Source organism: Physella acuta, unplaced genomic scaffold (genome assembly GCF_028476545.2).
Source record: "Physella acuta isolate Inbredline_101_S28 unplaced genomic scaffold, ASM2847654v3 ptg001265l, whole genome shotgun sequence".
NCBI classification, from domain to species: Eukaryota; Metazoa; Mollusca; class Gastropoda; family Physidae; genus Physella; species Physella acuta.
The window spans coordinates 69,437-191,332 of NW_026732780.1; the positions used below are offsets into that span (position 1 = coordinate 69,437).

The 121,896-nt window shown below is 36.4% G+C and overlaps 8 protein-coding genes across 13 annotated transcripts in view; 5 read left to right on the top strand and 3 right to left on the bottom strand.

Moving 5' to 3' along the window:
• The window catches only part of LOC131957776 (inhibin beta A chain), a 25,676-nt gene extending 18,837 nt beyond the window's left edge, over nt 1-6,839 (top strand). The window contains exon 2 of the mRNA XM_059322548.1: nt 5,801-6,839. Coding sequence (XP_059178531.1) covers nt 5,801-6,735 — 935 coding nt within the window. The 3' untranslated portion in view covers nt 6,736-6,839. The remainder of the gene's footprint in view (nt 1-5,800) is intronic.
• A 36,261-nt stretch (nt 6,840-43,100) lies between these two features.
• On the bottom strand, nt 43,101-52,505 carry LOC131957778 (exosome RNA helicase MTR4). The gene is made up of 26 exons (XM_059322555.1): nt 52,390-52,505; nt 50,692-50,784; nt 50,520-50,583; nt 50,119-50,294; nt 49,858-50,032; nt 49,466-49,556; nt 49,221-49,345; nt 48,954-49,052; nt 48,732-48,834; nt 48,334-48,468; nt 47,826-47,905; nt 47,605-47,715; nt 47,418-47,519; nt 47,197-47,322; nt 46,835-46,985; nt 46,050-46,222; nt 45,879-45,950; nt 45,589-45,714; nt 45,383-45,493; nt 45,162-45,254; nt 44,983-45,078; nt 44,697-44,860; nt 44,285-44,447; nt 43,936-44,098; nt 43,567-43,671; nt 43,101-43,463 (listed from the first exon to the last, which is right to left on the bottom strand). The coding sequence occupies exons 1-26, from the start codon at nt 52,485-52,487 to the stop codon at nt 43,411-43,413; spliced, it is 3,048 nt and encodes a 1,015-aa protein (XP_059178538.1). The 5' UTR covers nt 52,488-52,505; the 3' UTR covers nt 43,101-43,410.
• Nucleotides 52,506-52,754: 249 nt separating this feature from the next.
• On the top strand, nt 52,755-62,119 carry LOC131957787 (DNA repair endonuclease XPF). Of its 2 annotated transcripts, none has more exons than XM_059322570.1 (22): nt 52,755-53,230; nt 53,625-53,721; nt 53,867-53,949; nt 54,257-54,379; nt 54,898-54,955; nt 55,384-55,536; nt 55,630-55,743; nt 55,936-56,084; nt 57,077-57,130; nt 57,304-57,373; nt 57,521-57,626; nt 57,772-57,965; nt 58,162-58,245; nt 58,531-58,668; nt 59,123-59,302; nt 59,568-59,705; nt 59,913-60,038; nt 60,363-60,449; nt 60,627-60,800; nt 61,050-61,190; nt 61,467-61,565; nt 61,849-62,119. In XM_059322570.1, the coding sequence occupies exons 1-22, from the start codon at nt 53,163-53,165 to the stop codon at nt 62,116-62,118; spliced, it is 2,706 nt and encodes a 901-aa protein (XP_059178553.1). In that variant the 5' UTR covers nt 52,755-53,162; the 3' UTR covers nt 62,119. The 2 variants fall into 2 exon arrangements, with proteins under 2 accessions (XP_059178553.1, XP_059178554.1); XM_059322571.1 differs by having other exon boundaries at nt 53,215-53,230; nt 53,880-53,949.
• An 819-nt stretch (nt 62,120-62,938) lies between these two features.
• Nucleotides 62,939-66,492, top strand: LOC131957785 (uncharacterized). Its single transcript, XM_059322565.1, has 5 exons — nt 62,939-63,104; nt 64,296-64,473; nt 65,112-65,212; nt 65,879-65,961; nt 66,428-66,492. Exons 1-5 carry the CDS (start codon nt 63,053-63,055, stop codon nt 66,428-66,430), a joined length of 417 nt encoding a protein of 138 aa, XP_059178548.1. The 5' UTR covers nt 62,939-63,052; the 3' UTR covers nt 66,431-66,492.
• Nucleotides 66,493-75,565: 9,073 nt separating this feature from the next.
• Nucleotides 75,566-84,701, top strand: LOC131957786 (mRNA export factor). 3 transcript variants are annotated; one of them, XM_059322566.1, is made up of 11 exons: nt 75,566-75,785; nt 81,259-81,418; nt 81,515-81,610; nt 81,747-81,839; nt 81,966-82,052; nt 82,435-82,521; nt 82,667-82,738; nt 83,144-83,251; nt 83,474-83,656; nt 83,890-84,084; nt 84,476-84,701. In XM_059322566.1, exons 2-11 carry the CDS (start codon nt 81,329-81,331, stop codon nt 84,566-84,568), a joined length of 1,104 nt encoding a protein of 367 aa, XP_059178549.1. In that variant the 5' UTR covers nt 75,566-75,785; nt 81,259-81,328; the 3' UTR covers nt 84,569-84,701. The 3 variants fall into 3 exon arrangements, with proteins under 3 accessions (XP_059178549.1, XP_059178551.1, XP_059178552.1); XM_059322568.1 differs by lacking the exon at nt 75,566-75,785 and adding an exon at nt 79,788-79,893; XM_059322569.1 differs by lacking the exon at nt 75,566-75,785 and adding an exon at nt 79,920-79,958.
• A 2,191-nt stretch (nt 84,702-86,892) lies between these two features.
• On the top strand, nt 86,893-93,889 carry LOC131957783 (ATP synthase subunit delta, mitochondrial). Its single transcript, XM_059322563.1, has 4 exons — nt 86,893-87,052; nt 92,925-93,078; nt 93,260-93,348; nt 93,571-93,889. Exons 1-4 carry the CDS (start codon nt 86,927-86,929, stop codon nt 93,691-93,693), a joined length of 492 nt encoding a protein of 163 aa, XP_059178546.1. The 5' UTR covers nt 86,893-86,926; the 3' UTR covers nt 93,694-93,889.
• A 90-nt stretch (nt 93,890-93,979) lies between these two features.
• LOC131957784 (diisopropyl-fluorophosphatase-like) lies at nt 93,980-97,350 on the bottom strand. The gene is made up of 5 exons (XM_059322564.1): nt 97,108-97,350; nt 95,564-95,704; nt 95,284-95,415; nt 94,686-94,902; nt 93,980-94,496 (listed from the first exon to the last, which is right to left on the bottom strand). The coding sequence occupies exons 1-5, from the start codon at nt 97,270-97,272 to the stop codon at nt 94,231-94,233; spliced, it is 921 nt and encodes a 306-aa protein (XP_059178547.1). The 5' UTR covers nt 97,273-97,350; the 3' UTR covers nt 93,980-94,230.
• An 8,868-nt stretch (nt 97,351-106,218) lies between these two features.
• Nucleotides 106,219-120,091, bottom strand: LOC131957782 (tyrosine-protein kinase SRK3). Of its 3 annotated transcripts, none has more exons than XM_059322562.1 (14): nt 120,071-120,091; nt 115,210-115,397; nt 114,434-114,488; nt 113,718-113,889; nt 113,482-113,566; nt 112,347-112,457; nt 111,856-111,947; nt 111,161-111,319; nt 110,883-111,029; nt 110,636-110,757; nt 110,324-110,461; nt 109,892-110,045; nt 109,503-109,634; nt 106,219-109,012 (listed from the first exon to the last, which is right to left on the bottom strand). In XM_059322562.1, the coding sequence occupies exons 4-14, from the start codon at nt 113,869-113,871 to the stop codon at nt 108,807-108,809; spliced, it is 1,500 nt and encodes a 499-aa protein (XP_059178545.1). In that variant the 5' UTR covers nt 113,872-113,889; nt 114,434-114,488; nt 115,210-115,397; nt 120,071-120,091; the 3' UTR covers nt 106,219-108,806. The 3 variants fall into 3 exon arrangements, with proteins under 3 accessions (XP_059178545.1, XP_059178543.1, XP_059178544.1); XM_059322560.1 differs by lacking the exon at nt 120,071-120,091 and adding an exon at nt 119,884-120,053; XM_059322561.1 differs by lacking the exon at nt 120,071-120,091 and having other exon boundaries at nt 115,210-115,408.
• Nucleotides 120,092-121,896: the final 1,805 nt, after the last annotated feature.

Genomic DNA, 121,896 nt, shown 5'->3' on the forward strand with positions numbered 1-121,896 from the left:
CTAATTACTTGGTAACCGGATGTGAGAAGTTAATGACTTGATTAAAAAAAAAAGTCGGGACTTGATGAACTTTTGACTCCGGTATCAAGGACCTAATGACGTGGTAGTTTGAGAATTGATGACCTGAAGTTCTGATTGCGGCAATGAAGACCTAATGTTTTGGTTGCTGTAGTTAAGACCTAATGTTTTGGTTGCGGTAGTTAGGACCTAATGTTTTGGTTGCGGTAGTTAAGACCTAATGTTTTGGTTGCGGTAGTTAAGACCTAATGTTTTGGTTGCGGTAGTTAGGACCTAATGTTTTGGTTGCGGTAGTTAAGACCTAATGTTTTGGTTGCGGTAGTTAGGACCTAATGTTTTGGTTGCGGTAGTTAGGACCTAACCACTAGGTAGTTGGAGAAATAATGATCTGATGATCTGTAGAGAAGACCTAATGTTTTGGCTGCGATAGTTAGGACCTAATGTTTTGGTTGCGGTAGTTAAGACCTAATGTTTTGGCTGCGATAGTTAGGACCTAATGTTTTGGTTGCTGTAGTTAAGACCTAACCACTAGGTAGTTGGAGAAATGATGATCTAATGATCTGTAGAGAAGACCTAATGTTTTGGCTGCGATAGTTAGGACCTAATGGTTTGGCTGCGGTAGTTAGGACCTAATGTTTTGGCTGCGGTAGTTAGGACCTAATGGTTTGGCTGCGGTAGTTAGGACCTAATGTTTTGGCTGCGGTAGTTAGGACCTAATGGTTTGGCTGCGGTAGTTAGGACCTAATGTTTTGGCTGCGGTAGTTAGGACCTAATGTTTTGGCTGCAGTAGTTAGGACCTAATGTTTTGGCTGCGGTAGTTAGGACCTAATGTTTTGACTGCGGTAGTTAGGACCTAATGTTTTGGCTGGGATAGTTGGGACCTAACCATTTGGTAGAATGAGAATTAATAACTTAAAGACCTCAGTCCTTCACATCCCCATTGGTTGAAATAGAAAAAATATATAATTTATACAGGAAATATATAGGAAATATACATTTGAACCAGTGTCCCCACCCCCGCTCCAATAATTGTCAGTTCGCCTACCGAAAGTTTCAAGTGCACCCCCCTTCGGGATAAAACTGCCTGAAAGAAACCCTAAATGTTCTAAATATCGTCTCATTAAAGCAAGGTCAAACAGTTATTGCTGACGTCATCAGCGAACCATGTTTACGCATGCGCAGCCAACAACGTCAATAGCCGGATAATTTGTCTAATATTTGGAAGCGCAAAATAATTAAAGATGTAATTAGCATCGCGAAATAACCATCGTTCTGAAACAGCTTTAATTTGTTGGGGATGTATGCGATCTTTGTGTCGGAGAGGAAGCGATGTGAAGTATATTTTAATTAGATTTTAAGTGTATCAAGTACTTCTGAGAGAGAGAAATAGAGAGAACGAGATGTGTTGATACATCTTTGTTCTCTTGTTTATGAAGCGGGGATTGGAGTCAGCAAAAGATCGATGGTGTGTGGAGAGTGGGAGGAGAGGAAATAGAGGATGGTGAGGAGATGTGGGGAGATGGTGGAGAAGACGATGAGAAAGTGTGTGGGAGGGGGGAGGGAAGGTCAAGGTTGATGATGTAATAGGGACATGTTCTACCAAACGTTTGTTAGGTGAGGCTTTAATATTCGTGTGGGGTGATGTGAGGGTCTTGTGCGGGTGAAGTAAAATGCGGTCCTAAGGTGGTGTGAATGCCACCATAATATGGTGTCAATGTTGCCCCTAAATTGGTGTCAATGCGGCCCTAAATTGGTGTTAATCCGCCCCTAAGTTGATGTCTATGCCGCCATATTATGGTGTCAATATTGGCCCTAACTTGGTATCAATGTTCGCCCTAACTTGTTGTCGATGCGGCCCTAAATTGGTGTCAATGCGGCCCTTATGTGGTATCAAATGCGGCCCTTATGTCTATCAAATGCGGCCCAAAATTGGTGTCAATGCGGCCATAATGAAGCCAGTGTTGAATGTCAATGAGACCCAGTGGGGAGTGTTGTGTGTCCCTTTAATAATTAAAAAAAAATAACCCAACGTACAAGTTGTTGTTTTATTATATCAGACAAATAAGACCCAACCGAAGCTGTACTGTTGTGTATCACACAAATAATGACCAACCGAAGCTGTGTATCACACAAATAATGACCAACAAACTGCGATAGATACGGCAATCAGCGGAAGATAACTCCCCCGCCAGCAGATCGCTGAGGAATCACAGACACCCAGGTTGATCAAAGACATTCCGCACGTGTCTCTCACCTGAATCACCGCCTCCGAATCTCTTCATTTACCTGTATTTACCCGTGTCGTCATGTGATGCACCCACCCACCCACCCACTTACGCACGCGGGCCAAGGTTGTTTTCGTTTTGCTTAATGGGAGATTGTCTTCGTTCTCAATACGGGGTTGTCTTCGTTTCGTTGTTCGTCGGATGTTGGATTGTGGTCGGCACGAAGAGAGAGTAGAGAGGGAGGGGGAGATAAAGGTGTGGGTTAAAATTTTAGAAATCTCTTTGTGTCTTTTTGTTTGTTTTTTATTTGTTTTGGTTTTATTTAGAAAACAGTAGATTAAACTGTATTATATTTTTAAAACTGCTTTGGTTTTCCTCTTCGGCCTATTCGGCAATCTTCGGAAGCGTCGTCGGTTTTCTCCGGTAACTTTCGTATTTTAAAGTTTTCTCTTGCGAAGGCATACATGTTTTTAGCTTAATAATAAAATGCTAAAAATTTGAGTCTAAAAACAAGCTGAACGTTTTGTAATCTTATCCATCCACCTTAAAAATGTTTATTTTAAATAGCCCCATGCACACATACAAACACACATATACACATCTGTAATCTATATTAACATTCTTTTGTTCTGCATTTTTTGTGTGTTCGTTTCTGCCGTCGGTTGAACAATGCAAGCTAAACTCCAGGGCATTAAATATTTAAACAGTTTTATTTCATTTGTTGATTTTATGTTTTATCGTGTGTTTGATCGTGGAGGTGGGGGGGAGTCACGTTCTGTAGTGGGGGGTTGGATAGTCACAGCCTATTCTGTAGTGAGGGTGGGGGAGTAAGAGGCAGTTCTGTAGTGGGGGTGGGTGGGATAGTCACAGGCAGTTATGTAGTGGGGGGGGGGAGTCACAGGCAGTTATATAGTGGGGGGTGGGGGAGTCACAGGTAGTTCTGTCGTGGGGGTGGGGGAGTCACAGGCAGTTCTGTAGTGGGGGGAGTCATAGGCAGTTGTAGTGGGGGGGGGGAGGCACAGGCAGTTCTGTCGTGTGGGGGGTGGGATAGTCACAGGCAGTTCTGTAGTGGGGGGGGGGAGTCACAGGTAGTTGTAGTGGGGGGTGGGGGATAGTCACAGGCAGTTCTGTAGTGGGGGGGAGTCACAGGTAGTTGTTAGTTGTAGTGGGGGGTGGGGGAGTCACAGGTAGTTGTAGTGGGGGGTGGGGGAGTCACAGGCAGTTCTGTAGTGGGGGGGTGAGTCACAGGTAGATCTGTAGTGGGTGGGGGAGTCACAGGCAATTTAGTCGTGGGGTAGGGAGAGTTTTTAAAGCTGGTAGATTTATCACAAGCTATTTAAAGATGTGGTACTGTGGTCAAATCTGGTCACCCGTGTCCACTAGCGCAGCTTCCTTTATATCTTTATATTATAGCATTTCCGATGACAACGCACGAATTTGTAATTTTTTCTAAATCGAACTTTATGTTAAATAAGTCATCGAAAAAAAACAATAACTACACTATCCTTGCATAAGTCGAGGTCAGAAAAACAAGTGAATTCTACTTCACTTGCACCATTGACCGTCAGCTTCAAAGAGGGAACCTCACTTTTACTTTACTAATAAGTTAATTGCAAAATATTAGTTGGGATATATATATATATATATATAAATTATAGATAAAAATATTAGTTAATAAGTATACAAATTATTTTTAAATCGCAATTAAATGTTTAAAATATCAAGCTTTTAAAATTTCAATATAACGAATCTAAAAATAAAGGACACTAATTATAAATTCCCGATTTCTAAAAAAAAGTTAAGTAGTTATAACGTTTGTCGTTGAGAAATCGTTTCCTTGCCTTTCAGCAAACAATGGTATTACTATTATAACTAATGGAAATTTCTTTCGTTTTCCTTACTTTGAGTTTATTTGTAAAAGCGTGCTATGATCAATGTTTTAAACTTCGTCCGGTGTAGGATTATGGGTCGGTATGGTCGAATGGTAGAGCGCTCGGCTGTTGTCCCGAAGGTCTCTAGTTCCCTAGTATACTAATAAATATACACATTATTTTAAATCGTAATTAAATGTTTAAAATACCAAGCTTTTAAAATGTCAATGAAACGAATCTAAAAATAAAAGACGCTAATTATAAATTCCCGAGCTAAGTAGATTTAACGTTTGTCGTTGAGAAATCGTTTCCATGTATTTCAGCGAACAATGGTATTACTGTTATAACTAATGGAAATTTCTGTCGTTTTCCTTACTTTTAGATGAAGTGTACTTAGATGTAAAAGCGTGATATAATAAAGGTTTTAAACTGTGTCCGGTGTTGGCTTATTGGATAGCATAGTTGAGCGGTAGAGCGCTCAGCTGCTGTCTCGAAGGTCTCAAGTTCGGATCTCAGTCCGTTTTCGAGACTGAAGGACGTCCATGAGTCCACCCAGCTCTGACGAGTACCTAACTTAAGAAAGGAAAGGCAGCAGGGCATAGTGTTGACCACACCATCCCTTCATATGCCAAGATCAAGAAACATGTACTCTACTTCTTCTACTCTTTGGATCGTTTGTTCTTAAAGGGGAGCTTTAACTTTTTTTTTTTAAATCTTGGTTTGGGCATGCAAACTTTGTCGTTGTGTTATAAAGCATTAGCTTTAGTACGGTTACTAAAAATTAATGTACAGATATCTGTTTTCCTGTAGCTTTAGATATAGATCTAGCTGTCTGTCTTTATGTTTACAGCTAGCTGCACTTTTACCATTTTAAAAAATTATAATTAAATTTACTATAGATCATATTCCAGCTAGGTTTTTTTTTTAAATGACCTCGAAATAAATCGTTCATAATATACCTTCAAAAACAAAAATTTAAAACTTTAAATATAAACTGTTCTAACATATTATCAAAACAACTAAAAAATTATTAATCTGATCGGACTTTCAAAAGGGCGATTCATTTACTCTTTTGTAGTGCGAAGTCATATTTAAACATGTGATTATAAAAACTTAATCGTGTGGTATTTGTAGGACTTTTTAAAGGTTATTCGAATTTATTGTTTTTAACTGAACAGATTTTCATTTTTAGAAATGCAAATCAGTTTGGTTTTATTCTCGTAGCAATATGGTTAATGTAAACAAACATGGCTGAACTTGGTGGTGATTACGTTTCATAGTATTACAGGAAATTACAGAAAATGCGAGCGAAATTGTTATTTTTTAATTGCAGATGCGCCCTATCTAATAGCAGTTTTCAATGCCATGGAATAAAATATTTACCGGAAATGTAGAAGTGGGGTTTTATATTAACTGAATTCGTGACCAACCATACAGCCAATCAAAGTTTGTCTTACTAAAGTAAAAACTCGAGGATTTATACAAATAGAAATGAAGCCCTAAAAGCCAAAACAAAAAAGACTTTTTAATGTAAACGAAATGTAGAAAATTACTTTTTTTTGGTAGGCTGCTTGGTACCATAAAAGATTGGGTCCCCCATCCGAAATCGTAGCCATTGATGGTTTTTGTGTAAGAAGAAAATTAATAAGTCAAAATTTAAATTATATTTTTGTTTTTATTCCACAGCCGTCGTTACAGAGACACCAGTACTTCTCTCGGCCAACCAGCCGCCAACCATCTCTCTAAGAACTCTCTCGTTTGACGCCAACTTTCAGACGCCCGAGGCTCCTTATTTGGACTTGGTCATGAAGTCGGCACTACTGCGCATGCGCATTGGACTACAGAAAGATATTCTTCAAAGGGACCGGGGACTGTTCGCGAAACCTGCGACCGTTAACGTTTACATTAAGAGGAGGCTGGGGAACAGTAACTCCTCCAGGGAGCTGTTCCCGCGTCAGCTTGTAGCCACGTTAGCAGACGATCAGATCTTGAACAGGGATGTGGAGATTCCTTTGGAGACGAAACTTCTCTCGGAGATTTTCGAAAGCGGCGACCGGTTCTTGACATTTGAGGTCAGCCTCGATCTGGGTACTAACAACAGGGGGGATAAAGGTCAAGGCAGTCCGCTGACCAATGGCGGACGTCGAAAATTTCTGAGAAGAAACTCTCGATCCCGTCGTTTGCTGAACCGCACGGCTCGTAATTCCGGCAGCCGGTATCTGAACATCACGGACGCGGTTCTGGAACTGACCACGGCGACACAAGACTTGAGAAAATCCCGGCGGAAGCGACAGACGACGGAGACGGCATGTCACCGTGACCTCTGCTGCAAACACAGCATCTACATCTCCTTTGAGGAAATCGGCTGGAGCGATTGGGTCCTGGCGCCTGAAGGCTTCGATGCGTATTACTGCAAAGGCGGCTGCCCCAGGCAGTTCAAAATCGGGAGCACCTTTTCAGGAATCAAAGGATTACTCCACGAAAGAAATCCTAATATCCCGGCCCCCGTCTGCGCCCCCAACGGTTACACGTCCATTGAAATCATGCACCTTGACGTTGAAGGTGAAATTGTCATGACAACGTACCCGGAAATGGTGGTGGCGAAATGCCGGTGTTACTGAACACCCCACGGAAGTCCGAACGGTCCGGTGTTGTTTCTTGAAATACTCTCACGGTGTATGTCTCAAAACTTGGCGAGTAGTCGCCCTTGATTCAATCTGATCAAAGAGTGTAGCATTTTAAGACGATTTTTTTTTTTTTTGGTTTTTTTTTTTTATTGAAAACTTCAGGCTGTTACTGTTAGAACAATATTACAATGCGCGTTCGTTGCAATATAGATCTAAGTAAATTAGACTCAGCGTTAATTAATTAGACTATTTAGTAAGCTCTGGGTGGGATCAGTGGTTTAGCCACAATGTGTTAACGATCATACACACACATATATGTATATGTGTGTGTTAAGGATTAGATACAATCATACATACACACATAAATACATATATACATACCTACACAGATATATACATAGACACATACATACATACACACAAAATCACATACATACATACATACATACATACATACATACATACATACATACATACATACATACATACATACATACATACATACATACATACATACATATATACATATATACATATATACATACATACATACATACATACATAGAGATTAGATTAGTTGCATATATAGAGATTAATCCGTAAGATAATTCACACACGCCATTTGATATTGCCCAAATCTCAGAAAATTAAACCCATGTCTTCTAAGTCAAGATGTTTAGGTTAAATTGTTTTTAAATTATGGCATTAATGCATATCATTATTTAGTCTTCTAAGTCAAGATGCTTAGGTTAAATTATTTTTAAACAATTATGGCATTAATGCATATCATGATTTAGTCTTTGCGAACGGCTTTAACTGTCCATTACTTAGTCACTAGAGCTCTTGACAATATATCAGCCTACAACAGAGAAATCCATTTTTTTTTTCCATTATTCCATTTTTTCCCCCTTCTCAGCGATGCTTCTTGTGATGAGGCGCCGAAATTTGTTGAAATCCATCGACCACTACTGATAATTACTGTTGTCTTTAATTAATTATGTCACATGTTGGCTTTTTATTTTAATAATTGCCATTGTTATATTTTATGCTTATGATGTTACTTGGATATGTAGACCAGTGATGGTCACCTGCGAATTTTTTTGAAAAGAAAAATGTCGTTAATTAAATTATTCACTGTTTTTTGAATCTCACGAATTCCACTTTTCTTTTGCGTGTAAATAGTATACAGATGTATTTATTAATCATATTTATATTAAATTTTAGAAATTTCAAAGCTGGCATAATGTATGAGTTTTATCTTTTTTTTTCCTAGTTCATGTTTAATTAGATTTTCTAATTAATTATCAGTTTTAAAAACAAAAATGTCGATACGATTCGTAGATGATTATTTTTTTTTAATTTAATTTTTGTTGTAATATTGAAAATGTGATATCGATGAAATATGATTTTGATCACAGGTGTGTTTATTTTTGAACAGTTCATTAAAACTTTTATTTTTTTGGCAAGACTGCAAACCAATTATTGTGGTGTGTGACCTTTTCAAGGCGTTGTTGACAACTTGTGAATTTGATGTGTTCGATAAAATACGATGTTGACGTTTTGTTGTATGATCTTTGTGATCATCTGTACAAATATCACCTGTGTAATGACCTTTGTGATATGTAAAATTATCGCTGGTGTAATGATCTGTGTGATATGTATAATGATCTGTGTGATCCTGTGCGCAAATAACACTTGGGTAACTCTTCAGTGTGGGTATGGTATTGTAAACTGTTCTCACACTATTGTAGTTTCAGACCACTGCTCCACATAGTAAAACAAAACAATCAAGGGAGGTAAGAAAATACAATAAATAAGATACTGAAAATAACGGATAAAGGGGGACAACTATAAAGATAATTGAAAAAATTAAATTTTGTAATTTAGATAAAAAGAACGAGCAGCTTTTTATTAAAATTATCAATTAAAAAAATAAATAGTAGATCGCTGAGAAAATTTAACGACACACTTTTATTTAGTATTTGTCACCACTCCTGCCATTGGTTGTTCTCGTATATTTATTTTAAATTTCACCGACAGTATGAACTAGCATTAATCACAACAATTTTTCTAGTTTCACATATCCGACACTATAAATAAACAATGCGATACCAATACAGACATAAAGAGGAAAAAGTGGGCATATATTGGCACCAATGCAACAAGATTGAGCGATAGTGGTTGTGAAATACGAAATTTGACCAAATCTAATTTAAAACTGTGAAAAGGAAAACTGTTGAGATAATTTAAAATCATATCTCGTTTAAGAAAGTATGCTTAGTAAACTGAGAGCGATCGCATTAAATCAGTGTGTGACCCACTCATATATATATGTATATATATATATATATATATATATATATATATATATATATATATATGCATATATATATATGCATATATATATATATATATATATATATATATATATATATATATATGCATATATATATATGCATATATATATATATATATATATATATATATGCATATATATATATATATATATACGTTTATACAAAATAATATGTAATTTTTATGCATATATTGTGTGATCATCTGCCATGTACAAAAAAAACCAACCCTTGTAAATGAACTTCTATTAGGAGAACGTACCCACCATGTGTGAGCACTAATCAATACGCGGTGACTCCATACGGGGATTGTGAAATGTAATTTTAATTGCGCTACTTTCGCCTGACTCCACCTTGTAACAAGCGAAACTCGATGCTTGAAGTGGAATATAAAACAACTCGGAATCGCCTCATTATTTGATGTCCACTATATGAAGCAGTGGCGAGAAAACAAAAAATTTATAATTTTAAAAATAAACATGGGATGACGTTACGCGTAGGGGGTTGGGGAGGGAGGGGTGACTGCACGAGGAGACGAAGTTGTGATGACGTCATTGCGAGGGTAGATTGATCTCTGACGTCATGAAATGAGATGCTCCTGCGCGTCTCTGCGTGATATTTAGAGAGAGTATTTACGTGACTTCCGATGTTTGTTTCTTTTTTTTTTTCTTTTTTTTTTTTTTGCTCAGTCAGTCATTATGATAAAATATGCATGTATTACTTTAAATTTAACTGAAACGTATGGGACGAGTGTTGTTTTTTTTGTCGTATTTAATAAGCATACAAGACAACAGTTGATGTATTTATTAATTAAGAGAGTGTTGTGTTCACTTGTTAATTATTGATTGGTCATGTTGTTTTCCTTGATTATGAGTGTTACTATGAGTCTTCGTGAGAGAGTAATCGAGTTTACGCTCATCGTGTGGTAAGGGGCGTAAATGGGTTCGAGAATTGAGGTAAATATTTGATGTGAATGATGTTCGAATATTTATGATGATGTTGATGATATGATGAATAAAGTTTTGGTGTTCAATCAAGTTTTCGTCTGGGTTTGTTTTGTTTTTTTTTTGTTTTTTGTTTTTTTGTTTTTTTTTAGTACCGCGTTTAAATTATTATAGAGATTATTTAATGTTAATAAGTAAACAGTGACCACCCAGATATCCCCGAAGAGAAGACAACCCTGATGGACAGATATTTGGAGAAGACTTAGCTTACTTGAATCTGTAGGTGTCTTTATTACATCGTTAAAGAGGATCGGGGGTTTTTTTTAGTTTTTTTTTATTGTTTTTTTCTTGTTGTTTGTTTTTGTTTTGTTTTTTTGTTTTTTGTAGAAAAAAAAAGAAGATCGGGAATCCCAGATAAAATTACCTGCTATTGCACCGCTTCGGTCTTTACATTTCGATCTATAATCTTCCAGAAATACGTCATAAACATACCTAAAGCAGGACTGAAGCTTTATTACATACATGCTTTTGTTAAGAAAAGCCTTACGTTGGTCTGTGGTAATGGGTCTCCACTCTCATGCAACACGGGCGATAGATTTCCAGTCTCTATCAAAGGTTTAAGAGAAAAGGTCTATGTATTAAAATCCATTATTGATTAAAAAGTTGAGATAAAATAGTCTCCTAGACAAAACGTTCCCTTTCAAACCTGACGTCTATGGGGCAAGTGAAGTAGACTTCACTTGTTTCTGTGACCTCGGCATATGAAGAGATAGTGTGGTCAGCACTATGCCCAGCCGCCTTTACTTTCCCTAACCATAGACATAAGGCCGACAAAAAGTCCGTCTCTTGGTTAGCTTCGTATTATCGCAAGGTATGATAAGGAGGTGAGACTAACATTAAGAAACGAAATCAAAAGCAGATCAGCTTCACAACCCATTTCGGAATTTGGCCTTTTTTCGGTAGTCGGCTTTATAACAACTCGGCATTTTGAAAAATTTTGATCATTCACAAAAAAGTTACCTTTTTGAGTCTGACGGTCCATAGGGCAATTAAAGTAGAGCATTATGCCCAGTTTCATTCACTTTACCTAATGTGAGATGGGTACTCATCAGAGCTGCGTGGACTCAGGGACGGTCTACTGACTTGAACTCGGATTCGACCTCGAAAATGTCTGATTACTAGTCAAGCGCAGGCCTTTGTACTCGTCGGCCTAAAGTCCATGTTAGCCTTTTATCCGCATCGGCCTTTTGTCCGCGTCGGTCTTATCCATGTTATCCATGTGCTCTCTCTAGTACCAGTACACTCTCACTGTATCTCTGTCTTTCTCTCTCTATCCTGCTCTCCGTCATCTCCTCTCTCTTTCTCTCTCTTTCTCTCTCCCATTATATCTCTCTTTCTCTCGCTATCCTACTCTCTGTCATCTCTCCTCTCAAGTCCTCTCTCCCTCTCTTTCTCTCTCTCTCTCTCTCTCTCTCTCTCTCTCTCTCTCTCTCTCTCTCTCTCTCTTTCGCTCGCCTATTATTTCTCTTTCTCTCTTACTCATCTAAATCTCCCTCTCTTTCATGTTTCCTCTATTCTCTCTTTCTGGACAAAACAAAACAAAACAAAAATTATACATTTTTGTACATAGTGATATGTACATTTTATTAAGTCAAAAACACAGAGTTCAAATACTCGTGAATACACCAAGACAACCCACAGAAAAACCCACCCCACCCCTCCCCCAGATATCCCGAAATAGTCCGGCTTCGTGTCTTTGGTTGCCGGGTAAGATGACCGGATCCAGAGCCGGTCTTTGAAGTAACCGGTAACTAAGGTGTCACTTAACACATCGTGAGGGCGGTGTCCAACAGGGGGAGACGATCCTGTTGGCTGGAGGGGGTGGGGGGATTCTGTTTTCGGGGTGGGGGAGAACGGTGTTGACGGCGGAGTTATTTTTGTCGCCGATTTTGCGCCTGATTCTTCAGGACTAAACGTGGACAAGGATTTCGCAATATCCGACTTTGTTTGCTAAAAACCTACTCGTCGTGTCTATGGTGGTCGAAGATCGAGGCATGCTCTATGATGGCCGTAGAACGAGGTTTGCCCTATGCGGTCGTTGATCGAGGCTTGCTCTATGGTGGTCGTAGAAGGAGGCTTGCTCTATGGTGGTCGTTGATCGAGGTCTATGTATGGTGATCTTAGAGCGAGGTCTATCTAGGGTGGTCGTAGATCGAGGCTTGCTCTATGGTGGTCGTAGAACGAGGTTTGCCCTATGCGGTCGTAGATCGAGGCTTGCCCTATTGTGGTCGTAAAACGAGACCTTTGATGTTCATAGAACGATGTTTTGCTTAAAGATGCAGAGAGTAGACCTGTTTCTGCCCAATCATGAGTTTCAAACCAAAAATTGTTAACAAATTTTATAAACCCGTCACAATACATAAGCACACAATATATGACCCGAAAAACTTTTTTTACAAACCGAAAGACGGTATCAAGTAGTTCTTTGGTTTCCTGCAGACGACAGCAATAAAATTAACTTTTTATTTTAGATTTTTTTGTTGAGTGTTGATATACTGACCAACATCTGGGTCTAACTAACCTGTAACCATGACAATACAAAACATTTTTAGCTAATCGCCGTCACTTCTCGTGTTTTCGTATTTCGTGTGAAAGCAATTAGTGCGGAGGTGGAGCGAGAAGCTGGGGTAGGGGGGGGGGGGACGGGCACCAGTGGCGTAGTCAGGTGTCTGGTTCATGCACGTGGCACGGTCGTGCGTCGGCGTTTGTACGCACTTTAAATACGCACAAGTTCTAAAGATAAGTGTGAGTGCCTTTGTGTGGGTGAGTGTGTCAGTGGTTGGGTTTGTGTGTGGTTTTGTGTGTTTGTGAGTGTGCTTCGAGCGAATGATATGCCGGTTTGAGTGTTTGTACCTTACATGTCTATTTTCACGCTGCTCTCCATATATATATATATATATACATATATATATATATATATATATATACATATATATATATATATATATATATATATATATATATATGTATATGTATATCTAATATATAAAGCTCAGTTCTGTATGTAATGCATTTGTATGTCGTTGGAATTGTACGATTTTAAGTGTTAGAAAAATTATCGTGCGCATTTGTCTAAATTTATGAGCTAAAAAATTACCATTGAAAGTGTTGGGAAATAATTTTCATTTTTCAAATTATAGTAATAATTGTCGGCATGTTCATTAAACACAAGTTTTAAAAAAAATATCATCTTTTACAAAAATTCTAATTATGTCTTTATTTAGTCCTATAGCACTTACTTCCCTTTGATAAATTAGGAAAAACACAATTACTTCCCTTTATAAAAAACCATTGCATTCCGTGAAAATAATTTACTTTTTAATTACTTTGTTTTGGTGTTGGGAAAAAAAATAATTACATAATTAGTGGGGATTGATCAAGTGCAAATGTTGTAGGTATTTTACGGATAAGCTTGGAGTATTAAAATTGTTTATTAAATTGAAACAGGCGCGTTCGTTTAAGTGAGTGCAAAAGACTGTGAATAAGTTGGGGTACTATAGTCGTTCATTAAGCTAAAACAGGTGATTCCGCCCCGGGCGTTTATGTTCGCGTTAGTGTTTTCTTTGTGTTTAGGTGGGTTTGCGTTAGTGGTTGCGTTTTAATTTGGTTCGTTTTTGTTCTTTCTTTTTTCGTTTTTGTTTGTGTTTTTTTTTGTTTGGGTTTGTATTTGTGTTTTTGGTTGGTTTTGCGTTTGGATTTGGTTTGTTTTCGTTTGCTTTTTTCGTTGATTTTTTTTTGTTGGTATTGGTGTTTGTGGTTGGGTTTGTTGTTAGGTTTTTGTTTTCGTTTGCTTTTTTGTTTGTTTTTTTCTTTGTGTTTGTATTGGTGTTTGTGGGTGTGGTTGTGTTTGTTGTTAAGTTTTTGTTTTCGTTTGTATTTGTAATTGTGTTAGCGTTATGTTTGCGTTTTGTTGTTTTTGGTTGGTTGTGGTTTGGGTGGGCAATGCCGGGTTTATGATGATTACTAAACACACAGGTAATGGTCTTTAACAGAAAGGTTTTTCACAGAAGCCAGAGCAGGGCCTGGCCGGGACGGCTAGTATATATATATATATGTATATGTATATATGTATATATATATATGTATGTATATATATATGTATATATATATATATATATATATGTATATATATATATATATATATATATATATATATATATATATATATATATATATATATATATATATATATATATATACTACCAAATGTGTACTTGTATTTGCTTCTCATAGTCTAATATAATGGAGGCTGGCATGTTTAACCAGATGGGTCTGACCATTATTGTTGACATGGATGGACATGGCTATGGAAGCGTATTCAAAAAGAAAAGCAGGCTGAAATCAGAGTCAACGGCCTCCATGACGCATAACCAGCTGACACGTATACTTAATTGTGTTGGAGGGGATCCCTTCCAACATTAAAATTAAGAATGAATAAGAAGAAGAAGGAGAAGAATTTGATATGGATACAAAACGTTGTTTTGTTTTGTTTTTAGATTTTAGATTTTGCCATCAAAGCGGCCCTAAAAATAAAAAATAAAATTCAAAAATTGTAATTTTATAATATATATTATAAAAGTTACAAATCCAGAGAACTTGAAAATAGTTTGTTTTTGTTTTTTTAGTTTAAAGCTTCATTTCTATTTATTATCATCAAGCCTATTATGTTATAATCTGAATTTTCACTTTTGCAAGACAAACAATGATTGGCTGTACAGGAACTCTATTATCGATGTTATGAAAACACCACATTTTTTTTTCAGCCATAGTTGTTGTTATTGTGCGTGATGAAATATGTTAATAACCGAATTGTTTTGCATTTTTAAAATTGTTCTTAGAATCTGAAAATACTTAAACGTCAAATACATTAAATCATGTTTTTTATAACCAATTTTTTTTTTAAATACCATTGCACCAGATTTTAAAACTATTTTCTATAACCATTTCGAAACTATTCCCGCATTCATTCTAATATGTTTGAAGGTACGATTGTTATAAATAAAGCTAAAATTACGTATTCATATCTCAACATGCCGATGGCGGCAGCATAACAATAGAAACCGTTTTGTGAAATCGAAAACGAGGCTGTCATCCATTCTCAGCCGACGCCATTGTTTTACCCAGAAGTTTAGAATTTCTAGCGCGTGTAGCTGGTCTGGATGGTCCTACATCTACTCCGGTTACCTACTCTTGGTTATTTTTTTTTAAATTGGAGACGGAATAGAACTGGAATATAACTTGATCTTAGTGCTTTTTTTATTAGTTTAAACTTTTTTTTATCTTTTCTATAAGATTTAAAACAAAGTTCTTTGGCAGATTCAATTGTCATACATACATTATGTAATCTCTTATATTGTGGATTACAAAAACATAGGTAGATTCTATTGTAATACATACAATATGTAATCCAGAGGCGTAGCGACCCTTCTCGGCGCCCGGGGACAAACTTTCAAATTGGCGCCCCCCTCGAGAGCAAATTTTCGATTTGCACCCCCCCCCCCTAAAACTATTTATAATGCGAAATGCAGCTAAAATGACATTTTAATTTGTTTTTACAACCCATTTTGGCGCCCCCTAAGGTCGGCGCCCGGGGACATATGTAGCCCCCTGCCCTCCCATCGCTACGCCTCTGATGTAATCTCCTATTTTGTGTATCACTCTCATCTCACTTTATACTGTCGTCGTGTTTGCTTAAATGAAGGTAATCACGATTAAAATATTTTCGCTTCTATTGTTTTTTTTATCGGTTTGAGTTCAAAAACCTGAGAAAAGCTAATGTCGCGGTGACGCGGGTTCTCAAATCTTCTGGTTTATTGCTTGTAATGTTACCCGCAGAGGCGTAGCGAGGGGGGGCGGGGGGGGGGGGGGGGGAACATATGTCCCCGGGCGCCGACCTTAGGGGGGGGGCGCCAAATTGAAAGTTTGAGGGGGGGGGGTGTAAATGAAAAGTTCGAGGGGGTGCAAATCGAAAGTTTGAGGGGAGGGGGTGCAAATCGAAAGTTTGTCCCCGGGCGCCGGGAAGGGTCGCTACGCCTCTGGTTACCCTGAAGGTAAACAAGTAACTTTACTAAGATGTGTCTCAGTTTTAAAGTAGGGGAAGTAGAGTTACATCAAAGTGCATTAAGAAAGTAACAACAGGGAATGTCGGAGTGATATTCTTAAGTTTGTTTTTTGCATTCTTTTTCTAATGGAGCAATTTCGTTCCAACTTTTCCGATGACAATGCAAGAATACCCAAATTTCCATCTAATCAAACATTAAATTAGTCATTAAAAATAATTTTAATTTAAAAAAAATTTAAACAGGATTTAGGAGGCTAAATATCTTACTCATTTTAATCTGTTACAAATTTTAATCTCTTACACATTTTAATCATTTACACATTTTAATTTCTTACTTATTTTAACAAATAATGCTTCTATAGAAATCTTCTCAGCTTAATGTTCTTATTTTCATTGCATTTAAAAAATTATTATTATAAAGTTATTATTTCTTTCATTTGTTTTGACTGTTATTGCTCTTGACAGGAGTGACCGATACTCCGCAAGGTGTGACGATAATTAAGTAAATTGCAAACATTCCCAATTAAAGCCTCCCAAGTCCGTGATATACTCATTAACTCATTAACACGGTGGGCTTGTTTTAGTGTTGAAAAATTGAAAGTTCTGACCCTTGGGAAGCGGATATTGCGTAACACTTTTATCGACCAATCGAAGAGAGGAAACTGACGCATTTCATTTTTGATTGGCCGAAATGACGGTTTGACAGCGTCATACTCACGCAGTGCTAAATACTTTTACAAATTAATTCCTGAAACTTAATTAAGCTCTGTGGATTAATTGAGTGTTGCTAATATGTGGGTTACTAACGTCACCTTGACCTAGTCCAAGGTCGGGAACAGCTGGACTTAAATACTCACTGTTTTGTCAGCCTTTTAGGTCATTTCTCTGGTAGTATGATGAGAAGGATTTCTGGGGTCGCTTAAGGTACATCTAGATAAAAAAAATTATGGGCTCTAGAAAATGAAATGTTATGGGATCTGTAAAATAAAACGTATGGGATCGTTCAAGTTACATCTAGAAAATTAATGTTTCAAGGATCTTTTAAGGTACATCTAGTTAAAAAAAAATTTTGGGATCTGGAAAATAAAACTTTATGGGATCGTTCAAGTTACATCTAGAAAATCAAAGTAATGTTGTTATTATTATTATTATTATTATTATTATTATTATTATTATTATTATTATTATTATTATTATTATTATTATTATTATTATTATTATTATTATTATTATTATTATTATTATTATTATTATTATTATTATTATTATTATTATTATTATTATTATTATTATTATTATTATTATTATTATTATTATTATTATTATTATTATTATTATTATTATTATTATTATTATTATTATTATTATTAAGTTATAAATACTATGAGTATTACTTTTATTATTATCATCATTATTATTGTTATTAAAATTATCATTACTATTTTTATAAATATTATTATTATTATTACTATTATCATTAATATTATTATTGTTGTTGTTGTTATTATTATTTTTAATTATGTAATTATCACTACTGTTATTATTACTTTTATTATTATTCTTGTTATTGTTACTATTAGTATTAAAATTATCATTACTATTGTTTCAATACCATCATTATTAGTAGTATATATATTATTATTATTATTACGTTCATCAGCATTGTTATCTTTATCATTATTTTTATTATCGTAGTAGAAAATTGCAGTTTGTAATATTGTCATGGGAGAATAAGATACAATATCAGTTGCCAACCTATCATGGAAGAATGGTAAAAATATCAGATGTAAAACTAACATGGGAGGGTAAAAAGTGTAAAAAAAACTATTATGGGCAGAGGCGTAGCGGGGGGGGGGGGGGGTGCGGACCGCACCGGGTGACACCATTTAGAGGGGTGACACCAAGGCAGAAAATAGTAAAAAAAATATATAAAAATTTGAGGGTGCGGTGCAAATCGAAAGTTTGTGCGAGGGGGGGGGGGGTGCAAATCGAAAGTTCGAGGGAGGGTGCAAATTGAAAGTTCGAGGGGGGCTGCAAATCGAAAATTGAAAGTTTGTCCCCGGGAAGAGTCGCTCCGCCTCTAGGGGGGGGGGGGGGGGGGTGACACCATTAAGTGCCGCACCGGGTGACACCCGACCTCACTACGCCACTGATTATGGGTATGAGGGAATGGTAAAAATTGTTATTTGGATGGGGCGGAGTGGTCTAGCGGTAGAGAGCTGGACTGCTAACCCGTAAGTCTCGAGTTGGAATCCGGGTACTAGTCAGTAGACCGTCCCTGAGTCCACCCAACTCTGATGGGTACCTAACTCAGGTTAGGGAAAGTAAGGACAGCTGGGTATAGTGCTGACCACACTATCTCTTCATTTGCCGAGGTCACAGAAACAAGTGAACTCTACTTCACTTGCCCCATAGACCGTCAGGTTTGAAAGGGAAACTTTAGTTGTAAAACTATCATGGGAGGTGAGAATAATAAAAAAAATATCAGTTGTGAAACCATTATGGGAGTGGAAAATGGTAAAAAAATAGCCGTTGTAAAAACTACTTGAAAGTTTTGAGATGTTAATCTCATCTTTGCACTTCCGATTTGAATTGAAGTGGAAGGACTAAAAACAGCCACTTCACAAGGAAACTGTCGGCGGTGACGGGACCAGCATGATCGAATCACACCCAGACACCGTTCCCGTGGGGTCTCGCGGCGAATATCCGTGTACCGAGATGACCTTTGTTCGTCACGTGACTCAAGGAGACAGTGTTCGATATCTATACCCTAGGAAATGTATTGGTTCATGGGTCTAGGACTTTAACCCCTCGAAACACACACACAAACACACAAACCAATTCTCCCCTCACGTCTTTATCGCCACCACCCTCCCCAAATACACCAGATAAATCCCCCCCTCCCCGAGTAATTACCCCTTTTTACTTTCCTTATCCAGCTTACTATCCCAATTCCTATCCCAAACCCATCTCTTTATCCATCTCCCTATACCTGATCCCGTCTCTATATTTAACCTTGCTGCTATACCTAACCCAAAACTTAACCCTGTCCCTAATCATAACTCTGTTCCTAATAATAACCCTGTCACCAATCATAACCCTGTCCCTAATCACAACCCTGTCCTACATCATATATATATATATATATATATATATATATATATATATATATATATATATATATATATATATATATATATATATATATTCTCCCCCCCCCCTCCCGAAAAAGGTACAAAATTCATACCTAATAAGCTTCTAGTAAAGCACAATTATATTAATTGCACAGGATCGTCAAAACATCCTAATCGCGACCACCTAAAACTGTCACAAGAATCATTCAGTGTGAGTGATCGGTCAATTGTTTCTGGTCTTTTAGTGTACTGCCTGGATTTGAAATAAAAATGATATGACAGTAAGATTTGACTAATGTGTTTTGTAACCAGTGGCGTCGCTAGGTCGGGTTTCCACGGGTGCGGAAATTCGTGGTGTCACCCCCCCCCCCCCCATCCAAGAAACAAAGTATGTTTTATATATATATATATATATATATATATATATATATATATATATATATATATATATATATATATATATATATATATATATATATATATATATATATATATATATATATATATTTATTTATTTATTTATTTATTTATTTATATATTTATATATTTATATATTTATATATATATATATATTTATTTATTTATTTATTTATTTATTTATTTATTTATTTATTTATTTATTTATTTATTTATTTATTTATTTATGTGTGTGTGAGTGTGTGTGTATCGGCCTACATAGGCCTATAATTTAAATATATGTCATGTACGCGTGCATGTTTGTTTATAAGCTTTAAAATCACTGCAGACTTGGGGTCGGCGTGGTCGTGTCGGTAAAGCTCATGGCTGTTAAACCGAAAAGTTTCGAGTTCAAACCCTCGGGCAGACGAGGCTCAATCCCTTCCAACACTAAAAATTAGGAACGAAGAAGAAGAAGACTGCAGATTTAATAGTTTTTCCCGACAGTTAGCACGTTCACGTCATGGTGTCACCCCCTTGTAATAATTGTCGATTTGTACTTAAAAGACAATTTACCTTTAATTAATCATTAATGGAATTGGCAAAAAAAGAACTTTTCTTCTGTACATTTTGCAACTTTTCGCCTTGGTGTCACCCCCTAAATTGTGTCACCCGGTGTGGTCCGCACCCCCCCCCCCCTACGCCCTGCCCTCGCTACGCCTCTATTTGTAAACCATTACTTTATTTTATTCTAGCGCACCTTGAACGAATTGAAATCCAATCGTTTTTCGTGCGTTCTTTAAAAGTTCTTTTAATAATTTGAATATCGAATCCCATATTTTACTTTATTAAAAGTTCGTGTGACCATGTACTGTAAGTGACATAAGTATGTGTCTAAATATAGCCCTGTCTTTAGATCTGGGTCAGGTGATCTTATACTTGAACTGTAAGTGACGTGAGTATGTGTTTAAATGTCTTTAGATGTGGGTCAGGTGATCTTATAATGGGTTCACACGAAGTAGATTTGTTACTGACAGGAATGACAGAAAGCTGTATAATTAAGGTATACAGAGGCGTAGCGACCCTTCCCGGCGCCCGGGGACATACTTTCAATTTGGCGCCCCCCTCGGGAGCAAATTTTCGATTTGCACCCCCCCCCCTCGAACTTTTCATTTCCACCCCCCCCCCTCAAACTTTCGATTTGCACCCCCCCCCTCGAACTTTTCATTTCCACCCCCCCCCCCCCCTCAAACTTTCGATTTGCACCCCCCTCGAACTTTTCATTTGCACCCCCCTCAAACTTTCAATTTGGCGCCCCCCCTAAGGTCGGCGCCCGGGGACATATGTCCCCCCCCCGCCCCCCCCCCCCCTCGCTACGCCTCTGAAGGTATATCATTGAAAAACCTGTATAATTAAGGTAGGCCTACCTCATTGAAAAACCTGTATAATTAAGGTACCTCATTGAAATGATGTTCAAAGTTGTTGTTTTTTTACACCTACCCAAGATAAAGCGACTCTGGAGACTATTTAATGTTGATGTGACTTAAAAGTAACCAATGCCTGTGGTTGTTGTGTTGTTGTTTTTTTACTATGCTACATCGAGCTATAGTAAATGTTGTAAAAATAAATGATATAAACAAAAGCAATCCATCTCTCCTTCACTCATTTGTCTATTCCGTGGTAGTGGAATTTTTTTTATAAACTCAAATTGAAGACATTTGTCTTCCCTTTGGTGTTTTTTCTATAGCTCCACGTTTAAGACATTTGTCTGCTTCGTATAACGCTTCAGTAGATCTTTGCCAGACTCCGATCCGTCTTTGTGACTCTCGTCCAAGTCAGTTCTCAAATTTCGTTGTCTCAGTGTGGGGAAGGGTTTCATTAACGTGAAGGGGAGCAGAGTTTCTTCCAGGCATCTCTTCGGGGGGGCTTCGCCCCCCCCCCCCCCGAAAATTTTTTACCGCCCCCCCCCCCGAACGAAATGAAATGTATATAATTTATATAGAAAATATATACTTTTAACAGTGTCCGCCCCCCCCCCCCCCCCGAAGAAAGTTTACCGCCCCCCCCCCGAAGATTTCAAGTGCCCCCCCCCCGGAGAAAAAAGTCTGGAAGAAACACTGAAGGGGAGGGGCATTTTAGTCGACATACGCAGAAGCTTGAGAAATAGTCATTTTTTTTTTTTTTTCGTAACGTTAAATCGTATTTGAAAACTTTATCTGAAGTTAATATCATCACAATACGATCTTTGTGATGAAACATTGATGTAAAATCGTTTTTTGAAGCTTCATCTGAGATTAATATCATCACTGTACGAAAATTTTAGTAAAACCCATAAAAACTTTATGGAGGAACTCGTTTGAAATAATAAGGAATGCTGCATTTTAAATTATTAAGATTTTAAAAAAAATATATCCACCAATCGTATTCATCGACAAGTATTGTTTTAAAGCCATTCTCTCCATAAAGCCGAAATTAACAAGCAGAAGAAGAAGCATTTTGTCTTTTAAAAAAACCTCCCACAACGTCTAGTCTTCGCCGCTAGGAAGAGTGGCAGACCCCCCCCCCTCCCACATACATCTAGGTAGACTTACCTGCTAACCTCCCGTCTATACTAGTATAACACTAGCAATTTATCTTGATAATAACACTCATCATTACAACAACATCTGAAACTACTCTGGTCCTTTTTAAAAAATTGAGATGTTCCTACCATAAATATCAACTCTGAAACTTGCAGATCTCGGCCTTAACAATACAATACCTTATTTTTTTAGCGGACAATTACCCCAATTCACATACGAATTAGTTCTGAATGCAGAAATAAATGATTCATTAAAAAGTTGTATTTTTGCTCAAACGAGCGAAACAAAAGCACGATAATGTAATCGGAATTTCCATCATTACGAAAGAGACACGAGTGCACTATAAATAGGTTTAAAGTTCAACGACTACTAGTGATGACGGGGCTAAGGTGGAGTTTGTAGTTTTGAAGATATTAGGCGCAGTGATACAATTTTTGTTTTTAAAGATATTAGGCGCAGTGATACATTTTTTTGTTTTTAAAGATATTAGGCGCAGTGATACAATTTTTGTTTTTAAAGATATTAGGCGCAGTGATTCAATTTTAGTTTTAAAGATATTAGGCGCAGTGATACAATTTTTTTTTTGCTTTTAAAATATTAGGCGCAATGATACAATTTGCCGCTCCAAAGATATGCGCAATAACACAATTTGTTTGCTTTACATTAAATATATTAGGCGCAGTGGTATAATTTGTGGCTTTAAAGATATCAAGCGCATTTATAAAATTTGTGGCTTTGCCGATATTAGGTGCAATGATTCAGTTTGTCGCTCTAAAGATATTAGGAGCAACGAAACAATTTTAAACATCGAAGATAATAGACACGATGAATTGTAAAGATACTATTTGCAGCTTGAAAGATACAAGGCGTATTCATACACCGATATGGACTGAAATGGCTCTAAGGCAATGATATTGGCATTGGAAAGAATGACTTGATTGTGTAAGAATGCCATTATTGCCATCATTAGAATGATTTGCTTGATTGTGTGAGAATGCCATTATTGGAAAGATTGGCCTGATTGTGTAAGAATGCCATCATTGGAAAGATTGGCTTGATTGTGTAAGAATGCCATTATTAAAAAGGTTGGCTTGATTGTGTGAGAATGCCATTATTGGAAAGATTAGCTTGATTGTGTGAGAATTCCATTATCGGAAAATTAGCTTGATTGTGTGAGAATGTCGTTATTGGAAAGATTGGCTTGATTGTGTGAGAATGCCATTATTGGAAAGAGCTACAAAAAATGTAAAAAAAAACGACATGAGCGTAACAGCACAGCACAAAGACAGAAATATCACTACTTATGTGTGTAGTTTTGTTTTACAGATGGACTGGAATCCCCAGGGAAGAAGGAAAGTGGGCCGGCCAAAGAGATCATGGAGAAGAACGGTAGAAGAAGAGGCAACGGCTGCTGGGCTAACGTGGGCACAGGTAAAGGGAGCAGCCCAAAACCGAGTCCGGTGGAGAGGACTAATTGCAGCCTTATGCTCCCCGTGGGGGGGGGGGGGGCACAAAGGATTAAGTGGAGAAAGTCAGCAAATTATCAGCAGATAAGAATTAACGGTCAGCAGCTCGGATCTATGACAAACTGCCCAGTACTAAACCGAAGAACTCCCCAGCTGCTATGGGAGATGCCCTCTGTACCCCAGCGGTCTTGATTCCCGCACGAATAGGTGGACGACTACCCCACATGTAAACGTCCACAGGCATTCCGTGGAAGATTGCGGTAAACACGAAAGCACGCAGAAAAACGAACAGGTGGCATCACCTGGGTTTGCACCTGACAACCTATTGTTGGGAGTTCCTAGGACTAATTACCTCTTTCATTTTTTTTAAAGCTAATTACCGAAATAACGCAGTTTGTTTTTTAAAAGTAGTTGATTTATTTCCCCGATTTTCAAAAAAGATGGGCTGCAATACTGATAGCGTACATTATTTATTTGAGAACATTTATTTGGAGAAGGCAGAGGAAAAGAAACCGTGGATAATTCTTACATAAATTTTGGTTTATAAATAAACTTAATTCCTAAAATGCGTGGTACTTATAGTACCCCGTTTAGGAATCGGGGTGAATTTTTTTTTCAAGGGAGGTAAACAGGTTTGGCTACACAAAGTTCACGTTTCTAATGAGAACGTAAACAATGCACGAACTAAACAAACCACACAGCTGATCTGAGTTAACGAATGGGTTTTCGCGACCCAGGACACACCTCGCGCCATCATTAACCGGAGGGTGGGGACCAAGGTGTCCGAAAAACTTCAACACCAACCGAACTAGGGGGCAGCCCGCTGCTTCTAAAATTACCCCGCCTGTGTTTATTTTGTTTATGAAGTTGGGTGTCTGGGGCCTAAAAATAGCCCCATCTGTCACATGATTCTGTCACGTGACGTAGATCATTTATGAAAACTTGTTTCCGGAACGGAAGTGATATGTTTCTCCTGGGCGTCAAGAACTGGGTCAGCCATCAGTCTTGCTCACGCTTGCCGGGTGGTCACGCCACCGGGGGGGGGGGGGGGGGGCAGGTTGAAAGCGCCCGGGGGGCCGGGGGCAGCAGGCTATTCTAGGAAGTCCAAGCATCTTAATTTGTTAGCGAGGCTAAATTTAAAATTGCGTTTGATAAACAAACAAACAAAAAAAGATTTAAAATCCGGCATGAAGGTGAAAATAAACTTCAGGATAAATCTGCTTCGTGGCACTCAATGCAAGATATTGACAAGTCCCCTGGGACGTGGAATTTATCATTCAAGTGGGTCGCGGAGGCGGCAGTTTTAGAAAGATAAATATTTCTGCTAGGAGGCTCGAGACAAAGGGAGCACGCAATGGGATTGATGCTGGATTGTCTGCCCGATGGTGGAGTGAGTTGGACAGTCTCAAGGGGGGAGGGGAGAAAACTGGCGCGGACGTACGAGACAGCTCGTGACAGACAGGTGACAGACAGGTGACACTTTGACTAATTTAGGTGACAGACACGTGACAGGAGGTGACACTGTGACTAATTTAGGTGACAGACAGGTGACACTGTGACTAATTTAGGTGACAGACAGGTGACACTGTGACTAATTTAGGTGATAGGCAGGTGACACTGACCAATTTAGGTGACAGGCAGGTGACACAGTGGCTAATTTAGGTGACAGACAGGTGACAGACAGGTGACAGACAGGTGACACTTTGACTAATTTAGGTGACAGACAGGTGACACTGTGACTAATTTAGGTGATAGGCAGGTGACACTGTGACTAATTTAGGTGATAGGCAGGTGACACTGTGATTAATTTAGGTGACAGGCACGTGACACTGTGACTAATTTAGGTGATAGGCAGGTGACACTGTGACTAATTTAGGTGATAGACAGGTGACACTGTGACTAATTTAGGTGACAGACAGGTGACACTGTGACTAATTTAGGTGACAGACAGGTGACACTGTGACTAATTTATGTGACAGGCAGGTGACACTGTGACTAATTTAGGTGACAGACAGGTGACACTGTGACTAATTTAGGTGATAGACAGGTGACACTGTGACTAATTTATGTGACACTGTGACTAATTTAGGTGACAGACGGGTGACACAGTGACTAATTTAGGTGATAGGCAGGTGACACTGTGACTAATTTAGGTGACAGGAGGTGACACATGCTAACTTTGTTGATGTGCAGGTGACCCACTCTCTACCTAACTTCGAGCACAAAATGGCACACAAGTGACCACCACACAACATACAAGTGACCACCACACGACACACAAGTGACCACCACACGATACACAAGTGACCACCACAAGACACACAAGTGACCACCACACAACACACAAGTGACCACCACACGACACACAAGTGACCACCACACGACACACAAGTGACCACCACACGACATACAAGTGACCACCACACGACACACAAGTGACCACCACACGACACACAAGTGACCACCACACGACATACAAGTGACCACCACACGACACACAAGTGACCACCACACGACACGCAAGTGACCACCACACGACACACAAGTGACCACCACACGACACACAAGTGACCACCGCACGACACACAAGTGACCACCACACGACACACAAGTGACCACCACACGACACACAAGTGACCACCACACGACACACAAGTGACCACCACACGACACACAAGTGACCACCACACGACACACAAGTGACCACCACACGACACACAAGTGACCACCACACGACATACAAGTGACCACCACACGACACACAAGTGACCACCACACGACATACAAGTGACCACCACACGACACACAAGTGACCACCACACGACACACAAGTGACCACCACACGACATACAAGTGACCACCACACGACACACAAGTGACCACCACACGACACACCACTGACCACCACACGACACACCACTGACCACCACACGACACACCACTGACCACCACACGACACACCACTGACCACCACACGACACACAAGTGACCACCACACGACACACAAGTGACCACCACACGACATACAAGTGACCACCACACGACTTACAAGTGACCACCACACGACACACCACTGACCACCACACGACACACCACTGACCACCACACGACACACCACTGACCACCACACGACACACCACTGACCACCACACGACACACCAGTGACCACCACACGACACACAAGTGACCACCACACGACACACCACTGACCACCACACGACACATCACTGACCACCACACGACACACAAGTGACCACCACACGACACACCACTGACCACCACACGACACACAAGTGACCACCACACGACACACCACTGACCACCACACGACACACCACTGACCACCACACGACACACCACTGACCACCACACGACACACCACTGACCACCACACGACACACCACTGACCACCACACGACACACAAGTGACCACCACACGACACACCACTGACCACCACACGACACACCAGTGACCACCACACGACACACAAGTGACCACCACACGACACACAAGTGACCACCACACGACACACCACTGACTTGCTACATTACACACCAGACAATAAACGAAACCTCGCTGACCAACTCCACACCAGTGAACAACTACACACGACACACCACTGACCTACTACATTACACACCAGACAATTAACGAAACCTCGCTGACCAACTCCACACGAGTGAACAACTACACACTACTATTTCTGACCACACAACTGACCCACTACACACAAATGACCCAATACACACTACTGAAGCACGAAACACCCCTGATCCTCTACACACCACTGACCCTCCACACACCACTGACCTACTACACACCACACCACTGACCCACTACACACCACACCACTGACCCACTACACACCACACAATTTTATCAATTCTAGAAACCGAACCCACGCAAATATTTCCTCGCGTGTCAAGAAAATAATGAACATAGACCTCCTGATTAGGTTTTAATTAGTCCAGATTTTTTCTTTAATTAGTTTCGCCATCCTTCAAGATACGTGGGCTGCCTTATGACGCCTATACAAAGAGCCGATGTATTTTTTGTGTGGATATTGTTAGCACTGGAATGCCAGACTAGATCTGTCGTCCAAGACTGGACTTAACCAGGTAGTTTACTATCTCTCAACACCGTTTAGAGTGGATTCATATTTCCCTGCTTATTAATCACCTCGTAAGTTTGATAGGTTGTTGTTTTTTTTTGTTTTTTTTTTTTTAACAATTTTTTTAATTTTAAAATATTTATTTGATTTAATTTTTTCTTTTGGGTTTAAGGTAAAAGAGTTTTAAAAATAAACTTCTAATTAAAGAAATATGTCGTTATTGATTAGGTTTCTTATTTTGATAACACTTTTTTTTTTAATTCTGTTTTATATTTGTTGTTTGATTTAAAAAAGAAAATTTCAATAGACTACATCTAGTGAAGTCAATCGTGGCCACAAATTTTTTTTTTTTCATTTTGAGACAAGTTTTCAAAAACCATTATTTTATTTCTCTTTTATATTTGGTGTTTTTTTATTTATAAAAAAAAAATATTTAAAAATATTTACAAATTTTTAATAGACTACCTCTAGACTACTTTCAGGATATTAAGTTGAATACTTAAAAAATGAATTTACGAGTCTACCAACTCATGTTTATGTAGGTGTTGAAGCTAAAATAAAAAGCAACTGGTCCAAGCAACATTAAACGAGTTGCATTCGATGAGAATCTAAATATTTCACCGTTATTTTTTTATTCTATTTTTTTGCAGATTTGTTAAAGAGTTGATCATGTTGTATTTATCAGTTTTGTTCAAAGTCAATGTATTTTCATTATTAATATTTAAGCTAACTAAACAATTTTTTTTCAATATTTGAAAATAGAGGCAAAAAAAATTATTTTTGCCGTCGCCAAAAAAAAAGTACTTTAAAGGTGTCTGAATTTACAAACATGTGCTCTCAAGTATTGTTACTTAAATATATAAAATGTAATAAAACAGCACCATACATTAAGACAAACTCTTTCAAATTTTATTACAAAATTATTTTATTTTAATATCATCTTTAAGTGTAAGGCTACGCGGAAGACGAAACGTACAAATAACGTTTTACGCCCCCGTGAACAATAAAAAAAATTTGGTCCCTTTCATCAAATTTTGGCAGATATCTTTCAAGTAATATCCGCCCCAAATGCGATTGCGATTAAACTAGAAGCCTTTCAGAACAAGCAAAGTAAAGATTCATCTTTAGACCTAGCGATCCATTGCGTAGATGAAGTAGAGTTCACATGTTTCTTGACCTCGGCATATGAAGGGAAGGTGTGATCAGCACAAAGCCCTGCCGCCTTTACTCTCCAACGTAAGCCAGGTACGCATCAGAGCTGGATGGATTCAGGGACGTCCTGAGTTTCGAACTCGGGACCTTCAGTCTTGCAGTAAAACGCTCTACCATTCGACAACGCCGTCCCATTTTTAGAACAAGTGCTTACGACAAATACTGAGAATTTTCTGACCACTTCAAGTGAGATTTAAAATAAGAACGTTCATTCAACCATGAACAAAAGATATCAGAAACGGAAGATGGTGATGGTTGGGCAAAGAGCTAAGAATGAGAGCAGACACATTGGCTTGGACTGTTCTCAGGTGGACACCGCAGGGCAAGAGAAAACGAGGGCATCCAATGGAAACATGTAGTAGATAAAAATGAGAAAGAGTCGAAGAAAAGAAGCCTATCTTTCCAATAGTTATAGCTTAAGGCTTAAGGTATGGTGAAATAGCGCTGGGCGTTGCGAGATGATGATGATGAGCTCAGAGCAACGGTTCTTAACCTGGGTTCCGTCGAACCCCTAGGGTTCAGCGAGTAAGTCCCAGGGGTTCGCGTAGTTCAAAACACACACCCGACTCATATGATCCACAATCGGATTTTGTCAGTGCGGACGATTGAACTATTAAGAAGGGTTCGGTGAATGCGGATTTAAAAAAAAAACTGGTGGGGTTCGGTACCACCAAAAAGGTTGAGAACCACTGGTCTAGAGTATCGCTGCTACGGTATAAGTCGGAATCAAAATTAATTCCCATGCAATTTAATTTTTTTATTTGTTAATGTAAATTTTAACAGCGCCAACAGAAACAAGATGGATAGGTGAGTCAGTTCAGTCGGATTCGTCATGAAATTATTCTATGTAGAAGGAAAATTGAAAAACAGAGAATAAATAGAACAAACAGTAATTGTAAAGTGTTGTTTGATTTAGTAATTATGTAAGATTAGACCCCCTCCCCACACACACCCCAGTTTGGCGTTTTATATCGAGATGTCGACGGTATGATGTCAAGTCATCCTGGACGGAAATAGTTTAGTGTCGTGGTTGGTTGTTTTCTAATTAAACTTGAAAATAGAAAAAAAAACATCTTTATGGTTAATAATTAAAGAAAAGTATTAAACAATCCTTGGCTCTTTGCTAATATTTTTTAAATAGATTATAATCCTTTGTGTTATGTATTATTATTTTTATACATTAACTATATTCCTTGTTGTTGTTTTTTTTTAATTAATAAACAATTAAATATAATTTTTGTTTTAATTAAAAATCATAAATGTAATCCTTGTTTCCAATCAACAAACAAATAAATCATAGCCCTTGTTTTTTTTAAAACTGATGTTAAAAGTTGGTAGAAAAAGACACCTACAATATATCCTATGTTAACTTAGAATTGCCGCAACTGCTAAAACTTGCAACTGAACTTTTTTCGCGATAAGTAGATCTATGATCATTTATTACTCCCCTTGTGTGACGTCACCAGTGCTCTGCTGATATCATTATATCTAGTGCAGTAATAATGTAGTTTAAACTCAAGTTTAAATGCTTATGTTTAGCCGGAGATGTAGGGGTCGGCGTGGTCCAGTCGGTTAAGTCCAAATTCAAACAACTGCTGTCTTTAGTTTGTTCTTGGTTGGACAAAGGCTGTTGAAACAAATCCAAAAAGAAAAGCAGGCTGAAATCGGAGTCAATGGCATCAAGGGCGCATAACCGTAGATGTGTTTGAATATATACTATATAAACCTAGATATACCTACCGACTTCTGCATATAGCTATACCAGAGTTTCTTCCAGACATCTCTTCGGAGGGGGGGTCCTTAGAAAGTCTACCCCCCCCCCGAACGAGATGGAATTTATATAGTAAACATACACTTTTACTAGTGTTCGCCCTCACTCCGAAAAATGTTGACCGCCCCCCAAAAATATATCAAGTGCCCCCCCCCCCACCCCCGGAGAAAAAAGTCTGGAAGAAACACTGAGCTATACAAATACAGACTAAGAATTACTCATATGCAAAAGATTTGTAAACATTTGCACAAATTTTGTTACAAAATTTATTTCGACTGCTACGCCCGTCTGCCTCGACAGTATGGTGTTAATGCTAGCAGTTGCGTCACATTGATAGTGGGGGGTGTGCGGACCGGATCTCACCCAACTTAGTGACGCCACTGTTAATTGTTGAATAGTGGCAGAGCACCCATATCCTAACAGGTAGCACTGAAATGTGTATTACATCTTAAAAGTGAAGCTGTTGTTGTCCTTGATGTATGTAGATCTTGTTGATATTATTTTTCGCTACTAAGGAAGATGCAACGGCTCTGTTATTCGATTTTGACAGAATTTAGAGAGTAGAATTTGGATGATTCAGTGAGTACAATGTTTAGGCAAAGTTTCTGTGGTGCTTTTTTTGTATCTCATTATTTTATTACAAGTGTTCATTTAAAATGTATCCTCCTAAATCTTTTGTCCTCCGCCTTGGGTCTTAACTGGCGAGCGAAATTTGGACAACTTCTACCGAACTGATTTCTTTCATACTTGGCAGGTGGGTCCGATGACAATCCTACATAGGGGTCGTCCATAAATGACGTCACACTCGTAGGGGGGAGGGGGGTCCGTAATTTTGTGACGGTGTGTGATGAGGGGGAGGGGGGGGGGGTGTCAGATGGTGCGACGTCACACTTTTGCATTATAAAAAATCAATGTTAGAAAGCTAATTTTAGACGTTATTTTTGCGTTTTAGAAAACTGTTTTAATAAATTGTAATAACAATTGATTAAAATACTCTATTTTGACAGAGCAGACAAGATTTTGGAAAAATATAGCTGTTTAAAAAAAATTTAGCTGCAATTTTCAGGGGGGGGGGTTGTAGGCTGAGGTGTGACGTCATTTTAGGGGGGGGGGTCTGGCTTTTTGTGACGACGTGTGACGGAGGGGAGGGGGGAGGTAAAAATCGTCAAAAAAAGCGTGATGTCATTTATGGATGACCCCATAGCAGCAAAATGTAACTTAATTGGATGTTTAATTATTATTTTTTTTTAAGAATAATGAAAAAGGCCAATATTTAAACTACTATTTAAACCACTATTTAACTAACTAAAATAGCATGATATTAAAACTTTTTGTTTTAAAAAGAGTGGGTCGCTATATTATGTATTGAATACCTTTACTATAATACTAAAATTTAAGGAGAGACCCACGCTTCTCTTTTCACTTATTTAAATAGTAGTTCTTTACTATATAGGCCTATTTAAAGAAAATAATTTGCTTTCTACTTTTGAGTGCATAATCATATAAAAGTGTGTTTTCTATTAATGTTTTATAATGTTAATTCATTTTCGTACTAGAGAACCCAAAACTATTTCTAGAGTAGGAATGTTTTTTTGTATTTTTTTTTTCTTTTTTTTTCTTTTTTCTTGAAAAAAAAACGAAAGACAGTTTGGGGTTTACTTTTTGCTTTTAATTGCGAACTAAATAGAGCGTTGTTTTCTGTTGTTTATGCGTGCATCGCATTGCCGCCTCACTGCCAACGGCACATTGAGGACAACCCTGATTTACAGAGGGGGTATGTGGACCACGGAACAGTTAGAAGAAGAAGAAGAAGACAGCTGTGACATTAGCCGGTGCGGTAGCCACGTGCTGTACAGGAATGTACACACACACATAAACACATAGACACGCACTCACATAAATGTAGACTCACTCACATCCACACGTAAACACACACACACTCACTCAATAACGCATTCTTAACCCGGCTCTGGGTACATTTATTCCCGCTAAAAATAGTCACCTAGGTCTATTTTTAGAATTTGAAAGAAAACCTGAGGGTAAATATTTTCATTACGTTCTCTAAAGACGTGCACCCCCCTCCACCTTCCAGGAGGTAATTTTTTTTATAAAAATGGCGTCGTGGGGGAGGTGTTACCTATGTGGCATCAAGCGTCCATTTTTGTTTGACCTGACCGTGATGTCCAGACCCCGCCCCTAAACACGGGGCTGTTCTCACCCTCACACCTTCGGCACCTGGACGTGGACAGTGCCAGAAACACCTGGGGGAATGCTGGCTGACGAGAATAATCCTCAAGAATGTTGCTTAAAGCTGTCATTCTTTTTTTTTTTAGAGTTTAAACGTTTTCGCTTTAATTTTCAGGATGGGCTTTAAAGAAAATACAATGGTGTATAGGCCTTTCTATATATTTTTAGAGTTGTTCGATATGTATGCCCCGTTGCGTTTTAAGTCACCCAAAGCATCATCGAAAAAACTTCCGTGGTCATATTAAATACATCATTATATACATCAAATACCTTTATTACATAACACTTTCATTTTACCAAGTAAGTAGTAAGTAAGGAAAGTTCCCTTTCAAACCTGACGATCTATGGGGCAAGTAAAGTAGAGAATATTTGTTTCTATGAAGGGATAGTGTGGTCAGCACTATGCCCAGCCACCTTTACTTTCCCTAACGTGAGTTAGGTACCCATCAGAGTTGGGTTGACTGACTTGAACAGGGATTCGAACGGGTTAGCAGTCTAGCCCTCTACCGCTAGGCCACTCCGTCCCCATTTTTCACTAAGTGATTAATATAAAAATGTTAAATAAAAACAAAATTTTTAAGCCTTGTGGTGAACATTTTTTTGAATATGGAGTTCGATGTACAGGACAGTGCCGTCTCCAAAACCTGGTGATTTCAGACCTTCAAATCCCCGCGGGAAACGTTCGTTTCTTACCTAGAGATTGTCCTTACTTTGTCCCGTGAGACATAATAGTAATTTTTCAGAATAGGAATAGACGTCTCTTGTCAACTAACGTAACTTTTCGTGCCACAGAATGGACGCCACTGGTCATCTAACTTTCAACGTTCAGCACAAGAACGGACGCCACTGGTCAACTAACAGTAACTTTTCAGCAACAAAACGGACGCCACAGGTCATCTAACAGTAACTTTTCAGCAACAAAATGGACGCCACTGGTCAACTAACAGTAACTTTTCAGCAACAAAACGGACGCCACAGGTCATCTAACAGTAACTTTTCAGCAACAAAACGGACGCCACAGGTCATCTAACAGTAACTTTTCAGCAACAAAATGGACGCCACTGGTCAACTAACAGTAACTTTTCAGCAACAAAACGGACGCCACAGGTCATCTAACAGTAACTTTTCAGCAACAAAACGGACGCCACAGGTCATCTAACAGTAACTTTTCAGCAACAAAACGGACGCCACAGGTCATCTAACAGTAACTTTTCAGCAACAAAACGGACGCCACAGGTCATCTAACAGTAACTTTTCAGCAACAAAACGGACGCCACAGGTAATCTAACAGTAACTTTTCAGCAACAAAATGGACGCCACAGGTCATCTAACAGTAACTTTTCAGCAACAAAACGGACGCCACAGGTCATCTAACAGTAACTTTTCAGCAACAAAACGGACGCCACAGGTCATCTAACAGTAACTTTTCAGCAACAGAACGGACGCCACTGGTCATCTAACAGTAACTTTTCAGCAACAAAACGGACGCCACTGGTCATCTAACAGTAACTTTTCAGCAACAGAACGGACGCCACTGGTCATCTAACAGTAACTTTTCAGCAACAAAACGGACGCCACAGGTCATCTAACAGTAACTTTTCAGCACAAGAATGGACGCCACTGGTTATCTAACTTTCAACGTTCAGAACAAGAACGGACGCCTCTGGTCAATTAACAGTAACTTTTCAGCAACAAAACGGACGCCACAGGTCATCTAACAGTAACTTTTCAGCAACAAAACGGACGCCACAGGTCATCTAACAGTAACTTTTCAGCAACAAAACGGACGCCACAGGTCATCTAACAGTAACTTTTCAGCAACAAAATGGACGCCACAGGTCATCTAACAGTAACTTTTCAGCAACAAAACGGACGCCACAGGTCATCTAACAGTAACTTTTCAGCAACAAAACGGACGCCACAGGTCATCTAACAGTAAATTTTCAGCAACAAAACGGACGCCACAGGTCATCTAACAGTAACTTTTCAGCAACAAAACGGACGCCACAGGTAATCTAACAGTAACTTTTCAGCAACAAAACGGACGCCACAGGTCATCTAACAGTAACTTTTCAGCAACAGAACGGACGCCACTGGTCATCTAACAGTAACTTTTCAGCAACAAAACGGACGCCACTGGTCATCTAACAGTAACTTTTCAGCAACAGAACGGACGCCACTGGTCATCTAACAGTAACTTTTCAGCAACAAAACGGACGCCACTGGTCATCTAACAGTAACTTTTCAGCAACAGAACGGACGCCACTGGTCATCTAACAGTAACTTTTCAGCAACAAAACGGACGCCACAGGTCATCTAACAGTAACTTTTCAGCAACAAAACGGACGCCACAGGTCATCTAACAGTAACTTTTCAGCAACAAAACGGACGCCACAGGTCATCTAACAGTAACTTTTCAGCACAAGAATGGACGCCACTGGTCATCTAACTTTCAACGTTCAGAACAAGAACGGACGCCTCTGGTCAATTAACAGTAACTTTTCAGCAACAAAACGGACGCCTCAGGTCGTCAAACAGTAACTTTCCAACAACAGAACGGACGCCACTTGTCAATTAACAGTAACTTTCCAACAACAGAACGGACGTCACTTGTCAATTAACAGTAACATTTCAGCAGTAGAACTGACGCCTGAGGTCTGATTCCCTTCAGCTCATCCTTATTACGACGTCTTTGTTCGCCTTTACATTGGTTACCTTTTTTTTTAAATTTACTTATCAGTGTCTATACAGGTTTACAAGCAAAGCTCCAACTTTACAGCAAGATTCCCCACACGGTAGTAAAAAACAAAACGATAATGATAAAGTTTAGAGCTAAACACATATCCATCATTCATATAAAAAAAATTTTCTTTAAAAAAAAAATTTATGTTCAAGAAACTCAGCCCACACGGAAAATCTGCAGTTTCAAGCACTTAAAAAAAAACATCGAAAAAAATTGAAAGTGAATACAGAGATAGAACGATGAACTAATGGCCCGGATAAAACAGTGGATGCTGTTTGTTCGTGTCGAACAATTGTTAGTTGATATTATGGCTGATCTTCTCTGCTCTCTTTTAATTAATATCTCAAATACCCACGCCCTAACAACAGCATTGATTATTTTCTGAAAATAGATGTTTCGTGAGCGCTGAGATGGGATTGTATTCTACGCGAAATTGTCATTACACGGTCGTATACCCTCACGTAAGTAGTTGGTCAAATATGATACATCAGTATGTGGTCATATATATCAGTAGGTGGTCAAATATATCAGTAGGTGGTCAAACATATCAGTCGATGGTAGAATACATAGGTAGGTGGTCAAATATATCAGTAGGTGGTTAAATACATAAGTAGGTGGTCAAATACATAAGTAGGTGATCAAATATATAAGTAGGTGGTCAAATATATCAGTAGACGGTCAAATATATCAGTAGGTGGTCAAATACATAAGTAGGTAATCAAATATATCAGTAGGTGGTCAAATACATCAGTAGGTGGTCAAATATATAAGTAGGTGGCCAAATGCATAAGTAGGTGGCCAAATACATCAGTAGGTGGTCAAATACATCAGTAGGTGGTCAAATACATCAGTAGGTGGCCAAATACATCAGTAGGTGGCCAAATACATAAGTAGGTGGTCAAATACATCCGTATGTGGTCAAATACATCAGTAGGTGGTCAAATATATAAGTAGGTGGTCAAATACATAAGTAGGTGGCCAAATACATAAGTAGGTGGTCAAATACATCAGTAGGTGGTCAAATACATCAGTAGGTGGTCAAATATATCATTAGGTGGTCAAATATATCATTAGGTGGTCAAATACATCAGTAGGTGGTCAAATGTATAAGTACGTGGTCAAATATATCATTAGGTGGTCAAATATATCAGTAGGTGGTCAAATACATAAGTAGGTGGTCAAATATATCAGTAGGTGGTCAAATACATAAGTAGGTGGTCAAATACATCAGTAGGTGGTCAAATACATCAGTAGTTGGTCAAATAAAATACATAAGTAGATGGTCAATATACTTTATAGTATCAAACCCCCGATACTTTAAGCAGGTGAAGTCCATGACTTTATCAGAAGCCTTACACATAAATACATTTTAGTGGCGTTAACTAACAAAGCAATGCATGGCATAACATATTTGTTTGTTGGGGTTTTTTAATCTTGTCGCCTGCTAACGTTCAGAGTTTCTTCCAGGCATCTCTTCGGGGCTCGCCCACCCCTCCCCCAAGAAAGTATCCCCCCCCCCCCCCCAACGAAATGGATTTTATATAGCAAATATATACTTTTAACAGTGTCCCCCCTCCCCCCCCCCCTCCGGAAATTTTAGTTCGCCCCCCCCCCCCCCCGAAAATTTTAAGTGCCCCCCCCCCCCCCCCTCAGGAGAAAAATGTTTGGAAGTAACATTGGTTATCTCTTTAGATATATTCAGTTGTTGGTTCAATGTTTTATATAAATTATTACCATTCCTATATTAATCGACGTGTAAGTTAACACCATGCTAAACTAATGACTACATTTTACTAATGTATCCTTGGGCTAGTTAAATTGCATCTACTCCTATTGTCTGTGTCACGCAATACTCCCTACGAATGTTGCAGGTCTATCATTTATCAACCAATCAATAACAGGCTATGAGAGATCTAGTACTTTAGGACAAATGGAAGTCGGTATAGAGAGTAATCAATGCTAAATATAGAACACTGCAACAATAGAGGCATTATGCATTAGAGATTAATAAAATAGCGTCATTTTAATGAAGGGGGGGGGGGGGAGGCCGTGCGAAGAAACTTGTAATATAAATTTATATGCAGGGATGGCAGATACGCTTCTGATTACTATAGCATTATTTAAATTAAATGTATAGGCGGTTTTTTTTTCAACTGCACACCTAGAAAATTTTTACAGTAAGGATTAGGATGGCACATTCAGTGCAACGAGGCTATGAAAATATAGAGGCTTGTTGCGAAACCTGTTAGTGTTTCGAGAAAACACCGAGAGGTGAAACGATCTTAGATTACGTTTTATGAGAATATAATATAAAAGTATCGAACACTGAATGTTATTGATAAATCGGAAATATAGTTCAGCACCCCCTTTCGATTAACGGGAATCGCTCAAAAGTTCATAGCAATCTATCTAGCTCAGGGATCGGCAACATTTTGAGACGGAAGAGCCAAAAGTTACAATTTACAAAATTACCCAGTTTTTAAAGAGCCATTTTTTAAATTTCAATAATATGATATTTGATATATATATATATATATATATATATATATATATATATATATATATATATATATATATATATATATATATATATATATATATATATATATATATATATATATATATATATATATATATATATATATATATATATATATATATACAGACAATATTGCAAAATTAAGTTTTTCCGAAACTTCGAGTTTTGTAAAAATCTCGATTTCGATTTTTTTGCACGATTACAATACTTCCTCCATACTCCGTATACGAGAAAGTAAATAGGGGATAAAATTAATTTTTTAAACAGCTGTCTTAAGGATTAATGTTTTCAATGTTGAAAAAAAGATGTCTTATAAGTCTAAGTGCAACCGAGTACCTGACTTTGTCATGAACGCGAACTTTAAAATAATAAGTTACATGAACCCAGTGATTATCTACGTAATGCTCTAATTACGAAAGTCGAATTAGGCACAGCTTGGTAATTAGACAATTGATTTTGTAGTTATGATGTTGGGAAAAACATTCCGTTTTATACTTCCGGCTCGTAGTCTTTGATTTCCTGGGTGGCATATTAATCATAGATAGCGATTACGCAATAGCGCATAAGTTCAGATTTAATGAATTATTGATTGGTATATGCTAATTTTGCCCCACACAATTAGCTAGTGGCCTATGTTTGAAGACCACTTAAAATGTCTTTTTCCTTAGGTTTTTTTTAAGATAACAAATAAAAGAAATCCACGATTTTTTTTTAAGAAAAAAAAAAGGCAAGCATAGCATGAACTGGACCCTTTTGCGGTCCAAACCAAAGATTTTTAGATTTTTTTTAAAAATGTGTTTTGTATCAAATGTAAACTATCTGATACTATCTCCACCAAAGGCGGCAACTCCAACAAGGGCGGCAACTCCACCAAGGACGGCCATCCGCCAAGGACGACCACTCCATCAAAGGCGGCCACTCTACTAAGGCTGGTCACTTGGTCGCCAAGAAAGTAGATTTAGATGCGCCTAGCCTTTTAATTTTCAAACATAATAATCGATAATTGAGTAACACATCTCAAACTTTGTTTACTAAACATACAAGATTTTTCGTTTTGAAAACAGAGATATTTTGTTCGCCGAGACATTGTTTTCGTGAGAAATTTTGTTCGTAGGATGTATTGTCCTTGAGATATTTTTTGCTAGATAATGGCTGAAAAATGATGTCCTGAGATACTTTATCCTTGCGAAATATCGCCTTCGTATAATGTGTCCTTGGTATTTTTATCATTGAGTTATTCTATTTGAGATATTTTCTTTAGTCATGTTTAGGAAAGTGCTAACGTTACTGGTGTAAATAAAGACTCGTCGAAATTGTCTAAACATGGTCAGCTTTCTTCTCCCGAGCGCATAATTTGAGCCAAAAATAAATTACCGGTGTCGTGACATTTTTAGTGACACTTCCCTGACTAACAATAACAATAACACACTGGAAAGTCAGCAGTTGGGTATACTTAGGTATTGACGCACTAGGGATATTTTGCAAGGGAGATCACTCGTGTAGTTAGTCTCGACCACGAGAATTGGTTTAATGGTCAATGATGTTGGGGTCGGGTTGTAGGGGGAGATGGACTTAAAAAAGGACACCTATTATTTAACTTTTAACTATGTTCATTTTTTTTATAAGTGACTTAAAGGTGAATACTTTCTTTCATACATAACTTTTCTCAGGGGTAGGGGACAGAGTTTCTTCCAGGCATCTCTTAGAGCCCCCGACCCCCGAAGAAAGTCTACCGCCCCCCCCCCCCAACCGAGAAAAAAGTCTGGAAGAAACACTGGTAGGGGAGCACTTGAAATTTCCTTGGTGGTGCCTTGGGATAAACTTTTTTTATTTCGTCCGGAGGTCTGTGGAAATTTTGCTTCTGTTTGGCCAAATCTTTTTTTTTTTTAATTTTTTTAAAAAGAAAAAATAAGGAGTGGTTGGGTGTTTTTTTAATTACCTTTCTGTAATTCAATCTACCTTCAGGGTAGGCTTACTTGTTTGTGTGTGTTTAACAAGCGCTCTCGGTTGCTGTTCTCTGGTATCTGTTGCGATCAAATACCTTAGAGTTATCTGCTCTTTTGTTTTGTTTTTTTTTTTTTAGAATTTCTTTTAAATTTTAAATTTAGCTGTTTTTTTTTAAATTCAAAACATCAACTTCAGTAGCGTCAAAAGGCGGGGTGGGGGGGGGGGGGGTGCAAGCCGTACCGGAAGATATTTTCCAAGGAGATGACACTATTCATATTGGGGTGACACCATTCCAAAAACCAATTGTCCTCATGGAGCGAAATCTGTTTTTTCTAGTTAATTGAACAATTTATTAAAGCTATAAACACGTAGAGTCAGCTAGTGACACCATCCATTTTTTAAGCAACTATCTGATAGTTTATAATATTTTTTCTAACAGTAAGGGGTCGTCCATAGAATGTCGTATTTATGAGATGGGGAGGGGGAGGTTCGGACTTTTTTAATAACGTGACTGGGGAAAGGGGTCATCCAGAAAAAACGTCACGCTTTTTTTGACGATTTTTACTTTCTACCCCCCACACTCCATCACACATCGTCACAAAAAGCCAGACCCCCCCCCCCCCCCTAAAAAGACGCCTGCAAACCCACTCAAAATTGCAGTTAAATCTTTCTTTTAAAACATCGATATTTTTTTTCCAAATTTTTTTCTGAACTCTGTCAACAAAGAGTATTTTAATCAATTCATATTACAAAGGCCAAAATTTAAAAATTCGTTTTCTAATATTGCTTTTTTATAATGCAAAACTGTGACGTCGCACCATCTGTACATCGCCCCTACTCCCCCTCGTCACACAACGTCACAAAGTTACGGGGGGGGGAGGTCGAGTCCGCGTGACGCCCGCGTGAAGACCTCCGACAGCTTCTCTCTTCCAAACATCAATATTACTTCTTAAGATAACTTGTCTTTTACGTTTACTTTTCAAAGCCTTAACATTCATGCAGCTTCCGTTTAATTATTTTATATTTTAAACATTGATTTTTCCGAAATGTCGGCAAATTCGCCAGAAACATTTTTACCAGCCGAAATAGAAACAAAAACAAAAAATTAAAAATAACAATGGTTTCAATTTCATGACATCTAGAGATGAGAGTTCTTTAACAAAACAAAATAAAGAGGCGTCCCGCCTACTAGATGTAAATTCAAACGACCAGACGCCATCTTTCAACTTTTAGCAATCGTCTTCTAATGTAATAAAATATGTATTCGTGTATTTTCATGATTCTTTTGCTGCCTTTAATAGCATGATAATCGACTCAAGCGAAAGTTGAGGGATGGTAAGCGAACGGCCGCTCTAGGTCCGATGCTTCACCTACAATGTCCATGTTGGTCAGTTAATGAGCAACTTATATTCTGCGTTAAAATAAAAGTAAAAGCTAGTATTACGCGCACGATTTGTTTCAGATAATTTGCTAAAGGAGGAATTTGAAACTTCCGGTGATGGTGTGGGGAGGGGGGAGCAGAGTTTCTTCCAGGCATCTCTTCGGGGGCTCAGCCCTCTCTCCACTGAATGAAATGGAATTTATATAGAAAATATATCATTTTACCAGTGTCCGCCCCCTACTCCGAGAAAAAAGTCCGGAAGAAACACTGGGGGGAGGGGAGGGTCTAGGGATTACAGGGATGGTTTAATTAAATATTTTCTATTTGGATTTTTTTTTTCTATTTTATTTCTTCTTGGGCGGTGGACGTTGTGGAGGGGCAGTGCGCACCTACCCTGGAGATGCCAGAAAGAAACACTTATTACTCGCTTTCAATTCTTCAGTCAATATTCGCACTTGCTATTCCGGTATCAATGCTACAAGTAGCAGGGTACTCAGTAGCACCCGTGTTACCTTAAATTTTACCCTCCGTTTATTGTATTTGTAATTTGTAAACAGAAAACTGTTATGTATGTCTTTATTGCATGTCTCGTATTGACAAATTGTTTGCAGTGGTAAACAATTTGTCAGTTCTTATAACTTATGAGGAAAAAGTGTGTATCCTTATGACGAAAATACTTTCGACAGTAGATTCTAATATGCCCATACTATCACATGATTAGTTTTATTAAAAACGGCTACTGTTCATATACAATGAAAAAGCTTACAAAAATACAATCCTGAATTTACGCCTTCGCGAAAATATATCTAGCTGGTTACATTATCGTAGCAATCCAAATGCTAATGTTCAGTGTGGCTGATTAAAGCAGTCTATCACTATGATGAGGGCCATTGAGAGGACCAATATCGCTATTTACACATGTCTGATTGGTTGCTATACCTATTCTAAGGTAGGCTTTTTTAAGGAATTAGTTTTTCACACAATCTTGAATTACGACCTTAGTAAGTCGCTATAGTTCTAAATAGAAAAATAACAGGACTATGGTTTATCTGTGTCGTTAGTAATTTGTAGCTTTCATTTATCAAGATGCATAGCATAAACCATTTTTTTAACAGCCGAGGGATGAGCTCTACGGTACCGCCTATTTGTCAATATTGCGTAACCTAATACACATGTTGCAAGGGAAACAACCAGAAAAATTAAAGAAATTCAGGTTGGTTAACAAAACGGTATTTTAACATGATTGTTCTGTTACTTGAAACTTTTTGAGCATTTTGCGAAAACAAAACATACACAATAACTCAAAACACTCACACACACATAATAACAACTAAAAAAACATTTTACACACAAATATGTTCCAAATAAACAATGACAAATTTTCAAACAAAAAAATAGCACAAATATGACTTGACTTAAAAAAAGGTTTTTATTGAACAATTTCATATAGAATTGTTATGTGTCGCTTTTAGTAACAGGAAATTATTCTCAGCCACAGGTGACATGTGACCTAACATTCATGGTTTAGTGCATACGATAATAGGTCAGTCCATGCTGAACACTATGAGATTCAGTATCTCTAAACTATCATCATGTCTTATGGTGTTACTCTGACCATCTATATTAAACTAAGTTAAAAATGTCAAGTTTTTTGTGTGTCATTGATGAAACATAAAATTAGGCGAATGAAGTTGTCCATGAAATAAACAAGTCTTTAAATTTACAAGTACAAGCTGGCTGCAAACACTATGTCCCTCTTGATCAATCGAATACCTGAAAAAAAATCAATAATCGGTAATTCAAATTTTCTACTGGAGATACAAAAACTTTTTAAAGAATGTAAATGAGCCAACAGATTCTGATCTAGACAACTCACCTTCAGAAAATTTGTTTTCTAACTCTGTGTTCCCAATAGCTTTAGCTGCTTGTACCATCTGTCTTAATGTCTCTTCTAACCGTCGCATGGCACGAATTATGCTGCCTATTGAGAGAAAATATATATAAATTGATTGTCGTTACATTTTTTTTAATAGCCTTCTAGGCACCATCTCAGCTAAATTAATAAAACCAATAACAAGACAATCAGATTTAGGCCAAAATGTGTACAAATATTGTTTTATATTGTGGCTAACAGTTCAATACATTTTCACTACTACTTTTGGTCCTATTATTTTACTGCTTAACATTAATATGAAAATCAAAGTTAAGGCAAAAAAATCAAAGATTAATTAAACAAAGTAACTACCTTCAAACACATCAGTCATTTTACAAATGTTAGCAAAACTTGATCCATTACACCATTCATTGACTACATCCATTAGGTGTGGTCGGAAAGAATCTACATAAACCTCTTCATCTAGTTCTAGCTTGGCTTCTCTACTAATCCTTGCAATTCTTCTAGCTGTATCCTAGATAGTTAAATTTAACATTAAAAACTTCAAACATAAGTTAGTGAAGACAAAAACTATATTTTAGTTTGAAAACTTCAAGAAAAAACTTTAAAAATCAGCACTGAAGCACACAAAAAAAGATAATGTCTAATAATATACCATCACCTAATGCGTCAGGAACTTATTAAAAATAAGGAATCAAACCTGCATGATCCTGAGAGGTCCAGCCAACTCCTCTCCAAGTTTTGGCATCTCTGATGCTTTCTCTTGGAACACAAAGCAGCTGATAAGTGCACATGCTTGATGGGGAGTCAAATCATTGAAAACACCATTGAATAGCAGTTCAGTCAGCAACAGTTCATCACCACTGAAATAGAGATATCAGAATATATTTTTCAAAACATATTAAACAAGCACACTAAATTAATTATAAAACAAAAACATCAGCCTATCATGTCTGACAAACTCTTATAATATGGCACTGAGTGGAAGAATTATCTGCATTATAAGCATCTTGGCATTAACTTTACTTTTTATTTGCTGAAGTTTCTTCTTAATAAAACAATACAGGCATAAAATATTAGTAAACTAATCTGGCTAAACAAATAAAGTTTACCTGCTAATTTCACAAGCAACCCTCCCTTTCAACTCTATTACATCTGAAGCTGTACAGTAACCCATCCGCCGCAAAACACGTTTGCGACATTTTAACTCATCCATTTGAAGTAGAGACTTTTTCTTTTTTAATTCCAATTTTAGAGCTTTGATTTCATTGGCTATCTAAAAACAAAAAAAATTATTTAACACTTGTAGTCAATGGGGAAAAAAATGATTTTGGCTATCAAAATGAAGCTATAAGTGTGGATTGATAAACATAAAATTAAAGATACACTTGGACTTACTTTAGTTTTCTTTTCAAACTGTTCATAGAGCTCTGCTAGTCTGGTGTCTTTGTGTAACGGATGTGAGTAAAGACGCTGCTCAAAAGCTTCAATTTTCTATTGAAGATAAAATATATTAATAATCATACCACTGTTTAGGATATCACTAAAACAAAGTGTTCAAATTGAAAGAAACATACCTTAATCGTATCCAGCAGAGACTTTTCCTTGATTCCCATATCTTCTATTGGATCCAACAGAGGTAGGCCATCAGTAAACCTCTTCTCAACTTCCTGGATTTATAAAGTATCAACTAGCATTAGGCAGATGAATACTTCAATTTAAAATTAGTTGGCAAACAAAAGAAAACCAGACATAACCAGTAATAAAATGTTATTTCAAATATGAAGATAATGCTCACCTGTAATGATTTTAAAACAAGGAATCGACTATCAGAAGACCTGAGATCATTTGGTATATATAACCTTATGGCACTGACAGAATCAATCAGTCGGGTTAAAATAGGAACAACCTGAAATATAATTACATCCAAAATATTAAAACCCATACATTATTTTAATTAATGTAATATACATGTTTGTTTTTTAACACAGACTCATTCTTTACCTGCATCTCCCCTTTTTCACCTTTAGGACAAGGTCTGATCTCTGCTGCATTACGAGTTTTTAAACTATCCTTTGTAAGATTCAGTAAAATTTCAACCACATATAAGGTGCCTGTTTCATCTGTGGCCTGCATTAGAAAAAGAATAAGCCAGGATTATAAAGCTGTACAGATAAATCCAAAAGCAGACTTCACACAGAAAGCTGTCTTGGTACAATCAACTAAAAACAAAACTTTGTTGATATCACTTATAAGTTACTACTCTCATGTTCAAACAAATAAAAATAACTTACAGCGGATTGGTCCATCTTTTTGTGGAAATTTAGAACTACTCCCCAACCAAAGTCCATTCCTTCATTCTTTACCTAAATTTTGGAGAAAATGTTTACAGTTCAAGCATTTTTCACATACAATTTTCTAAAGCAACAACAAGGGTTAAACAAAATAGAAAGAAAATCTTATACCTTGACAACTCTTCCTGGCTGTAAGAAAGGCAGTAAATATGTTGGTTTGAGGATAAAATGGCGAAGTTCCCTGCCAAGTGTTTCCAGCTGTTGCCTTATACGGTAGTATGCAGAAACAGAATCTTCATCATCTACAGAAAGTGCTTTATGTGCTTGTTCCTTGACCTGCAATTCTGTTCACATTTTGTTGCTTTGAGTTATTTTTAGAGTTATACCAAGTCACATGAGTATTTAAACCACAACTGATCAATTGCATTTACTAGTCTTTTAAATCACAAGCAATAGTTTAAGATCTGATAAAACAGTACTTTTAGGTTATAAAATAACATACACGAGTGTAGTTTTTATTATTTGCTTCAAGATCATTTTTTACCTAAAAGATCATTTTGTTTATGCACTAGTACAGCTAACAATTGAGATTGTGTGGTTTAAATCAAGATTATTCATAGCAGTTATGTTTCAACAAGAACAAGGACAAAGTGGCTATACACTATACTGCTAAGTCCTGATTGTCTTAATATAACATTTTCATCTTTATAGCTTTTCTACATCCTTAATTTTTTCTCAAGTAATTTTATACATATTGTCAAACACATACTTCATATTTTTTACAAATTCAATGAGTTTGTGTACTTGACAATAAAATCTCAGCAAGGGGGAATTTACTAAAATGATGTGAGGTTGAGGGAATTATTAGAGCAAAACTTAGGTTGGGGCTGTTTTGGTTAATTTGCATCCTTTGGATCAGACAGCAAATCATTACTAAATCCTTAAAATCAACTTACTTTCTAATAGATCAGGTATAGCTGCATAGTTCTGGAACTGAAAAAATGATCTCTCTAGCATGTATTCAGGATTAATTTCTTCTACTCTTAACAAGTTCAGCACCATGTTGTATGTCAAATGGAATGCAGAGTTCAAAGAATCAGGTTCTCCCTGTGTTTATGATAAAGTATTAAGTCAAAACATGTACATCGCTATATTAATAAAAATTAGTTTAAATATTTAACACATCCATTGTCATACATTTACTTATTAAAAAAAATAAAAACAGCTAAATATTTCCATACATGCCATTCACACCCAATGAAAATTTATTTAATTTCAAATAGCAATCAATTTTATACAGTAGTTAGTTGTAAATTACCTTAAGGACATTCTTCCCAACATCAGGAGTAATTTTTTCATCCACCATCATTATTACAATACCTCTCTCATCCAAACCTCTGCGACCTGCTCTCCCAGACATCTGGATGTACTCTCCTGAAGTTACCTGGTATAAAGTTCATAAAAATTTTAAAAGTGATACAATGCAAAACAATTTGTTTTAAACATTTAATTACATAAACAGAAAAATCAATCACTTACAGTTCTGAAGTCTTTGCCATCAAATTTACGACAACCAGTAAATAAGACTGTTCTTGCTGGCATGTTTAACCCCATAGCAAATGTTTCTGTAGCAAACAGAGCCTTCAAGAAATTAAGGAAATATGTTAAAAGAAATGTAGTCACATTTGTCTTTAACAATAAAACAGACAGGATTTATCCAACCTACTTTAATCAGTCCTTCTGAGAAGAGAATTTCAATTGTTTCTTTGAGGAGAGGAAGAAGGCCAGAGTGGTGAATTCCAATACCTTTCTTAAGAAGGGGCAGAACATGCTCTACCTATAAAGAGATTCATTTTTACATAAGTTAAAAATAAAATCTTTAAATCAAAGTTAAGAAATAAAGGAACAAAGTAACAGAGCTCTTTATGATTATTGTATTTATATTACCTGAGGGAGTTTCTTGTCTTCGTCGGATAACGCATCAACAGCATTATTAAATACTTCCTCCACAAGAGCTTTCTCTTCCTCTATAATTCAAAAACAGATTTTCAGAAAAGAAAAATAGGTTGGAAGTAAAAAATTGTTAATCTCCAAGAGTGGGTAAATTATTTCATTAAAATTTTAAGCTGGAATTTTATTAAACTTCTTATGACATGTTAAACAGAGTACAAAATTAAATCAGGAAATATTTTGGACAAGTAGCAGTGGACTTCCTATGTACACAAAGTACATTACTTATCTATCAAATCAAAATAACTAAATAAAAGCTTGATGCAACTATTCTCTGAAATGTTATCTTAACCATTTGGTACTGAACCTCAAGACAGATGCTTTAACTCTGAACAGTTAGCTCTATAAAACAAGCTTCCTTCAGAGTATACAATCCATTACACCATTAAACAGCAATAGCGCAAATTAAAATAATTTAAATCTTTAAACTTTTCTTGCAATATACCTGTGTTAAAATCCAGTTTTGACATCTGCATCCCATAACCTTCACAATCCTTCCTGCTAAAACTGAACACAATAACTGGAGCAAAGTTCCTTTCCATTATAAGTTTAACAATTTTGTAGCAATCTGATTCATTGGCTGAAATAAAAATAATACCCACATTATTCAAAAACTTAATGCGGCTATCAATATAAATTCAAACAATTTATTAGATTAATCTAAAAATTAACCAGTAATCTAAATAATAAGTGATTAAAAAAAATGTTCTATTCTAATAGAAAATGAATGAACATGTATAGCCATTTCATAACTGACTTCAGTATGACACAATCAAATTAGAGTGACTGTAAAAACAGAATTAGAATCAATAATTAATATAGGGGTATTGAAAGACAACAGACCTTTACTACCACCTCTTCTGCCCCTCTGATCGCCCTTTGCAGCATCGCCAGCATCGCGGAGCACTGACATAGCTGTATTGAAATTCTCTTCTCTAAAATCCCCCTGAAATAAATTTCAATGAGAACCATGTTAAATAATTATTAGAATAACCTGTTTTTTAACTGTTTTTAATGGACTCGTAAAAGTTAGTGTTAATACAATAAATATATTTTTACACCTACATTTTCATCAACCACCAAATGTAACCCATCTCCACCCGCTGGAAAAATATAATGTTGCAAGGGTATGGGTCTATAGTCTGTGTACACAACGTGGCACGGCTGAAATAAAATGTGACACATTTTACATTTTTAAGAAGAAACAATACATGGATTCCAGGTCACTAGCCAAGTAATATAGCAAAAAATGTATATCTCTGATGTCTATTACCAGTAATACATTAGAAAGTTTTTTATATTTACAGCTAAAATACAAGTTGAAAACTCTACCTGTCTATGCAAATGACAGATCCACTCAGCAAACTGCCTTGCATTAGGGATGGTGGCAGAGAGAAAAACATAGTGAACATTGTCTGGTAATAGTATAATAGTTTCTTCCCAGACTACACCTCGCTCTGAAAATAAATAGACATGACAAGATATGACAAAATGAAGTACAGTATCTAGGATAAAGTAATAAGTATTGCGAAGAGCTTCACACTGGTATAATTGTTAAGATATGCAGTGCTCTGTACCTTTGTCTCTCATGTAGTGAATCTCATCAAATATGACCCATGCCACTTCCCTCATGATCTCAGAACCACGGTACAACATGCTCCTTAAAATCTGTAATACAGACAAAACTAGTAAAAAAACAGCATGCATCATAATGGCATTATAACCACAAACCTCATCCCCTTGTTACTAATATTAAAATATGATGTCTATTTTAGTTGTTTAACATGCTCTTTTACAGAGTCCCATAAGAGTAGAAAACATCTCCAACAAAAACACTGTCATGTGTAGACAAATTTTCAGTAATCAAAATTGTATAACAATGTATAACAAAAGTGTATAACATTGACTACTTAGGCTGTTCATGACTTGAGTAACATATCTGCCCATTAAAAAAAATATTTTAAAATACCTCTGTAGTCATGACAAGACAACTGGCAGTAGGATTGATAGTAACATCTCCAGTCATGAGACCCACATCTGTAAATTCTTCATACAGCTCTCTGTATTTCTGATTGCTTAAAGCTTTTATGGGTGTTGTGTAGATCACACGCTGTTTGCTTCTCAATGACAATGCAATAGCATAACTATAGAGAGAAGAGTTAAAATTTAATGCCTGTGGTAATGCTTTTGATAACTAGTTTTAAAAAATGTACATGAACTCGGTACATACACTGCAACAACTGTTTTGCCTGCAGAAGTATGTGCAGAAACAAGGACTGATTGATTGTTCTCCAAACATAGGATGGCCTCCTTTTGAAAAGGATCAAGTGTGAAAGGATATTCCTTGGCAGGTTCCCCAGTTGGAGGTTTTAGGGGAACATACTCTTCCTCAGGTGGAACAGCAACCTACAAATTAAAAGTCTATTCATTTGCACCGTAGATTATACAGAACAAAATCATCTTAAAAAAAAAATACAAGCTTGATTAAAATTACCTATTATTCATAAAGAAAGCTGATTTTTTATAAATGAAATTTAAATACAATGACTAAAACTGAATATAATAAATAATATACTGCGACAAGTTGTCACTTTAACATAAATTAACATGTTTATTTTCACACTTCTATACCTCATGTGTGCAGGCTTCCAGTGTCTCTACAGTGTGTACCTGCAGTCTTGGCATGACTTCAACTCTGTAACCAAAAAATAATTTTAGCCTACATAAAACCCCTACTAACTTTTAGTGCTATAATTAATGTTTTAAAATTGTGATGACTAATGAAGTTAATAACAAAATTTACATTTTTTCTTCATTTTTAGGACGTTTCAGAGATTCCTCTTCCTCTCCAGCAGTTTTCCGTTTTCCAGTAATTTGACTGAGCACATTGTCAGCTCTGAAGAGTTAAGCAATATTCAAAAGCATACATTAAAAATAAAAAAATTTCTAACATTGAGTGAGACAGGCCAAAATTTTGTCAATGATTGTACTTTATTATATAAGTAGACAAAAATCAATACGGTTCACAACACAAACTGCCAGAAGAGGCCTATAAAACTGACTGACTAAATAAAAAACGTTTTCTAATTTAATCTATTTCGTCCCAGAGAATACTATAGGCGCTATCCATTAAACTGATTTAATTCTCAATCTTGACAGGTGGCTTATCGTTAAAATTAAATCTTTTACTAGATTCTAGACTAAAATTAATTACCTCAATGGACCCAACCAAGAATAGTCTTAAAATTATTAGAAAAGCCCATTAAATATTTTGAAAATCATGTAGGCCTACTGGGCTTTAAAAATAATTATGGTTATAAAAATCTGACTGTTTTGATTTTTGATGGATTTTATGTATTTGATGGTAGCAATTGACATTAGCAAACCATGGGTATTTAGTTGCAAAGTGACAAGTCGGAAAAAAGCTTTTGCCCCTTCCCTAGTCTAGGCTGGCTGGCAGAAGACGCAAAAATGCAATGAATTACTCTTTTAGCCTTATTCTTCTAACTGTATTGAGTAATATTGAGTGTGGTTGAGCAGTTGCGCTTTGGGCAGATCATCAGGGGGATATAATCTAGTATATCTAGAACTATCTACCCATCTAGCCTGTAAGTAAAGTATAACATCTTTTACAAAAAGTTTTTTTAATAGTATATTTAAATCTACTATTTAAGTTTATCATGTTACTCCCTTCAGGACAACTCAAAGGCCTGAACAATGAACATTTAAATGACAAGAAAAACCAGGTCACTGTAGCGCTGTTTAGTAGATAAGCACATAAGCATCTTCTTCTGGCTAGAATCAGCCATTTAGTTATTTAGATATCCCTAACCTTAGTGACACTTAGTCCTATTTTATAACAATAAAGCTGGTCAAGATGAAAATACTACTAATAACCTAAGACACCTATTTTAAGACGAGTCTATTATCTGACATCGGCATCCGCAATCATCCCAAAAATTTTACTGGCAAAGTTTTGAGATCAAATTACAATGAAGTGGGGTTTGCAGAATATTGATCACTGAGTTCCTGTTCAGACAATCAATGTTTGTCTTAAGAAAGTGAAGGTTATAACTTAGACTTAGACTCAATGAAAATAAATAGAAATGCTTATGTAGTTGATGTAGCCTGGCCTTCAGCTCAAAAAATTATTTTTAGGTTAAGTTCTCTCAGAGAACTTCTCTGCATTTGCAACTTGTAGATCTGATCTAGATAACATGGTTTTTAAAACTATTAAACATCTTAATTATTTTCAGGCTTAAGTTGTTTGTTGTTTTTTTACCGCCGCTTATTTGAAGGTAAAAGCTAAAAATAAAACACGAATTTATCCATGAATCCATGTCAACAATAATGTCATAATGTGGAATAACTCTCGGCAGCTCATTCATGACCATTGGCCGCTAATCAAAAAGTTACTTAAGAAAACAAGCGTTATTTATGAATAATGATTATTCACGCAAATTTAAGTGTTTGGATTATTGATAAAGCATATATGACTAACCTGGCATTATCTTGTTCTTTTCTTGGTTCATTTTCGGTAGGTTTTGATGATGAATCTTGAAATACATCAAACAATTCAGAACCGAAGCCGTCGGCCATTTTTGTGGCAGCTCTGTAAAAGAAATAATAATTGCAACTTGATGCTAAAGTTAATTAAAATTTCTTAATTTTTAAAAATGGATTTTTGCCATGAATAATTTATTATATTAATATAAAGAATTTTAGTTATATATATTTTACATCAAAATTACTCCTTTTAATATTGATCTTTACACAAACAATGTAAACTTATTTCGTCATTAAGGTATTTTTCTCGAGATTGTTATAGATCTAGATCTCAATCTATTTCCACACTGGCACACGGGCCTAGCTAAAACGTGTGTTGAGGGACCATCTAAAACTTCCGTACTTCTAAATAAATGATTTTTTTCTTAAACTAAACTCGTCGAAAGAAGATTTTTTAAAGAAAAAGTAGAATAGGCCTACTTCAAACAATCTAAAAATGAAAATGAAAATGTATTTAAATGTATTAGAATTAGGCATACTATTTACTTAAAATTGCTTAAAGTTTTTAGGGGCCTATATACTAGATCTATATACATTTAAATACTTCCTCAATAGGACAAGCTTGTAATAGAAAAATCTATTTATAGGCCTAATTATAACAAAATTATTTGCCAAAACAACTCTGAAGAAGTGAACAGATGTAACAAAAATACAAAAAAAATAGTAATACTGATTTCTAAAATAGATCTAGATCTAGATTTTTTTAGAATGTTGGACTTTGAAAATAACATTTTTTTGGATGCCTTTCATGAAGATGGCCTCGTAATTATGTCACGGTAAATATATGATTCAGTGATTGGTATCAAGATTCTTGAAGATTGGCTTGCATGTGCTTGCTTTCTTAAAATTCATTATTAGTAACATAGGCCATAGGCCAACAAAAAATATACTTATAGGCTGCTGTGTAGGCTATTGTTTTTGTAATTTTTATAATTAGAATCTATATCGTTTATTGCACTTCCCTTCACTTCGCTAACCTCTGTAAGAAATTTAGCTATTTTTACAATTCAGAAAAGAGTTTTAAATATTATTATTTTATTTATTATGCCTATACATACCTAGATTGTGTGTAGTTTAAAAGATATAAGACATTTATAAATGTTACCTATAAACTATTGTTATGGTTGTTCACACTTTGCAACTCATATTTTTATTTTAAATTTATTTTAGGGGTCTTGGTATCACTCGGCTTTTCTCTGAATTCCTGAAGGTGTACAGTGACCCTGCAAGCCTAGTGCTTGTTTTGAACACCACGCCTTCAGATGAAGTAATGATTAGGCCTATCTGTTTTAATTTTATGTATAGTTTATAAGTATCAGCTGTTTTGTTTTATGTTTTATTTATAAACATTGAGTATATCACTGTTAGAGATTTTTTAAATTTTAGTTTATAACCACTTGTTTACTTTTCAGTCTTATTTCACAGAGAAACTGGAAAAACAAGGGATCTCAAATTTACCAAAGATAATCACAAATGAAATAAGTTCATCTGAGAGGTAAGCTTAGGTTTAGGCTGGTATATTACAAGGAGTTATTAAATTATGTAATTCATTTGTATGGTGATTAATTATAGGTCTAGTAGTTAATTAACTTTTCACCAAATCTCTTAAACACACACTTATTATATGCTGTAAAATGAATTAACTGTTTTGAAAATTGAGCTCTTTGCTTCTGTTTCCCAATACAGCATATCAAATCTAATTTTTGTTGGTATCAAAACCCTGGCCCTCATTCCACCAGATGCAGATATTTAACCTTGTTATGATACTGCATTGACTGGTCAGTGATAATTGTTTATTTCAGACAGACAACTTATGTAAAAGGAGGAGTTTTATTTATTACATCAAGAATATTAGTTGTAGATCTGTTGACTGATAGAGTACCAGTTGAACATGTAACTGGCATAATGGTCTACAAAGCTCATAAGTAAGTAGAAACCTATCTGAAATTTTAATTAATTAAACTGCTTCTGTAAGTTTAAAGTAAAGTAAAGTTCCCTTTTCAAACCTGACGGTCTATAGGGCAGGTGAAGTAGAGTTCACTTGTTTCTGTGACCTCGGCATATAAGGAGATAGTGTGGTCAGCACCATGCCCAGCCGCCTTTACTCACCCTAATGTGAGTTAGGTACCCATCAGAGTTGGGTGGACTCAGGGACCGACTTGAACCCGGATTCGAACTCGAGACTTATGGGTTAGCACTCCAGCTCTCTACCGCTAGACCACTCTGTCCCCTTTCAGTAAGGTTACCAGTCAGAATTTGTATGATCAACTTTAAATTACATGAATTCCATATGGTTTAGTATAGATATCCCATAATCTTGAACACAATAAGGATGTAATATGAATAAAATACTCCTTCATGTTACAAAACACCTTACAACAAAATAATCACATTTAAATTTTTTTCTAATAAGTTATTGTATAAAACTTTCTTTTTTTTAAAGGATAATCGAATCATGTCAAGAAGCTTTTATTTTACGGTTGTATCGGCAAAAAAATAAGGTAGCCTAATCTTGCACGTTTTTTTTTAATATTTTTAAATATTATAGGGCCATCAATTTAAGTCATCCACACGGAGGGTAATCAAATATTTCATATAAACACTTCCATATTATATAATTTTTTAACACATTAAAAATCTAACAAATTGAATAGTGATGTAAAATAAGTATAAAAATTTGTATATCAAAAATAAGAAAGTAAACACCTTTTTTTTTTTAACTATAATAGTAAAGGTAAAAGCATTTGTTGTTGCTCCAAAAATCTTCCAATACATTTTGCGACCGAAACTTTTGCTTTTACTTGTAGTTATAAATGTAATAGTTTTTTAATTCATTTTTTAATGACAAATTTAGTATCAAATTGAAAATTGGATATTCTTTTGTTGCCATTGTACATGCGGTTAATCGTTGAAAATTTGTTATTCATAGACAGGTTTCATTAAAGCGTTTACAGATAATCCTGAGTCATTCACTAGTGGGTTCTGTCATGTGGAGAGGATTATGAAGACACTCTTTGTGAAGAAACTCTTCCTATGGCCACGCTTTCATGCCAGTATAGTTTCTACTTTTAAAAAACACCAAGTATGTGATTTATAAACTACCACTTTATCCTTTATTGGCAAAGTTCTTGCAGTAAAACTGGTTATAAAATCTTATGTTTTAAATTTCATTTAGGTGAATGTGATTGAAATTCACTTGCAAATGACAACAGCCATGACAGCATGCCAGACAGCTCTGCTTGATCTCATTAATGCTTGTATTAATGAGTTAAAGCGCTCTAACCCTGGAGTAAGTACTTTTTGTTCAAACTTTCAATTTATATTTATCAAAGTGAATTTAAGAACAGTCATGTTTGAACTTTTATTGATGTTAATCATAGCAGATTTGAGAACAATCATTGATTTATACACTTTTGAAAATCATTGATTTATACACTTTTGAAAATTGGGATAAAAATTATATTTCACTGATGCTTTTTAGATTGATACAGATGAAATAACAGTAGAAAATGCACTCTCCAAAGCCTTTGAGCTTTTGATAAGGTTACAGTTAGAACCTGTCTGGCATCAGTTGAGCTCTAAGACCCGGCAGCTTGTAGCAGACTTGAAAACCCTCAGGCTCATTCTCAGGTAAAAGTTGGGCTGTGGAAGAAATTAAATTTTATTTTTATTATATTATTTAGAATACCGGTATTTGATAATATCCAAGAAATAAGGAAAAATCAGACACAAGTATAAATTCTTTGTGCCAGGTATTTTTTAAATTGTTTTTTTTTTATCAGGTCTATTTCATTTCATATTAGAGAATTTATTTCCTAAATCTTGATAACATGTGTGAACTAATCTTAAAAATAACACTTTTTAACTCGTTTTTATTAACTCAGCTTCGCGTGTGTTTGTTGTTAAAATTGACATCGAAAATTAGCCCACTTCTGATTGCTCTATAGATCTGAAATTTGGCATGCAGGTTACTTTCGCCTAACAATTTCAGATGCAATCATAAAAACTAGCAATTAGAGACCGTAATTAGCTTAATTTAATTACGCCCAAAGGACCATAAAATTGAGGACATGATTTCTAAAGATACCGACAAGACTGGAGGCTTGTTGACACAGTTACTTCGGCCCCAATCGATGTGAGCGCGCTGGCCGTGATCGTATAGTGGTTAGTACTTCGCGTTGTGGCCGCGACAACCCAGGTTCGAATCCTGGTCGCTCAAGATTTTTTTAGTCCGTGTATTTATAAACACTTTTTTAAAAACCACGTTTTTCATGTGTAGCAACGGACTAAAAAGGAGAAAATAAAATACTTAAAAAATACTTTTTAAAAAACCACGTTTTTCTTGTGGACTAAAAAGTAGAAAATAACTATTTTCATACATTTGATGACAAAAAACGTGGGTCGGGCAGATGGGTCGGGAAATTTGATGGTGAACGTACCCACGTTTTTTGTCATCAAATGTATGAAAATAGTTATTTTCTACTTTTTAGTCCACAAGAAAAACGTGGTTTTTTAAAAAGTATTTTTTAAGTATTTTTTGTTTACATTTTTTTACATAACTATCTCAAAATCTGTGATAAAATTTTCTTACTTAGCTGTTTTTATAAAAATTTCATTAAAAGGCACCTTACTCAGTATGACTGTGTCACGTTTTACAGTTTGGTTCAGTCTATCAGGTAAGAATTCATTCAATGTTCAGGTTAGATTCACTGCTATTACTTGTCAAAACATCAATACTTTACAGCACTATAACTGAATTCAGTGTGCAAGAGGTTAGAGTCACTATAAATATCAAGTTGTCAAAGTGATATCAATAAGTTTATTTAATTAATTAGAGATTTTCTTACAGGACCAGTGAAAGGTTGTTTGGACAGAACACTGGCTGGCTGTTCTTGGATGCTGCTGACAGCTTATTTGTGGTAACTGATTTGTTTACATTTCTATAGCATTTTGGTGTCAATGTTTGTAATATTTTTTTCTGGACGAATTAATTATTACATACACAGTTAATTTATTTACTTGATCTTCCCACTTCAATTAAAAAAATGTTACTTGATGCTTTTTAGCATGCAAAAGAGAGAGTGTATGGAAATACTAAATTTCGAGAAAAAAGTAAAAAGAAACCAAATGAAGTGGAAAAGGAGCAGGATGATGAAAACACGGATGATGAAGGTATTTTTATACACAAAATTTTGACTGCATTAACATAAGAGCATTTTCATATTCTTTAACTTAATGTATTAAATGACAGAAGATAGAATTAATCACTTTTGTTTTAAAAGATATAACATGAACACCTTTTTTCATGGTTGTTTAGACGTGTCAAAAGGACTTGAACAGTGTCCAAAGTGGCTCGCCTTGAGTGAAGTTCTGGCTGAAATAGCAGAGGAAGAGGAAAACTGCTGCGAAGTGGAGGCTCCTGAAACTGCTGATGGTGGCGATGTCTTAAAAGCTGGAAGTCGCATCCTCATTTGTGCTGAAGATGACCGAACTTGTAATCAGTTAAAAGAGGTCAGTATAAGTCAATTATTTTAAAACAGACTATATCATTCATTGTTGTAAATTTTATTTTAATAATTTATGAAAATCTGATCTAGCTCAATAAATAAAATTGCAATAATTTTATTGTGGTTTTTTTTTGCTTTTATTTTTTCATTTATTACAAATATTTCAAAATGTTTTATTGTGTTTGTTTTTTTTACCTTAGTATCTTTGTGTGGGTGGAGAACAATTGATGGACAGATTGTTTAAGAAATATGTTTCCATTAAGGGAGGACAGAAGACATCACATGTAAGTGTAGTTATTATTTTTTTAAACCTACTATAAATTTGGGAAACTCGTATGTTAGAGAACACCTGTCAAACACATGATCATCATACCATATACTACAATAAAGATACTCTTAAATTTAATTGTTAATTTACTTGTTTAATTATTTAAATTAGTAGTAGATGTTTATAAGCTTGCTTATTATATATGTGAAACATCCAGTTTTTTTTACCGTTGAATTATTTAATAATTAATGGCTGAAAATCTGTAAGGCTTAAAAATCTAGAACAGGCTCTCTGTTTGCAGATAAATAATGATGGTAAGGGAACAGTGAAAGCTAAAGAGGCTGAAAAAAAAGGTTTCAATAAAGCCAAAACTGACATAGTCACATTAACTTTAACTCAGATGATGAATGCAGCAAAGGAGGATGACGCTAATGGGAAGGTAACTCTTAAAATAGCTTGTTATTATAAGTTTAGATAGAACTGTTGAGTTACATTTCTTTTGGGCAGATTAAAATACTAAAATACATGTAAATTTTAGTTAATTGAAAGTAACATTACAAATATCACAAAAAAACTATGATTGTAGTTACAGTTTCTTTTGACACATAATTTTATTTTTCTGTTTATAGAAACAAAATTTGGTATTACCATTTTGCTTGATATTTTTATAAAAAAGGCTTAAGTAAACATTTTAGTATATTAGTTAAACATAAGTTGTACATTCTGTATTTTCAAAAGTAATAATCCCTTAAATATTGAATTCAGGTGATTGGTTTTTAATAAAATTATTAACTTTTTAAATCCCTTGCTAAACTGGGTAAATATATGAAACATTTTTTATATACTTTTTCTATGTGTTTGTACTAAACAAAACAATTTTACTTTCCTCTAAGACTGAGAAAGCAACAAGTTCCAAAGATGCATACAGTGGGATAGTTACTTCACCAATGACCATCATTCACCCTCTTCATGGGTCCACAGACTCCCATGGTATACTGCGGGCAATAGAAGAACTTCAGCCGAAATATGTTGTCTTATATGATGCTGACATGGGCTTGGTTCGGCAGTTAGAGGTGGCTGCAGTTTGATTTTTATCTGTCTTTTTTTAACACTGTCTTTTTCACTGTTTTTTTTTTTTCAAAACGGTTTAAATTTTTCAACAAGATATCAACTTTCATTGAAATATTGTTAAATATAATAAGCAAGCTGATGTTTTTTTTAAACAATAATCTAGTTGGGTTTAATTTTATTATTTTCGATATTGAATTAAAATAAAATCATTGAAGTCTCTGTTGAAAAGCAAGCTTAGTTCTGAACTTAATTTCATCTAATTAACAGGTGTTTAAGGCCTCTAGACCAGGAAAACCTCTCAGGGTGTATTTCATGATGTACAAGGGCTCGGTTGAAGAACAAAGATATTTAACTTCTCTACGAAAAGAGAAGGAAGCATTTGAATATTTAATTCGAGAAAAATCAGTAAGTTTTGTTTTTTTTTTTAAACTTTAACACAGTTCTCTAAAATTATATGCATTTATTACATAAGTGTTACAGAAGGTTTTTCTTATTAACTTTTATTAAAAACATAATGAGTACATTTAAATACAGGTCGCTAAATTTAAATTGTATAAAAATTTCTGATGACTGTAACAGAAAAGGTTTACATTTTCATTACATTATTTACAGACTATGGTCATCACAGAAGAACAGGATGGCAGAAGTGAAAATGACCCTCACCTTGCTAGAGATCAAGGTCATCAGGCAGCAAGTAGTTCCAGACAAGGAGGGTTTGAGAGTGTACAGCAGCAGAAGGTAGGTTGTCAGGTGTTTGGTTGGGAATGTGCTTTAAATTCTGACAAAACAGGTTATGTGTGTTATTGTTTATAGCTTAAGGGTGATGTGTCTCTGTTTTCTTATGGGTTCAAGCTCTAGCTGAGCTTGAACAATATACAAGTCTTAACAAAAACTCCAAGGCTTGAAACGATATCTTGATATTGCAAGGCAGAAGTTTTATCATGTTGAAGGCCATTAATCCAGCCTGGTTGAGTGGGGGCGGAAGGTGCCATTGCATGAAATACTTATGTGGATACAAAAGAAGATGTTTCAGTGCATAATTTTAACTTACGTGTGTTCCAGGTCATTGTTGATATGAGAGAATTCAGGAGTGAGCTGCCATCACTTATTCACAGACGTGGAATTGATATTGAGCCTATCACCATTGAGGTTAGTTAATTCATTAAAAATTTTGTAAACTATTTTTTCAATTATCTATTTATAATTTGAGTAAATAATTTTTTTTTAATGACAGGTTGGGGATTAGATCTACATTTTGGCTACATTGTTTTGTTAATTTTTGCTGTGTTCTTCTTAGATCCTAATTTTTACTTTTTGATTTGACAGGTTGGAGACTATATCTTGACACCAGATATATGTGTTGAGCGCAAGAGTGTTAGTGATCTAATTGGTTCATTGAATAATGGACGTTTGTACCAGCAAGCACTTTCCATGTCCAGGTTTTATAAGAAACCCATGCTGCTGATTGAGTTTGATGCCAATAAACCGTTTGCACTTCAGGTATATATATATATATATATATATATATATATATATATATATATATATATATATATATATATATTGTATATTAAAATATATTAGAATATTAATAGAATCTCGACTATAAAACTTTGCTTAAAGTTTATTTGTGTACTACCATGTTTGCAAAAAATAATAATAAAAGAATCAGTGATTCCATTTCATTTTTCAAATAAAATTTTTATTCAGTTGACTACATTATTGCCTGTTTTCTATTTTTTCCACTAGACTAAATCTGCAGTAAGTGGTGAAGTGTCACTACAGGATATCACATCCAAGCTGGCCATGTTGACCATGCATTTTCCTAAACTTCGCCTTTTGTGGTGTCCTTCACCTTATGCCACCGCTGAGTTGTTTGAGGAACTAAAGGTAAATACAAAAAACTTCTGATTTGTTTTTTAGTAGTAGTATGTGTTTCAAATCAAGTTCTTATATAAAAAACAGTGTTTCTTGCAGACTTTTTTCTGGGGGGGGGGGGGGGGGGGGACTAAATTATCCAAGAGGGCAGAGATTGGTAAAAATATTTTTTTCTATATAAATTCTATTTCGTTCAGTGGGTGGGGTGGTAGATGCTTGGAAGAAGCTGTATGAAAAATATCACAGTTCATATAAATTAGTATTTTTTTTCCTTCCAAATATTTATAGAGTGGAAAACCCCAACCAAATGCAGAGGTAGCAATGACAATTACTGCAGCATCCAGTGACATGCCTGATTGGTCAGATAAATATAATCACGGTCCACAGGTGGGCTACAGTATATGTAGACTAGAAGTACAGTTAGTTCTAGTAACTTCCAGTGTATTAAGTGTAATCTGATTTAAATTTGCCAGGATTTTAGGGTAACATTTCACCCAAATAATTGTTACTTTACTACTTTGATCTGCTGTTTTCAACACAGTTAACATTTTTCAAATTTTATTCCTACATGAATAAATTTAAAGTTATTATTAAGAAAAAGATATATAGGCATTAATCCATGTAACTATGCAATTCTTAATTGTTCTCTCTTTTTATTTTTTTTTATTAGGACTTTGTGCTCAGGATGCCAGGAATTAATTCCAAAAATTTTCGATATATTTTTAATAAATATAGTAATTTGTATGAGGTCTCTCAAGCCAGCCTTGAGGAGTTGACGCAGGTTTTAGGGAGCAGTGTACATGCACAGCAGCTTTACGACTTTTTACATAAGGAATATTCTTTCCAAGGTGAAGTCAAGCCTGCTGCTGTGGAGAAAAAGTGGAAAGGAAAAGGGAAGGGGTTCTCACATCGTGGGAAAGGGGTTAAAAGAAAAAAATAAATGGCTTTTCTATCAACTGTTGTGTTGTTTTTGCTTGAGTGAAAGAATATTGAAACAAGTTTGTCGTTGGTTTTGTTTGTTTTTTTACAATTGACTTCAGAAAATCTGTGACTTAACACGTTATTAAAACAGTGCTTTACTTACAAATTTTATTCTGTGCTGTTAATCCTGCTTCAGGATCATCAGATAATTAGGTAAGCAGGCTATTCTCACTGATACTTGTCTCCCCTTACATTAAAAAAAAGCTGATCGTTCATACATTCGTGGTTTCTTATTAGACATGTTCGGGGGGGGGTCCTGAAACAGTCACACATCGTGATTATTCAATTTATTGGGTAGAACTTGATTATTTTTTTCCTGCAATTAATTTGTCGTGAAAGATAAACAGGTGCGTCAGTTACAATTGTGAGGCTTTTTATAGATACATTTTGTCATATATATATATGCCTATATTCCCACACACACACAAGCATTACAATGCAACCCTTTGTATATAATTATTTTTTTTACATAATTGACTTCTAGAATAAAACTATGTTGGACGTCATTTACATAACAACAACGTGATGAAGCAGATTCTCTTTGTTAGCCTAATATAGTTTTTTTTTTCTTTTGTGCCGTTGTAAGGGGGAGGGGGTGGTATAACCCAGCCGTGACCGGAAAGGTCAAAATCTCAGGTAAACTTAACGTACAGAATCCGCGTTAGAGGATTTGTAAACTCATTTCAGAGAACGCGGTTATATAAAAAATATCAATTAATCTCTCCTGCCACGCGGAACTTGATGTGTCTTGCTCTCCAGTAGACAGCTTTAACGCAGTGATATATGTTCGAGTCTATGACCAGCAGACGTCAACTCACATTCTAGCAGTGAACTCGTGAAGTTCTTTTCTCAGCTTGCTGCTAAACTTGGTTGGTGTGATTTCCTCGGTAAAAATGATGAAGCAGATTTTATCGCTCGTTTTTGCCACCGGGATTATTTGTTTAGGTAAACATTTTTAATGCATTTTAAATTTTACTAGCTCGTCATCTTTTGTTTTTTAAAAATATTTTAGTAGGAAAGTATTTTGCCAGATTTTTACCCAATATAGGCCACAGTAAGATATTATTTGAACGGCTATAGCAGGAGGTGACTTGGTAGATTAAAGTCTTTTTTTTTTTTAACATTAATAAACGAAAATCTAAGTGCAATTAATTTCTTCAACTCCCATGCACATGAATAACTGAGATATGTAATTAATTTGGTGACATAACTCAAAGTAGTTTTTCGTGGTAAAACATTAAGCCCTGCGGATTTAAGCGGATTATGTAAATGCAGTCACGCGTTTCGTTGTAGTGCGGGCCTAGTTTTTAATTATTTCTAGGATAAATGTATTTTGTTACTACTTAAGGGATGTGGGTATTTTGTAAAGTTAATTTGGAGTATACTTATTTTTATATTTTATTATCCAGTTTATTTTGACAATTTTTTCAGTTAGGGCTTTCGCTTCAAATGAAGAGGGGGGGGGGGGAGGGGGCAGTGTTTCTTCCAGACTTTTTTCTCCGGGGGGGGGCACTTGAAATTTTCGGGGGGGGGGGGGGCGGTAAACTTTCTTCGGGGGGGGGGCGGACACTGTTAAAAGTATATATTTTCTATATAAATTATATAAATTTCATTTCGTTCGGGGGGGGGGGGCGGTAGAAATTTTTCGTGGCCCGAAGAGATGCCTGGAAAAAACTCTGGGAGGGGGGAGTCCGAGGGACAAAAATAATTAACATCGTGGTAATTGAAGAAGATATAATCAGAGTGATGTGGCGATTCGGTGATTATTTTTTTTAACTGCAAAGCAAATTACATAAAGAATTATAGAGATAATATAGTTTTACGAAGTGAAGGCTGCCCATAAATGAAGTCACACTCTTTGGATGATTTACTTCCCCCCCCCTCCCACACTCATCCCGTCACACATAGTTACGATAAGCCAGACCCCGTCCCATTAAAATGGCATCACACGTCAGCTCACCCCCTCTCCAAATCGTAAATTTTTGTGACTTCACACTATCGTGAACATCTTCTTCCTCCCCCTCCGCCATACAACCTCCCCCGACGTCACAAATTGTCGCAAAAGTATGTGCAGAAATCGACTACCAGCCTATACCTACAAAACTTAATTTAGCTGATTATTCCCCCCCCCCCAAGTTGGTAGCCAGGCACCACCAGACCGACTGGGCGTCATCAAAGGGATTCCATGCCAGCAGTCAGACATCGTCAACATGATGGGGAGGTGCATGATCAAGTTCACCCAGGGGCACGGCGTCCCCGTCCTCGCCAAGATGAGAAAGAGCTTCACGTGCGAGACTTCGACTCTAAACTGCACGTGAGTGGACAGCATTTCATGGCGTTTGTGTTGTCTCTTGATCTAGTTGTTTTTTATCCAGAGGCGTGGCGACCCTTCCCGACGCCCGGGGACAAACTTTCAATTTGGCGCCCCCCTCGGGAACAACCTTCCAATTTTCAATTTGCAACCCCCCCCCTCAAACCTTCAATTTGCGACCCCCCCCCCCCCCCCCATATATTTTTAATATTTATAATGCAAAACTGCAGCTAAAATGATATTTTAAATGTTTTTACAACCCATTTTGCACCCCCTAATGTCGGCGCCTAGGGACATATGTATCCCCTCGCTTCGCCTCTGTTTTGATCCATTACATCACGTCTCCACAGTTGTTGCACCCTCATCATTTTTATCTTGTCATTAATAATTTTTTTCTCGTTTTCAATCTGTTGTTTAAAAACATTATGGTATATATATATATATATATATATATATATATATATATATATATATATATATATATATATATATATATATATATATATATATATATATATATATATACATATATATATATATATATATATATATATATATATATATATATATATATATATATATATAGATAGATATATAGATAGATATATATATAGATATATATATATATATCGTGCTTGCAGAGCTGTTATGGAGACCAGAGTGTGTCTAGCAAAGCTGAGCGAAACTGAGCTGTCCCTACCATGTCGTCCTTACATTGATGCAGTTTCAGACCATCAGTTTAGTAAGTCTTGCGGACATTTAAATAATTGGTCTACATTACATAGTTAGGCAATAATATCAGCATACTCGACTTTACTCGACTGAGTGTGGCGTCCATTTTAAAAAGTGCATCTGTAGTTCACAATTGTCGCTTTAATTTAGTTATTTAGTCTATGTTGTTTTTTAAAAAAAAATATGCCACCAAGTTAGAAAACCTATAAAAAAACATCAAGCAATTTTACTATTTTTACCCCCCCCCCCCTTTTCCCTGTTTATTAGGGGTCGTCAACACATGAGATCACTTAACTCTATATCTAGCCTAACTCCATCCCTAACCATATCTAACCCTATCCCTAATGACTGAAGGGTAATTTCCTACCGTATTTTTTTTTGTGGCGCGGGGTGGGGAGGGGGGTGTAATGTCCTGTCCCTAATCTGATGATGCAATAGTTCTATTCTATCCTCTTCATAAATATATATTTAATACTTCTTGTAAAATATTGAAATATTTCTCTATGATAGCTTTGCAAAATATTGGATTATTACTTTTTGACATGTGTATCTAACATTCCTTATAATTTCTTTTTGACAGGTGTATTTTATATCCCTTGTAAAATACTGAAATGTTTCTCTTTGACAGTTGTATTTTATATCCCTTGTAAAATACTGAAATATTTCTCTCTTATAGGTGTATTTAACATCCCTTGTCGAGTGTCTCATCTAAGAGCCACCTGTATGGCCCTTTTCACCAAACATGGGCTCACCCAATTTGTACGTAAATATTCAGTTATATTCTTTTTTTAAAGTATAAAGCAAAATAACTGGACAGGACGTCATATGTCGATAAATCCACATATTATCCATATTATTATTTGGCGTCCACGCATATTCTAAAACATAAACAGTGTTTCTTCCAGGCATCTCCCCCCTGCCTCCCCCCCCCCCCCGAAGAGAGTCTACCCCCCCCCCCCGATAATATAGAAAATATAAACTATAATATAACACCCCCCCCCCCCCCGAAAATTTCAAGTGCTCTTCCCCCCCCCCCCCCCCCCCGGGGAAAAAAGTCTAAAAGTCTGGAAGAAACACTGAAGAACATAAATGTTTGTATATCTATGATATTAAAGCAACCCATAATTCCCTAAATCTTAATGAAGATAAATTTTAAAACTAGCCTTAAAAAATTGTTTCTCCACTTTACGAAGATATTTAAATTTTTATTTGTTATTTTTTTCAGTGACAACAACAATAAGTAATAGAGCTTGGCAGTTATTTAAAAACAATAAACAATGTATCTGTATTGCTTGGTTTTGTTATATTTCCTTCTTTCATATAGTATTAGTTCTCGATTGTTTATTTTTTGTTGCTTTTGTTTTTGTTATTATCGTTGTTTTTATGCTGTGTATACAACTCTAAATGCATTTCTGTTTGAGTAAAAATCCGCTTGTATTAATGTTTAGAAACATTGTTATTAAATAATGATTTGTTGGGGATAGTGTAAATAGCTAGGTAATTGTATACTGCTATAAGCCCGAAAGTCTCGAGTTCGAATCCGGGTTCAAATCAGTAGAATGTCCGTCAGTCCGCCCAGCTCTGAAGGGGACCTAACTCATGTTAGGGAAAGTTATAAACCGGGAGTGATCTCCCCTAAACTTTTTCGAATATTCATATCTATATATATAATTCTCTTCTGGGAGCCGTTAGAAAACAAGCTGCAACCTTGCCTTACAGTCCCCTCTCTTCCTCTCTATCGCTACCACCCCCACCCCCACCCCCTCACATGGTCTGGTGAGCTGTGGTCACGCTGTTTATATTTTAAAATCATAGAGACGGGTTTGGTGACGGCTATTAGGCGCAGATAATTTAGTTTGAAACGATTTTAAACTTAGAGGAGGTAACTAAGAGGAGGCTGCTTTCACTTGGGGGGGGGGGGGGGGTTAGTGTTTTCATGAAATATTTTCAGTGTCAGCGTTGGTACTGTCGAATTCACAAATTATGAATTACTGAAAAGTAGAAAAAACAACAACTAAATAGCGGCGTATGTTATGCCGCGGGCCGGCTCGTTAATAATATTATATCTCTACGGGAATGGCAACTAGGGATAGACATGATTTTTAATCCATTTTTAACTACTTTAACTTTTTAAAATAGAATAGAATCTCGTAGAAAAAAGAATTGTGCAATAAATGAACTCCAAACAAAATGTGTATAATAGTGCGGAATATTATTAGTACTTTATAAATTCACATGCGTTTTTTTGATAAATTGGAAATAGCGTAAAGTACTACTTCCTGTCGATGGAAATTACTCTAAATTTGACAGAAGGCAGAGAATTATATCTTTTACTTAGATATGAAATTTCATTGATCTATCTGAAACAGTACTCAAGTTATAGGCTTTTGAAAAACTTCAAATTAGAAAAAGTTCCACTTCCGATTTTCGGAAATTGCTCAAAAGTTGATATGGATCTATGAATTTGATATAATACTTATATATGAAATTTTATCAACCTAGCTGTAACGATACTCAAGTTATCGTGTTTACAGACACACATACACACACACACACACGCAGACATACGGACAAGATTGCAAAATTATGTTTTTCCGACTCAGGGAGGTGTAAAACGTCGAGATTTGCAAACATTTCGATTTTTCTTTTTTTTTTGCACGATTTCAATACTTTCTCTATACTCTGTATACGAGAAAGTAAAAGGTTAACCACTCTATTCTTTCAAATTTTGAAGTTCTACTTCAATTGCCCCATGGATCGTCAGGTTCTAAAAGGGAACTTTACTTTTACATTATGGCTATATAAAGGGAAAGATCGGCCTGGGTATTGGAAGGAACACACTACGCCCCCATTATGAAAAGGGCGTTTGTTGTGATGAAAGAGATGGTATTTTGTTAATGCAGATTTAACATTTATAGTCGTCTAGTGTTTAAAAAATATGGAAGGTTTTGGAGTTTTCACATTTTACTCTCATCATCATCTTTCCTTTGTGGCCCCTGGGGAACAAAGAGCTGCAGTTACACATTTCCAGTGGACTCAGTTTTGGACTGCTCCCTTTATCTGTGCTCGCGTGAGCCCAGCTGTCTTAGCCTCTCCATCTACCGTTCTTCTCGATGTTCTCTTTGGACTTTCCTTCTTCCCCCGGGGAACATGGATTATAAAGCACAAGACGCTTTACCAACTGGTAAAAGATTATTGCAAAACTTAGCATCTGGTGGCCAAGTAGAAATTAAAGCAGTTCTACACTCCCCTAAACTATCTCATAATTTTTATATAACAGTAGAGGATGGCACTTCATAGGGCTATAGAAATGGTTTTTATTTTATGTTATCTTTAAACAGGATAGAATCGCGTAGTAAAAATAAACCGGTAGTGATCTCCCCTAAACTTTCTCGAATATTCTTATACGAGAAAAATGGCCCGTTGAGGAAGGATACAACGGGCGCTAGGCTGATAGTGCTGTCTCTTTTCTCTAAATTAAAACAACCCCCCCCACACACACACCCCCACCACCACCCCCACACACACACCCCCCACACACATCACCCCCACCACCACCCCCCCCACACACACACACCACCCCCCACACACACACCACCCCCCACCCCCACCCCAAAAAAAAACATGTCTACCGTCCCATTCAACGAAATATAATTATATACTTTTTCCAGTGTCCGCCCACTCCCCGAAAATTCTACCCCCGCCCCCGAAAATTTCAAGTACCCCCCACACCTCTCCGGGGAGAAAAAGTCTGAAAGAAACACTGTTGTCGCGCTTAGCAACTACGCGAAGAATTGCATTAAAGAAATTGCGAGAAAACCACTTTTTAGATTAGACACATTAATTAGGCGGTAATTTTATTATAGAGTATCGATGAAGAAATTTCTTTTGAGTTAGGGAGGGGGGGGGGGGGCTCAGACGTTCTTACGCGGGGGTGGGGCTTCGCCCCTACCCGAAGAATTTCTATTGTGACCTACTTAGGTCGAGTCATTTTTATTTTGACATTGTATAATTCCTTATATGGAATGATTGTGTAACACCTGGGGTTTTTCCATTGACTATTAAGGTGTTTGAAACATAGAAATTTTCCATTAAAATCTGATTGAATGATTCTAATCAGATGATTATCCCAACCAATGGCGACATGAGTTGAGGATAACCTCCCCTGTCACAGAAGTCTTTAATTGCACTGCACACTCGCAACACGTGGCAGTTTTTCTTGACCTGGCAGTCTATCAGGCAGCCGTCCATATTGTCCGGCTAAAGACTCTGACCATTTGAACGTGAGAGTACTTAAGACCTGTGTGTGCCTTGCTTTCTTAAGTGATTTAGTCTTCTAGTTTAATATTACTTGTCGCTAAGTAATTCTAGAAACTACAGCAGTGTTGTGTGGCCTGTAGCTGTTCTTGAGACAGTGTAGAAATCTGTGATAGTGTTTTTTCCTACATTGTGTAAGTTGGGTTTTTGATATTTTATACATTAAATATTTTATCTAGTTCATCTTTGTGTTCTGCCACTTCTGAGTTCGCTGATTAAAAGGTCGTATGTAGATTGGATGAGTGTTAATTACAATAGTATCACTAGCTTCCCTAGACATTAAATTCGAGCCCTAGTGGTCGTTGTGTTAAGTGTTCATCCACTTAGGCCGTAAGGCATTTGCATATGACCCCGAAAAAAGAATCCGGGGACGTTCTCCTTCTATTTGGCTGATAGATAGGAAAACGTGACAAAGTGGGAGCTCGCCGAGATTTAATCTGTCGTTCCAGTTGTTGGTTATATCAGTTGAATACTAAGGTTAGTTGGATTTAGTTGTTTTTATATCCAGTAGCGCAGTGTTCTTACAACGCGCGCTCAGGCTAGAGTATCTAGGTCAAATAAGCAGACGTGTCACGTCCTACATTTAGAGGTCAAGTACACGGCCCAACGCACCGTGTTAAGTTAGTGAACCTAGGCTTGTTGTGATTTTCAAGTTAGTGTTATGGAGTCTTTTTTGGCTAATCCTACTTTTGAAGAGGTCGAGAAGTTGAGTAGAAAAGTTTTGGTTAGTGTAGTTAAGGAATTGAAATTGGATTATTCTGTTACGCAGAAGTCAGAGGTGTTGAGAGATAAAATTGTTGTTCATTTCATTAATGAAGGAGTATTTGATGAAAGTTTGTTGGCGGATGTGTTACTCCGCGAGGAGAAAACTCTAGAGAAGGTAGAATTAGAAGCTAGAATTGCTTTAGAGAAGGAGAAAGTTGCTTTAGAGAAGGCTTTAAAAGAAAAGGAGATAGAGGCTAAAATTGCTTTAGATAAGAGGAGGTTGGAATTAGAGTTTGGTCAAGTTAGTGATGTTACTTCTCTGGTAGATCCAAAAAAGTTGTCGGTAGGGCAAGTGATTGCCAAATTTGGGAAATTAGTTCCTAAATTTGATGAAACAGATTTGGTCGTTTTCTTTAACTCGTTTGAGAGTTTAGCCAAGACATGTGAATGGCCCGAAACTTCCATTACTGCTTTATTGAGCTCTGTCCTTACTGGGAAAGCTGCAAAAACATACCAGGCACTCTCTCACGACGTTCAAAATAACTATAGTTTGGTCAAGACTGCCATTTTAAAGGCCTACGCACTGACGCCCGAGGCCTATCGGACAAAATTCCGAACACTCCGCAAGTTACCCACACAATCATATGTGGAATTTCTCTTTGAAAAGGAGAAAATATTCTCAAGGTGGCTACACTCTGAGGAAGTTTCTGAGTTTGAGAAACTCAGGTCACTTATCCTAAGGGAAGAATTCCTATCGTCCCTGCCTGAAGAGATACGACTACACATTCTGGATAACAAGATAACTGACATCCAGAAGGCTGCTGAGTCGGCTGACACATATATGTTGGTGCATAAGAAACCACCAGTGTCAGGAAACCGCCTCAACCCCGTGCTTCCCCTTTTTGGCAGCAATCATCCTGTTGGCCAACATTTGAAGGCATCACAGTCCAGAGAGAAACCAAGATCAACTCTCAATCGTCGAGCGGTATGCCAGTTCTGCAAAAGGCCTGGTCACCATGTCAAGGACTGTTACAAACGTCTTCAGAATAACAGGGAGGTGGTGCGTACTTCCGCGCACTATGCTCTATCCCCTCAAGCAGCCAGTTCAACTATGAACTCTAGAATTCAAAAGGACTCTAACCCTAAGTGTCCGCAAGAAGGTAGTCAAATCTCCACACATTATGTGCAGTCACATTTTGACTGTTCTCGCCACCATCCAGTTTCTTCCGAGTCTACCGATCTCGAGGGATCGAGAAAAGTTGACTTTTCATCTTTTATTGCCGAAGCCATCATTAGCAAACCAGGTGATCCGTTGTCTCAGAAGAATATCACCGTTCTAAGAGACACAGGAGCGTCACAATCACTCCTTTTGAAAAGTTCAATGGACATTTCACCAGAGACGAACACCGGAAGGATTTCCATTATCCAGGGAGTGGGGACAAAATCTACTGTCGTCCCTCTACACAAGTTTGCCCTGAAACATCATCTCGTCGAAGGTGAGGTCATTTTAGGTGTGATAGATAGTATTCCTGTCCCAGGAGTACACCTACTTCTAGGGAATGACCTTGCGGGAAGCAAAGTATACCCCTGTACGGTTTCAGACCCTTTGTCAACAGTTCCAGATAATGATTATGAACTGTATCCTGCATGTGCGGTGACAAGAAGCCAGACCAAACAATTGGCTGACACAACGTCTGAACCACATCTACCATCATCGTCAAGAAATTCGACTCCCAAACTGGAGTCTATGCTTCCAGAAAACACAAGCTTGGGCTTACCCCTGAGGATATCTCAGGAAGACATCATTAAAGCTCAACAAGTCGACGCGGAACTCAAAGCAGCGGTCGAAAAATCTCTATCATCTGACGATGGAGAATATTTCTCCGAGAACGGCCTCTTCTTTCGTCGCGCTATACCGGTGAATGCCTCACCAGCCGAACCATGGTTGGGTAAAAACCAGCTGTGGGTCCCTCCACCTTATCGGCATGAAATACTTAAGCTGGCACATGACCATCCAATGTCAGCGCACCCAGGAGTCACTAAAACGACGGCGAAGATCAAAGAACTGTTCTTTTGGCCCAAAATGAGAAAAGATGTGTCGCGTTACTGTAGAAGTTGCACGAACTGTCAGTTGGCCGGAAAGCCAAACCAGACAATTCCTAAGGCCCCTTTGAGTCCGATTCCTGTATTAGAAGAACCTTTTTCAAAAATCGTCATGGACTGTGTAGGTCCCTTGCCTAAAACCAAGGCGGGCAACGAGTACCTACTTACCTTTATGTGTTCAAGTACCCGTTTTCCCGAGGCGATTCCCTTACGGAACATTAAGGCAAAGACTGTAGTCAGAGCCATGACCCGGTTCTTCACTACCTTTGGATTACCTAGAATCGTGCAAACAGATCAAGGCAGCAACTTCACCAGTCACCATTTTCAGGAAGCACTAGCCAAGCTAGGCGTTACCCACATCACCAGCTCAGCCTACCACCCTCAGTCTCAAGGCGTACTTGAGAGGTTCCACCAAACCCTCAAAACCATGCTAAGGACATTCGCTAATAGTAACACCCAATGGGATGAGTCTGTTCCTTGGATTATTTTCGCCGCGAGGGACTGTGTCCAGGACTCTTTAGGCTACTCGCCTTTTCAACTTGTGTTTGGACATTCTGTCCGTGGCCCCCTGAAGCTGATACACGAACGTTGGACAGGTACCAGCGTTCATCCTGTGGAAAACTTCGACGATTTTCACGTTCGACTGAAAGCCGTGTGCGAAATGGCTCACAAGAACTTAAGAAAGGCCCAAGTGAGAATGAAAGGACTGTATGATAAGAGTTCTTGTAAACGAACATTCAATCCAGGCGACAAAGTTCTTGTGCTAGTGCCTAATCTGAACAATGCGTTATCCTTGAGATATTGTGGACCCTTTACTGTGCATTCAAAATTAAGTGATTTGAACTATGTTGTCAATACGCCCGACAGAAGAAAGAAACAGACAGTGTATCATGTCAACTCACTGAAAAAGTATTATGATAATTGTAACAATTTTCAATCCACAGCTAAAATTACTTTACCTGTATGTTCAAATGTTTCTGATGATGTGATACATGATAAATTGAAACCCCCAAAATTGGTAAATTCTTCCTTTTTAGATAATTTGAATGTCCACCTTATGCATTTGTCCACAGGGGAAAGCCATAAATTGTCTCAGTTATTTGAGACATTTCCCTCTATCTTTGGGGATGTCCCCAAAGAAGCGAAGGTTCCACCTCATGATGTAGTCGTAGGTGACGCAAAACCCATTAAACAACACCCCTATAGAGTTAACCCGGAAAAAGCTGCTTTGATAAAAGATGAAATTGATTATATGCTCAAGAATGATATCATTGAGCCCAGTTTCAGCAACTGGAGTTCCCCATGTCTCCTAGTCCCGAAAGACGGTGGATCTTTCAGGTTTGTGACCGACTTTAGGAAGGTGAATGCGCTCACCAAAGCTGATTCCTATCCCTTACCTCGGATAGAGGACGTTATTGATAAAGTTGGTCAGGCTAAGATAATTTCCAAAATTGATTTACTTTCAGGATACTGGCAAATCCCATTATCTGACCGTGCAAAAGAAATATCTGCTTTTGTAACCCCTAATGGTTTTTATAGATACAAACGTATGCCCTTTGGTATGCGAAATGCTGGACAAACTTTCCAGAGGGTCATTAACTCTGTCATTGCTGACATAGACCAATGTGAGGCCTACATAGATGATATAGTTGTATTTTCTAATACTTTTGAAGAACATTTTGTTCAGTTGACTAACCTTTTTAGAAAATTGTCTGAAGTTAATTTTACTGTAAACTTACATAAAAGTGATTTCTGTAAAGCTTTAATTACCTATTTGGGTTATCAAGTGGGAACGAACCAAGTTCGGCCCATTGAAGCTAAAGTAGATGTTATTGTAAAGTTGCCACCTCCCAAAAATTGTAAAGAGATCAAAAAGTTCCTTGGGATGGCTGGTTACTATAGACGGTTCTGTCTAAACTTTTCAGCTATTGCTGAACCTCTTACTGCATTATTGAAAAAGGGTGTTGAATTTGAATGGTCCAATAAATGTCAAGAAGCTTTTTTTTACCATTAAGTCATTTCTATCAAATGCTCCTGTTATGGCTGCACCAAATTTTAGCAAGCCCTTTAAACTTGCCATTGATGCTAGCAACTTAGCCATTGGCTCAGTCCTATTTCAAGAAGACAACATGGGAATTGACCATCCCATTGCCTTTTTTTCCAGGAAGTTAAATGAGAACCAAAAGAATTATTCTACTATTGAAAAAGAAGCTTTAGCTTTGGTTTTATCATTACAACATTTTGAAGTCTATGTCTCTTCTTCAACCAATCCAGTCAGAGTGTTTTCTGACCATGATCCCCTGAAATTTACCTCTAAGTTAGGACAGACAAATCAAAGAATATTGAGATGGTGCTTATATTTCCAAAATTTTAATCTGGAAATTTCACACATTAAGGGTAGTGATAATGTTGTGGCTGATTGTTTGTCAAGGATGTAAAATCTTGTTACACACATTGATCATGTGACATGCTTTGTGGTTCATTAGGACCATAAACAGGTTTTGTTTGAGTGTCACTCATATGAAAATGAGTGGTGTGAGTTTTGAATATTTTTCAAAATTCCAATCCTGTTGAATATTTTGTTTATTTTCAGGTGAACCTTAATTAAAGGTGGTTTTTGATTATATGTAATCTTTTATAATAATATGTCTCATATGGCTCAATTGATATTGTAGCTAGTCATTGAAATAAAGGTCTTACATTGGCGGGTTTACCACTTTTAATATCCACATGGAAATATTGTAATACCCTTTTTTGAGGGATTTTGATGTATAATTACTTTTTGAAGGGTTACTCCCCTTTCACCAATTGTAAAAGTTGGAGTTACTTCCCTTTTATGTTCAGGGATATTTTCATCTGGTATTATGATTTTGATTGCCTACATTTGTAAAACATTTTTGTTATTTCATTGCCAGATTGGTTCCTTATGTATGTGTTTGTGGAACCTATCTGTCACTTCCAAAAAGGGAGGGGATGTGACCTACTTAGGTCGAGTCATTTTTATTTTGACATTGTATAATTCCTTATATGGAATGATTGTGTAACACCTGGGGTTTTTCCATTGACTATTAAGGTGTTTGAAACATAGAAATTTTCCATTAAAATCTGATTGAATGATTCTGATCAGATGATTATCCCAACCAATGGCGACATGAGTTGAGGATAACCTCCCCTGTCACAGAAGTCTTTAATTGCACTGCACACTCGCAACACGTGGCAGTTTTTCTTGACCTGGCAGTCTATCAGGCAGCCGTCCATATTGTCCGGCTAAAGACTCTGACCATTTGAACGTGAGAGTACTTAAGACCTGTGTGTGCCTTGCTTTCTTAAGTGATTTAGTCTTCTAGTTTAATATTACTTGTCGCTAAGTAATTCTAGAAACTACAGCAGTGTTGTGTGGCCTGTAGCTGTTCTTGAGACAGTGTAGAAATCTGTGATAGTGTTTTTTCCTACATTGTGTAAGTTGGGTTTTTGATATTTTATACATTAAATATTTTATCTAGTTCATCTTTGTGTTCTGCCACTTCTGAGTTCGCTGATTAAAAGGTCGTATGTAGATTGGATGAGTGTTAATTACAATAGTATCACTAGCTTCCCTAGACATTAAATTCGAGCCCTAGTGGTCGTTGTGTTAAGTGTTCATCCACTTAGGCCGTAAGGCATTTGCATATGACCCCGAAAAAAGAATCCGGGGACGTTCTCCTTCTATTTGGCTGATAGATAGGAAAACGTTACACTATGAAAGAAACTCTTCACGCAAACCACTTAGATAAGACAAAATTTCCTTTTTATTCAATGTTTACTCTCCGGTTTGAGATTATTGTCTACTCTGTGCTAAATGTGTCGACGTCATACTTCGTTTTTCGAAATACTATGCATGTTTTTAATTTCCTTGTGTTTTCTCTAGAGCGTTCTTGTCAGACAGAGCGTTCTTGTCAGACAGACAGCGAAACTATTATTATAGACGAGAAAAATGGCCCGTTGAGGAAGGGTACAACGGGCGCTAGGCTGATAGTGCTGTCTCTTTTCTCTAAACTAAAACCAACCCACCCCCCCACACACCACCCCCACCCCACACACCACCCCCACCCCCACCCCCCACCCCCACCCCCACCCCTCACCCCCACACACCACCCCCTCCACACACCGCCCCCCACCCCCACCCCCACCCCCCCCCCCCCAAAAAAAAAACATGTCTACCGTCCCATTCAACGAAATATAATTATATACTATTTCCAGTGTCCGCCCCCTCCCAGAAAATTCTATCCCCGCCCCCAAAAATTTCAAGTACCCCCACCCCTCTCCGGGGAGGAAAAAGTCTGAAAGAAACACTGAAACCAACCCACCCCCCCCCCCCACCCCCACCCCCCACACCCCCCACCCCACCCCCCCCCCACACCACCCCCCACCCCCACCCCACCCCCACCCCTCCACCACCCCCCACCCCCAAAAAAAACATGTCTACCGTCCCATTCAACGAAATATGATTATATACTTTTTCCAGTGTCCGCCCCCTCCCAGAAAATTCTACCCCCGCCCCCGAAAATTTCAAGTACCCCCACCCCTCTCCGGGGAGGTAAAAATTTGAAAGAAACACTGAAACCAACCCACCCCCCCCACACCCCCCCCCCACCCACACACACCACCCCCCCCCCCACCCACACACTCCCCCCTCCAACCCCCCCCCCCCCCCCAAAATCATGTCTACCGTCCCATTGCAAGAAAACCACTTTTTAGATTAGACACATTAATTAGGCGGTAATTTTATTATAGAGTATCGATGAGGAAATTTCTTTTGAGTTGGGGAGGGGGAGGGGCTCAGACGTTCTTACGCGGGGGGTGGGGCTTCGCCCCTACCCGAAGAATTGTATGCAAGAAACTCTTCACGCAAACCACTTAGATTAGACAACATTTCCTCTTTATTCAATATTTACGCCAGAATCAATGACGTCATTATATTACTGTGAGATTATTTTCTACTCTGTGCGCTAAATGTGTCGACGTCATACTTCGTTTTTCGAATTACTATGCATGTTTTTAAATTGCTTGTCTTTTCTCTAGAGCGTTCTTGTCAGACAGATAGATAGATAGATAGATAGATAGATAGATAGATAGATAGATAGATAGATAGATAGATAGATAGATAGATAGATAGATAGATAGATAGATAGATAGATAGATAGATAGATAGATAGATAGATAGATAGATAGATAGATAGATAGATAGATAGATAGATAGATAGATAGATAGATAGATAGATAGATAGATAGATAGATAGATAGATAGATAGATAGATAGATAGATAGATAGATAGATAGATAGATAGATAGATAGATAGATAGATAGATAGATAGATAGATAGATAGATAGATAGATAGATAGATAGATAGATAGATAGATAGATAGATAGATAGATAGATAGATAGATAGATAGATAGATTGATAGATTGATAGATTGATAGACAGACAGCGAAACTATTATTATAGATAAAACAACAGGGGATGGTAACTGGGGATATAGTTATGATTTTTAATCCATTTTAAATACTGAAACTTTTAAAAATAGAATCTCAGTAAAAAACAATTGCGCACCAAGCGAACGCCTAATAAAGGTGTGTATTATACACACCTTTATTAGGCGTTCGCTTGGTGCGCAATAGTATTAGTACTTAATAAATTTACATTAGTTTTTTGAGAAATCGGAAGTAGCGTAAATTACTACTTCCGGTCAACGGAAATTACTCAAAATTTAACAGAAGGTAGAGAATTAGATCTTTTACTTACATGTGAAATTTCATTTATCTATCTGAAATAGTACTCAAGTTATAGGCTTTTGAAAAATTCAAAGTAGAAAAAGTACCACTTCCGGTTGTCGGAAATCGCTCAAAAGTTGATACGGATCTACGATTTTGATATAATACTTATATATGAAATTTCATCAACCTAGCTGTAACGGTACTCAAGTTATCGTGTGTACACACGGACACACAGACACACACACACAGACATACGGACAAGATTGCAAAATTATGTTTTTCCGTATCAGTGAGGTGTAAAACGTCGAGATTTGTAAAAATCTCGATTTTTTTTTGCACGATTACAATACTTTCTCTATACTACGTATATACGAGAAAGTAAAAAATAGCGCATCAAATGAATGCAAACAGTGTGAGTATAATAAAGCGGGAAATCTGTAATTTCTAAAGAAAACATTGATTGCTTTTTTTTTTTTTTTTTTTTTAGAAATCTGAAATAGCGTAAAATACACTCCCAGTCGTCGGAAATCACTCAAAATTTGAAAGAAAACAGCGAATATGATCCAGGGGCGTAGCGAGGGGGGGGGTAGGAGGGGGTACATATGTCCCCGGGCGCCGACCTTAGGGGGCGCCAAAATGGGTTGAAAAATCAAATTGAAAGTTTGATTGGGGGGGGGGGTGCTAATTGAAAGTTTGAGGGGGGTGTAAATTGAAAGTTTGAGGGGGGTGCAAATTGAAAATTGGAAGGTTGTTCCCGAGGGGGCGCAAAATTGAAAGTTTGTCCCCGGGCGCCGGGAAGGGTCGCTACATCTCTGATATGATCAAAAACATCACCTGGCTAAGGGGGCGACCATAAATGACGTCACACTCATAGGGGGAGGGGGATTCGTAATTTTGTAACGGTGTGTGATGAGGGGGAGGGGGTTCAGGTGGTGTGACGTCACACTTCTGTATCATAAAAAAGCAATGTTAGAGAACGAATTTTAGCCGTTATTTCGAGTTTAAGAAAACTGTTTTAATAAATTGTCATCAAAATGGATTAAAATACTCTATGTTGACAGAGTTTAGACAAGATTTTGGAAAAAAATATCGATGTTATAAGAAAAATTCAACTGCAATTTTGAGGGAAAATAGAATGGAAATAGAGTAAAGTACCACTTCCTATTTTAGGAAATTGTCCGAATGTTGACAGACATCTTCGCGTACAATCTAATGCTTGTAATTGAAACTTCATCTACCTAACTTTAATTGTACTTAAGTTATCTCCTTTTATTAGGCATAAACAAGAACCACTTCCGGTTACCGGAAATCGCTCAAAAGTTGTTAGAAATCTACACATGTAATATAATACTTAGATCTATATTTATTATATGAAATTTGGTCAACATAACTGAAACGTTACTCAAGTTATCGTGTTTACACACACACACAAACAAAAACCCAAACACAGACGGATAGGATTGTAAAACTTAGTTTTCCGTCATCTGAACGTCGTAAAATGTCAAAGTTTGTCAAAATCTCGATTTAGATTTTTGTCCATGATTAGCCTACAATACATTTTACAATACATTCTTTATATACAACATACTAAAACAAGGAGGTGTAAAACGGCAAAAACTGTCAAAATTTATTTCTATTTTTTTTGTACGATTACAAAAGTTTCTCTGATAAAGTAAAGAACCAGCGCGCTCTAAGCTTTTTGTACTAAGAAATAAGACAAAACTGAAACCGGAAGTTGTTATTTAATAGATTTCTCACTTTTCTACACTTTGGAGACTGCAATGCCGCCTGTTGTTTTTATTTAAAAAGGTAAATCGATTTGCTTTTAAAGCTGGCATTTCTGTTTCATTAACCTCATTCATTTTATCTAGACAGTGAGATGCAAGTCCCTACAAGTTATATCTTAATTTTCTAGATCTAGCTACTGTAGCTGCTAATGCCTGTCGGCTAGTTTACAACATTTTTGCAACACCAGCTCTGAGTTCACTGTTCAGAATTCACTTTTCTGTCTTTTCAGACAGATAGCGAAAAAAGATTAATGAACAATAATTAATTTATTAATTAGGCCTAATTATACTTTTTACTTATGGCCTAGGCCTGTAATAGTAATAGAGGTAAAACTCCATTTTAGCGTATTTTATTTGAAGTGACTACTCGGAAGAAGATTTTTCTCCCCGTCTCCACTTAGTCGGCAGAAGATGGCTCTGCGCATGCGCAGTGACCTAGGGTTAGGGCTAGAATGAGGGATAGGGGTAGGATGAGGGATAGGGTTAGGGTTGGTGTTAGGGATCTGCGGTTGTAAACACACGCATGTGCAGTACCATCAAAAACATCGCCGCGAAGGCAAGTCGTAGTTTCTCTCCATTGCGCATGCGTATCTTATTCAGGCTAGCATCGGCCTATTTTATTCCCTGCCTCACATTCACCTCCAGTTGAGCGTATTTTATTATAAACACAACCGAATCCCACAAAAACATTAGGAAAACACTAGGCATAGTCTGGATTTCTTTATGAACTTTTGTTTTAATGTTTGTATTTTTTGATAATTTACTTTACTTTTGTCAAAACTTGAGAAAAACCCAAATTTGGATATTGAATGTGCACTAGATCTAGATTTACCTTTTTTTCTCTCTTGAAAATAGGTTCGTGTCATTTAAGGAGAAACTCATAAATGCAAGTCGGTTAAGTTTGTATTGTTAAAAATTTAATTGAAACTGTAAGCCTAATGCTTATTTATAATTTTTTTTTTAACTTTTCTAATTAAAACACACATTTATAGAAAATAAGTAGATCCATATCTATCACCTATACTAATCCTAGTGTTTTCCTAACGTTTTTGTATTTTGGTTGTGTATATAATAAAATACGCTCAACCGGAGGTGAAAGTGAAGCAGCGAATAAAATACGCTAAAATGGTGTTTTAGCGACTAATAGAGTGTAATAAGCCTAAATTCTAAATTAATAATTAAATAAAAAAGATTAGGCCTAGGCCTAAATTTCAGAAATCGCATTTGTTTTGATTTTATATGACATACTGATTGCTAGTGTGTTGATCCAAATCTATGATCATAAATATAATAGCTTTTCAGGTTTAAATAAATTTAATTTGTTATGAAAATGTTTACATTGTTAACTTTTTAAAAAGTGTTGTAGGTCTTTTTTGCTGATTTTCAGAAATTTGTAGATGCTTTAAAACCTGTACCTTTCATTGACCAAGAACATCAATAGTTAGAACTAAAGAATCATGTTCGGAGGAACAACCGGCTTTGGATCAACCTCTCTGTTTGGATCAACTTCTAACACAGCCAATGCAAACCCTATGAAAGATGTTGAGGTGAGGCTGCTTGGCGTAACCTCTAAGCTGCATCTATATCTTTTTCTAAGTTTAATTTATGTTCATGATATTTAAACTATTTTAACAATATTAAAGGTGGCATCACCCCCTGATGATAGTGTGAGCTGTCTGAAGTTTAGCCCAGGTGTTCTACCTTCTACATTCCTTGTTGCTGGTAGCTGGGATAATCATGTAAGTCTAGTAATGTAAAGTAATGTTTATTTAAAAAAGCATCTTTAGATATATTTTTAATTTTTCTTTAATATATTTTAGACAACGGGAAAAAAATCTTTTTACTAAAAATAATAATCTCTTTATTCAACAATAGGTGAGGTGCTGGGAAGTTCAACAGAATGGTCAGACAATACCCAAGGCACAGCAAACACACACAGGTCCTGTTTTAGACGTGGATTGGAGTGATGTATGTAATTCTTTCTAAATCATTAAAGTGTTTTTCCTCCATCATTAATAAATATTTTAGTTTGTATTTTAACTAGCGATTCTTGTTTTATTGCATTGTCAGTTTTATAATAAAATGGTCTTTTAGGATGGCACAAAAGTGTTTACTGCATCCTGTGACAAGACAGTTAAAATGTGGGACCTGAACAGTAATCAAGCCATGCAAGTTGCTCAAGTAAGGTTTTAAAATACTTTCTCAGGTGTGCCACTTTTCTGGGGTGTACTGGATTTCCAGAATCGCAAAAAAAAAAATTTTACTTTTATACTGTGTAAATTTTTAGGGTTTATGTCATTTGTGCTTTCATGTTTCTGGATTGGCAAAATTTGAGTTTTTGATTTTCATGATTCACCCAAAAAATAAGTGGCACCCCTTCATTATATAATTAACTTGGTTTGGTATATTGTTTGATTTATATCTATCTTTAAGATTTATATTATATTTTAAACTATATTACCTTTCACAGCGTGGTAAAGATGTAAATTTAAAATCATATGATAGTAAATAGCATGATGTTTTTGTAAAGATTAACATTTCTAAATAACATAATATTTAACAGCATGATGCTCCTGTAAAAACAGTCCATTGGATTAAGGCTCCCAGTTACAGCTGTGTGATGACTGGTAGCTGGGATAAAACACTCAAGGTAAGTCTATAAGTAAAGTCACTTTAACATTTGCCTGCTTTTAATTTCATACAATTAAGATTTTAAAAAATAATTTTTACTAATATGAATGTTCATTATATCTTTGTGTTCAAATCTATGTTTTATTTGCTTGAATGATTTTCAGTTTTGGGACACACGTTCCTCTACTCCTATACTCAGTATTCAGCTACCTGAAAGAGTTTATTGTGCAGATGTGGTAAGTAAGCTTTTTATTATTCTAAAGCCTATTTAAATATTTAGTTGGTAGAGTGTGAGAATGCTAGCCAGAGATATTTGGATAGCTGTTGATTAAAGTCCTTAGCTCATCGTTTAGTCCACTAACTATAATGGGTAGCAGACATTTTTGCAAACATTTTTGTGTGCGTTGCCCAGCTAATCTTATCAGGGCATGAAAATGAATTACCTCTACCTTCCTAAAACAAATATCCAAAATATTTTATATCCACCTGTAGAACAAATAAAAGACAGATGGCCCCAGAAAACCCTGAGCCTAAAATGACACATGAGTTTGAATTTGTTTAGATTCATTGAGCAAATACATATGATGCTATATTTCAATAAAGTCTGTAATTTTAATATTTTTTTTTACAATTCTCACCAGAAATATCCCATGGCTGTTGTGGGCGTGGCAGGAAGGGCAATACTTATTTACCAGCTAGATGTCCAGCCACAAGAGTTTAAGCGAATGGAATCTCCTCTCAAATATCAGGTAATAATTTTACAACACTTTACCCCAAAATAGATTATCTAAAATACATGGTTACTAAATTTGGGGTTACATCAAAATAATTTGTTGAGTAAATAGGTTATTTTAAAATTTGGAACTACATTAAAATACTAGGTTGAGTAAATATGTTATTTTTTTAAAACCTATATTAGATTGTCTGTGTTTGTTAATGCTGTGTATGTTTAATTTGATGTTTATTTTCAGCATCGCTGTGTGAGCATATTTAATGACAAGAAAACCAATGCACCCACGGGTTTTGCCCTGGGAAGTATCGAAGGACGGGTAGCTATTCAGTATGTTAATCCAACTAATCCCAAAGACAATTTCACTTTCAAATGTCACAGGTCCAATGTTCCACCTAATGGAGGAATACAGGATATATATGCAGTAAGTGTTGTGTATAATTTATTTTTTTATTGTGTAAATTATAAATTCATTATTTAGTTTCTTGTTTTTTTATAAAAATAGCTATAGGATATATAATTGTTCAGTTTTTATTTTTAAGTAAAATTATTTTTTACTGTATTTGATTTCCTCAAATTAGCTGAATAGTTTGACAGTAAAAATAACTGCTGCAATTGATTGTTCTTTATCTTGAATTTAACTACTATTTCCCTCAGGTAAATGACATATCATTTCACCCTACCCATGGTACACTAGCAACAGTTGGCTCAGATGGTCGCTTCAGTTTTTGGGACAAAGATGCCAGGACCAAGTTAAAGACATCAGAACAGTTTGATCTGCCTATCACTACCTGTTGCTTTAATGCTCAAGGGAATATTTTTGGTTACGCTTCAAGTTATGACTGGTCAAAGGTATGTGTAGGCTGTACATCTTTATTTCATGTCCATAACTGTACATTTTGTTGTGCTTTCTCTTCACATGATACTATCTTGCTTAGTTTAGAAGCAGAATTTAATGAATGAAATCCTAACAATTTCTTTAAATTGGCTTTATTCCATTGTAATTTTTTTATTATAAGACTAATGGAAAATAATTTTTTTTTAGATATTGCTACTTTAAAGTTTTGATAAACTTATTGAGATATTTTTACTCAGTGATGAGGTGTTTCATTTGTCTTTGTTTTTTTTGGAAACATGTAGTAAAGTTTTATACAATTTATAAAGAAAAAACATTCAAATGAAATGTGTTTAAAATTCTTCACCTATTCTTTACTGTAATTTATTTTAATCTATCTTGTTTCAGGGACATGAGGGATATGAACCTCAAAAGATGAAGCCTCACATTTTCATGAGGTCGTGCTTTGATGAACTTAAGCCAAGCACAAAGAGAAATTAACTCTCATCAATTATAAATATAACATTTGTTTTGGTACTGTTTTCTATTACATGAAGAAATAACATTTAAATGAAGATGTTTGATTGTGCATATAAATAAAAAAAAGCCATTTGAATAAAATGTCTTAACCAACTACTTGTTTATGTTGATGAGTCCAATGGTACAACTATGGCTCAATTCATGTGCAGGTCATAGTATTGTAGTGAACAAATGCACAGTGTATTACACATCTATTTAAATTACATTACCCTGCATTTTTCAAATATAAAATGTAAACACTGATGATTAAACACTAATATATGCTATTTATATTTTAAAAATCTGCTCATGTGAATTTTGTGCTGTTTAACAAAATTGTTAAACAAAAATTAAATTATATCACCACACAATTTCAATAGCAAAGGTTAATGTTTCTCTACCCCTGGAATATTGTGAATAGTATTGACTCATACTACATGTCAGCTTTAAACAGCTAAACCTAAGTATTACATAACTAAAATAGATGGATGAAACTAAAAAACTAGACTAATGTAAATTATGTAACTCTTACACAAAACAATAGATCAACCATCCTTAATTACATAACACAGCAACAGAAGTAGTTACACAAAACAGCTGAACACAGATTAGACTTTTTTTTTAATAGAATGTCCTAAGACTAAATTATAACTTTTTCACTTGCTTTGCTTAGGCATTTTATTTATTTCCCAAGCATTTAGTGGAGGCCTTTAACTGAATATTATAATGGTTACATATAAACAGCATCAATTTGGAGTAGCGCCTCTTTTGTTTACATTTATTACCCTAACTATAGTCTGCTTTTTTTTGTAACGAAAACTAGATGCATACACACTTCTGTAGCTAAGGGGGAAGTGTCAAGTTAGGTTGGTGCGATATAAGATTTTTGGATAATGACTGGAGTCACAGGGCCCATTCTCTCACAGCCAGGCAAAGGGATCATCTGCTGAGGCAATGTACAGACTTGTGTAGAGTTTAGTCGTAAAACAAAAGCATTGTCGATCTTAAACAAACATCACAAATATAAAGGACGGAATACATAATAAAGTGGCAGTAAAATTGAAGAAAGAAATCTTATTATAAAATAATGTAATACCAGATGTGTTTATAGGATGGAGTGGTCTAGCGGTAGAGAGCTGGACTGCTAACCCGTAAGTCTCGAGTTCGAATCTGGGTTCAAATCAGTAGATCGTCCCTGAGTCCACCCAACTCTAATGGGTACCTAACTCACGTTAGGGAAAGTAAAGGCGGCTGGGCATAGTACTGACCACACTGTCCATTCTTCTGGTAGAGTCAGGTTTGAAAAGGAACTTTACAGATACTGTAGTACGAAAAAAGCCACGTCTACTCTACTTGTTAGGGAATGTGGACATAAAATAAAACACAAAATGCGGTTTTCTATACTGTTCAATAAATGTGAAGTGGTGGTATATAAAATGTTATGTAGCTCTAACTTTGATTTTTAAAAGCGTTCCGCTGCTTTGAATAGCTTAAAAATTCATACTTTTAATCACTATATAACGCTATTAGTACTTGGCCATAATTTTCATTGGTCAAGTGATTCATTTCAAGGGTCAGTAGCCAAGCAACGTTTTATTGTCCATTAATTGGTTTGTTTCCCTTTACTTTAAGAATAGCGTGCTGGGTTTATTCAGCCGAAAATATAGCTTTAATAATAAAGAAAATAATGCATAATAATTTCCAAAAGAAAACGTGATTGGAAACTGTAAAATAAGTGCTAAAATATAGTTTAAAAAATATGACAAGCAAAGTGTAATGCCACTTTTTCTCATCGCCACTAAACTAGGTTTCAAAATCTCTCCCCCCCCCATCCACCCGCCGCCGTGACCCGCCTCTCCGACCCTAGAAGTATGACGTCATTTAAAGATGATATTTTAATTTGTTTCGACTCAAAACAATACTGCAGCTTTGTATGTTAGCAAACTAAGGGCATTTTGCTTAAAACCAGTGTTTATTTCAGACTTTTTTCTGCGGTAGGGGGCACTTGAAAACTGCTTAAAATGTAGTAATCACTAGGCCTATATATAGATCTAACTATTTAATACTATACTGAACTGAAAGTTTTCTGAAATATCCTTTTTAAATGCTTTATTTGTGTATAAATAAGGTTGCATTATTTTTAGTACATACAAGTTTATTATTATAATTTTTTTTTATAGATTTTGAATATAATACATTGTAATATGTTGCGAAGTTGAAATAGGGATAAAGTGGACCTTAATTTTAGTGTACAGAATCTTTTTTTTCTGAGGGGACAAAACGCTGAAAGAATTATATTCTCATTACGTCCCCTTTTCCCCTTGAAATTGTCCGTTCAAGATGGCTTCTATCATTGCACGACGATCTAGCCGTGTTTATCGACTTTACGAGACATGTTCTCGTTCCTTTTCTGTTGGTCACAGAAACAATGCTGATATGGCATTTACATTCGCATCACCTTATGATGTAAGAATAATGTTTTCTAAAAAAAGTATTAACTTATCGCTTTCTATGGCATCATGAGTATCACAACAATTTTTTTCACTCTTTTTGAAATCTTCACTCTTTTCAACTCTTTTGACACTTCTGTCTTAAAAATCATAATGAATTTTAAATAAAACTGATCCTAAAATAGTTTATTTACTTCTAAGTTGTTAATCTACTAGAGCAACTTACATTGTCCGGACACTCCGTAGGACCGGACACCTTGCTGGTTTTCGGTCGATATAAAATTTATTTCAATGTTTACACGGAAGAACCGCGAACTGCACTGCGCATGCCCATTTTTAAACACTTCCAGATCAAGTCCTTTCGTTTCCTCCATCTGTAAGGGAAGTTGAAGATTTCTAAAGTTGCCAAGGTATGTACTTTTTTATTTGTTATATCACCCGGATGAAGGTCACTAGGTTCCGGATAAGGGGGGAAAATCGAACCAATCACGGTTAATCTTGTTTTTTTAACTAAAAATAGCTTCTATCTATATATAGAACACAGTAAATTTCATTGTCAAGACGATGTACTGTGTATAATGGGGGAAAAGGGGGTGTTCGCTGCAATGTAAGACATTTTCGAGGGTAATCTATCGTTTTGGGTACGTAAAATCGCCCGCGGCTATTAATGTACGAAAACGTTACCTCATTGTCAAGGCTGTAATAGAAGTATATTGTGATATGTTTGTGTCAAATATTATAGATAAATGAATAATAAACCTAAATCAATGGCTAAATATATCAATATAGGCCAGAAATTAACTTTAAACAGCAGTGTCTGCAAGCAAGATTTGCTATATAGACAGCAGCCATTTGTAAAATAGAGTGACTTCCGCCTGAATCTCGCGCTATAAGTCTATAAAAATAAAACTTTAACAAGATGGCTGCTATAGTAAATGAGCATGGTTGCATCTGTTGGAAACATCGCTGGTGTTCATTTATTACTGAAAAGTTTTAATTCAATTGTTTAAAAACAGGTACATAAAGGAAACAAGGAAACATTTTTGTATTTTTCAAAACATAAATCCTCCTCAAAATGTGAAATAATTATTAAAATGTAAGGAGTCACCTGTTTTTCACATTACTAGTCGCGGGCGATTTTACGTACCCAAAACGATAGATTACCTTTTCGAGTTTTACATTGCAGCGAACACTCAAAGATAAATTGAGCATTCCATTTTAATTAAGTAGTTTAGTGACTTAGTGTAGATCTAGAATGTAGATCTACACGTCTTAGACGGAATCTAGTCTAAGTCTAAAATCTATATTTCTAAAAAAAATTTTTCAATATATTTCTGATCCTCAAAAATTCTTTACCAGATTTCTACATTGATTGAAAATGTCCCAAACAATGGAAAAAAAACACGCAAAGAGGGTGTCTCATAGCCCTGAAATCCTTAATGCTGCTATAGCCAGCATTAAAGCTAAAGAGTGCTCAATAAGAGAGGCGGCATCCAAGTATGGGATACCGTTGTCCACGTTGCATGACAAGCTCCGTGGGAAAACTCCTCTGGTAGCCACCAAAAACACCCTTCTTTTGCCAGAAGAAGAAGACCGTCTGGCAAACTGGCTGCTCCAGTTAGCACAAAGGGGTTTCGGAAAAACCCATGAAGACATTAGAGAGACGGCAAAAGCCATCATGGCAACGAGGAATGCTGCCTCAAAAAGCAAATTTGAAAAGCCGTCTACTCAGTGGCTTTATGGGTTTTTGAAACGACACCCTGGACTAACGACAAGAACCCCCCTTTCACTGGGAAAGGAAAGAGCTACAGTAACGGCAGTTGCCGTTGAAAGGTGGTTCGCGTCCTTCAAGAACTGCATTGATGGGATAGACCCAACCCTATTAGCATCTCCCCACCGTGTCTTCAATGCAGATGAAACAGGGTTTTGTTTCGACGTAAAAAGCAGAAGGGTTGTAGCCCAAAAAGGATCCAAGCATGTGTATAACGTGACATCGAACACTAAAACAAGTAACAGTGCTAGCATGCGCTAGTGCTGTGGGCCAATATATTCCGCCCATGCTTATATATCCTTACAAGAGGATCCCCAATAAGAATCTACTAGAAGAATTCCCGGAGGCAAATCTGCAAATCTCGGACAATGGTTGGATAAACGCGGGGATCTTTCACTCCTGGCTCAGGGACAGCTTCATCCCATCTGTTCAAAATGTTGATAAGCCAGTCCTCTTGCTGGTAGATGGCCACACCAGCCATACATCACTTGTAGAAACATCGGAGTTGTGTTCCGAAAATGGTATAATATTATATTGCCTTTTAGCACATGCCAGCCACCTGATGCAGCCACTCGATCAGGCATTTTTTGGAGCTGTAAAATCAGCGTGGTCCGATGCTTTACGCAAACACGTGGCGGAAACTGGTGAGGGAGTGAAACTAGAATCCTTTGCTCAAGTTCTAAAACCAGTTTGGGATCGAACCGCCACCCCCGAAATTGCAGCTAAAAGTTTTCAGGCTGCAGGGATCTATCCCTTTAACCCTGAAAAGATCATAAATTCTGAAAAATTAGGACCGAGCTTGGCATACAGTGCTACTCCTACTCCAACAGTTGCTTTGAGTGAAACCATGAACACTGTCGCTGAGTCAACTCCTGAAGTCCAGCAGCCACAAATTACCCCTGTTTTAGAAGATCAACAAAGCCAAATTCTCCCTCCATTATTTCCTGAACTTCAGGACCAAATTATCTATCTTCCACTTCCACCTCTTATTTTCGAAAACGAAGTCCCGCTCAGCCCCCAACCATCCACATCAGCTCTAAATTATGGAAATGAAGTCCCGCTCAGCCCCCAACCATCCACATCAGCTGTAAATCTAGATCTACCATCAACCTCTTCTATAGAAAATGTTCCAATAAATCCAACTGCATCTAATTTTGATGAAGAAAGCCGATTAGCTGCACATCCAGTTATTCAAGCAACCCCTAATTCAAAAGCCGGTCTTGAATTGAATGCACAGCAGTTGAAAGCCCTCAGGGAGTATTCCGTTTTCATTTCTGATGATATTTCGAGAAAACACCTTCTGTCATTTTTTTCAAGACTTGCTAACAACCTAACATCTGATTTCATAGATCCTCGCGAGGAAAATGATTATAAAAAGTTTAAAGAGCTATCTCTCTCCCTTCTCACTGTATGTGAAGTCAAAGCAAACGAGGAACAGGTACTCAAAGCCTCACTCACCGTTGACGATATTCTGAAAATCCCTAATTTTGTCTCAAGTAAGGGAAAGGGCAAAGGCAAAAAAAGAATCTTGCCGACAATGCCGAATCTCGTCAGCGGTGATGAGTTCCGGAATGCTCTACAAAAGAAAATTATGGAAAAAGAACAGATCGAGAAAAAAAAAGAAGATAACAAACTACTGAGGGATGAGTTGAAGAAAAAAAGAGAAGAAATGAAAGAGTACCAAAAGGTATTGAGAGAGAAAGAAAGGAAAGAGAAACAACTGAAGAAGGCAGAAGAACTTGAAGCAAAGAAGAAAAGGGGGGCGCAAAAGTGCAAAAAACCCAGGAAATCCGTGCATATGGATCCAAAAGATAGATCTACAAGTAGTGAAGATGATGATGATCCCTTAATGAATTTAATCGAGCAAGAAATGGTCTCTGATAATGAAGCACAAGACCATGAAGATGTTGATCTAGACGATCCTAGTGAAAGATGTGCTGGGTGCAGCCTAGGATTTATCGATGATGACCGATCTAGAAATTTTTAGATCCAATGCGACGTTTGCGATTCGTGGTGGCACACATGTTGCACCAAAAGTGCCAAGGATTTAAATTCTGATCAATTAGAGGAGTTCAATTTTGTGTGCATCATGTGTTGCCCCGATCAATGAAGTTTTGCATTGATTTTAAAAAAGATCTTGTCTATATAAAAAAGTGTATATATTGTAAATACATTGATGTATATAGTTATAGTTCTTGTATTTTCTTTATATTGCAATTTCTTTAAAATTCAAGTTCTTTGATATTCTGTGATCTACTTTCGTTTAATTTATGTTCTATTTCCAGTAAAAATAAATCTCTAGACATAGATCTAGATGTAAATAATATTTTAATTTTAAATGCAAATTGCTGTTTTGTTTGGCATTCTATTAATTATTAAAACAATCAAGAACTCAATCAAAATGTGTTTAATTATTTTAATAGATAAAAAGCGAACAACATGTGATGTGTTCGAAAGCAATGTACAGTGTTCGATCACTTGTAAAATCTAGGAAAAAAAAAAAAAGTGTTCGCAAGCATGTAAGTCACTCAAACAAGAATAGCTTAAGTTCCAAGCGTATGAATACAAAATGACACACACATTATTAAAGTAGAATGGTTGCGGAGTGTTATGGTACTTTTTTTTGTTTTCTATGTTAAGTGGTTACTGAATGAGACCGCATGGAAGTTGGAAGTTCCGACTTTTTTCGCTCTGAGTGTCCGGACAATGTAAGTTGCTCTATCACCTAATACTGGCTAATAGCATTCTTTATTACTAAATTAGATTTTTAAAAAAAAAACATTTTTGGTAAAGTGCCTGGCAGCACAGTGGAAATGACCTCTGACCTAAGTTTTTCTTTCGGCTTTAATTTGATTTCGTTAAGGTACGGGTCTTAACTGTACTGAATGAAATCACTGCTAGTCTTACTAAATCTCAGTTAGTACTTCCATGCAGCACTATTAATGTCAACATAAGTGTGTGGCATTTTTTGTTTCAAAGTGACTACTCAGAAGAAGCTGCCCCCCCCCCCCCCCCCCCCCCCCCGCCCCGTTTTAGTCTGGCCAGCAGAAGATGAAAAACGCAATGACCTTAATAGACGCGCAATTGGCTCAAATTATCCTTTTGTATTTTATAGTTTTTCAATGGGATCAATTTTCTTTTTAGCTTCTATCTGTAGAGCAGTTGCACTTCGGGCAAATCATCAGATGTTGAGGGTTCGTAGTCTATAAGTGAAGTATAGAATGTTTTTTTAACAATCTATTTTAATGGCCTATTTAAATCAATCTAGGTATTAATCAAGTTAATCCGTGGGCATGTCCCATCAAGACAACATATGGGCCTAAACAATGAACATCTAGATTACAAGATAAACCATGTCATTGTAGTGCTATGCGCATCTTCTTCTGTCTAGAATCTGCTTTTTAGTTTTTTACTCACTGAATGTTGCTTTTAGTAATTTACATTTGCTTCTTGGTATGATGTAAATTGCTAAAAAGAAGTATTAATGTTAGTGCTTTCTGTTGTATATTAAAACTTTTTTTTTACTCTGAGGTTCTTCTCATCTTTCTCTCTTCATCCCCAGTAATCAGTAAAGTAAAAAATAATTAATCTGTTTTTAAAATACTTTGTTCACTTCTAAGTTAATCTACAAACCATTTGCTACTTTATTGCTAAGGTTCCCAATTATAATTTTTCAACAGACCTAGACAAAAGTGCAAGCTTCAGTTTTTCATTTGGTTTTAGTTGTATTTTAAGGGTCTTAACTGCAAATATTTTTAATGAAACCATTTCTAGTCTTGCTTAATATGCAGCACTAAATTAATGCCAACAAAAAGTTGTGCCATTTTTAGTTTTTCTGAGTTGCTTACCCAGAAGAGTATTTTTATGGACTGTCATTGTCTTTGTTACTGTTATCTAAACTTGAAAAGGTCTGGGTATGGTAGAACATTCATCAGCTAGTTCATTATTGTATCAATTGCTGGCTAATTATTGCTTAGGCTATGGTCAGAGCTGTATTACTAGTAAATGAATACTTCAGGAGCATCATTTTTTTACTTAATTTAGTTATTTTACATGAAATACTTAGTCTCTTTAAAAGTTGAAAATGTCCTCATATCCAAATAAACTTATTCCATAGGTGTATTACAAAGATGCCAAGGTAAAACAGATTGATGTCCCCACTTTCAGTGGAAATTTTGGTATTCTTCCAAGCCATGTTCCAACATTAGCTGTCTTGAAACCAGGTGTTGTAAATGTATTTGAAGAGGATGGGTCACAGAAAAAATTCTTTGGTGAGTATTTTTAGTTTTCATCATTTTCAAAAAAATTCTGCTTAATTAATCTGTAGTTTAGAATTAATGTCAAAAAAATTTTTTTTGTGGTTCAACAAAAATGCCTACTTAATTACTTGTGTTTAGAATGTATTTTTGACTTTATATACATGAACTGTACAATTTTTTATTATTCCAACAGTAAGCAGTGGCTCTGTGACAATAAACGATGACTCCTCAGTACAAATTTTAGCAGAAGAGGCTCATCCTATTGATAGGTTAGATGCAGGAGTGAGTATCTTTGGATTATTTATATGCAATAGACTAGAGTGTTAACACGTTCTTGTTTCTCAAAATTAAAACTAAAAATGTGACTTAGATGTTACAAATATTCTGTTACATTAGAAAACAACAAACATTGAGTTTAATTATCTGTTGCACTTTAGCCTAGTAGTACAATGCAAGTATATAATGTCTTTTGGTTGTATGTAATATGTTCATTTTCTTTTTTAGGCAATCCGTGAAGGTTTGACCAAAGCCCAACATGAAGTAACCTCTGCTTCCTCTGAAACTGCCAAAGCTGAGGCACAGATAGCGGTAGAATGTTTCGAAGCTTTACAGAAAGCTGTAGAGTAATTTATTTTGTTCACTTTTATAAATAGGTTTATCCTTTTGGGTCATGCCTAGTAAGTTTCAAGATATGGCCCTAATGTTATTGTGAAAAGGAATAACTTTAGAACTGTCATTTATTTGAAGTCTTGAATGAATGATGAAATGTATGAAATATTTTTGAACATAGTGTAACAATAAATGATGACATTCTGAAAAAAAATTGTGTCTTTATTTTAAGAAATATAGCATTATCACATAGATATTATAAAATGCTTATCCAATTTTATTCATTTTGACACAAGCTTTTCTTTTACATTAACATGTAGTAAGATCTAGAACATATTCTAAATTAATGATTGAAGTGTTACAAAATATGATTATAGCTTAAAGATACATAGTTAATATATGAGCTAAATTCATATTCTCTTATCACATTAGTTTATAAAATGGTGAAAAAGCCCAGTAAACATTTATAAATCCAGTGTGTATCACTGAATGGCTCAAGAAAATAGAGCCGATTAAGAATTGTAGTATTTAATAACAAATAGAATCATGAAATGATTATTGCTCACAGAACTGTGGCATCCCCTTATTTTCCCATTGAAACTTCCACAGCCCATGATTAGTGTGTTCTGTCACGTAAACCACATTAGAATTTGGTTGAAAGTGAATGTTGCTTGGTTTATCAAAAGGGCACTTGATGCGTTTTATTGGCTGGCCGCCCTCTGGTTGAAACACTTCAATATAACCACTACCCCAGTGGGCTACTAGCAAGTTTCCTTTCTCATCCAAGTCCATGCCATCTGGTCCAGATTCACACCCGCAGTCTGAAATGTTGAAATGATGCTTGGCATTTTAAAAAATTGAGTTAGCATATGTTATTGATATAGGCATAAATAAAAGCATTGTAAAAGGTCTTATTACGTAATTTAACAGACATCCTGTAAGACATGATTCTCTTAAGTAATGTAAGGAATAGATAGCAATTTACTTTGATCTAAAGATGTCATATTTACCTGGTAACTGTCCCCAAATGGCCTTATTATTTACAACACCTGGTGCCTGAATATCAAAGGACCAGAGCAGTCTAGTAGGAGTTTCTGCTACTATCAGTTTGGAGGGCTGTCCATCTTTACAATGAATCATGCCAATCCCATTAGGAAATCTAAAGCCTGTATCTACACGAATCACAGTTCTGTCCTTTGTTAAACAGTAGATAGACCCAAAAGCTTCCTGTTTAGATTAATATAAAAATTAAACATCTGTATTATTACATACCATAATCTAAAATTATTAACATGTTTTATTATGATGAATATTGTACCTTACCTCAAAGGATCGTTTATAAAACATCTGTATTATTACATACCATAATAATCTAAAAATTATTAACATCTTTTATTATGATGAAAATTGTACCTTACCTCAAAGGATCGTTTATAAAACATCTGTATTATTACATACCATAATAATCTAAAAATTATTAACATCTTTTATTATGATGAAAATTGTACCATACCTCAAAGGATCGTTTATAAAACATCTGTATTATTACATACCATAATAATTTAAAAATTATTAACATCTTTTATTATGATGAAAATTGTACCATACCTCAAAGGATCGTTTGTATGGAGATGGAGCTATTTCCCCTGCTGGTGCGGTTACCCAAAGATTTCCATCATTGTCCATGATGCAGTCATTGCAACCTTGCATTGTTTGTCCGTTGCTGTCTGTTACAGCTACCTACAAATTAGGGATTGATATTTCATTTGGTTAGGACTGGTTTTTATAAATGAATACAATAAGTATGCAGAAATTTAATTAAGACTTTTTCTCCTTGTACAAAACACTCAACATACTTTAATGAGGTACACTTTTTTAAAATGCTCACCTGTTGAAACTCTCCATTGGGCTTGACAAACAAAATTCCAAGTCTCATATCAGCAACATATAGATTGCCATGTTTATCAGACTGGCATCCTGCAGGTATGCCACCATTATTGTTTACATTGGGCTCACAAATAACCTCCACCTTAAGGACAGAACATGGTGATTAAAATACAAATGATAAACTATAATAGTGGATTACTTCACACAAGAACTGTCAACAAGAACAAACTCAACATGATCAATGCAACAGGCATTTTGACCAATTTTGTGAAAGGTCAATTCAACAAATAATTAAATGAAAATATGGGATTTTAAAAAAAATTCAAAATATAAATGGATTTCGATAACTTAAATCTTATAATTTTTATCTATAAAAATACTGTGAATAAAAATGTGTGAGCTTATTCTAATAACTTTATAGAGAATTTTAAAATATGAAATTAATATCAATTTTTAAATAACTGCTAATATATTTGTCACATAAAAAATACATCACTATGAAAGGTATGTGAGATATGTCAAAAACAGCAAAATAGAATTTGTTATTTTTTAAGATACTTTTGTGTGCAAAATAAAGCAAAAAGTTCAGGTCTAAAATACTAATATAGTAGGTTTATTATTAATGAAGTTTAATTATTTACTACAAAAAGTATATCAAGAGGATATAGATCTATTACTATTTTTATTATTTTAAATTTTATTGAAAAAAGACACAATTCAACAATAACCATGTTAAAATGTAATACACCCATGTAATTATTTGTCTATCAAACAATGAATGTGTATTGGATGGTCAGTTGGTAATCACCAGATTGGTCAAAGCAGAATTGGTCTTGCTGCTGACTAGGCAATCATCTCTTTTACAAGAGCACACATAATTTTCTTCCCCTAGTTAACTTTGGAGACTTGGCAGGTAAAGTAAAATACAAAAGATACTTCTGTTATTCAAAGCTAAAACTATAGGATAGGCCCTACTAGATATATATATATATATATATATATATATATAGGCTTAGATCTAGGCCATATATAAGTTAAGTTAAGACAATCAATCAGTGGCGTAAGGGGGGGGGTGTTTTGGGGGGTCATAACCCCCCCCCCCCCCCATAGACCCCTCGGTATATATATAAAAAGTATGGGGGGGGGGGTGCAAATCGAAAGTTTGAGGGGGGTGCAAATTGAAAGTTTGAGGGGGGTGCAAATCAAAAGTGTGTCCCTGGGTAAAAATTGGAACTATTTGGAACCCTCCCCCCTTGAGACGATCCTGGCTACGCCACTGCAATCAATCATGTACTTGAAAAAAGTTGGTGACACACCCCCAAACCTAAGAATAAGAAGCCATATATTAAAAGATTGTGGCAAAGATCTTAAATTCTAAGCACTGAATAAATTATATTCTATAATTTTAAATAATACAAGTCTAGATCTATGAACTATTCATACATTTTTACTTCAGTACTCTACATCTTACATCTAGATTCTAGATTTCTATCTATCTATTCTATTGGAAAACAACCTAGATCTAAGAAATAATTTTTTCTTCACCTTTCCAGAATTGACGTCGATTTTTAAAATTTGACCGGCTGGCTTGCCATTTTTTTCTATTTCTGGGGCAACCATAAAGAAATTGCCATCTTTATCAAAAACTGGACCTTCTGCGCCTAAAATATTATTAACAATATTATTAAATGTTGTAATGTATTCCGCCATCAGTCAACAATCTTTTCGTTATAATAAATGGGTCAAAATCTGTGCTAAGCTTGTGTGTTTATTTACCGTACCAAAGAAAAAGCACTCTAAAAATGTGAGCTTAAAAATAATGAAATTTTATGTAAGTAGGTTATCTTTCTTGAAAGAAAAATAACGCGTGCGCATCTTTAAACACACAGAATTCAAACTTTGGTCTATTTTTTAAAAATAAATACGCCCATTATACTATTATCTATATCAGGGATCTCCAAACTACGGCCCGCGGGCCGGATGCGGCCCTCGAAGTCCTCTCATCCGGCCCGCGGAGATCTTTTTGTCCAAGGAAAAATCGTTTGTTGGTGATGGCTGAGGAACTTTGCCCAGAAAAATCAAAGATATGCCTGGAAGAAACTGGCCCCCGAACTGAAATTTGATAGTTAATGCGGCCCTCGGACTGAAAAGTTTGGAGACCCCTGATCTATATATATAATTCTCTTCTGGGAGCCGTTAGAAAACAAGCTGCAAGCGCCTCCTTGCAGTCCCCTCTCCTTCTCTCTATCACTATCACTACCACCCCCACCCCACCCCCACATTGTCTGGTGAGCTGTGGTCACGCTAAATGTTTACAAAGCTAAATGTTTACAAATCGTAGAGCCGTAGAGCTGGGTTTCTATTAGGGGCAGATAATTTAGTACGATTTTAAACTTACAGGAGGTAACTAAGAAATAACTTTTAATTGAACAGTCCATATAGAATTATTTAAAGAAGTCATTCCTTTGTTTAGCTGGATAAATAGATTTCGAATTCTGTTAATCTTTGCTCATTATTCTGTATGTGCAATTTTCTGAATGGGCATATTGCTATGAAAATACAATAATACAATCATTTATGAATTCAAACCTGAAAAACATCTTTCAATATGCTGGCCTATCGCTGTGAGAAATGAGGTACTATGGCAACAAAGCAACTGTTAGCTGAAGAAGAGATTCTCCAGACAATTTGGTTTCACTCAAGAAAAGTTCTGATAAGCCCTCACCTGGATTCCACAAGGCAAAAGAAAAAGATGCAGACCCTGGAAACAAAGACACCAAGAAATTTGGATACATCGGGGGACAATTGGAATGACTAGAACAAAATAAAGATGCCTGGAAAGCTCTTCTTGATGGCCTATGTCCCAGGAGGGGTGACAGACTACCTAACCCCTAACTCACACACATATTTTGATATATATATATATATATATATATATATATATATATATATATATATATATATATATATATATGTAACGAGACTATTTGCCTGTAGTGCCAAATGTTAACGAGTTCTGCTCGACAACGCCAAATGTTACCGAGTCTAACCACTCATTCTTACACAACATCGACCACAGTATAGATACTCGAAGATGCAGGTTCGCTATTGATCCTTTTATTACATGAATCAAAGAAATGCTTCACAATAATATGATGAATCAAAAGGAATGCTTCACAATAATAGTCTGAATCAACTGACCCCCAACAGTCCTCACTAGTCTTCACATAACTGAATGCACATGTCTATCGTCCTTCTTAACACAATACGGCTAACCCGTTCTATAACCAACTTGATACTGCCACACTGACTGACTGATCGAGAGAGAGAGAGCCCAGCCGTCGCCTTCCTATATATCCCCTTCGTATTCGTAATCGTATTCGGTTCTATCATAATCGTAATCGTAATCGATTCTAATCGTTGCATCAGAATGTTAATTACGCCGCTTCTGTCGTACAGTCCGATTTAATAAGCCATCTGCATCCTGTCACATCAAAGTTGACAGCGCTGTATTGCGTTCTTATCGTATCGCTTCCCAAAATACTACGCCTTGGCTTTCTGATCGTTATCAGCCAACACCTGCGTTATTACATCAGTCGTGTCAAAGTTGACAGCGCTGTACTGCGTTCCCATGTCCCTGGTAACTTCCCCTAGTTACATCCACCCCTGCCTTTTTTTGTGTGTTATCAACCACAAACAACGCTTGGCAGGTGCAGTCCTTCAAAGTCAATCGCACCACCGTAAAAAAAAATTTATTGTTCCACTCACTGTCAATGTCGTCACATTCGTATAAGATTGACCGTTATCCCTATTTCACATATCAAATGTGTCTACATCCTCTTCCTCAGACACAAAACAGTTCTAGAATTCACATCCACCTTTTTTCGTTTGGTGCCTTCACCAGTTCACTTGTATGACTTTTTGAACAGTCTGTTCTCATACCAGCGCGACCATGAAAGAATTGATGGTTGCTGACAAAAAATTTCGTATTTTTTCTGTTTCTTAAACTTCTCCGCGGACCACTTATCTGATGGTCTACTGTCTCTCTGCTTCTGGGAGGAACGGGATCCTCCTTGTTGCCGTTATCCTCCACTTGTGTATCGCTGTTGTTCTGTTGATGGTGACATGGTTCCGGGATGGGTATGAGAATTTCCGTGTAAGTTTCTGGTTCCCTAATTGTCTTAGTTTTCTCTGTGTGTAAATGCTCTTCTTGACTATTCCAATATTTCTTTAATTGAGCAATATTCGCCCACCGATCCGGTTTGGTGTGATCGATGGGTCTTATCTTAAAGGGGCCACCTGCTACTTTAGGCATCTCCACGACTTGCCATATCTCCTGTCCCCAGAGGTCGTGGATTTTGTTTCTGCCTAACGGGTGGCTACGCAGTAATACCCTGTCGTTCAGTTTGAGTGGCGGGTCCTTTGTCTGTACCGGCGGTTCCCTTCGCCGTGCTTCATGTTCTAGTCTTTCCTGTACTACCCTGTACATTTCTCTAATTCGTCTCATATGTTCATTCACATATTCCAGTGCAGTGTATGAGCCAGTCATACTCTCCTTTTTTCCTAGGAACAAGTCAAGGGGGAGTCGAGCCTCCCGTCCGAACAGCAACATGTGTGGCGAAAAGCCGGTTGTGGCATGGGGGGTGCAGTTGTATAGATATACCAACTCTGGGAGAAAATCAGGCCAACGTTTTTTCTGTTCAGGTTCTAGGGTACGCAGCAAATCATGCATGCTGCGGTTGAACCGCTCGCACTGTCCGTTTCCTTTCGGATTAAATGTGGTTGTTCTAGATTTGTTGATCCCGTAGTGGCTGCACAGTTGGTTAATTACTTCTGACTCAAAGGCCCTTCCTTGGTCAGAGTGTAATTGTCTTGGTATGCCATATTTGATGAACCAATGTTCTATTAAGACCTTTGCCACTGTTTTGGCAGTCTGATCTCGTGTGGGCACCGCCACAGTCCATTTGGTGAATACATCAGTCACTACCAACACATGTTCCGTCCCATCCGATGATTGCTCCAACGACGTAAAGTCCATAGCCACAATCTCTAGTGGTTTTGTCGCTAGTAGGTGTCCTGATGGCTGTCTCATTTTGACAACTGGCATTTTCGCATGCTGACACCTCACACAAGCCTCACAATGGCGTTTGACCTCCATTTCCATATTGGGCCAGTAACACCTCCGTCGTAAAATTTTGTGCGTCCTGTCCTGACCCTGGTGTCCTGCCCTGTCATGTGCCAACCTTAGCACTTCTTCTCGTAATTGTCCAGGCACCACCACCTGGTGTATTGTCCCATCAATTTGGTCATGAATTCTCCGCATGAGAACACCATCCTTTATACTGAGACGATCCCACTGACTCAGTATTTTCTTTGTTTCTCGACCAAATTGTTCTCTTTCCCTTCTTCCTGGGAATTTTTGTTCCTGGACGTGTTTCAACAGCGGCTGTAAGCCACTATCCGTTCTCTGGGCATCTCTTATCTCTTTGTGATTAAGGCAATTAAAATCACTAATGTCCATATGTCCGGGCTCTGTGGATATGTGCCCCACCCCGGTCTGCCCGTTTTGCATCACTTGCACCCCGTGAGGGATATCTGTTGACGCTCTGACCTCACATATTCCTGTCAGCGTTTCTTCCTCATCGCCCGGTCTCTCGTAAGGATTCCTTGATAAGGCGTCCGCATTGCCATTGGACCGCCCCGGGCGATATTTTATCTCTAGGTCAAAGAGTGCCAATTCTGCTGCCCATCGCTGTTCGATGGATCCCAACTTTGCTGTCTTTAGGTGACTGAGGGGGTTATTGTCAGTGTATACCACACATTTGGCACCTAATAGATAGTCCCTGAATTTTTCAGTCACAGCCCATTTTAATGTCAAAAGTTCTAGTTTCATGGCGCTGTAATTTGTCATGTTCTTCTCTGATTCCTTCAGAGCTCGACTGGCATACGCAATAACCCTGAAACCTTGCTTTTGTTGTTGTGATAGCACAGCTCCCAGACCTTTAGAGCTGGCGTCAATTTCTAGCCGAAATGGTTTGTCAAAGTCCGCGTATCCTAATATCGGCGTCTCTGTCAAAGCCTTTTTCAAGAGCTTAAACGAGTTCAGGCATTCATCAGTCCATAATTCACCTATCAGTTGTGTTTTACCTTTCTTTTTCTCCTTACTGTGTTTCTTTGTCATTTTGTTTACCAAGTCATGCAATGGTGCGGCAATTTTTGCAAAACCAGGTACAAATTTTCTATAATAGGAAGCAAAGCCCAAGAATGATCTGACCTCTACCGTAGTTGTTGGCTGTTTCCATTCTTTAACCGCTGCAATTTTATCTGGGTCAGTGGCGATGCCATCCGACAAAATCACATAACCCAAAAAATGTACCGATTTCAGACCGAAGCAGCATTTGTCTGGGTTCAGCTTTACTCCTATCTCCCTAAGACGGAGAAACACTTGTTCTAATCTTTTTAGATGGTCCTCCCAAGTTTTTGAGTAAACCAGTATATCATCCAAGTACACCAACATTATTTGAAATAGAAAGTCACTCATAGCACTCTGCATTACTCGCTGGAATGTAGCAGGCGCATTAGTTAGACCAAACGGCATACGGGTCCACTCGTACAGTCCCAGTGGAGAAATAAATGCAGTCTTATGTTGATCGTTGGGGTGCATGGCCACTTGGTGGTAGCCACTAGCCAACTCTAAGGTAGAAAAAAATCTTGCTCCCCCCAACGCATCAAGACATTCATCAATACGAGGCAAGGGGAATGCATCCCTTCTTGTGATATTGTTCAATTTCCGGTAATCACAACACAGTCTTATCTCCCCTGACTTCTTTTTTACCACTACTATCGGTGCCGCATACGGGCTCGTGCTGGTTGTAATAATTCCCTTTTTTAGTAGATCGTTCAGGTGTGCTTTCACCGCAGAGTAGTGACTTGGTGGTAATCTTCGATAAGGTTGCGCCACCGGCTTGTCTTGTAGTAAGGGTATCTGGTGTTTTATTACTTCCGTGTAACCCAAATCACCCTCGTACGAGGCAAATATATCCCTGTACTTATTCAGCAATTCATTTAGTTTTGGGTCCTCATTTTCCGGGAATGTATATGATCGGCCATCCTCTTTCTTCACCTCGGCCGTCACATTGACCGACCTAATTGTTACTTCATCACTACTGGTATTGATCAGTTCGATGCACTGTGCCGACCTTAGTACCTCGACGTTCTGTGGTACTCCTACCAGAGTATTAGGCGGTATAAAAATTTCCTCATCCAAAACATTTGCCACTAATCCTTGAACTAGTCCATTTTCCGCTGATGTGTATGTCCGCAGTAACACGACGCCTGCCCTCAGTGCGGCGCCACATGGTTCTATCATCACATCACCATTCACGCTTCTATCACCAATTTGTAATGTGATTGCCTTGACCGTGTTTGCCGGGACTGATATCCTTCCTCTGGTCTTGGCAAACCTGGCCAACTTGGATCCCCGACCTGGTGTGGTCGATCCGACAATATTTGTAAGAAATTCTGGCAACTGGCCAAGAATATTCATGCCCAACAGGCAAGGTATATTTGACACATTTGTCTCTAGGTTGTGTTTCGTAACGAACACCCCAACCTGCTTCAACCTATGTCCCGCCACCACGACATCCGCCAGAAAATAACCACAGTATGGAATGGTTAGTCCATTAGCTGCCGTCAGGCGCATGCATGTGTCAGACCTCAACCTATGGTCTTTTCCTTTCATCCATTTGGTGTAAAAATTTTCCGCAATTGTCGTCACCTGGGAGCCTGTATCCACAATTGCCTTCACCGCGATGTCCCCAATCGTAATCACCATTTCGGGACAGACTCCCATCATTTTGTTTCTTGGGCCATAACCTCGCCCCTCTGTAGCCTGGCCCTGCCTTACAGAGGACGACCGTTTCCCTGACAGTACCGTGCCATATGTCCGGGTTGTGAACAGGACAAGCAAATTGGTCGACCGTCAGCCGTCCACCGGAGCGATGGACCGGCGGGTCGCGGCCGTCCAACCTGTCTCTGTTTTGTCCCGTTCTTTTCCTGATTCTCAGCTGTTGACCTGCTTTCTAACCTCTCCAATCGTTGGTTAACCTTATCCAGGTGGGCCAACAGTTGAGCCATCATGGTTTCCACCGTGCCGGTCCCTGTGGGTGGGGATTGTTTCTGTTCCGGCACAGAGACTTTGTCCACCGAACAGTTCGACTGGTCCTCATCCTCGGACCTGCGGATCGCTGAGTTCCTGACCTGAAGGAAGGTCAACTGCGGGTCTTTGTGGACCTCCTCTTTCAACTCTCTCCTTAAGATCGGGGTTGCTAGCCCCTCGATGAAATGGTCCCTCAGTAGGCGTACATCAATGTCAGGTGTTTTGCCCTTTACCGAATCAAAGGCCCTGTTCATTCGGTGTGAATACTCCATCACACTCTCCGCCATTCTCTGCTTTAAGCCTACGAACCCCGATAGCAGTTGCGATCCCGACCGTCTCTCCCCAAAGGTCTCCATAATTAGATCCAGCACCTTATCTGGATCTGATTGGATGGTTTTATCGTGGCATTTGACCTCTGCCCTAACCGTCTCTCCTATACTGCCCATCAGCAGTCTTAATCTTTCCTCTGGTGACATGTGTCTCGAGGCCCAGGCCGCTTTGACCTCCTCACTGAACCTGTTGGTTAAAGCTGGATCACCGTCCCCGTAAAATTTGTTAATGTGGGACTCTCTGGGCAGGACCACAATATGGGTCTGCTTCTCGTCCAGAGTAGACATTATACTTTTTATTCCTTGAGTCAAAAAAGAAAAGATCTTTCTTACCGTGTGTGTATGAAAAATTTTCCTCGTTCCTCACTTTTCACTGTTCCTGAATGTTCGAATTCACACACACACGAAACACAGTTATGAACTAGGTTGACTATGGGTGCCTAAAGCGGCAAGTCTAGTTGGATTCATCCTGTCCGCAGCGCCAAATGTAACGAGACTATTTGCCTGTAGTGCCAAATGTTAACGAGTTCTGCTCGACAACGCCAAATGTTACCGAGTCTAACCACTCATTCTTACACAACATCGACCACAGTATAGATACTCGAAGATGCAGGTTCGCTATTGATCCTTTTATTACATGAATCAAAGAAATGCTTCACAATAATATGATGAATCAAAAGGAATGCTTCACAATAATAGTCTGAATCAACTGACCCCCAACAGTCCTCACTAGTCTTCACATAACTGAATGCACATGTCTATCGTCCTTCTTAACACAATACGGCTAACCCGTTCTATAACCAACTTGATACTGCCACACTGACTGACTGATCGAGAGAGAGAGCCCAGCCGTCGCCTTCCTATATATCCCCTTCGTATTCGTAATCGTATTCGGTTCTATCATAATCGTAATCGTAATCGATTCTAATCGTTGCATCAGAATGTTAATTACGCCGCTTCTGTCGTACAGTCCGATTTAATAAGCCATCTGCATCCTGTCACATCAAAGTTGACAGCGCTGTATTGCGTTCTTATCGTATCGCTTCCCAAAATACTACGCCTTGGCTTTCTGATCGTTATCAGCCAACACCTGCGTTATTACATCAGTCGTGTCAAAGTTGACAGCGCTGTACTGCGTTCCCATGTCCCTGGTAACTTCCCCTAGTTACATATATATATATATATATATATATATATATATATATATATATATATATATATATATATATATATAAAACTTGTGTTTATGTGACTGCAAGATTTATGTTTCCTATTACTTTACTGGATAAAAATGTCATGTCTTTACAGCTGCTTTGCCATTAAACAGTTTTGAAACTAAACATGACCTAGTGTCAGAAAATATTTTGCCTGAGGTTATAGGGTGGATCATATCTGGTGCAAATTAGTTAGGTCCAGTTTTTATTGTGTGCCTTTCAAACAATTTCAAATACAGATTATTTTATTGTGTGGTAGAACAAAGTCACAAGACCATGGCAGTGACCGGCTTGTACCATGATCAGAGTCAGACACCTAAACTGGAGAAGATTTGTTTTATCATAAATAGCCTAAAGTGCAGTGCTAAATTATGTTAGATGGATAAAGGCTTTTGATTCAGACAGGAGAAAGGCATTATAGAAAGCCATTTCAGCACAGCTTAGAATAAAAACTCTTCACTATAGATTAATTTTTATAGATTTAAAAAATTAGTTTGTCAACTTTGAAGAACTATAGAGTCCTGGATGAATTTATCTCATTTTTCCATACCACTTCTCAAAATGCCAAGGGACAAAAACTGGATAGTTATTAGAACCATCACAAGAGGAAACAGGAGTGAGACATGGGTAACCCCTCCCCCACCTAGCCATGCCTCTGCTGCTAGGTTTAACATTGGGCATAAAAACAATGTTTTCTTGTGTTTAACATCTGATTAAAAAACACCATCAACCAGAATAGTGAGGTGGTGCAAGGATCCGAAATTAAAATCTTTTTAACTGTCGCAGCTTCACAACATCGTTTTAGCTTAATTTTTTCCACTTCTTATTCATATTTAGCTATGTACACATGAATGAACACGTTATGTTTATGTAAGTGAGTGAGTATGTATGACTAAAAAACCATTCAATAATGGCACATAAAAAAATAAGGCGAAATTGACTTTTTAAATTTAGTTTGAATATATCTTTAATGTATATAATTGTAAACGTTTTATTAAAATACTTTGAATAAAGTCAAAATATTTATAAAAAAACCCAGCTAATTTTTAATACAAAGAAGAGGAATGTTTATATAAAAAAGCACAACCACCATTCTCAATACTTCATAAAATCAATGAATCAAACATTGTTGCTTAAAAATTAGGTCTCAAAACATTTTACTTTTAAAAAAAAGTTATGTATGTATTCATACAACTGTATAGTTGTATAAATGGTGGTATTATAGCCTATAATATAAATAGCCAATTAGTCACTCGGTAGTAAATATGTATTATATTTAAAACAAAGATAAATATTCCATACAAATTTAATAAATTTAGAATATGCATTGACTTCCAATTTATCTTTTTTTTTTTTAAATTTATTATGAGCAATGGTGGGGCTGAGGGGTGACATTTTAAAAAATATATTAATATTATAATGTATATATATTGGATGGATAGAAGTGGCAAAATCAATTTTAGCCTACAGCTACAAAATAGAAAGCCTAAAATGTTAAATTCATCCACTGCCTTGATTACATATGTAAACTTGTAATGGTGAGAAATCATTTAATTCTACAGATAATTTATAATTTAATTTGTATGTATGCAAATGCATGTATGGCACTATTGGTTTTTACATTAGATGTAGCTTTTTCTCTTTCATTAGGAATACACAAAGCTTTTAAAAATCTAACTTAAAAAAATACTTACATAGTCAAAAGGGTAATTTCTTATAGTTAAGAGTATTGGTAATTATATGGGCTCTACTATTTATTATAAGCAGTTAAACTGTAATTAAAAGCACACTTTTATGTATTAAAACTGTAATTAAAAGCACGCTTTTATGTATTAAAGCAGTGAGAAATAGCAGCAGCAGTTTAAAATTTAGGCCAACTAAAATGCTAAGTCATTTAGCAGCCAGTCATAAACTGATAGGATCAGTAAAAAAAAAGTGAGTACCTATATTTGTTTGGTAAAATAAATATTTTAAAATTATTTCAGTGTAGGCTATTTTAAGCTTATAAAACATAAATACAATTAAATTTACCCATCTTGAAAAATTATTAAGCATCAACATACATTAATATACTAACTAAGACATGTCAACATAATGTGCAATAAAATTAAAAAATACATAATTAGTTGCTAATCATTTGTAAAAAAATATTCACTAAACTAGAATTAGGAAGCTGGGTTAATACTCCTTAGCATTTCAGCTAGATTTAACTGTCAATATGAGCATGAAAGACAGGGATACCAACATATCATAACTTAACATTTGTGTTTTATATAATGAACAATATGTCAGAATACGCTTGAAATACAGTAGTATACTTTGTGTTTCATTATTCATCTTAAAGCTATTAAACATCTAAAAAAAATGAAAACTTAAAATTTATAAGAAATATTATAACTACCTTATTAAGTGCACTTTATAGTAATTATACTGAATTAATTTAAGTAGCCAAAATTTCTGGGTTAAGGTTCTACCTTAACATTAACATCAACTTAAAAAAAACTTTTTCCAGTGACAATGTATTGCGAACGCTTTAATGGCCTGATGGGCCATGGGGCAAGCGTTGTAGAGTTCACTTGTTCAGCATACGAAGGGATAGTGTAGTCAGCACTATGTCCCTGCCACCTTTACTTTCACTAAATGTGAGTTAGGTACCCATCAAAGCTGGGCGGACTCAGAGACATTCTATTGACATGATTGGACGCTTTCAGGTTAGTGGTCTAACACTTGACCGCTTTAATAATGATAATGCTTTAATAACATAGATTAACAATTGAAAAAAAACATACATATTTCAACCAAAAAAAGTTCACAAGGTGAACACAGTGGTTTAAAGTTTGTTTACATCTTTAGGGAAGACTAAACCTGTGTTTACAAATATATTTAAGAACAAGGTACACACAGAAAACTTTTGTGCTTTAAAATAATTTCATTATCACTTAATATGTTTTTAGTAGATGCATCACTTTTTAAAAAAATATTAGACTGAGAAAGTAAATTATGTTATAAAAATGTTATATGTTAGCGGAACAATAGTCATGTGAAAAATACATCTGAAGATCAACATCAACATGTTAATTAATTATGAACATAATCAAGTAGACCTACATGAAATTTGAGTTTGTTCTTACACATACATTAAGAGCTTTGGGTTTTTATACATACTTTCCCTGCCCCTTGCATAGGAATAGCAACAACCTTTATTACTACAAACTAAATAATGAAAGACAAATGATGGACATAAAATTACAAACTTGAAAATAAACGACATAAAATACAATTTTTCTGTAAAAAAAAAAGTTGAGCTCAGATGCACAACAAAAATGGCAGTCTACTTTTATGCTTTTTTAAAAATATGCCATTATGTAATATTATTTCAAATATTTTAAATTTCAAATGTGCCACATAGAATATGATTGGTATAAACATAAAGAGCCATAATTTCAAAAGAAATTATAAGGGTAATAACTATTATGGCTATTGTTTCAAATTAATCCTAGATGTACAAAAACTATAAATGACACAAAAATTGCAGAACAAACTTTAAAGATACTGATCTTCAGTGCTAACAGAGTAGGACTCGAAAATGTCATGCAAACTTTCAAATGTTGGCCTGTCTTCTGGATTCTGGTGCCAACATTTTAACATTAGTTCATAATAAGACTGTGGAACTGGAATGGGCCCACCAGTAGGAATCTTCATCCTTTCACCTCTCCCAACCATGCGAAGAACCTCTGAACCAGTCATTGCTGGAAGTAATTTAAAATTAGTTTTAAAAAATTGGTTCAATAACTGCCTAATCCATAAAAATAAAATTTAGAAAATGCATTTTTAATATTGCTCTTTATGTTTCTTTTTCTAAATTATTAATTTTTTAAATTATATGTAACAAGATATCAATGGAAAAATATCTCCAGGATACCTTTCCAGAAAATATAGAACAAGAACAAGTAAAAGAACAGGCCACAACAGGGTGAAATAACAAAACCATAGAAAATTTTAAAAGTTGTCCCATCAAAACTTGCCCTTGTTGCACGGCCCAAGAAAACACTGAACATGTCTTATAAGACTGCAGCTTATACCAACAGACGCAGTCTAGACTGACCCCCAAACTAAGAGAAAAATTGGGGAGCTTGAAGATCTAGAGACAGCCTGACAGTTCGTCTGCAATTTGGTCTTGTTTGATTCCTTCAATATAAACTTATTAAAAATAAGAACAAGTATAAGCCAACAACCTACCAGGGTAAGGCACTTTTCCTAGTGTAATGATTTCATACATGAGGATACCAAATGACCATACATCAGATTTGATTGTAAACTGTCTAAAGTTAGCTGCCTCAGGTGCTGTCCATTTGATAGGAAATCGGGTTTCTACATGGTGGATAAAAAAAATTTAGTTCATAAATGCAATTTTTATTTTGTAGAAACATTTGAGGAAAGTAACCCAATATAAAAAGAGACTCTGTTGATAGCTTTTACAAAAACAATATTATAACTATGATTATAAAAAAAGTATTTTATTAAAAGTAAACAAAAATACTTGCAACAAAATTTTAAACCAAAACTTAGCTAGCAGAACATTAGAAAATGTGGGGTTTTTAAAATTTAAACAAAATAAAATTTAGTACCCTCTTTGGCATTATAGATCTGATCTTCGAGTATTCTAGCAAGTCCAAAGTCTGCAATTTTTACATTGTACCGCTCACCAACCAGAACATTTGCAGCCCGCAGATCTCTATGTATATACTGTTGACTCTCTAAATAAGACATGCCTTCTGCAATCTAAAAGTGAAATAGAAAGTTGGTTAAAAAAAAAGTATGATTCATAATGTACAGGGTTTAAATATTTTATGAACTATATTGCTATTATGCAAATTATTAAGTTTTCATAGCAGATAATTGACTTAAGATGAATATCATCTTATTTGTAGACCATAAGCATAGACATAGGTAAACTCCATCAACCTGTTGTTATTTTTTGGTAGGTAGCTGATTAAAATATTTTTATTTACATGTGTTTGATATCTTCACGTTAAATAACACACTACTATAAAACTTACCTCACAATTCATGTTTATCAGTTGCAGCAACTTGAGTTTTTTCCCCAATTCAGAGTGTAGAAAATCCAGCAAAGATCCATGCGCCATTAATTCAGTTATGATATAAATTGGCTGTGATTGTGATACTACAGCCATGAGCTAGAAAACAATAGTGTGCAATTTAAATTATTAACAAAAATTATTTTTACAGAGGCTTATGTTTAACATTAATTTCTTACAGATAATAAAATAGCTTTTATAATATAAGAAAGCAATAAAGAAAGATAATAAAATAGCTTTTATAATATAAGAAAGCACAAAACTTGACAGTACCAATACTAATCGTGGATGGGTAAGTTTGTGCATGATTCTAGCCTCTTCTAAGAAAGCATCTGCAGACATGGTATCAGGTTTCATCTTTTTTACAGCAACATCAAAAACTCTTCGAAATTTACCTTTAATGGAACAAAAACGATTCAATTAAAGATAATTAAATAGAAAAATATCCAATATTTAAAAAAGGTATTTTAGTTTAACTTCAACACTTCTTTCAAATAAAGAAAATATTAAATGAACATACCTTTCCACACCTCACCAAAACACCCTGCACCTAATTTAACAGTTAACTGGATGGTATCTCTGCTGACTTCTAATTCAGGAAATTGTAGTGTTGGTTTATCACGCGGACATGGTACTGACAGGGCGGAACACAATCCAGTGGCATTTTCTGTGAGTTAAATTTGTCAGTTGTGTCACAAGTAAAAGAATTAATATTTTACAAATGCTTTAAGAAAAAAAAACATTTTTACAACAACAATAATCAATGGTTACAAAACAAGTTGATAAATATTTACATACTGCTTTTATAATGGGCAATCAGTTCAAATAAATCTTTAAAGTTTCTGTTGGCGCTGATATAGAATCTACCATCGTCCATGGTTTTAACACGATAATGTTTCACTGCTGGCTCATTTTCATTGCTCATATCAAGAACAGATAATACATAGGACATTTGATCTGAAAATTTTATGCATGAGCTTGTAAAAAAAATCTTCACTTCATATGACTTAATGTGTTGCAGTTCCTGGATAAAGCTTTGTAATTTATTTCTCAACCAGTCTTGGTCATTACTACTTACAACCATCTAAATAATCTTTAACTAAACAAAGAGAGCTATGAAATTTTAAATGCTTTTCTTCATTGTATTGATTAATGTACAGAAACATTCTATAGTCTTAACTTATGTTTGTACTTTTTACCATATGAGATTTACGATTCTTTTTTCTGATTAGAAAATATAAAGGCTCAACTAATCTCAACAGAAAATGCAGTCATATTAGATTAGTTTTATCAGTATTTATAATATACGCTTTATAAACAACTCTTGAAGTGCAAAAACAAAAGCTAATTCTCTTGGAAATGTTGAGAAAGTACAGAAAAAATTAAAATAAAGAATTAATATCTTAATTTTATGAAGTAATTTAACAGCATAGCTATGAGTTTAATCACTAGTAAAAAAAATAATTAAATAAACAAACAAGATACATTATTACCTCCTGCTGGCCTAACCAAAAATGTTCCATTTTTGTTGCCAGGTAAAAGTAAATTTTTTTCAGCTTCTGGACGTTGTATATCATACCACCAACTACAAGAAAAATGTGGTCAAAATTATATGATGCACAGATTGCCACAGAATTTTTTTGTTTTAATTATTCACAGCATTATTTAAAATTCAAAATTTTTATCTGGCTTTGATTAAAATACAATTATTTAATAATGTTTATTCTAAGTGATTTTATTAACACAATAAACAGCAAGTGTGAATAAAATATACCAATTATAAATAAAATTGTACAAGGTAATTCAACCATGCTGGATGAAGCTGGAAGGATAGGAAGGAATTGGGAATAGCTAAAAAGAGAGGCAGGAGTCAGTGGAGAGGGGAGAGCTTTTGACACAGCTCCCATACTCGGCAAGGACCAAAAAGAACAAAAATAATCATTATGAAATAACATTGCAGAGCTTACACAAGAGAGTAACTTACTCTTGACTTTGTGGAGTCTCATCATCCTTGACAACATAATTACTAGGTATATAACCTGATTCATTTGTTTTTGGATTAAATGCTAGCCACCAATCGTCTTTATCTGTGGTTCTGAAAATAGTATTTTAAAAATAATTGCAGTAAAATGCGAAGGCTTGTTATTTTAAGAGGGATCAAGATGGTGTTCACTCATTCATGCATCCACTCACTCATGTGACATGAGTAAAAACAACAACCATTCAGAGGTAATTTTTTTGTTTCAATTTTTCTACATAGAAAGTGCACAGTGGGAAATCACAACGTATACGAATGGTTCTAATTAATTATTATTCTTTTGTCGTCAGCTTTATTAATTTATATATTTGTTATTCATATGAGGTTCGAGCTCAGAAAATATTGTAGACAGAAATAGATGTTTTAAAAGACAAAAATATGTAAGTATTGTAAGCTGTGGTATGACTTCTTTTTAGATGTGTATAGTACAGTTGCCTTTCTGACCTTGTGAGGCACGAGAGCAGGTGAAGAAGAATTCACCTGTTTCTGTGAATTCAGCATATAAAAGAGATAGTGTGGTCAGCACCATGCTCAGCCAAAATCAGCATTTTTAAAGACAAAAACATGTTGGCTGAGGTGTGGGGTCTTTTTAGATGTGGGTAGGGAAGGGGGGTCTGACTTTTTGTGATGTGTGGCAATGGGGGGGGAGATAAAAATTGTCATTTATGGATGACCCCTTAAATCCGTAGTTATCCAAAGGATAATGAGTTGTCTAGTATCAACTAAAACATGCACCACTTATTTGAATTATGGACACACAACTGTCAATCTTTATCCAAAAATAATTTGATACCAGCTAACAATAAGTCTAAATTTAGTCTGCTTAATGGTTTTGAGTTATTTCCAACAGCTTAGTTTGAATTGTTTATATATTTCAACATTTAAAATATCAATTTGTTTTGCCATCTTAAGAAAAACTTACTTTATAGCTGTATGAGTGATATTAAAATTAAAGTACGATATTTAAAATCAAATTTTGTTTTTTATATTCTTCTTCATCTGTCCTATTAGGTATAAATGAGTATTTTTAAAATATAAAATATATACAAATTTAATAGAAATGTAAATAAACATAACTTACTTAGACATATCTACTTCTAATTTATCTCCTTTCTTAAAAGAAAGGTCATCTTTGCTGATACCTCCAAAGTTATAAAGTGCTCGTACTGAAATAATACATAGGTTAATTTAATGGAGATGTTACTGGCTGATGGTATCAATTTGTGATCTTTGTATATTTTAATAAGTAAAAGCATTTGCTCCTGGTAATAGAAGTACTTTTTTTATATCTGAAGTAGATAGGTTTTAAAAACTTACCCATTTGTTTTTCAGATGTTGGTGGTTTATCTGGAACTTTAGGTAATAGTCTTTTAGGTACATCATTGCCTGGTTGTTCCCCAGATGATTCTCTTGGCTTGGGATCTCGATTCCCTTTGGGTCTACGAAACTTTGAAGGAACTTTATTTCCCATTTTTGTATTATTTTATTTCTGTAAAATATTTTGTTCACATCCTTAAATTGGGCCTACATTTTAATGCAAGTCATTGATCAATATCATGAATAAGGTTTAACATATGAATAAACCGAACTTTCAAAACCTTTATAATCGCAAGCTTTAAAAACACTCCAAAAGTAGAAATAAAACAGCATGATTTTTTGTTAGATAAGTTATTAAAGCCCTGGTTGTGCCTGAAATCTTTTCAATATGTTTTTAAACAAATACTTTATTTTACCTCTTATATCTATATTTAAAGAAAATTTAATTTTCTTACTTTTAGTGCAATTAAAAGACTAATTACGAAAGAAAAAAAGTGGTCAGACAAATATGTACAATATGAAATTCCATGGAATTAATTGAATTTGATGCGAATCAATGTCCTTACTGCATGATTTGCAATGCCAAGTTGAGCAATTCACCAATTACCATGAGCCGTCATCAAATGCTCAGTTATTGATGTCTTTCCCTCAAAGTAGGCTCTAAATAACATGTAACTGCAAAAGCTAAAAAAATTTGCAAACTAATAAACTCTTACCTTCTATATAATGAGGATTAAAAATGATCATTTATTATTTATCTTCATCCCCAACCTGCAATTTAAAAAAATAATTCATTTTGATCTAGTTATGTTACTCAACAGAATAGTCTAATTAGGAAAAGAGTTATAGATTAGATAAAACATGAATAGAAGAGCTATGTAATTACAGGATGAAAATTATTATTTTTAATAAAGTCTTTTTTATTAGTTTGTAAATTTGGCTTTATTATTTATAAAAAAGCATAACATATAACTCCTTGAAAGGGAATTTTAAAAAACCCAACAATACAGTTTGACAAGCAGGAAGTATATAGTCACTGATATGTTTATTGCCTCTAGCGTAAATACCAATTGATATAAGTTAAAGGAATGGGGACAGTAACACTCTGACAAAAAATTAAAAATATCCTGAAATATTTTTATACCTTTCACAGTAAAGAGGAAGTTAAACTATTTAACATTTGATAGACTAAATAGACCATACCATATTTAAAAATATGTAGGTCATATTTTTCTAAATACTTTTTTGTTTGATAAAAAAAGAAGATTCATTACAGTTTAGATTGAACTAATAATATACGGGACATAACATTTTATAATTGATAATAGGAGTTTCATGTTTAAAAACTCTAAAAATATGGGCTTAAAAACAAAGTCTTTGAGGTATATTTAATTATTAATTAGAAATAACAATGGGGGATGAAGTCAACAACTACAATCACTACAAATGTGCTCCTACTTAGAAAATTTAATTAATTTTAAAAAAGAATTACCTCTGTTCATGTTCCAGGAAGCATAAAACCAAGGCCTACATAATAGCTAACACATCTGATTCATGTAATAGCCGTGCCTGTGCTATCATCAGGAGTGCGTGATTTATTTGAAAAGAAAGGTCAACTTCTCAGAACTGATTAAGTGTGTGACAGCACCCCAAACTGTCACAGGAGCTCTTCAAAATAACCTAGATATAGTTGGAAACAATGAAAATGTACAAGTTAGGTTTTTGAAAGACATACATTACAACTGGGCATACACAAGGGGGGAATAATGTAGTAGCTGACATAGACATGGGAGGAAAGCACTGTTGGCTGAGACATAGGTTTAGGGTTAATGATATAAATAGGTTTAAGATTAGAGTTTGGTTAAGGTTTTGGGGTAGCTTAAATGGTGATATTGGTACAATTAACTTTAAGCAAAAAGGACTAAAGTTGTCTAAATTGCAAAGGTTGTTTTAAGTACTTTGTTTTTTATAGTTGTGCCATTCTTTAGTGTGCCTTATTTTAATAAGGATTAAGAGAGACATTTTTTTTCAGTTTGCTAAGTACAACATTTATTAAATGAGCTTTTTGGGCACCCCTATTTGACTATTTATTCTAAAGAGGAGTGATAAGTCATAGAAGAGGTTTGAAGGTTTGCCTGTCTTTCACACTATAGCTCATGTAGTTTTGTTTGTGTTAGTTACTGTAGAACAATCATTGCTTTAGTAGATCTGTTCATTTTTTTACAAAATCCCTAGTCTATCAAGGTGCAAAAAACATTGTTTTGTTGCTTTTGGTGAGTTCTGGGTCCCCTGAATGGCCTGAGCACCCTGCATTGCTGGCGATATGGTAGTTCCACCCTTGAGAAAACCAGATATTTATTCTTTACAGCACATATATATATGTGTGTGTGTATATATATATATATATATATATATATATATATATATATATATATATATATATATATATATATAAAAATGAAAGTGGGTTTGTTTGTGGGTTTGTCCTTTATTCATCACTACACCTTTCATTCGATCACCATAAAACTTAGGGGAGTTGATGAAAATACTCCCTGGGAAATTTCAATGGGGAAAAAAATTTCAAAATCACAGGGGCAGCGCCTTGGCAGGGTGCAATTTGGCGCCCCAGGCTTTATCGTGGGGGTTATGGTACACTGAAGGCAAACCCATGCCCCATGCCCCTACAAAACTGATCCAAGAAATATAGAGCAGGTATTGTTTACATTTAAATAATTCAGTTTTAGAAAACAAGGTCACATGTCTAAGAATATAGGATTGGTAATGCATTGATGAAACCCTCTTAAAATAGTGTGGCAGACTTTCTGCAACATGACAGACAGACATGCTAGTATGTATATATATGTGTGTCTCTTATGCATTACTATACAATTCATCCAATCACCATGAAATTTTAACAAGTTATGAAGTACACTCAAGAGATTTATACCATAAAAAAGGATTTCAAATATCAGCCTCCCCTGTCCTATATTCCCCCCCACTCCAAAATATTTCAAAAATTGAAAGTAATTAACACCTTAATGCCTGAATTATGTTCCAAGCGTGTAAAAACTTATTTGTGCTGATTTTCTCTCATCATACTGACACTGAATTTGAGGTATATAGTTGTTTTTAAATTTGGACTTATTTTTATGTTAATTATGGTATGTTGTGAAAACGCAACATCAGGCACTTAGGGATCAAACAGTAATTTAATTTTTTTTAGTCTGGGTCATTTGATTATTTTTACTGACATGTGTTTCTCTAAATATCCACGCTTAAACCATAGAATATCACAAACTAAGCATATGGATGTGCAAGGAGATGTAGACTCACTTGCGAAATCCATGAAAACTATAGTTTATTAGCTCAGACATAGAGTTAAATAACTCTGCTGCACCTGCTCACTGACTTACTCTTATGAATGGGTATTTTGAAGCCTTGCTGTCGTGGTTCTACTACACTACATATAAAAGTACTTTCTTAAATGTGTAGAGCCTTAGTTGTCCCCGGTTACGTCATTTTTGTGAACTCCTAATCAAGGTCAACTTATAAAGACTCATATTTCGTATTTGACCTATATCTGTTATACACACAAAGCACATGAACAAATACTGTCAAATAATGACAGTGTTCGGCCGTTGTATATTCTTCCATGCTCAATGCAGCTGCTGTGGGTACTTAGTGTCACAGCTGTGGGTACTCAGTGCCACCGGTGTGGGTACTCACTGCTATTGTTGATGGTACCCTATGTTTCCGATTTCGGTTCTTCATGCTACGGCTGTTGTGCTCGAATGATACTGCTATAGATTACCAATGACAGTGCTGTAGCTACATATTTCCACTGGTCTGGGTAATCAGTGCTGAAACAGTCGGTACTGAGTGTTGAAGCCATGTGTACTGAGTGCTGAAGCTGTGGGTACTCAGTGTTACTGCAGTTGGTTCTTGATGTCACTGCTGTGGGTACTCAGTGCTGGAGCTGTTGGTAATTGATGTTGCTGTGGTTACAGACTCAGCCTTAGCATTGGGTACTCAGTATCACTGCTGTGAGTGCTTAGTGCTGAAACTGTGGTTTCTCAGTGTCACTGATGTTGGGACTCAGTGCTTTCGGTACGAAATACCAGTATAATTCCACTAATGTGGGTATTCAATAGCACTGAAAAGGGTATTTTTGTCAGTATTCAACCTTACTGTATTTATTACGAGGTGTAGGTCTATTTAGATAATTTAGCAAAAATATTAACTTGGTTGTTTCCCATTGTCTCGTGAAAGCAGAACATAGAACTCCCCATGTTTCCTGCATCTACCTTAACACCTGGAGTCTTCAGATTGGGCGTCCTACACAGAGTGTCAGTGGTACTACTTAACACAATATTATGTAAAAGGATGTCCACCAGCATCCTGAAGAGCACTTTTACAGAGCATTTATTTTAAAGAGCACCTACACAAGGGGTACAGTGCGCTTCAATAATCAATGACTTATCTGGAACAGGGGTAGCAACCCCTACATGAAGAGTGGCTCCTACGAGCACCTCAATACCTCAATGCATACTCACTCTCTACTTTTTTTCTAATTCAATGAACTGCTGCATCAGAATGTTCTATTACAACAAGGTCACTCATCTAATAATAGACCATTGGCAGTAATTTAATGCTACCCTAAACAATTTATCTGATTTTCCTTTCTTCTGAGATTCTATCAACTTTAACATGCAAGTGGGTCATACACACAGAGGCATAGTGAGGGGGGGGGGGCAGGGGGGTGTGGACCGCACCGGGTGACACCATTTAGGGGGTGACACCAAGGCAAAAAATATCAAAATATATATTGAAAAACTTGAGGGGGGGGTGCAAATTGAAAGTTTGAGGGGGGGTGGAAATAAAAAATTTGTCCCAGGGAAGGGTAGCTACTCCTCTGGGGGGGTGACACCATTAAGTGCCGCACCGGGTGACACCCAACCTCGCTACACCACTGCATACACATGCAATCAGAACTTCCTTTAAACACCATCAGTATAATGCATACTGTGTAGTTTTATTTTTCATATGTGTATGTGATGTGTAAGGATGTTCTGGATTTGTTATATTTATGTTGTATTAGGCCCTATATCTATGGAAATGTTTTAATATATCAATAATGTTGTGCCCCTTTTTAGTGTTATAAAACATGGACACAATCCCCAATGTAAAAAAAAAACTAGCCATACAAATTATTTTAAATTTTAGAAGATAATATCACAAGGTCATGATGGTCTTCCATAATGCTGTTTTTATTTGAGGATTTTTTACCCTCTGTTACACCCACCCCCATGGTGTGACATCATTGATGAATGACCATTCCCCCCCCCCCCCCCCCCCCCCCCCCCCGTTGATTTTCCTCATATGTGAAAACACTACAAGATCACAGATTACACAACAGATTTATTAATTTAAAACTTTAAACTACGAAAAATGAAGTAAATTACTCTAAGCAAAAAAATGTAAAAATTGAAGGCTAAATTAAATGTAGGCCTATAGGCCTAGACTTAAATATTAAATAATAACTTAATAGGCCTAAGGAATTTATATTTAAAATTTAATTGATTCATTCAGATCACCATAATAATTTTTCAGCCTTATAATTACTCCTTTGTGGCCCCTGGGGAACAAAGGGCTGCAATCTGAGAATCTCACCTCTCCATTATTATAGTTAATTATTGCCTATATATTCAGTATATTGCGTCTAGATCTAATAATTAAAAATTAAAATAGTTAAGGCTTATATATATATATATATATATATATATATATATATATATATATATATATATAATATATATATATATAGGTATATATATATATATATATATATATATATATATATACTATAGATAGGGCCTATATATAGTATATATAGTCTATAGCGACAACTATAGATCTAGGGATAGGCCTAGATATTTTATTTTTAATAAACCAAATAGTTCAAATAGATCTAGAATCTAGATCTAGTAGGCCTAAATTATAAAATTAATTAGTTATAAGACCTAGGGCCTACTCTACTTATTCACTACTTAATAATTTAGTAAAGTGTATTATTTTTTTAGTGTAACCTAGGCCTAATTATACTAATTAATAAATTATTATTATTATTAACTATTTTTAGCCTATAATTTCCTATAATAATACTTACTAGATATATCTAGATTCTACTATTGTTATTTAAATAAATAGTTTGACAAAACACAAATGGCATAAACATCCGAATTAACAGAATTTTATCTGGAATCTAAACTTAGGCTTGTGAATTGCCAGATTTTCTATTTATAAATCATGACACGATTAATTCCTCGCACCCAGAAAATCTAGATCTGCCTCACCTGTATAAAGTATAAAGAATTCTGTCTGTAGTCTGTAGGCCTATAAAAAAATACGTGGTGCGCACGCAGTCACACACTAAGCCGTTCGTGACCTTGCTATCCAATGGGCAATAATCAGTGCGTTACGTTTAAGCGGAATGGGGGGGGGGGGATTTTTTCTTAGTCTAGTGTGTTTTATTACACACTATACTAGATCTAGTACTTCGTCTAGCTGCACTCGCGATACGCAATACGAATCTCCGCAAAATACGAAGTTGTTACTTCCTTCTTTCTGTGGTGACAGTTTTTTGGGGATATGGGCGGAGCGTGGGAGGGTGAATTTAGAGCAGGGGTTCCCAACCTTTTTTAGCGCAATTTCCATACTGACAATTGCGATTATTAATTCGTTCTGGATGGATGCGTGTCCGATGTGTGTCCGCAGCTTTAAGTCGTATCTCCTCCTCAACGAAGCAATATCGAGGACTAGTTCCAAAAGCAAATATGTTAAGCAAGTTCCGAGGATGATTGTGGGCCAAGAAAATTCCCGGAATTCCTTCCTGGATATCCCGGAAAAGCCAAAAAACCTCGAAAAAATGCAGTTTTTGGCCCATATCTCGGCAACCAGACCACTTAGCGACTTGAAACATTTACCAATCGATTCCTGCCATAATTTAGAACAATATTGCCGAAGGAAGTTTTCAAAAATATCCTTTCGTTCGGTCACAAAAAATTAATTAAGGAAATTGCGCTTAAATTGTCACTAGACTTTTTATTAACTTGTTTACTCTAGAGCACATTCTAAAATATCGGTAGGGTGGCGGGGACCACCTATTTTAAATCGACAAACTCCTGCGTGTACAAGGTGTGATGTGCAAATGGCACTAGCCGTTCCAGGCTAGCGAGTGTAGTCTGGCTCGCCGCTAGACAAGTTGGGACAAGTATCGAACATATTTAATAAACCTAGGCAGTAAAAAAAATTAAAACTGTAACAAATGAATAAAAATAAATCATACTTTAAAATAATGTTTAAGAAAAAAATTCTGTCTCTGTCGAATAGTGAGAGGCGGGCACATACGAATCGTTCAGCGGGCGCCATGGCGCCCGCGGGCACAGGGTTGGGAACCCCTGATTTAGAGAATATTAAAATATATTATAAAGCTGATACCAAGCCTAGTTGCGATCCAAAATACAAAGAAAAAAACGCAGACACAAAAGAATTGAAAGAAAAAAAACCCACAAAGATTGGTTACGCCCAGATTTCAATAGGCCTATCAGTTACATGATTCAACATATCTCCTACGACCAAGTTAAGTGGTTTAAAAAAAAAACACCACTCAGAGACCAGAGTTTCTTCCAGAGTTTCTTCCCCGAATTTTTTTTACCGCCCCCCCCTCCCCCCCCCCCCCGAAGAAAGTCTACCGCCCCCCCCCCCCGAAAATTTGAAAATTTCAAGTGCCCCCCCCCCTCGGAGAAAAAAGTCTGGAAGAAACACTGTCAGAGACTCAACACTCAAACCACGACACTTTTTGTTTATCATCGTCCTATACCACTCCGTCGTATAATTTAACTAGTCACAGGTCACAGACAGAGGCGTAGCGAGAGGGGGGGGGGGACATATGTCCCCAGGCGCCGACCTTGGGGGGCTAGATATGTATATATATATATATATATATATATATATATATATATATATATATATATATATATATATATATATATATATATATATATATATATATATATATATGTGTGTGTGTGTGTGTGTGTATGTATATATATATATATATATATATATATATATATATATATATATATATATATATATAAACCCACAAACTCATTATCAA

Coding starts and splice junctions, on each gene's coding strand:
- LOC131957783 (XM_059322563.1), top strand. CDS start 86,927: ATGGCTTCTATCATTGCACGACGATCTAGCCGTGTTTATCGACTTTAC. Junction 87,053..92,924: donor CATTCGCATCACCTTATGAT/GTAAGAATAATG, acceptor CTTATTCCATAG/GTGTATTACAAAGATGCCAA. Junction 93,079..93,259: donor GTCACAGAAAAAATTCTTTG/GTGAGTATTTTT, acceptor TTATTCCAACAG/TAAGCAGTGGCTCTGTGACA.
- LOC131957778 (XM_059322555.1), bottom strand. CDS start 52,487: ATGGCCGACGGCTTCGGTTCTGAATTGTTTGATGTATTTCAAGATTCA. Junction 50,295..50,519: donor TGGAAGCCTGCACACATGAG/GTATAGAAGTGT, acceptor TTTAATTTGTAG/GTTGCTGTTCCACCTGAGGA. Junction 50,033..50,118: donor GGCAAAACAGTTGTTGCAGT/GTATGTACCGAG, acceptor TTCTCTCTATAG/TTATGCTATTGCATTGTCAT.
- LOC131957782 (XM_059322562.1), bottom strand. CDS start 113,871: ATGGGAAATAAAGTTCCTTCAAAGTTTCGTAGACCCAAAGGGAATCGA. Junction 110,046..110,323: donor TGATAAACATGAATTGTGAG/GTAAGTTTTATA, acceptor TTTCACTTTTAG/ATTGCAGAAGGCATGTCTTA. Junction 109,635..109,891: donor GATCTATAATGCCAAAGAGG/GTACTAAATTTT, acceptor TCCACCATGTAG/AAACCCGATTTCCTATCAAA.
- LOC131957784 (XM_059322564.1), bottom strand. CDS start 97,272: ATGGCGGAATACATTACAACATTTAATAATATTGTTAATAATATTTTA. Junction 94,903..95,283: donor CATACAAACGATCCTTTGAG/GTATGGTACAAT, acceptor TAATCTAAACAG/GAAGCTTTTGGGTCTATCTA. Junction 94,497..94,685: donor CATTTGGGGACAGTTACCAG/GTAAATATGACA, acceptor TCAACATTTCAG/ACTGCGGGTGTGAATCTGGA.
- LOC131957785 (XM_059322565.1), top strand. CDS start 63,053: ATGATGAAGCAGATTTTATCGCTCGTTTTTGCCACCGGGATTATTTGT. Junction 63,105..64,295: donor CACCGGGATTATTTGTTTAG/GTAAACATTTTT, acceptor CCCCCCCCCAAG/TTGGTAGCCAGGCACCACCA. Junction 64,474..65,111: donor ACTTCGACTCTAAACTGCAC/GTGAGTGGACAG, acceptor TCGTGCTTGCAG/AGCTGTTATGGAGACCAGAG.
- LOC131957787 (XM_059322570.1), top strand. CDS start 53,163: ATGTTGGACTTTGAAAATAACATTTTTTTGGATGCCTTTCATGAAGAT. Junction 58,669..59,122: donor AGGATGACGCTAATGGGAAG/GTAACTCTTAAA, acceptor CTTTCCTCTAAG/ACTGAGAAAGCAACAAGTTC. Junction 59,303..59,567: donor GCTTGGTTCGGCAGTTAGAG/GTGGCTGCAGTT, acceptor TCTAATTAACAG/GTGTTTAAGGCCTCTAGACC.
- LOC131957786 (XM_059322566.1), top strand. CDS start 81,329: ATGTTCGGAGGAACAACCGGCTTTGGATCAACCTCTCTGTTTGGATCA. Junction 81,840..81,965: donor TAGACGTGGATTGGAGTGAT/GTATGTAATTCT, acceptor ATGGTCTTTTAG/GATGGCACAAAAGTGTTTAC. Junction 83,657..83,889: donor GAATACAGGATATATATGCA/GTAAGTGTTGTG, acceptor TATTTCCCTCAG/GTAAATGACATATCATTTCA.